Consider the following 123,695-nt stretch of genomic DNA (forward strand, 5'->3'; position numbering starts at 1 on the left):
TTAATAATAATAAATGCTATAATTTTAAAAAAATTATTAATTAATTTTAGACTGACGTTAAAACAATGATTGAATGAAATAGGAAAAATAAAGACAGTAGAAAGAAGTTACGTGTCACAAGAGTGGTCAGTAAAGAAAGGGAGGAACCAAGCTGGCACCAAACATGGAAGCCAGCCAGAGATACAAAAGCCAACAAAAACTGTTGAAGTGTTGTTGATGAATGCAGATGCTTTCTCTCTTATCCTCTGCGCCACTTTTATCTCTACTCACAACGCTCCCTTCATTCATAACGCTTGGCTAGCTCAGACTCACTAGAGCAATGGGCCACTTCGTATTTTTTTTACCTCTTTCTTCCTGTCACATCATATTACCTATTATCACATTTATCATTTTTATTTTTTATTTTTTATTTTTTCTCTTTCTCTATTTCATTTCATGTCTTTCTACAAGGCATTTTCCTTCTCAAAATGGAGACCATAAAGAACCAGGGTTTTCTAACATACTGCTGCAAAAGACCTTGATATCCTCGAACCTGGTGTGGGCCCGTGTCAGTTTGTGTCTGTTTCTCGGTCTCAACAACTCCTGAGTAAAGCCAATTGAGGGGTATTTATAAGGTAATGCTGTTCTTATATGGGTTCCACTGTGAAACCTTAAGTCCTCCTATAAATACCACCCTTTCATTTCGTCACACTAAATTTTCGGTGTGCGATGCATTTGTATTACAAATGAGTTCAATTTTAAGTGTGTGTAGTGATTTTTTCTTTCATTTTCTGTCCTTTTCCGATCTTTTTCGGCGGTAGAGAAAATGATGTGATGCGGCCTCACTGACTGTAAGATCTCTTCTCCTTTCATGTCCTTTGTTTTTTTTTGTTAATACCATAACATGTGTCTCATTCAGTCTTTTAGTACTAGTTTCAGATCGTACAGCTTTGTTCAATTCAGTTTTCTGGTTCAGCCCAGTATGCTTGAACCTCTCAAAAGCAATTTAATTTTCCAAAGCCACAGTTTCGATTCTGCATTTTTGTAATTTAATTTTCTTTGCCACTCTGGTTCAGAAGAGACGAGCGTCAAGAATGCACTCTTTAGTGCACTTTTTTATAAAAAACATTTTCTAGTAAAAAAAGTGAAAAAAATATAATTTTTAATAAATTTTAATTAATATATCGTGTGAGAATGTGAAAGTCATGTTATCTTCAACAATCGGCTTCTTCCACCCTGTTAAAAGCCATCATTTCCATTTTTAATCATAAAAACACCGGTCAACTCTTTATTTTTTATTTTCATGATCAAGACACACAATAATTCTCTTTTTCTTTTTTTAAATAAATTTATGTTTGCCCCTGCACAGTGCACACGGAAAGCCTAGGTTGGGAGTGGCCTTTTTGCAGAGGGACTAAGCGAAATATACACAAGAAAGATGCTATATGCTATATACATAAATACTGACAGATACAGCATAAGAAAATATGATAAAATAAGTTATTGATTTTATTTTTAATGTTTGTATAATTAAAAAAATGTGATCAATTTATTTTGATATATATTAAATATAAAATAAATATATTCTATAAAATTTTCTTATTTTTTATTGTACAAATTTTATTTTGTAGGAGGTCTAATTAAAAATCAATAGACTAAAATAATAAAATATATCTAATGTATCATTTAAGTGTATATTAACTATAAAATAAGATAAGAGTCAATGTTATTCTTATCTTACTATCCTGTTCTTATCTAATTTTTATATTATTTCCTCTTTTATCATTTTCACAATTCAAATCCATCACTCCTTTCAAATTTTATTCATTTATTATATTAACAACATATAAAAAAAAAAATAATTTACTTCCAACTATATCAACTAAAATCCATCCGTAATTAATTTTAATTTCTTTCAGGATATAGAATTGCCGGATAGATAGGTGCGTAGCGACATAGATGGAGATGTTGAGCAAATACATATCACACAAGGTGGAGTCGATAGCTTCATCGCTTAATAGCTGCATATTGTTGTTGAAAGCCAAGCTACCGTTCCCCTCCAAAAACAATACAAAACGACGCCGCACAGACAATACCGAATGCAGTCTCCAAGTAGGACTCAAAACCCTAGTTCATAATTCCGAAAAACCACTCCCAAGAATTCTACATTGCTACAAATTAGAACCAACCACAAAACCGAAGCCGTCTTCTCCGCCACGGCGATTACCATTCTGGTCATCATCGTCACCGGCGTTCCGGTGCACTATGATAGGTGACGTTATTGGAACGGAGAGTGGAGACTGCATGAGCGGCGATGTAGTTGAGGATATGGAAGTGAAGGTCGAAAGCGAGAGTTCAAAAGTGAGAGGAGGAAGAGAGAGGAGCGGAATTAAGAGGAGGGAGCTTCCGCCGCCGATAACGTTGTTGAGAGAAAAGGGACGAATGGCTTGGAATTTCAAAAGAAAATGTAGCGACGATGGAAGGTTAATCATAACAGCGGAGAGAGTGAGGCGTTGCGAGTATATAGAATCTCGTCGAGAAAATGGTAGACTCGTCATGAGGTTGGTCTCCGACGACGACGAGGATGATGATGATGTTTACTGTGAGGAGTGTGGATACCCCATGGATGATGAGAATGAGTTGGAAGATCTTGAGTTTAACGAAGAGACTGAAGGATTGGAACTTGATGACAACGACGACGACGGTGGTTTCGAATTTGAGGAAGAGGTGAAGGAGAATGAGCGATATGAGGATTTACGTGAGTGCGTTACGTATGGTGGTGATGGGTTGGTTAAAGATTCGGACTCTTTCTGTAAGGGCACTGGAATTGGACTTGGAGATGCCCATCCTTACTTGGGCCGGCCCGGTTCTGCTGCTTTTCGGCCCATGACTCCAGTCATGTGAATTCGCCATCAAAATAAATACATAAATAGGTACCGCTAGGGGTAATTGTTTTCTTCTCAACATTTATATGGACATTTTCAAGAGCTGCTAATAAAACTTTATTTCAAGATACAAAATCGTTCTTTCACTTTCCTCCGGAAATTAGGTAGACCCTTAAGTTAACATGATGCAATTCGATTTTTTTTTTAAATATAATTGCATATTATTATATTAAAACCCAAAAAAGAAAAATTGATGACAGACAACAGATACGCGATATCGTGAACATAAAACGTGCATGGTATAAATCTTAAAACTATATGATATTAATCAAATTTGATGTTCTCTTAATAATATAACCAATTGTTTTGAAGTCACTTCTCCATTACATGATTTATTCTTTTTATATTAGAAACTAAGAATAATAATAATATAATTAGATCCAGTGTAACTTAAATGACAGAGTGGATAGATGTGAAAAAAGTTAATCCAAATTAAAATTATTTGGGAGTTATAAAAGAATAAAATAAAAATATTTCCAATTTAAATAAGTTAAGATTGTAAAATATTCTAAATTAAATTAAAAATAGTTATTTGTATTGCGCAAACTTACTTTACCTTATATAATATGGATTGATGAAGACAAAAATACAGTTTGGGCAGAGAAACATACAGGGATGATAGAAAGGAGTGGATGAAGACAAATGGAATGTTTGGTATAAGGTCAAAAATAACAAAATTGAATTCCAAGGCCCAACAGATATTTGTTGACCAAAAAACAACAACAGATAGTAATATCAAACAGACTTTTGTTGACTGAAAAATAAAATTCAATGCATGTTTCAATTAATCAGTAATAAAATATTACTTATTTTACTTCAAAATTTATTTTATTAAATAATAATAAATAAATAATTTTTTATTAAAATAAGTTAAACAAAATATAAATTAAAACATATTTAAAAACATATTTTGTTTAAGTATTTATTTAATAGTTTTTTAAACTATTATTTTGATAAAATATATTAAAAGTAATTGAAATAATTTTAAAAATATATTTTTTATAAGTTATTTCCAACGTCAATATTTAACAAGTTTTTTTACCATAATTTTTTTATGAATTTAATTCTTTATTCTAAAATAATCCTTCATTTCTCTTATTTTCTTTAAATTTAATATTACATTAAAGTAAAATATTTTAAGAATAAATATAATTATAATAATTAACGAAAGCATTATATGTATAATAAAGTATAAAATTATTAAAACCTTAATCTCATAATTTTTAATAAACAATTTAGCATATTTTATCTTCACAAAGTAAATTTATTATAAACACGTGAATTATAAACAATAATTTACTTAATTATGCAAATTTTGTATTTTAAAACAGTGATATCAGTTATCCATTGATTCCGTTTACATCATGTTATTTTGATTGAATATATACATACATACATATATATATATATATATATATATATATATATATATATATATATATATATAATATTATAAAGGAATGAATTAAAGTATTCAACCGTAGAGGCACGTGTTAGAGCGATTGATATTTAACAATGGATTGGAGGTGGAAATTTGGGAGAGCTTGAACATTGAATTTGAACAGAGTTCAATTTGTTGAAGTGTGTATCATGTGATGATGTATGCAAATCCGATACCACTTTCTCTCACTTTTACGTTTTCATCATTCTCCCTTCGTTTGATGCTTCAATCCACTTCTCGACTTACCAGCTCTGCCAGGTATTGCCCTTTCTCCCTTCTCATTCTTTTCGTAAATCGTATCGATCTTATCATATATATCTGATTCTGAATCGCTATTTCCTTTTTATTTATTTCACTGTAAGTATCTCTTTCTCTAAGATTCCTTGTTTTTCTCATTTACTTCAATTAATTGTACTTTTAGTGGCGTCACTCTAATTTTACTGTTCAAAATCAATGCGCATCGTTTCAAGTTTTTGTGTATGGGATAAGTTTCTTACAAGTGCTGTGCGGAAAACTGTGATTTATTTTATGATGAAATAGTTTGAGAACTTTTTTGTTCTTACTAAATTACATCAGGGAAAGGTGAAGTTCTGATACGCTGTTTAGGTTAGTGTGTTTCTTTCCGTTGTGCTTCAGGTCTGGATGGGCTTGGATCTGCATCTTCTAGTTTTTGGAATGATGTGAAAATTTTCTTTTCTTATTTTTTCTATATGGCCATAGCGGAGAAGATTTTATAAATTTTATTTCAAATCAATTGTCTCTATTTTCTTCATTTTGAGGACTGAGGAGCGGAGGTGTAATATTGGAGTTTTTGCTTATCTATGTTCTTCAAGAGGGAAAATTTTGATTACCTTGTTAAAATGTCGTGGAAATAAGCTGTGCTGAGTTAGGTCTTGTAAGTCCTAATTTCTGAATTTAAGGCCCATGTCTGCCTGGTTACTTGAAATTTTACTATTTTTAAGGAAGGACTTGTAAGCCTGTTAGCGGTTATTTGTTTTATAATAAGAGAATCAAGCCTGTTCTTTCTAATAAAACACATAAACCAATTAAAAAATTTTGGTCAGATTAATTTATGTACTCATCTCAATCGTATTTAACTGTTTAAAATTGCTTTCATTAATATTAATTGTAACTTCTACAATTTCTACAATGCTTTAAAGATTAAGATAGGATTTTTTTTGGAATAATCATAACTATTAATTTTATATTAAATATATATAATAAATAGTAAAAGTCAATGATCCATCTTTAAAGATATAAATATTTTTTAATTTTTAAAATATTTAAACAATCATAACTGTCGATTTAAAAAAATATAATAATTCTATTTAACTTTAAACAAACAAACACTTAAAAGTTTGTTTGTAAGATACTCTTTCAAATAGATAAAAAAGACTTACTCCCTTAAATAGGCTAATAAGCTTAAATTTATATTTAAATTATCAGACTTAAATTTTTAAATAAAACAAATATATAATCTTAAAACATTACATTAATAATAATAATAATATATTTTAAAAAAAATTTAAGCAATTAGTAATAGTGATATTTTATTAAAAAAATATATTTATTTTACTTTTATAATTTTACTATAATAAATGTTTTCTTTTCTAACAAAAACTTACTTCTTTTAGATGTTTAAGCCCAATTTTAAGGGTTGAAGTTAATAAAACATCATATGTTTTGCTTTACTTAAATAAGTTAAGTAAACAATTTTTTTATGGCACAAAACTTAGTCTTTTTAACTAAAAAGACTTTTAGAAAAGTCTTGCTTTAACTTATTTAATGAATAAGTTTGATCTGACTTAGGCTAGGCCATAATCTCCAAACGAGTGACAAAACCTGTTTCTACTCTTACTTCAGAATTGCATCTTCTCGTTTGTCTGTTGTCACTGATGGATTTTTGTCTGCTTATACTGCTTTTCTGTCTTTTTTTAATTTCCAACTGTGGGATGCGTTTAGTTTTGAGAAGTCAAATTTCCTCTCCTGATGAGTTGGTTTTCATGCAGATACTGAATAGTGCCAGATATGGGTTCATTTTTTAGTGTGGTGAATACCAAATCTGAGCCAAGGGAGTGGAATGGAGTCTCTCCAAATGAAACGTGTAAGAGGCAAAGAATGTCTCCTACTGTTGATGAAGAGATTCCGAGACTAATTCCTAATCTCCCTGACGAGTTATCTCTTCAGATTATTGCTAGACTTCCTAGAATTTGTTACTTCAAGCTAAGGCTGGTGTCAAGGAAGTGGAAGTCAACTATCATGAGTCCAGAACTATATGAAGTAAGAAAAGAGCTGGGGACAACGGAAGAGTGGCTATATCTGTTGATTAAGGTTGGAGAAAATAAACTTCTGTGGCATGCTCTTGATCCTTGTTCTAAGATATGGCAGAGGCTGCCTAATATGCCCAATGCTGTTGATGAAGAAGAATCTAGAAAGGGTTCTTCTAGGCCTTGGATTTGGAACATGGTGGAAGGTATCAGAATTGCTGAAGTTATTAGAGGCTTTCTTGGACAGAAGGATGCATTTGATGAAATGCCCTTTTGCGGTTCTGCAATTGGAGCTGTTGATGGATGTCTCTATGTTCTTGGTGGATTCTCTAAGGCTTCAACTATGAGATGTGTCTGGCGATTTGATCCAATGCAAAATACGTGGAGCAGGGTGACTTCCATGTCTACAGGTCGGGCATATTGTAAAACAGGCATCTTAAATAACAAACTTTATGTTGTTGGAGGGGTTTGTCAAGGTCAAGCTGGACTGGTTCCTCTTCAGTCGGCGGAAGTTTTTGACCCCTCTACAGATACATGGTCACAAGTACCTAGTATGCCATTCTCTAAAGCTCAGGTCCTGCCCAATGCTTTTTTGGCTGACATGTTGAAGCCTATTGCCACAGGGTTGACCTCATATATGGGAAGGTTGTTTGTTCCACAGAGTTTGTATTCATGGCCCTTTTTCGTCGATGTTGGGGGAGAAATATATGATCCTGAAACTAACTCATGGATTGAAATGCCAGCTGGAATGGGTGAGGGTTGGCCTGCAAAGCAGGCAGGTACGAAATTGAGTGTTGTAGTGGAAGGTGAATTATATGCTTTTGATCCTTCTAATTCTATGGATAGTGGAAGGATAAAGGTATATGATAAAGGTGAAGATGCTTGGAAAGTAGTTATTGGAAAAGTTCCCATATATGATTATGCTGATTCAGAGTCTCCATATCTGCTTGCTGGTTTCCATGGAAAGCTACATGTCATTACAAAAGATGCCAATCATGATATTGCTGTTCTGCGGGCTGACCTGCGCAATAATTTGGATTCATCACCATCGTCCTCAACTCTCTCACAAATTTCCTTGCATGAATTTCTGGAACCCGCTGCTGAATCAGATGCAGTTGTTTGGAAGGCAGTTGCCAGTAGGGGTTTTGGGCAGGCTGAACTAGTCAGTTGTCAAGTTATTGATATCTAGCTAAATGTGACACCCTGTGAATGTATCAGTTCGTTGCATTCCACGAATTAGCCTTAGCCTTACGGGAATGGGGTTTAGTCCGTTTATATTTTGTGTCAGGAAAGTGTTGTTCGAATGTTGTAATAGCTAGAGCATGTACCTATTGATCTTTTAATACGAGGTAAATAAGTCCCTTAGAAGCTGTCAATTTCATTATTGATATGCCAGAATAATATTAGAGCGATTTATCACTTTGTGTTTGGATGAATAGTTCCTGAATTTCAGGAGGAAATTGAATATACAGAGAAATATTACATGAATTCAATTCCTTGCACTTCTCTAGAATTATTTGTTTGGATGTGCGGCACTCAAACTGTGACCTGATGATGCCTACATAGATTTTCACAAGTTGAGTAGTGTGCAGACATACACGACACGTTATTACTTTTTGCTTTAAACATATTTTTTATCTTTATATTTTTGTAGATTTTAATTTGTCTTAACTTTTATATATTTAATACTTTTAATCTCTAGTAATGACATGGTAATTTTTTGTTAGGTCACGTCAATAAAGGAAAATAAAGTATTGAATTTAAACAATTAAGAATTAAAACTAATTTTTTAAGAACTAAAATTAAAATCTTACAAAAATAAAATAACAACTAAATTTTATTCTATTTTTACAAATATACAAAGACTAAAAATTTATTTGTATCTTAACTTTTAAATAAGTATGGGATATAATCAAGTGATAGAATATTGAAAAATATATACTGGTAACATTCTTTGTAGAAAAATAGTAATAATTTCATGTTGCATGATTTTTATTTTTGACACGAATGAACATTTAATACAAGCGATCTCTAAAGACTTTTGGTTTAAATATACTTTTGTGAAATTTTTTGGGCTTATTAATATTACTTGTCTTGAAGACCAAAGTACAAAATGAAAGGAACAAGTATTACTGTGTATCGTAAAAGTAACAAAACAGAAAGTTTCACTTGCCCAATTTATATATTTGATTAAAATAAAGGTGCTTAGTAAGTAAATTTATCTCACCAACTGAAAATGTTTTTTTATATACTACTTAAAATAGCATTTGCACTTATAGCTTATTTTAATTATTATTTTGGGATATGATAAAATATAATTTCAAAGATATTAAATATTTATTTAAAACATTAATAGAATATTTAATTTATAAACGAAAAACAATATGAGTTTAAATGAAACTGATAAACCCAAATGTATAAATACCTAGAAATATAATTTTATTTATAAATTTTTCAAAAAATAATGTATATCAGATTAATTTATTCTTTTATGCGATTTTACATTTATCAATTAGTTCATATATTATGGTGATAGATTCTTTTTATTTTTAATAGCCAATTTTATTTTCATTTCCCTTCTACATAAAATGAAAATAGATCTTTGCTTGTTTCAAGTAATTTTTTTAAAGTGAGACGTTACCAATATATCATACCCAGAAAAGCCCTCGATTATGTATCATGTCCGAGACAGGCAATTATTATTGTGAAATTGACAAAATTAAAATTAGAAAAGAATTTCTCCTCAGAGAAAATTGCAAAAAGAGAATTAATATCTGGATACCACCAATTTGATTCTCACTTCACAGCTTAAACTAATTAATAGCTTAACGTTGAGTTAACAATCAACCCAGATAATTTGGTTTAACCAGGTTTTAATTGCAAGTTGTCACAAAAAAAAAAAAAATAAATAGAAATAATCTTGTGTTCCTGTACAGAAAAACAATTACAGCATTTAGGCTCAGGTAAAAGATGTTACAAAGATATATACTTGGATTCTTAACACAAACTATTTTATTTACACATTATTATCTGTTGCTTAACTTTGAAAATGAGACAATGCCACAGCTACCCTTGCAAAAATATAACCCTGGCTATAGTTGATGGGGCCCCTTATATAGCATAATCTATATATATGTCAAAGGGAAGATATGATGGGGCCACGAATATCTTAATCTTAATCAAGCATGAATTATTATTGGCCTGTGCAACGGGGCAAAAAATGCTTCCTTAATGTGGCTATAAGGAATGGTCCCCGAAATAGGCTGATGAATTTGAAGCCTTCTTAGATGCTCTAGTATTCTTAAGAGTCATCATGAGTTTTTGTCTCTCACCTTCAACCTCTGCAAATTGAAGACTTAATTGAGAGTAACGGTCATGCATCTCTTTCAGTTCTGTCTCAATAGCTGAATGTCTTGCCTTTAGTTCTAACATGTCTTTAATAAGCTCATTAATATCTCTGAAGCTTCTGAATACAGCTTCTTCATCACTATGGTGTTTCACGAAAGAGCTGAAACATAGGAGAAAAAATATCTCAAACTTTGTGGTTGAATGATTTTTTATTAAATGTGAGCATCTTATAAAGTCAACTACTACATAAATGATGAACATTATATTTTCCTAATAGCAAACAAGTGTTACATTTCTGTAGACTAAAAAAGGATAAAAATTATTTGAAGTAACTTTTTGATAGTAGGGAAGAAACACTCCAAGACTCGAAGTCAACTACAAAAGAAATGCTGAACATTATTTTGATCCACTAGCAAACCAGTGCTACACTTTAGTACACTAAAGAAAAGGATAGAAATTGCCTTGAAGTAAATATTTAATAGTAGGGAAGAAACACTACGACATTCAAAGTCAACTACAAAAGAAATGCTGATCATCACATTTATCCACTAACAAACAAATGCTAATCAGAAATTTACTTGTTAGAAATGTAATTGACAGCCAAAACATGAAATGTTAACGATGCATTGAACTTCCAGAGTGCAAAGTTTTATAATTGAGTGAAGAAAGAGGAGGAATCTTAACATGAGGTCCTTCTAAAATGGCAACTTTATTTATCAAATCTAATTACTGTTACAAAGAAGAGAATACCTCTGAAATTGAATGCTTGTTTTCTTCTTTGCCCGCAAAGCTTCAGCAAGCTCAATCTCCAAAGCAAGCACCCTTTCTAACGCATTGCCACTGACAGAGATTTTATCAAACACAGGGAATATGTTTCCCAACTCTTGATTGGCCTGAGCAAAGTACAAAATTAATAAGAATCTAGACAAATGTATGCTTCATAGCATTCGATGCATGCAACAAGAATCATTTACCTCATGTAGCTGTATCAGTTCTCTTTGCACACCAGGAAAACTTGGCTCGTGACTATGACCATCTGCTGAAGGAAGCATGTTCTCCTTTTTCATCCTTTCCAACTGCAATCCGAAAACACAATTTAGGGATCAGATTGGCATCAGACATGACTATAAATGCAGCAACTCAAGGACCCAGAAAATGCAAAAACTATGTGTTCCCTAGTGTATGATATTAGACAAGGAGTAAGACTGGAGGAATAAAGCAAAGGGTAATGGAAAGTAGAATAGATTAAAAAGGGGCAAATAATTACACCTATCTTGTTTGTGCATTTTAAAATAATACCTCCTCATTCAAGTGGTCAATGCTAGATTTCAAACTTTCAGTTGAAGCCACATGCTTCTTTACTTCATGTTGCAAGTCCTCATCAGTTCCAAGAGTTTGGCATCCATTCATAACTCTAAATGCAAGAGGATCCTATCAAATAATCATGCAAATATATTGTTAAAGAAAACCACTCAAGATTGATGAAGGAAGGAATACATTGAAAATTGCATTAAGAGAAATTATGTAACTTTTTCTTCAAAATTAAAGGCTTTGCTAAGATCGAGGGCAAATATAGGAAACAAAGATGACTAGGGAAAAAAAAAATGATTATCAGTTCCAAAGTTTCTTTCTCTCATATGTATGCTCCCACTTTTTATTCTAAGCATGCCAATGCCTTTGACTGAACTTGGAAGATATCCTCATTAACCTAAGTGAAAAGTTATCAGTTAAAAAATCAAGCAATTTTCTTCTACACACACATAGTACCTACATAGTAACAATCTATATAGCAAGACAATAAGTTTCTAAGATCATTGAAAATATCAGACTTCTATTGTAGGCAGTTAAGATTCTCAACAGAGAAACTTCTGTTTTATTTGTTACATGCATTGAAAACATTAGCAATATACTCAATTGTAACTTGTAAGAGCTTGATAACAGGGTTTTTAACTTGTTATAAACATTGTACAAACCATTAGAAAAAAGAATTGTGTTTTTTAACAAACAAAATCCCTAGACTTTGGCATTTAATTAGTATAAATAGTTTTAACAATAATTTTTTTCATAGGATGATACTTATTTGTCATAAAAAAATTAATTGCTAATTTGCTACTAACTTGTCCAGAACAAAATGTTGAAAAAGAATGAAATTGAGATGAGAAGACCTACAAGTGTAGAAAGATTTTGTTCTAGCGCAACAATTACAATCAGGCAAAATGTATTCCAAATGCTTTAGCTCTAACATGGCAATTTATTCTTTTATGAAATAGTAACTAAATTATAAAAATAAATAAATAAGTCAGTTACCTCAGGTTTCACATTGATGAGTGAATTAGCACTCTCTGGGTCATGACTGCAAGCTGCATGAGTAGATTTTTCTTGAGGATTCAATGAAGAGGATGTATCATTGCCCTCACTCAGAGCGTTCGCATGAGATCTCAAAGTCTCAATCAATTCCTTTGCTGAGGTAAGCTCTACTTCAATTTTGGACTTCTCCTCATTGCATTTTACAAGAGAAGCTTCAAGCTCTTGCTTTTCTTGCTTACAGCATTCAAGGGTTATTGCTGAACACTCTTTTTCAGCCTTCACCAGGTCATAAGCATTTAACAAATTGCGTTTGTCAGAAAGTACAGCCTGTAACTCAGCCTCCAATTCCAAGATCTTCATTCCCAGCTCTTCATTAATTTTTATGTGAGAAGCTTCAGACTTTTTTCTATTCTCAGTTTCATCAATTGCATCTTGTAGTTTCCACAACATTTCCTCACTGTGCTTCTTTGACAAAGACAGTTGCTGTTTTAGTTCTTGCAACTTTGTTTCATATTGTTCCTTGATAAACGCAATCCTCAAGGACTCCTGCATAGCAACCGGTGGTCCTTCGTGTCCTCTTTTGTCACGGGCATTAAGACACTCAGCTTCAGCTTTGTCTTTCAGTTCCTTCAAATGAATAGACAAGTTCTTAAACTCTTCTGTTTTCAAAACCTGTTCAGAAAGCCTCTTGGTAAGCTCATTACATTGGTTCTGCAGCCTTATCAATTCATTATCTGATTGTTTTAATGAAGTGACTGCAGTTTCTAGTTCTTCCAATTTGGCCTGGATAACTATACACTTGAGTTCAGCTTCTTCCTTGGACAAAAAGAGTTCTTCACCATCTCTGCTACAACTTACCAGCAACTGCTCTAGCTTTGCAACCTCAAGGACACACTGGCTTTCACAAGCATAAGCAGTATTGCTGACCTCTTTCCTACTCTTGTGCTCCTTAAGTTCTGACATAAGAGCACTATTTTGATCAATTAGTGCTCCACTCTGAGCAGTCAAGACAGCTAATTCAGATTTCAGGAAGTCAATACTTGTCAACCATGTTGTATTTTCTTCAATGCAAGTCAGTTCTCTGCAAAGACAGTCATTCAATTCAGATTCTACTTCAAGATTCTTCTTGTGAAGCGCATCCAGTTGCCTGCAAGTGGTATGAAGTTTCTCAGAAAGCTCCTCCATATGATCCTCAAACTGAGCTCTGGTAAAAGTCATAACAACATCTGTAGCTGTGGAAAATTCATGCATTTCAGATAATTGATTTTCCAGACAACTAATAGAAGAAGATTCCTTCAAAGAATCTTTAAGATGTTTCTCAGATTTCTGCAGAAGATCTGAGATTCTTGATTTCTCAAATTCCAAGTCTTTCACCATTTGCTTGAGATGGACCAGTTCTTGTCTGTTCATATCAGAATCCTGCAGTTGGCATTGCTTCTCATTCAATTCCATGGTAAGATCATCCAGTTGGCTGCAAGTGGAATGAAGTTTCTCAGTAAGCTCCTCCATATGATCCTCAAACTGAGCTCTGCTAAATGTTATAACAACATCTGAAGCTATGGAAGACTCATGCATTTCAGATAACTGAGTCTCCAGATAACTAATAGAAGAAAATTCCTCTAAAGTATCTTTCAGATGTTTCTCAGATTTCTGCAGAAGATTTGAGATTCTTGATTTCTCAAATTCCAAGTCTGTCACCATTTGCCTGAGATGGACCAGTTCTTGTCTGTTCATATCAGAATCCTGCAGCTGGCATTGCTTCTCATTCAATTCTGTGGTAAGATCTGTAACTGTTTTCTCCAATTTTTCTCTAACAATTTTCTCAGCATGTAAGTCATTGTGTAGAGAATGTAAATTTGTTTTTAAAAAATTAAGCTCAGATGAAATGTTGGCAGATTCCTCTATTTTTTCCTGTAAAGACAACTCCAAAGCTTTCTTTTCCTCTGTGATTGTTGCTAAGGCCAGCTTACACATTTCAAGGTCACTAGATGAAGTGCCTAGCTTTATAATTTCTTGAGCAAGCTCCTGATTTCTGGAATTAATTTGTTGTAGCTCAGCTTCCAAATGATCAAGACCAGACAAAAATTCTGTGTGATGCTGAGAGTGTAATTCTTCAGCTTCAAAACCAGTATTGATCCTGTTGATGATCACCTCAAAATCTAACTGAAGTTTCTGCAACAAGGCACCCAACACATTTATGTTACGTAGCATCTCTTGCAAATCATGCTCAAACTTCTGTTTCATGACAACGACATCTGACTCTGCTGTATTTAGGGATATTTGAGCCATATGTTTTTCATGGACTAAAATCTTCTTCTCTTCAGTGAGTTGCAGGATTCTATCAAATGCACTCTGTTGCAGCTCTTCTAGCTGCAATAAGAGACCTTCTAAGTCTTTACACTCCGAATCCAAAGAAGCAGATCTATTACAAAGAGAAAGTCTGTTGTGTCTTTGTTCATATGAAGCAAGCAATTTCTGCAACTTATTAGATGAAAAGATGACATTATTCTGCAGATTATCCTTCGTAGAAGCCAGTTCATCAAATTTAGTTCTGATAGCTTTTAACTCTTCCTGCAAAACAGATATTTGATCATGAAGATCATCATTTTCTAGGGTCTCTTTTTTCAATAAACTCTTCAACTCTGAATTTTCTGCATTGCATTCCATGTATTTGCCCTCAAAACTTCTACACTCTGTCAGAAGAACTTCCAGCTCATTAATTTTCTCAGTAAGAAGATTGTTTTCATGGGCAAGATCTTTTAAATTTGCCTCTAAAATTTGGTTCTGATGAGAAATATCATTGTTCTTTGCAGTGCAAATCTCCTTGTACTCATTTAGTGAGACAACATCATTCATAGCATTCTGCAGCCTTAGCACCAGTAATTCATTGGATTCATTTGTAAGCTCCAGCTGCTGCGAGAGTTGAACAATTTTCTCTTTCATGAGTTGAATGTCAAGACTCGCTTCGAGCAATGTCTCTTGCAGAGCCTTAGAAAACACATCAGAGTATATATTTACAAAATGCATTTGGCAGATTTCTTCTTCAACCTGTCTGTATAACCCCTCTTGCAACTGGAGCGATCTTTTCAAATCACTCAGTAAAATGTCTTCACCCAAATGTTGTCTATGTAAGGAAGAACTGTGATTTTGACATAGCAAGCGGTTGGAAGTATGACCTTCTGAACTTTTAGGATATTTTGCTGGTTCTTGACAACCATCAGTGTTTGGAAGTGAAGAATCAGAGAAGGTCTGCTTTATGAGATTCTCATTTGTCTCGTGCATAGAAAGAACCTGGCAAGAAAGCAGTTCAAGATCTTTTTGTAATTGACCAACAGCAATAGAATAGTTCAATCTAGCCCTTTTAAGAGATGCTTCTGCAGAAATAGCCCTTCTCTCAAACTCGTTGTTGAGAGATTCCAAAATCCGCTTGTCTTCAGAAAACTTCATCATCTGCTCATTCATATTCTGGTGCAGTCTCTCCATCTCAGTCTTACCAGCAGAAATTGTATACAGGCAAGTAGAATGTTCATTCCTAAGGTTTTGTAACTCAGCCATCATCTGCCGTTGACTTTGCTCAAGTTCCTGAATAAGAGCTTCATAGTAGCACTCCATCTGGTCCATTTTGCGTACAAGGCTTTCTCTTTCAGTTTTGGATTCATCTAGCTCTCTTAGAAGTTCAAAAACTTTTTCTTTCATTGCAAGGGTAGGATCAACAGAATCAAATTCGTGAGATGTAAGGCCAGGTATGGTAAGATAATGAGTCATGCTTTCAGATTGAAATAAACCTGCATCCATCCCGATATCTGTTAAAAGTTGCTCACCTTTATGTAAATCCATTTTCTTGTTATCTCTTGCATTGACAGCTTTAGTCCCAGAAATTGGCTCTCCAGATTCTTGCTTGAGATTCTGCAAAATCTCAGCTAGTGCTTCTAACTCCAAGTTAAGGAACCGAAAATCCCTTTCAGGAAATCCCATGGATAACTTCTGAACGTCTCTTAACTTATCTTCCATGAGCAAAAGACCCTTAATCCATTTATGCTGAAAATTTTGAAAATCCTGATCTGTGTCAATAGGCTCTTTGAGAGCGAATGCTAAGCTCAACTTAGAACTTTTAAGCTGCTCAAATTCATCTTTAAACATTGAACACTCCGATTTTAGTATTGCAACCTCTTTTGCTAACTCTTCTCCGGATGAGATCTCAACAGCAAGTTGCTCAGAAAACTTGTGTGTTTCAACACCTATTTCATCAGCATGGTTTTGCAAAGAACTCACCTTCAGTTTCAGATCAAGAATAGATGACTCAACTGCTTCCAAATTTCCCTTAAGTTTGCTACTACTACTATCTTCAGAAGCAGCAGCCAAATTATTTGCAGCTGAATAGTCTACACCCCAACCATGAACCCAATCACTGCCCCGTGATGGAAACTGATTATCAGTTGCCTCTCCTTTCTCTGGCTGAGGACTTTGACTGAGGGATAGTCCAACCAAATCACCAGAGACTGTGCTTTTAAGGCTGTCCACTTCATGTGTACTGGAGATATCATGTTTCTCATTATATATGCTTCCAGAAGTAGTAGAAGAGCCATCAAATCCAGCAGCTGAGTCAGCATACTCTTCATTTCCTTCAAGTGAAGAAATACGGGGGAGTTCTTTAGATTCTCTTTTCAATTTCACTCTTGAAGTAACCTAATTTCATGAAACAAATATAGGGGGTTGTCAAGCAAATGAAAAAATAATGTTAATTTAAAGGAAGTAAATCAAGCCTACAAACATGACTCTCCATATGGATACCAGATGGCACATTTTCTTTTTTTTCAGTAATATTTCATCACCAAGAACAAAGCATTGCTAAGTATGTATATGTATGTGAGTGTTCTGTATGCAATATTTTAAAATGAATGTCATAGGCCCTTTGTTAAGTATCAAATAATTTGTGTATCTTCTTCCAATCAAGCAGAGAAGAGAAGGCAAATAGGAATAGGACTATAGGAGTACATATATAGAGTAATGCTTGTAAAGGAGAAGACAGGGAACCTTATTTATATGATTATTGACATTCTGGTCAGGAGACGACTCTTTGCTATCAGCAGATTCATCATGAGTACCTTGATCAGATGTCTGCAGACCCCTCTCTCTGAGTTCCCTCTGCTGCTCAAATTCTCTGAAAGTAATAATAACATCAAATAAATATGATCTTCTCAGCTGAAGCACATCCTTAAATAGTTAAATGTCAATATGTCATAGCTAATATATGGTACCTGAAACCAGTTTTGGAAGTGAGAAGCTGCACCGTGACCTGGCTTCAAACAAGAAAGAGAAATAAAACATTAAATGTGAAACCAATGATATCAACAGCAACTGAAGAACTCTCAAACAAAAAATTTGCAAGTTATATGCCATTGCCAGGTAAACAGAAATGCATAAACCATTAGATTGTGCTCAAACACAACCATATAAGTTCATAACTGATGAATTAATACGATAAAATTACACAAGAAAAATATGAAGTTAGTAGATCCTCACATGTAGTGTGACTCCAGGCTCACTTCCATTAAGAGGCAATGCAACAGCTGTGGGCTTCAAAGCATCGACAAAATCAGCTAGATTGATGTTGGCCTCACCAAGGATGCTAGATCGTGAAGAACCCTGAAGTGGTTAGGCCAAAAATAAAGTTAGTAAAGTTCTAACTTCTAACAAGATTAATGGTCACAAGCATGTATCTCAATAGAAAATACAGACAACATTTAGGTATTTCTGATGGTGGCAAGCAACAATATAGAGGATAGTTTGTCATAAAAATAACAAGACTAAAACTTTACAAATACTATAAAATAGTTATGTTCTTTACATGAGTTATAGTGTTAATTACATTTTATTCCCAACAGTAAGATCCAGTCATATTCTGATTATTCTTCAATAAGAAACTTTTTAAATTAAAAAGAATGATTCAAAAGTATCTCTGATTCTTATATCACACTGTTAGAGAATATAATCAAAATCTCAGAAATTAAAGTTACTAATATAATGAAAGTTTTTGCTTTCAGCTGTAAATATGATTTGTTTCATCACATTAAATTTCTGCCTTTCACATGTGACCGTTCTATAAATGCTATAGCATAATAGATTATATTCATCTAAGAGTCAGAAAAGAATGTTACCATCCCCACAACAATTTTATAAAACTTCTCCTCATATTGTCTAGTTTTAACATCTTGGAGAAGTCTTGTAGTTTCATAGATTGGATCTGACCACTTGCAGGTTCCATTTCTCACATTTGCTTTGGTTGTCTTTGATGTAGCCTTCCCAGAGTCAGCAGGGATGAAAGAGATAAAAAGTTTATCCCATCCAGATTGTGGAATCTAGGCCAAGCAGAAACAAAACTTGTCCTTAGTAATTGCACTAGAACTATAAAATTAAAAACAATTCAGTCACAAATCAAAGCTGATTCGATACAGATTCTGTCCAAAATTTTCAACAAAATAATGAAGACTGCTTCAATACAAATTCTTCATGACTTCCCCCAACCAGAAATAATACAATAATGCTGACCATATTAATGGCTGTGTAACTCTACCAGATAAAGAACTTGAAGTATCTTTTTACTTTACATTCTCAAGATGGAATTTTAAAATGAACAATAGTCAAGATCTCTGCATAAATCATTTGAAACAACTAATATAAATTGAGTTGAAGATAGCTGAGTCGATAAAGAAGTCAATGCTAGGATCAAGGGACTTTCTTGAGCTTGATTAATTTTTTAGTAAGATGAGCAAGTTGAACCTAATTACTGCTGCAATCTGCCAAACTTTGTCAAGAATTTTAGATCTTCTTCAACAATGACATAAACCTAGATATGTTCATTCTTCACACAAAGATAGTTGATCATTTTGGTTTTAATTATATCGCAGGTGAAAAGTCCTGATCCAATGAAAGTTTAGAACCACCGTCACACATTGCTAATTGAGCTATCACATAATAAATATAGGATATTTATGATATAAATGTTATTTATTTTAGTTAAAGCCATAGACTATGTAAAATTGATATTTGACACTACTTATGTTTGAGGCTGGTACCAGTGAAAATATTGTCACTTTACACATATACGGGTAACTTGTTCATCTGCTTCTCTTGTTTATTTTTTTTTTCCTTAAGAATATTTAAGTGGTCTGGAATTCTATATTATAGCTTCTTAACCAAAAAACCAAGGTTTCAACTCAGCTCATCTAGCTGGGTCTAGAGGCTGAAGGGAAAAGGGGGAGCAGCAAAAACACAGAGTCTCTTTTGTCATTGATCCTATTCCTTTTTTTCAATAAACTAATTTGATCTTTTTTAATGTTAGCACTTCCTTCAGACCTGTAACTAAAAGCACATGTATCAACCAATCATGTCATAAAACAAATTTAATTACCATTGAATTGTCAGTTATTAAAACTGCCTAATTACTTTCAAAAACACACATCACTAAATAATTAATGGGTGAGAAGATAGGCAAAGATATGCACATGGCTGCATAGATAGGTAGCTCACGTTAACTATAGCTATGTCTATATGGCTAGAAGTAAAGCATTGCTGTATTTGTGGGAATCTTGAGAAGCTGATAGCTAAATTTTAGTGATCAAGACACAACTAAATGATTCAAATAATTAATATCTGTTCTGGGGCATGCTTCCTATAAAACAACAAGCTGCTATTAATTTGATGTTCTGATCATGTTCCAAATTGGCTTAGTAGGAGATTATCTCAGATGATAAGTTCACATATAAATTTTACATTTTAAGTTTTATAATATTTAGCCAAAAGCTAAAACAAAATGTGAATGGATAAGAATGACAGTTAAACACTAACAAACATGCAGAGTATAACATATGCTTCCAATTAAACTTTTGACTAATTTCTAAGAACTGTAAGTTTAAATGCCAAGTCAGACCAAATGCACAGTGCATTCGGATCATGTTTGAGCAAAAGATGAGTTCCCTAAGCTACAGGGATTATTATCCCTTCCGACAACCTAAAAACAAAATTTCTTGGGGTGATATTAGAAATTACCAACCCAAAGAATGAAGGATAAGTTGCGTAAATGGGAAACTTACATGTGTAGCATGGAATTGGAGCCGGAAAACCACCTTTACTTTGGTCTTCTCAATCTTCCACTTAGTAACCCTCGACATTGCCAAGAAAATTAATCACACCTAATAAGCATTACTGCTTAACTTGAAGGTTCCACTTTCATTCCCAACTTCCACACCAGATTAGTTGTTTACTAAGATAGCCACCAACGCAAGTGCCTGAATTCAGAAGATGCAAAGAATTCATGTTCACAAGTATTTTTTTTCCTAGGCAAAAACTTAAGTCATCATACTCCCATGATTCATGCTTCGTTAAGCAAGCATTAAAAGCAGCTCTGCGATTAAAACAAAAAAACTGAAGCCAATTTAGAGCCCACTGATCCAGAATTACAGCCAATACACATTTTGGAACCTAATAGATAGGGAGATATTTCCAAATTGAGCAATGTTTCAGTCCTTTCTAAAGCACTTCACAACAGAAATGAACCAGTAAAATTTTGGGGCGAAAGAGATCCAGCAATATAATTATAAGGCCTATCTTCGTATTAATGTACTTTGTAAGTATTGATAAACTCAATAGGTTCCGCCGCCAGAGGCAACAATTGCACAAATAGGAGCTTCTAGTACCATGAATCTACAACTATGAACTGACTCATAATTTGCAACTCCAAGTTAGTCAATGATGACCCAAAATAATGAAATAAAAATGCTAGATCTCCAAGATAAAAACATCAAACAATGCGTTTGGTCCTAAGAAAGTTTTTTTTTTCTTTTTTGTTTAAAAAATTTATGTGGTTCAAGCCAAACTTTCAATCTGACAAGAGTCCTTTCAACTGAACTAAAACATTTTTCACAAAATGAAACAACTAAATCCAGCATTTCTTCTCCATTTTCAAAACAGAAGAAAAGAAAAGAAGATGGGATAGAAACAGGTTAGAAAAAAAATTAAAAAAAATATACTTTATCTTTTCATGACATACCTTGCTGAGAGATGAAAGTTGGAAAATTTAACCGGGAAAATCCACGGATCGAGCAGAAAGAATTCGAATTTGAGAAGAGGTGGAAGATGGGAAAAGGAGGAGGACCCAGAAAGATGCTGATTTCAAACAATGGCACTACTATATACCGAACCCCAAAAAAACTCAGAACCCAAGGACTGACAAAAGTGAAGAGTAAAAGAGAATCCTAAAAAACCCAATGCTTAGACAAGCTAGAAAAATAATGTAGCTAAAAATAGCACTATTTTTTTGTATTTTCCTCGTTATAGATATTGTTGACACTTGCATAATGCAAATACCAAATTCAAACCAAAACATTACCAACGAGGATTTTACCATAGGGACAAAACAATCACCTAATGCCACTAAAAGTCTGACACCTAAGATTTGTCAAAGTTACTAGATGCAACAAGTTACTTATTATTATTATATTAATATTAAATTTAATAATTTCGTGTGGGGGCATAAGATTAGAGGCTACACAGCAATGTGGGTTTATTGGGTAGGTGCCCTCTTGCCCCAGATCTGTGTGGCTGCTTAAGAAACAAGAAAGATTGAAACTTTGGTGCCAAGATTCAACATTGAACCAAGACCCACAAGGGGAAAAAGAGAGATTTGAGATGTTATGTGGGTTTTCGTTTGTTAAGTTTATAAAGGAACAACATGACGTGAATTAGCAGTAAATAAATAAAGGATTTATTGACATTAATAAGTAAGGTAGAGTGGTGCTATGAGAGGGATTAGATGTTCTATCAACTTCAGAAACCCCGCCAAAGCTATGCCTCTAATTAGTGATTATCATTGTCTAATTGTCTAATTAAACAAATAATTACGAGTTGGGTGGGGGGTGAGAGGGTTGTAATTAGATTTTCATTCCTAATATTCTTTTGCATATGGAGTTTTCTGTGTTGCCTTTGCTTCAATAACTCTCACTAAATTAGAACACGATTAAGACAAAGTATCCTTATCCCTCCTTGATTTATGGCTGGTTTTAGGGATTAGGGGTTGGTTGTCATTTTGGTGCTGTTTCTAGACCCTATAAAGTTGTTTATAAATCAAGAAAAATGAGCAATTGTAAGGGTTTTTTTTTTTTAACTTTTGTGTTTTCCATAAAAAGATTCATCTGAAAAAAAGTTATCCAAAATTTTGTTTTACTTCTTGAAAGTAAATTATCAAAAACCTAGAAACTCAAGCCGCTACTTACTATTGCTTATCCAAATCTAAATATTCATTGTCCCGAAAGGTGTTTAATTGTTTAAATTAGTCTTTGATAGTCAATTGCGTGACTATTAATTTGCAGAGACCACACATTTAACAAAATTTGTAACGTGCTTTAGGATGCAAGAACTAATTATTTATTAATTGAATATGTTCAACAACTTTGTGCTAAACACTATAGTTACCGAAGCTCAAATATCATAAGCCAACCTGTCCCATTGTTCTATGAACCCCCTAACTCTTTATTAAGAGCTATTTCCATCATTTTGGATATGTAAACAAATCAACATATAAAACAAAAAATTCCATGGAAGAGTACATTGTTGGAGACATGGAAACAAGGCTTGAGCCAAAGATAAAGATATATACGGAGCTTGGATTGTTGATGTTACTTGATGAAACATGGGTATGTGGTGAATTGTGCTCACCATATAATAATTTTAAAGACAGAATAGGGATTGTGGGGGGTCATCTTTAGTGGTCTCAAAGGAGGCCATGCACATGGCTTTGTTTTGATGGAGCCTCTATTTCAATTCCAATAGTCAGAGAATTGATCATGTCACACAGCTAAGACAATACCCTTTATCACGTGCATCATGCACGTGATCACTTCTAGGATGCAACGCAAGTGGTTTTGTGCTAAAGTGGGGGTACCCATCTAGCGGTAGTTTTGTGAGTTTTATATTACAAATTTTCCTTTTGGAGGTTTGAACTTAATGCTAAAAGATGAACATTTAATGAAAAGGTCTCAACTCTTTACTTGAACGAGAATCACCGAAAAGAAGGATACAATAATCTGCGTATGAAACGCTTTACTTAACGATGCTATTGAATGTAAGATAAGACATTATCTTATGGGCCCTCCCTTTCACAAGCCACATATTAGCATCTCCCTAAGTCAATTTTCACGAGATCGTCCCATTTTAATTCTACGTAGTAATAAATTATTATACTTTGTGATAATTTAATAATAACGCAACTATATAAAACAACGTAATTATGGATCTCCCATTTTAATTCTTCTATAATATGCATGTTCTCATTTACTTTTGAGATTCATTTAAAAAAAAAGTCATGTGTTTTTTAAATTTTAAAAAATTATTCTTAAAAATAAATTAAACCGGAGCATGTTTTAAATATAACTATTTATTTAAATATGATTTATTTTACTCCCTTCTAGACAGATTTTTAAAAAATAAATGAGAGCACGCATATTATGAAAGAATCACCATAATATTTCTCACAGTTTAATCTCGAATAAATGATGTAATTAAGAAGCAAACATGTGAATCTTGGTATTAGACGTTAATTTTACCGTTAAACCAAAAGAAAGTCAAATATGATGTAAGTTTGAAATTCCAAATCCTTAATGAGGATTTATGTCACTTCGACGGCTTATCGCATTGATTAAATAGTTACGACAGAAAGGATTAGTGTACGAATAAATTATGAATTTGTTTTATCCTCTTTAACTAATTTATTTATTCCATTAGAATCATCTAATTATTATTTATTCCTATTACGCAAGATAAACGAGAAGATTAAGTTTACATATGTTTAGGTAATTAGGTATCGTTTAACCCAATTTAAAGCCTTCTTTTTCTTAAAGTAAAATACAAATCTTAAGAAGTTTCAGAAAACAAAATTAACCTTTTATATTAAAAAGAGAGAGAGAACTATAAGAAAAACTCTACTAAAATTAATCAAACGAACTTCTATTTTTTCCAAAGAAAAACAAAAACAGTTATAAACTTATAAAGGTTGTCGCAAATATAAGTTTCTTTAAAAAATCGTTAAAAACACATTTTTTAACCTATTATTTTAATATATTATTTATAAAATTTATTAAATTAAAAGTAAAAATCATGAAATAACCAGTATTAAATATTTTTATATTTTTAATAAGCTCTAGTTAATAATTAAAAATGTGTTCTAGTATTTTTTTTTAAGTATATTTTATCACTTCAATTAACGAATTTCTTTTATTTGCACAAACTAATCTTGCACCAAAGAGTCGACTCTAAAAAAAATACAACAAAAAAAATGCATAAGTTTTAGAGCATATTTAATAAATATTTTTTCTCATGTGTGTTTAATGACATATATTAACTATTTAAAAATATCATATTTTATTAAAAACATTTATTATAAAAATATTCAATGTATAATTTTTATGGTAATTAAAATTATTTAATAAGATATATTTTATATTTTTAACATGTGCCTATAAACACATAATAGAAAAAAAAGTATTTAATAAATTAATAAAAAATATATTTTTAAATGCATTAATTGTTAAATTTTTTTATATCTTCATTTATTATATCATAAGTATTCTTCGAATATAATATAAATTTATGACATATAATTATTTTTTAAAATGAATTAGATGTTTATTTATTATAAATAAGACTATAGTTATTTTTTAAAATTATATAATTTTTAAAATATAAATTTAAAATATTTAAAATTTTACTTCTAACATAGACACTTGATTTAAATAATAAATAACTAGCTTATATTTAAAAAATAATAATTTTTTAAAACTAACTAAGAGAAATTAATTTGAGAGTGTAAATGATTTAAATTTAATATACTTTTTTTCAACATAAAACACAAATTTTAAATTAATTAATAATTTGAAAAAATATAAAAATATTAAATAATAACAAAGTTGTGTAATTTGATAAATAAGAAAATTTCTAACTCTTACATGTAATTTTTTATTATTATTATAAAGGAATGAAAATAAAAATTTATTAGTATGTAAATTTAATTATATGCATATATCAATAAAAATATAAAAAACATATATTCAATGAACTTTTAACCAAAAAAATGTAGAACTCACCGATTTACAAAATGACAATGATAAACACATCTAAATGGGCCTATACGCGGGAGACGGGCTTAGTTCTTTAGAATGGCCCACCAAATTAAAAATCTAATGCTGTCGATGCTTCTTTATGTTGTCCATTTTAGATGATTGGGGAATTCACGTTGGGCCTATGCGACGTAGACTTCAAAATTCTCCGCAATGGAACCATTTGTATCATGAGTTATGCGGTTTTAATTTGAATCAATAATTAGGTAAACAATTAATTTGATTTGATCATACAAAGTAGGATTTTTTTTTAAATTTAATCCTTAAATTTGTAAGCATTAAAAATAAATATTTATACCTTAGAATTATAAAAGTGTAAAAAATATTTTTTTATAAAATTTTACATGTCTAAATTTAATTCTAAAGATTGAAATAAATATTTTTTAAAATAATATTTTATTTATAATTTTTTTAATATGTGTCTAATAATACATAATACAAAAATAAATATCTTTAATGAATTATATTTAATATTATAATGCATTGGATGTTATAATTTTTCATAAAAAATTATTATATATAAGTATATATTGTGTGTTTTTAGTTAGGCGTTAAAAAATGTTTAGGGAGATAGTTTAATTTGCAATAATGAAGGAAAATTTGTTTTTTGAGATGGATTTAAAAGTTTCTATTCATTTTATAAGTTTCTATTCATCTTAAAGTCAAAAACAAAAAGTTGCTTCGCCAAATCTTAAAATCTTGCGTGCCATTACACTAAATAGGAATAAAGTTGTTTAAAGGGTCTGGTGAAATTGCCGATTGGTGTTGTGTGGTTAGGGTTCTGAAATCGTGAGGGTCTTTGGATTTGTTTGTTTTACTGTTTGTCACGCAGATCTAGCTTGATCGAATGTAGTTTTGCTTCGCATGAAAACAATCGTGGTTGCGAATACTGGGCGCCGCTCTTCTCTCTCTCGTTTGTTCCTTCCTCAGTTTGGGTGTTTCCAAAGCGGTCCACGATTGTGTCCGCAACATACGAGACAAGCCTTGTTGCGATTCGAATCTCCCCTTCAATTGTTGCCATTTTCCCTCATCCCAGTGCTTAAAAACTAAATTCACCAAAATTATCTAAGAGAGAGATTCAGATACGCCTCTCACGATTGCGCAAGGATGGTTTTGTATTTATTCACGGGTTCTGATTCAGAAGACTAATTCAATTTGACTAAAATCCTAAACCCCGTCTACGAAGAGATTTGGGGTATTTATCTGGTGTTTCCCCCGTTGTGGTGAAAAAAGAAACATCGATGCCTTCCACGAGTTGGATTCTATGTTGAAAACTTGGGAGAGGTTTGCAGGTAGTCTACGAATACTTTTTCGGTGAAGGCTTCTACAAGTGCTTCATCCAAGGAGAATACAATGGTGGAACGGAAGTCTAGAGGAAGGGGTAAATTTGGTGGACATCTTGGAAAAGTTCTCAATAATTCCACATCGTACTTTTTTACAAATTTTCCACTTGTTATTGGTGTTTCAGCTTTGTGGCAAATATTTCAACGGTGGAAGAAGGTGGTTGATGTTTTTATACCTCAAAAGAGTGATAAACTAGGACGTCGCTTTGGTTTTGTGCGTTTTGTGGATGTGGCGGAAGCCAAGAGTTTGGAGGCTAAACTTAGATCTATTGTCATTGGCAGAATGTGCTTGTCTATCAATTTGACAAGGCATTCAAGGAAAAAAACTGTGGGAACAAACGTGTCTGCGAAGGGCAGTGAAACGAGACACTCCTTTGTCATAGGAGCTACAAAAACGTCAGGGAATATGTATGCAGAAAAGCTTAAAGCACCCCGTCTAATTGAGACACACATAGGGCAGAAGTGGGTGGAAAAGAAGAAACCTTGGACTCACCTTGAGTTTGAGGTGGATGAAGGGCGAATTGAGGAGTGTAGAGGTGCTATGGTTGGACGCCTTCATAGAAAACAGGATTTAAAAAATATGCGCGGGGCTCTTCTGCGAGAAGGTATGTTGGATATTAATCTCACGACCATGGGAGATGATATGGTGTTGGTGGAATCTGATGCGGGGGTAGATTTAGCAGATACAGTATCGCTCAACAAATTGTGGTGGGAGAAATGGTTCTATGATCTATGAGAGTGGCACCCAAGTATGGTAGCTGTGCGGAGGGTGACTTGGGTACGTTGTTATGGGGTCCCTTTGCATGCTTGGGGTGAATTATTCTTCCGTAAGTTGGTTTCTTCGCTTGGTGATTTTATCCAGATAGACCAAGTCACGGCAGAAAGACGACGATTGGATTATGGGAGGATACAATTAGGTACTACCATTGCTGAGCTTATCAAGCAAAACATTACAGTGAAAATTAATGACCGTTTTTACTCAATAGTCATGCTTGAAGAGCATGCCTGTGACGTATTAGTCGCAACAGAGAAAGGCGTGGCTAACTCTTCTGAGGACGGCAATGACTCTTCTGAGGTTGGTTCAATGGAGTTAGAAGCGTTAGATAACTATTCTAGTGAGGAGGAGGGTGTGCTGGAAGGTGATATCAGAAGTAAGGGTCGTGTGGTTGATTCTGTGATTAGGGGTGAAGTGTCAGCAAAAGGGTGTTTGGTGGATGAGGGTTTGGGGGCTAGTGGTGTGGATGCTATGGGTCTGACGGTGGCTATCTGTGATGTTGTAAATGAGCCTTCTGAAAATGTGGAGAGGGGAGTCCAAATAGTAAGAGATAGATTAAATTTGTCAGACTCGTTTGGATTAGATGCATTGATTTGGAAAAATCCAGAAACACGGGATATGAAGACAATTGGGACAATGCAAGTCGATCCAGTTCAATCAAAAAATGAGAAAGAGAGGGTCAATGTGCGTGAATCCCTTCGGAAGGCACGCTCTGTGAAAGGTAGTCGAGGTAATGAAGGAGGGAAGAGACATAAGAGCGCAGTTTTCATAGAACCTTCTCGAAAAAACCCTAAGAATCATAATAAAGAAGCGTCAATGCCATCGCAACTTAGAGGACAGGTATCGCTAACTGATGAAATCTCAGCTAATGCTTCCAAGAGCTCCGACAACTCGCATCCTTCCAATCCTTCAGTAGAGGTGAGAGAGCGAATGGTTGCTACAGATTGTAATGATGAGGTAATGGCATCGAAGTTACTAGACATTGGCAAGGAGGTTGGTTTGGTGGTACATGGGAATGATGAGCAGGTTCGAGAGAAATTGATTGAGATGGAGGTACGTGATAGAACGATTGCGAAAGAATATGGGGTTCGCTTTGATACTAAATGAAGATTGGCTCATTTAATTGTAGAGGGCTGGGGAGTGCGGTAAAGCAAAAGAAGGTGTGTGAGATTGTTCGCTCTGAAGGTCTGGAGTTCTTGGCGATTCAGGAAACAAAACTTGAAATATGTAATAGTAATTTATGTACGCGTTTGTTGGGTTCTGTGAATTTTGATTGGTGTGCCTTGCCTTCCATTGGCAGAAGTGGGGGTATGCTTTCACTTTGGGATACTTCCAAATGTAAAATACTTTTCTCCTTTTCTGGTACTGGATTCCTGGGTGTTTGCTTGCAGGTATTGGCTACTGAAAACCTATGTGTTGTGGTGAATGTCTATGCATCGTGTAGACTAAGTGAGAAGAGAAAGTTATGGGATGATTTGCTCATGACAAGAAAAGGTCTTGGCAAATTTATGTGGTGTATATTGGGTGACTTCAATGCTGTGAGACAAGTGACAGATAGGAAGGGTTGTCAGGCAGACTATGGTATCTCTGAAATGGAGGGCTTCAATTCTTTCATTCAGGAAATGGAACTTGTGGATCTTCTACTTGTGGGTAAAAAATTTACATGGATAAAAGGGGATGCTTCTATGATGAGCAGGCTGGATAGAGTCCTTGTTTCTAGTTCCTGGCTTGATTATTGGGGAGATGGTTTTATTCAGGTTCTGAGCAGAGATGTGTCTGATCATTGTCCCATTATTCTTAAGCACAAAGTGGTTAACTGAGGTCCGAAGCTGTTTCGATTTAATAATTGTTGGCTGACTCATAAAGAAGTTGTGGAGGTGGTGGAGGAAGCGTGGAAAAGAGATATTACCCTTCCATGGGCTGCCCAGAGAGTTAGCCAGAGGTTAAGGAATGTTAAGATTGCATTAAAAAAATGGAATATTGAGGTATTTGGAAATGTTGATAAGGTGATCTCTGATTTGACAACTGAGTTGAGCTTGATTGATGATAAAAATTCTGTGAAAGAACTTTCCGATATGGAGAAGAAGCGTCAACAAATGTTGGTGGGTGATATTTGGAAGGCTAGGAAGAATAGAGAGAGTCTCATAGCCCAAAAAGCTCGGGTGAGATGGGGGAAAGAGGGTGATTTAAATACAAAGTTCTTTCATTTATGTGTTAATGGGAGGCGGCGACGAAATAATATATATGCGCTCCAAATTAGAGAGAGATGTGTCGAAGAGGTTAATAAGATTAAAACAGGTGTGGTGTCCTATTTTGCGGCTCATTTTAGTAGTAGAAGTTGGCTTCGACCTACTATTGATATTAATAATTTACCAAGAGTCTCTGTTCTACAGAATGAGGAGCTTGTTAATGCTTTTTCAGAGGAGGAAGTGGGAAAGATGATTTTGGAGTGTGAGGGTGATAAAAGTCCGGGGCCTGATAGTTTCAATTTTGTGTTCCTTAAGAGGTTTTGGGGAGTGATCAAGGAAGAAGTGATGGGTATGCTTACTGAATTTTGTAGAAATGGGAAGCTACCTAGGTCTTTATTATCTTATTTTGTTGCACTTGTGCCAAAAGTGTCTTGCCCACAACAGATATCTGATTTTTGGCCTATCTCATTATTAGGTTGTCTTTATAAGATTGTTTCCAAGCTTTTGTCAAATAGGTTGAAAGGAGTTTTGGATCAATAATTTCAGAAGAACAATCAGCCTTTATCCCGGGAAGGAACATGTTAGATAGTGTACTTGTGGCTAATGAAGCAGTTGATTATGTGCGGAGGTATAATAAGAGGTGTTTTGTGTTAAAGCTTAATTATGAGAAGGCGTATGATTCGATAGAGTGGGGATATCTTTTGTTTATGTTACGTAGCTTTGGATTTTCAGACAAATGGGTCAGTTGGATGGAAGCTTGTGTGTGTGGGGGAAGCCTATCAGCTTTGATTAATGGTTGTCCTACATTGGAGGTTCATATTGAGCGGGGCCTAAAACAGGGGGATCCTCTTGCCCCTTTTCTTTTTCTTGTGGCAGCGGAAGGGTTAGGAGTTCTTATGTGGAAGGCAGTGACTTGTGGGTTGTTCTCTGGTGTGACGATTGGGGAAGGGGGACCAGATATTTCTTTGCTGCAGTTTGCAGATGACACATTAATTATGGGAGAAGCTTCGGTGCAGAATTTGTGGACTTTGAAAGCAGTATTGCGTAGCTTTGAATTAATGTCAGGTATGAAAATTAACTTCCATAAATCTTTTGTATTGGGGATTAACACTGGTGATGACTTTGAAAACTTGGCTGCGGAGTTCCTACATTGTAAGATTGATAGTTTTCCATTAAAGTATCTCGGATTACAGTTAGGTGTTAACCCGAGAAAGCCTAGTGCATGGAAGGGTGTGTTATAGGCTCTTAAAAAGCGGTTAGCGTCATGGAAGCAAAGGTATTTATCGATTGGAGGTAGGGTGACTTTGATTAATGCCGTTATTAATTCTATGCCATTGCACTCGTTATCCTTTTTTAAGGTGTCGAAGTTGGTAATAAAGGAAATTGTCACTATCCAACGGAATTTTTTATGGAAGGGTGTTAAGGATGGATCTAAAATCCCCTGAGTGAAATGGAAAACTGTATGTAGACTGCGGAAGAATGGTGGCTTGGGCATTAGGAATGTGCAGTGGTTTAATTGGGCGCTTCTTGGTAAATGGTTGTGGCGAGGTGTTAACTGTTCTAGTTCATTGTGGGTGCGAGTGTTGGAATCTAGATATGGAAGATTAGCTTCTTCTCTTCAACGTTCATCAGTTCACAACAGATGTTCTTTGTGGTGGCGTGATTTGCTGGAGGTTATTCATCAAGGGAATTCATGGCTGGATGAGAAGTTTGATAGAAGTGTGGGTGCAGATTTACACACTCTTTTTTGGAGAGATAAGTGGGTAGGAGGGGTGCGATTGTGTGAAGCATTTCCGCGATTATTTGCAGTGGCGAGAAATGTTGAATCACGTGTATTGGAGAATGGTTTTCATGATGGCACTAGATGGGTTTGGAATGTTAGTTGGCGAAGAGGACTCTTTCAACATGAGATCTCAAGCTTTAATCTTTTGTTGGAGCTTGTGGATGAAGTTTCTATTAATTTACTACAAGAAGATAAATGGGTATGGAGGGCAGATTCTTTAGGTTGTTATTCAGTGCAATCTGCGTATTCATGGCTATTTGAACTTTTTGGTGGTCCTAATAGTGTAGATCAGTGTACGGCAGATGCATTGCAAAGGCTATGGAGAGGGAATGTCCCTCTTAAGTGTCTGGTTTTTTCTTGGCAATTGTTGTTGAATGCACTTCCTTGTAAAGGTTTACTGATTGATCGTGGTGTTCAAATTGATGATATAACTTGTTGTTTCTGTCATGGTTTGGAGGTACTTCCAACTCATTTATTTTTAACGTGCTCAGTTTCATCTCAAATTTGGTACTTTACTGCACGTTGGCTTAGATTCTCACTGGTTTTGCCTTCAGATTTATCGACTCACTTGCTTTCTTGGGTTGGTGTTGGCTGTAGTAAAAGAGAAGGAATATGCTTATTAATTATCTAGGTAAGTACAGTGTGGTCTTTGTGGTTGCATAGAAATAAAATTATATTTTCCAATGGTGTTTTGGATGAGAGGGAAGTCTTAGATTCTATTATTCTGAGATCCTGGAAATGGTTTTCACTTGTTAGTAAGGGAGAAGCTATTATGTTAGCTGATTGGTATTTGAACCCACGAAATTGCATCTGTCTTAATTTTGCATAAGTATATTTTTGCTTTTTATTTCTGAGTAAGTAATTTTTTGTGTATATGGGTTTTGAGTTCCCCTTGAACTCTTTTTAATAAGATTTGTTTTGCTTATAAAAAAAAAAAAAGATTATAAAAAATTTCAATTAAATTACTTTCTTTAACTGAAAAAATTAAATGTAATTGTAAATTTTTTATGAAATTATTAATGTTTTTAGAGTAACTAACAGGTGATTGGTTAACCAATTTTTTCATTGTGAGGATTTACACAGTCAAAATTTAAATAATATTTTTGTTTTTTTTTTTTTTTGCAGTTCACTTGTTTAGAGAGGATACATATGAGATTAAATTCTCTATAATAATCACTTAGTTTGTTTTATTTTTAGGTCTGTTAACTCTATTAAAAATATAAAAAAATATTCTATATATAATATTAAACGTGAAATGATATTAAACATGTTTTAAATTATATCATACTCATAATAAAAAATTATTTTTAGATTACTGTGCATGCATATTGATCTCATCTTATTAAATAATTTTAAGATAATTACATCACTGTATATTTATTTTAAAAAACATTTTAAAGATATTTAAGCATAAGATTTTACTTTATATATATATTTTTCATTCCTTTAACTATTAATATAAATTACACACTGGACAATTTCTTATCGAAAGCGCAATATGGTGATTTCATTATTCATGATTGGCTGAGTTGTGCGATATTTACGGTTGAAAAGATAATAATAATAATAATAATAATAATAATAATAACAATAATAATAGGTTTAACATAAGAATTTTTGTTTGACAATTACTCAATAGTTAACACTTAACAGTAAGTAGAAACTTGTTGGCAAAATGGCACTTTTTGCTTCAATTGGATTGTTATGCTAGCTAGGATTGATTACAAAAAGTATATCATATTGCACATTATGTACCCCAAATAGAGTTTTTGAGATGATGAGATCAAATGATCGTTTTAAATTACCAGTTTTCGTTTTGTTGTTTACTTTTTCTTAATTCATTTTTAAAAAATGTCAAAATTTTAATATTATTTACGAAGGTTCATCCATATAATGTAAAAAAAAAAAACTGTAATCGTTAATATCAATTGTCTCATGCTTCAATCCATGTTCTTCTTAAACTAGTTTTGAGGACTAATCACCACTTTATTTCTTGGTTGGTTTATTGTCCATACATTCTTCCACTTTTAACCATTTAACTAACTCTTAAATCCCTGATCTGATATAAGTCTCACTTTACTAGATTCCTAATATAACATACAAAATGGAAATTAAGTGGACTAGCTTACACTAAAATTAGTGAACTAAGATAGAATAAATGATTAATTATTTGTTTAGATTACATTTCATCCAACGGCAAAACACATATCAGGGCATTTTATGAGAGTAAATTTTTGTTTTCTTCCTACAAGCTATGAATCAAAAAGTATGTTTTTAATATTCCTTATCAATAAAAATATGCTACAATTATCACTTAGTACAAAGGTACGTAATCTTAAAAAGAACAATGAATATTTGATTTAACTTATTTGTAAAAAATGATTTTTTGATAATTTAAAATTTAAGCAAAAAGGCAAGAGTTTAAGTTTTAAAGACTCCGGATCCGACCCAAGTGTCATGGGCAAACCGGGTTTTTGAGAGTGCTGTCGGGCTTAGCTAGCACAAACACGAGCACCAAGGTTTGTCCCAATCTCATATATTCCCCACGAGAGTTGAATTATTTTTCTTCTCTATTCAATCACGATCCCACCTGGTAACTGGTAAGCACTTTTTTCCTTAATGTCCCTTTGAATAGATTCGCCTATAAACTCTCCTCGCCTAATTCTTATCTTTCGAAAGTTGAGACCTTTAAGCCTCAGTTTCCTTTGGGTTTTGTTCATTCTAACCTAACCCTTTTCACTATCTTCTCATTTGGTCATTTCATTACAAGTGCACATATTTGCATATTTTGGTTTTGGGTTTTTTCTTTTGTATATGAATGAAGAACTATTGGGTTATAGATTTTATATATAAATAAATAAGCTTCTAACCTTTTGCAGGTGATATCTGGTACACTATGGTAGGTTAATGCTTTATACTGCTCTAAAAGCAAGTAGATTCTTCTACCAGCCTAGGGTAACCCTTGGTTTGTCCATTACCATTAGTGATTCTGTTCATCATTCAGGATTTTGTTCAATGAAAGAAATCGATTCTGAGGTGAATTCTAGTTTGTGTACTCTTGCCCCCAGTACAGAACCCTGCATCACAGATTCTTTATCAGTTAGTGGGAACCGTACCACGTCATCTATAAGTGTACAATCCACCCCTGAAATTGAAAAGAAGTTTGTGCATCATGTTTATGATGCTATTGCTCCACATTTCAGTTCCACCCGGTTCGCCAAGTGGCCAAAGGTTGCTGCTTTTTTGTCATCATTGCAATCTGGATCACTTGTTCTGGATGCAGGATGTGGGAATGGAAAATACTTAGGTTTAAATCATGATTGCTTTTTTATAGGATGTGATATAAGTCCTTCCTTGATTAAAATATGCTCAGATAGAGGGCATGAAGTTTTGGTTGCAGATGCTGTGAATCTTCCGTACAGAACTGGTTTTGGTGATGCAGCAATATCTATAGCTGTGTTACATCATTTAAGCACTGAAAATAGAAGGAGAAAAGCAATAGAAGAATTGGTCAGAGTTGTTAAAAAGGGTGGTCTTGTTCTGATTACAGTTTGGGCTGTAGAACAAGAGGATAGTTCGCTGATTACAAAATGGACTCCACTGACGGAGAAGTATGTTGAGGAGTGGGTCGGACCAGGAAGTCCTCGTGCTCGGCCCCCCTCATCCTTATCATTAGAAAGTATTCCTGAAAGTGAGGAGAGTGGCTCTGGTGAGCTTATGAAAGTTTGCAATGAGTCAAGAGCATCAAGAGTTTTTGAGGAAGAAATAAATATGAAGAATCAACAGGAATACTTTGTTCCTTGGCATTTACCTTATCATCGTGCTGAAATAAGTGGTGCTTCTGCCCATGCTCTTGCTGCTGGTCTGGCAACTAAAGATGACAAAAAGGGTGCTGTGGTGTATAATAGATATTATCATGTTTTTAGTGAAGGCGAACTTGAAAGGTAACATACCGATAATTAGATTATTTTTTCTCCTTTCATTTTTTCACAATATAATAAGTCGCTAAAGATTCTCTCATTAGGCTTCATGTTTGGGTGAGCTTGATCTTGGATGTCAATGGTGCTATGTTAGCATACTTCAAATCTCAATCTAGAAATATGGATTATATAGGATGAGATGGAGACATTAGCTTCAGTAAAAGCTATTCAAGGTTTTAACTCAAAATTGCTGTTTCAGTATTAGCTTTCTTCAAATGGCGATCCTGACATTTTTAAAAATACAAGCACTTGTCTTTTAAAAAAAACGAAGCAGGACTGTTTTGGGCAGTGTCATAACATCATGTGTCTTGCTTATCTCTATAAATAATCAAATTTATGATGAAATTTTTATTTCTCGGGCGCCTACTCTATGCTTTACAATAAACGTTTCAAATTTGAAAAGGAGTATAATGCAGAACTATGTTGTAGATGACTAGATGTGCTTATGTGCAGGATGCATTAGTTCTGATTTCTAACTAATTTTCATATCATTTTGCAGTTTGACAACTGGAATAAACAATGCTAGAATTGTTGATCAGTTTTTTGATAAATCCAACTGGTGTATTATTCTTGAGAAGACGATATGACTAAGAAAGAAACCCATTTGATATCTCACGGAACAAAATTGGGCTGCCACTGCCTCTAGACATCTGTCCAACGTATCATCCTCAAGCTGGTATAGCAGGAAGGAGTGTAGTATAACAGCTTTTACACCATTTATCCTGCAACTTAACTTTGTCTGGCTTCTAGCTTGCTGTCAATAATAAAAAAATGGACAGCTGCAGAGCTTGGACGTAAATGATTCTCTAACCATTAAAGCTACCACAAGTTATTGTTTTTATTGTTCTTTTTGCAAAACCCAATTTTGGTTGTAACAATAGGGCATGAAGGACACCACTATTATGTGTGTTGGTGTTATAGCTGGTACTCTGTCTACCCAAACAATGCTGAACATCTTTTAGCCACCTACAGGAGCGTTTTTACAATGATTTCATGTATTGAGCAATTTAGTTGATGGTTGGATCCCACTACTTTGTCATGATTTGCTCTTTCATTATCAGTCTCAAGGGAATTCAAAATCTTACGAGGCTAGCTTCTAGCCCCTTCTTCAATATCCCTTTTGTGATTAGGCCATCGGCAGACATGTGAGGAGGGTCTTTGGTTCCGTAGGTAGCATAGAGTGCATAATAGTTGGATTCCAAAAAGTAAAAAACACTGCGCAATTTAAAACATGAACTTGTATTTACATATCGAATGCGGTAGCCAGAGCTGAATGTTGCCTTAGACAGCGGCCAGGTTGTTGCAGTGAGCTACTTGTGATTTTATTATGCCTTCGATGCAGTGGTTGCTGCCCAAATGTCTAAGAAGCAACATTTGAATAAAACTGACCGTTGCAAACGAGCCGCACCGTTTTCAAAATTTTTTTATCCGGCGTTTGTGCTTTAAGGCACTCGATTGTCAGCTGCTCCCTACGTTGGGTGAAGGAAAATCGAGAAGCTATGGTTTCGCACTGTTTACACTCACCTATGACTGTACGGCAATAAATTCGTTGCTTAAGTTCTTATATTCCACTTTTAGGAGTAAAGGAGAAATATGCATGTTATTGTTGCAAAGATAAGGAGAAAAACTGTTCTTGTTTGATTATTGCCCGTCTTAAAAGTTGTCTACGTTTCCACTACAAAGTCAAGGACTAGAGGAGAAATATATTTGTTATTATTGTGAACACAAGGAGAAAGAACTCTGATCTATTATCTCACTTCTTGTTTGATTGCCTGTTTTAAAAGTTTCGTATAGACTCTATCCATTGCAAAACAAATCAGAACTATTCTTAATTTTTGAATGACTTTTAGTAAACCACAACTCATGCCTACATTGTATAAACGGGCAATAAAAGGAAAAATCAAGTTAAGATTTGAGACATTTCTGAAGTCCAACATAATGAACTTAACCGTATACTGCCATACAAGTAAATCCATTTATGTTCAACCATTAAAAAAATACTATACCAAGCCACCTGTAAAAAAGCATTACAAGTTCAAGCTCTTCATGCATAGTACGTGATGAACCATTGTAAGTTGCATCAAACAATTAAAAGCACTAAAGTAATTGTAGAAAGACAGCATGTATAGAACAGGACATAATAGAAACGTATTTTCCTCAGCCCTATTTGTCTTCCTTTCCTTCTGTACCCTTCTACAGAGACAGGTGCAATGGGCAAAAAAGCTAACATAAGACATTGGTTACTTTGGAGATACTTTGTGTAATAGAAAATCAATATCAATCTACCGGACATATTTACAGAACTTCATTAGCACATGCTAGCTGTTCAAACCCCAGTCATAAGGCTGATAAGTCACCTTCATCTCAGACGTAGCAAGCAAGTCCAATAATACTTCTGAGTCAGCTGGATCTAAGTAGTTTGAAACATGCTTGATCACCTCTACCTCGTTCTTGCCAAAATCTATACTATACCTGAGAATGAACAAAGGGAAATAACTATTTTCAGATTTGAAAACACTAATTTTAGCTGTGCAAATTGTCAAATTTTTCATTGATAATCGTAAACGCATGTTCATATTTAAGTTTCACACACAAACTAATAGTATTAAACTATTCAACATCGGAAATGGATTTTCACCATATATTTTTCATTTGCACTTCTGCAAGATCCCTTATGCATTTATAAGTTGAAGTAATATTAGCCGCCTGTCAAACTTACAAAATTAAAGCTCAAATACGTTTTGATTGAACCATTCAGCTAAGTATAGAATTTGAAAGGTTTGCCTTTCTCTGTGGAATATGTGCTAGTGTATAGGAAAATATTCGTTGAGTTGTTCTCTGCTTAATATTACCATAAATCACACCAATCATGCTCAGCAATCAGAATCCACCGTCGAAAGAACATACCATTTAAGGATTTTACTGGCATTTACAGCCTTTGCAGTCAACTCAATTACAACGCCTCCATTTCTCAAAAAATTACGTGCTGCATCCAATAACTCTTCGTCAATATTTCCAGGAGAGTAGCACCGAAGTGCAGGCCCGGATCGGGTACCATACACCAAAGCAAAATGAATAAGAGGCTCGGGATAAGGAAGTGCCACCTGACAAAGAAATAAAGAAATATGAGCACCAACGTATGCTATTCAAGTAATGTCATGGTGAAAGGATGTGTACTAAACAGCAGAAGCTTTTGTGAAATGCTGGCAAATTAATTTCTTGGGTGCACTCGCGAAGGCTTTTTTTTTTTTTTTGGGGGGGGGGGGGGGGAAGAAATTCAAGGTACATCCAATAATTAAAAACTAATTATATTCAAAGTGAGCGTTTATTTTGTCTCTTATGATTACATATATATAATATATTTCAAAGTTTTTTAAAATTGCTTGAACTAAATTGCGTTTAACAAGTATTCCTAACAAATTTAATTTATTGCTTACCCTTGAGCGCTTGTCTTTTGCACCAAATGGCTTCTTAAGGTTATATGGCGGTCGCTGGTTTCCCCTCAATATGCCATTTTGAATAGCTGAAAGTGAGTAGGTGAACCCACCAATAAGATATTTTAATTCTCCAAATAATTTCCTTCGTTCCAGTGCTCCATCTGGATGACCTAATACTAAGATTGCATGGATGGCCATCATGTTATAAAGATTAATAAAGAACGCAAGTTTTTCTTCTCTAGACAAATCCCATATTTCCACTCTTTGGAGCTCTTCTACTATTCTCAGATACCTAAAATGATAAGTGCACAAATAACAGTGAAAAATTCTTGAAATAACTGAGTAGATTATCAAGATTAAATGACACGTCTAAGTTCTAAAGCAAGGGAAAAGACAGAAAATGTTAAAGCAACCTTGCAAACTCCTCACTTCCATGCATACTTGCATAGTCAACATGACGCCCATCTTCAGAAACATAGGCTTCAAACATTGCACGGGACAGAAACCTCAGCCTTGATGCAATTTCAGACAAAGGCTTGGGCTTCGCTGTAATTATGCCTCTAGGAATGTTGTGACATTGTGACACCACAATTGGATCATCATCCAAAAACCGATACAAGTGATTTCCATCCTCAAATAGATTATCACTAAAGCAAAACAAAAATCATTGAAAACCATGAAGGATTATCAAATATGTAACAACTAAAAACATAATTTAAGCAATGGAAAGTGGAAACACCAAATGCAGTATATGGACTCACTCAAGCACGTGTCGGAAGAACAGTTTGTTAGCAAGCTTTCGTGCAAACTCAACAGCCTATGATGCCAGACAAAAATTAGAATGATAAAAAAGACATTATGAAGCTAGAAATTGTATTAAATGAATCAGTGGGGATATTTGGTAGATGATTTGTTTGAGCAAGTGATTGAAAATAGAGCAAGACTAGATTCTATGCAATAAATGATTACGTATGACAGGAGTCATAGATGGGTTGCTTTTGGGCATTAAAAGCATGCTTGAGGCTTGAGACCAAGCTTACCTCTTGCCTTTCCAAATATTGATCTTCTGATAAGAAATCTACAGCTTCTGAGCCAAGAAAACAGTTAGTGAACCTGCGCATCTTGTACAATCGGTCCTTGACAGCAATGGATTCTTTCATTTTGCGGACAATAATTGCCATTTCATCAATCATTCCGTTACTGCACACATCATCCTCCCCAGAAATTGGTGGTGATGGGGCTTCAAACAACGGTGCTTCAGTGATAAGAAAGTCAATCTTTTCATCAAGCTTGCCTGACTCATCTAAGGTTTTTAGCTCACTAAAGCCTCCAATAAGTATTTCATTGAAATAAACCTTTGGAACTGAAGTAGATCCAGAAATCTTCTCCAGCTCCATCTTTCTACCAGGGTATACATCTATGTTGATTTCAACATATCTAAGCCCTTTCATTCGCAAAAATAGCCTAATCTCCTTAGATTCATGGCACCCTAGTTTTGTGTACAATATAATCCTTCCTTTCATGGCTAAGGTTGGTTGTGAACCTTCAGTTATTGAATCTCTCTGCTCAGTTTTGATTTCCCCATCAACATCAGATGACTTCTTGATGTAATTCAAGGGATTCCAGGCAAATTTCTCCACTGCCTTCTCAGACCCCATTTTGGTTTCACTAACCTTTGAGGTGTCTGAAACATCCTTACCTTCATCATCAAAATTACCCACAGCACCTTCATCACTTTTTCCAGAAAGGCGACGCAGCATAGTGGAGACTGCCACTGCACTTTTCTCCTTAACAAAATTTTTGAGAGCTACAGCCTTCTCAACAACACCTGGACTATCCTGATCAGCATCCGCCCTACGGCCAGACATGCTCCGGTTAGCTTCCATCCCTGGAACCTCAGTTCCATCAAATACAGGCTCCAAATTGTGGTCCTCAGTTGGAATTTCATCCGTCTTATCATATACCTGCGCTGATTCAATGTCTCTATTGTCATCATCCTCTTTACCCAAGTCATTCAGTCCAGAATTACTATCTAGATTTGTTTCTTGACTTCTAGGCTCAAATTCCCCGCTAGCATCCACCTTATCACCAGAATCCTCTTCCCCAACAGTCTCAGATTTACCCTCTAAGTCTTCTTGTTGAGTTCCAGACTGCAAATCCCTACTCTCCTCCTTCCTCTGAGCCAATTCAGATTCACCAACAACAACATCTCGTATTCCCTCATTAGTATTAGACTCAGACCTTATATCGTTCATGTCATTTATTTCCTCTAGTTTATTTTCAAACTCAGAGCCATCATGACCATTTATCTGAGGTTTTACCTCCTTTGATTCTTTGCCCTGATCAATAACCAAATCATCTACTTGCAGATTCTCAACAGCTTGAGAAATTGCTTCCTTTGTGTCCACTACTGGTTGATTTTCCATGGTGAAAGCAAGCTAGAGTTCATACGAATTCCTAGTAAAACTGCGAGAAATCATAAAAGACATAAATTAAAATTAATGATATAAAAAAATTTAAAAAATACAGCAACAGATACATCAACACCATTAATTCAACACTGCTATATACATTGGAATTCTTCTACTGTCATATAGTAACAGAGATTAACATAGTTAAACGTGAAAGGTGGAGCAAGAAACACAGAGTTCCGATTCACTATGACACCACACACGATTACCTTATTCCCGATCTGTATAAGGAAATATAAAGAAAAAAAAGTCTTCCCTAAAATCCACAACGCTTTCAAAGTGAAATCAATTATAGATGAACCAAAGGATGGCAGATATATGAATATGAATGAATGAATGAATAGCCTATAGCGTCCGGTGAAAACGGAGAAGGAGAACTTACGGTTACAGATCGGAAGAGTAAGTTGAAGCGTTGACTGCAGCGTTAACGTTTGGGGTTCAAAGCTGAAACCGCAAGTCAGGTTGACAGAACATAGAAGGAGAAGCGGGAAGTCCGTGAGGCGGCTTCGGCCAAAATTTTCATTTTATTTTTCTATTCTAACAATTTTGTCCTCTGGAAAAAATTAAATAAAATAAAAGTCTCCTCATTTTCTTACCCCGTAATTTTTGCAATAATGCAAGAGACAGTATCTGTCCCTCAATAAATTGGAAAATAAAACGAACGTTGCTGACAATAACGTGTATTAAATGAAGTTTTTTAATTTTGATGAAAATAAAAAATCAATAAATATATTTAAGTTTATTACAATGTACTTACAATTAAACAAAAAAGATAGCATATTATTTTAATGAAAAAATAATGTGTGATAAAATTTGATAAATAACATGGATTATTATTAAACAATGAGTATAAATTTCAATAGGTGGCTTGATTTTAGTCGCACTTGCGTCTTATATTGTCTTTGCTAATTGTCCTAAGTTAATTAGATCAAAGGTTTGAATCTTGTAGTGGTCTAACTTGGAGTTAAACAGTTTCTCAGACTCTAACAATCCTGGAATTCTTATGTATTAAAGTACTCCTAACACGCATTAATTAACATGTCCATTTTGCTGAAATAACTGACATGTTCAACTCTTAGACCATTTTATATTGCATTAATGAATGATTTTATTGGTTGACTGTAATTTTAGAATCTATCAACCCCACATATGTATTATTATACATGTTTGGTTTAACTTAATGTTAAAAATAATTTCTCAAAGATTTTGAATTCAAGTCTTTGTGTATGTAAAAATTCTCTAATCTTTTATAATTCTTTAGTAATTAATTTTAAAAAATTCAAATGTAAAATAAGATAAATTAAATATGTACTCATAAAATTTCTTTATAACATTAAGATATTAAAAATTTAACCAAAAAAAAAAATGAATTCGAATTGTGTTTTCAGGTTATAAACTGAATTTCTTTTTTGAAGATAAATCATAGTAAAATAATATAAAATATACAATTCGTGTAATTTAACTTAATTTTAAAAAGCCAGTTTAAATATACTAAATTATAACAAAAAAGAAGATAAAAAAATATCTAATCAACTAAACAAATACAGAATCAAAAATAAAAACTTACATCAGCATTTGTGATGAAATGCGGATATATGGTATATAGGAAAACTCACATATTAATTTAAATAATTAATAATTCACAAAAAGTTTACAAATAAATTAGTACAATGAAAGTTTCAGGGATCTTTACTTATAGAGTGCTGTCAAATATGTTGCCATGCTTGAATTTTAATCTCTAATTCAATTTTACAATATCAAATTAACATCTAGAAGGTAAGTGTAAGCAGTAAGTTCATAGAAGCAAGAAGATTAAAAATAAACAACCAAGTTGAAGCAAGAGAATTTGGGTTAAGAACAAATATATGAAGTTACTCCGAGTTCAAGTTGAAATTCCTTATCCTTTAACAGCAAATTATAGAATGTCACAATGCAAAAGGATAAATCAAGGGAATAATAAAATCACACACACACAAAGATAAAACATTTCCAAAACAATGAATTGAAGTTTCAAAATGTTACTTCAGAAAAAACAAAGATCCTATTTGCAATAAAATGCTAACTTTTTTTCTTGTCCAACCAAAGAGTCTATTAACTCTGTTAAGAAAGCTTATTTTTAGTTGTTTGGGGATTTTAAAACGTGCAATCATATACAACAATAAGGATTTAGCGTATTTAGTTATGGCATAGGCCTTCATTGTCAAATATAATTTGTTCTTAAACAAAATTTATGTACTATTTTAAAAATATTATTGGTGTTATTTATTAATTAAATACATTTATTTATTTATATAAATAATTTATATTTAATATTATTATACATTATCAAATTTATTTTTATTTAATTAATAAATAACACTAACAATATTTAAATTTTTTCTTTAGTTATGTTGTTACAGTTGAGGAGCATTTATCGGTATGAAAAATTATATTCTTAGAAAATTTATAACTATTTCTGCAATTAAGAGAGATAAAAAAAAAACATAAGATTAAATAAAAATACATAGTAAAGAGAAAAATAATTTATAGAAAGTGTTGCAGATATATGAGCAAGAACAATTCAAGTAAATTGATAACGAACATAAAAGGCAGGGAAAAAGAGAAAACGTGGAGCCCTATTTGCCGATTTGTTCAAGCTACTTGTCTTTTTACCAAGTCGCAAGAAGCTGCATTACTTATTTTATAAGTTATTTCAAATTTTAAGGTTCTCTTAATAAAAGTAATGGCCAAACACCTCAGTAACTACGGATATTGAGAAAAGCATATGCCACGCGTCCAGAGAAAAAATGGATAATATAAAGTACCATAAAAGTTCTGCAGAATGATCTGCTTGATTTTTTCTTCTCCATTAATTAAATATCACAGATATTTTTTAAGATATTTAAATGTCCTTTTTATACAAAATATATTTTCAAAACGTGTATATACATATAATAGTAATAATAATTTACAGTATTTAGATGTAATTTTAATTTTTAATAATTCAAATTACAAATTCATTCTAAGTCCTTTAGTTTGTACTAAAATATTTTGTAGTACAGCATGGACTTTGTCATATGTGCTATGATTTTTTTAGTCATCATAAGTTTTAGCTTCATCACAAAGAAATTATTGTGTTTCTAAATAAATTAATTAAGGAACATGATCCACAAGCTAGATTGTCTTCTCATAGTGGAGAACTTCTTAAAGTGCTTCTGTAACCAAAAAAGCTTAGCATTAATTAGCTAGGATCTGTTTGAAAAATCAAGAGAAAATAAATTTAAAATAATTGTAACTATTGATGATAAAATCAAAGATTTTTAATTTTCCAAAACATTATCATTTACTTAATCGACTGCTGAATTGTTTATTATGTACACAAAAACAATTATATACTCTTTTGTTCCCTAAAAACAATATAATGTCCACTCTACACCATAAACCCAGTAAGCAATTGACCAGGTATCATGCTTCGCCACTTGAAAAGAAGTTACTTTTTCTTTTTAATCTTTTACATCTTTAAAGGGTGTTTGATGCAATCCTTCCTTTTCCTAGTGTCAGCTGTTTACACATCATGCAGTATTTTATGGACCACTTGGATTTGTGTAGAAAGTTTATAAACACGGGAACTTTACACACACACACACACGTATGGACACATGAAGACATAAAAAAGAATGAATATTCTTATACAATTATATGTAGATATGGACAAATTAAATTATTTCACTTTCTAATTTCATATAACCGAATTATTAGGTTGATAAATTTTAATATTTATAGAAAAATTTCAAACACATCACAATATGAAGGAATATAATTACACTTACCTTCTTTATTAAGATTAATAATAACTGCATTTATATTATATTCTTAGTTGAAAAATTACACTTATCTACATTATATCTCATATTATTTTAAGAGTACTGCGGTATGTATAAAATTAGGAAAGTTACTTGTAATTTTTTTTAAAACAGTACATTGTTTATATAACTAAAAAAATGTTATTTACTAGCCATTTTATGTTGTATTAACTTTTGTTAATATAGTGTTTTAATACAAAATAAAATATTTGTAAGAATAATCTGATTTTATGCTAATAATACAAGATATTATATCAACAAATAACTTTGTTGATAAGAGTATTAAAATATATTATCAATACATCAAATATTATTAATATAATGCATTATTTGTAAGTATAAGTTTCTTTAAAGTCTATACCAATTAACGATTAATTTTTATTAGACAATGACAGCACTGATAAAGACAATCTGAATATAATTTATAATTTTTATTTGTTAAAAACCAGTATTTTTTTTATTCAAAAATTTATGGGCGCTTCAGCATGGTACATATAAATAAATTATATAATCAATAAATTGATATTTAAATAGAAAATAACTCAAACTATTTCAATATAACTCTTAAATATTATATAGTTTCACGTATCATTGTAATTTTTAAAATTCTGTCAGAACAATAGTATCATAGTCGACATTACTCTAAAAAATATAAATAAGTGTAAATACTATCAATAGGCAAAATAGATCAATACCATGCATGTAATATGAATTTTAATTTTATAATAATATTTTTTCTTCTAAAACCACACTATTTAATTTTATAAAAACAACTCTTGCCAGTTGGTTTTATTATTATTATTTTTAATAATGTGAGAATATACGATAGAGTTGAAAATTTTAAAACATGCATGATTGTCAGCATTAAAAGCTACGTTAAGGATCACGAATTCAAACCTTTTGCTCTTCGCGGTGGTTATCTAAGCATGCAGGGCTTTTGGTAGCACATAAAAGGGGGCATAGTAGAAAATCTAAATCCACATGAAATGCATATGAAATACGAACTTGATAATTGATATCATAGTTGAAGCGAAAGGAAATTATTGGTTAAAGTTGGACTCACTGTAAACGTTTTTTCGGTGATGGAAAAGGAGGGAAAGTAAGAAATTAGAGAACAAATTTAAAAAGACGACGACGAAGAAAACCCTTTACTTTTGGAAAATCGTTATCTTCTTCTTTATAAAAGCATGTTTGGATGTCGTTTATGAAGCTTCATACCTTTCCCTATGAGGTTGGAAGGGGCAACTTTGAACGAATATACGAGTTTATCGATTGGCATGATCAACTAGCTAAGCTATTAATATATTTTATCTACACCTTCATTATTATCAAAGTTGAGGTGTCAGGTGCATGTATATATATATATATATATATACACACACACACACTTTCGTTAAACAACTTAATTAGCTAACTATAACTTTTCTTTTTCTGTAACAAACAAGATAAGGTTCATTGATTGTTTCCTATTCCAAGTTATAGGATAAATAATAATGACATCGAATTATGATTAATACTACTCACACTTGTGAATCTCGGTGGTAAGAAGTTTATTTATTTTTAAATATGAACTATTATATTTCTTGTGAATGAAAAAAAAATATTACTGAACATATATTTTATTCCTTGATATGAATCCATATCCTTTGGTTGGTTAATCAGATGTATGCATGCAACTTCTAGACAACGAAAGTGCAACTAAAATCAGTATGATCGTCCTGCTCAGGGTCTTAACCCTTTTGAGGCTCTAGGCAAAATAAGAAATTAGGACTCTTTAAAAAAATTATAAAATGTAATAAACAAAATAAAAGCATATATTAATAATTTTATTAAAATAATATATTTTTGTTAAGTGGCTATAATTTTTTCTAATAAAATTATAAAAAAAATATTCTTTCATTCAACCAATTTCTATGTTATAATTAACTACAAAAACAAAAAAAAAAGATAATAAAAAATGGGTTCTACGAGCATTTTGAGATGCAAAATCATTAATGATAATATTAACATTAATGTTTTTTAAAAATTCTTTATCGATTTATAAAATTGTGAGACTATGCAATAGTTCTTGTGACATTGATGATCTTAGGTAGGTTTTGATTAATTTTAACTCTAAAAAACTTCTTTCAGTTGATAATATAGTTACTGGGACCCTAAAAATTTTTTTATAAATGATTAAAACATTTAGATAACAATTTACAAATTTGACAAACTCAATAACTGTTTAATTTTTTGGAGAAAACTAAATTTTTCCATGAACTTTAATGTTAAAAATAGTAAAATTTTGGAATTAAATGAAGTTTTGAGTCTACATAAGTCAATGAATCGACTACGTTTATAGCAAGTGAGGTGTGACAAATTAAAAGGTCTTTTTTATTTTTTTCAACTACAAACTGTAAGAGCAGAAATTTTTTTAAAGTAAAAGTAAGACACGATTTTTATTTTGAGCCATCTTTTAAGCTTGAGCCCTAGGCGATTGCACCTCTAAACTACCCTTAAAACTGGGTCTGATCTGCCTAAAGAAGCATAATATATATAACAATTCCTACTTTTACATTTATCCAAAAGTGTGATACTAGAACAGATTAAAAAAAAGTTATTCTAATAAATTATAATAAAAAAAATTAAAATAAACTAAAAATAAATTATAAAAATCATAAACTTTTAAATAAGCTCTTCTTGATATTGCACATTTTTTTCATAACAAATTCACGCAAAATCTTTCGTACCATGCAACAATACTCATACGATAGGGGTCGTGCTATCAAGATGGGATGCTAAGCCCGAGAGCTTCAGGTTTATTTTTTTATATTTAAAAATTATAAAAGAAAAGCACATTCATTAACAGAGTGTACCCTTGAAAGTTAAGTTCTGACGAAGAATATAAATATTAGATATTTATAATTTTAAAAAATATGAATCAATATTAATTTTATTAACATAATCTTAAAAAATAATAAAAAAACTAACAGTACACATAGGTTTCGGCAAGACCAGGAATGAATCACCATCGTGTCAAAGAAAGAAGGACATGTGAGCCAAAGCACTTTGTTCTGTGTAACCTTTTCGTTTTTTTAATGCATCATTATTATTTTTTAAATGCTGTCGCACTCACTGTTTCTCTAGGAGTGTGAACGTAACCAAGTAAGCAAGTTGACACTTCAAACTATAGAGTTTTCTGAGCCAAGAAGAAAAAGTAAAAGTTGTGATTAGTGATTAGTTTTATTTACTATAGCTTTTAAATTTCACAAATTATTTTAGGTCCAGCGTTGCTTTTATAATTTGTTTGCATGCGGGCGAATAATAATGATATTAATTCAAGCAACTTAGCCACTGAGTTTTCACATGTCTATATATATTCACTTCTGAGAATCAACCTGGGGTCTTTCATGAACTAACCAACTTCCAAGATCGCTGATTTTGTCAATTAAGCTAGCTGCTAGCTATAGGTTAGTTTTCTTCAATCTGTAATAGTAGAAGTATTTGTAATGTTTCGTTTGGTTCCAATTTCAATTCACGCAACTTGAAAGTTGTTGTTTTGAGTAAAGGATTGGAGTCAAGTGAGTCAAACACTAGTACTTTGGCTGCTTTCTGTTTGTTTGTGGAAATTTTTCATGTAAGATGTTGAATTTCCTTTGTCAGAATGAGTATGATAGTTTTGATTATGAGTTGAACTTTTTTCTTTTATTATTAACTTTTTATGGGGTTGTTTGTATTGGTCTTTTTGGTTTCTGTGACAAATACTCTGGTGAGAATCTGGCTATACGTAGAGCTTTATTTACTTGCTAGATTTTGGCACCATTCCATCAAAGTGAGGCTTTGGAGTTAGTCTTACATATAAGAGCATATATGGTGTCTGTATATTGACTTTCGTTGCTGCAAACAGCTGATACAGTTACTCTTTGTATTCCTTTTCCTTATTTGAACTTTTTGAGCTATTGGAATCAGACTAGATCAGAATTAGGAGACAGCTGTTAATTATCTCTTTTCAGCTTAGAGACTTGGGTCTTCTTGTAATAATTTAGTTTAACATACCAGCAAGTTTCTTGTTTGGTGGCAAGTGGCAACAAATTAATGTTTTTTTTGTAATAATTATTGGTAATGCAGAAAACTCTTCTTTTATCATTTGGACGTTGCAAGAGATTAAAAAAAAAAAAAACCTTAATGGATATATATGAGCCGTTCCAGCAAGTTAGCATGTGGGGGGACAGCTTTAAAGTTGATGGTGGCCTTGGTTCAATTGCTTCCCCAATGTTAATGGAAAACACTAGCATGGAGAGCAAGGTGAGAAAGCATGATTTTTTTTTTGGTGGGTTAACTTTATTTTATGTGGAAATTAGACTTTGACAATATTTTGAATTTGAATTCTCCAGTCTGAGTATATTCCTAACGAATCAAGAGAGCCTTCTGGAGCAGATCAAGAGACTACAAATAAAGGTGTTAGTAAGGTGAAGTAATTTCATCAATACATATCTCGTTTATGTATGTTGAACTGATTTCTTGTCTCTTCTGAATAGGTACCAATGTTTCATTATAATTATTCTGCTAGTATTAAGAAGTGAACCTTCTGTGCTAAATATTTGAGAGAAAGAGAACTAGAGAAGTGACTGAATATTTTACAAGTCACGGTTTCTCTTATACATTTTAATGTTGGTAAAAACTGAAATGCATTAATTCTTTTAAAGATACATATTAAACTTGAATGATTTTGAGCTATTGTCTAGTTGTCTCTGATATTAGTTGCTGTTCATGTGTAGGTGCTAAGACGCCTAGCTCAGAATCGAGAGGCTGCGAAAAAGAGTCGGCTGCGGAAAAAGGTAGGATAGATGAACTTACAAGAAGGTAGCTGGTGTTTGTTAATTGTCATCTGATCTGATTTGTACTTTTGTTATTCATAGGCTTATGTTCAACAACTAGAAACAAGCCGTTTGAAGCTCATGCAATTGGAGCTAGAGATTGGGAAAGCAAGGCAGCAGGTGAACCAAAACTCAAAAATCATCACCTTAGTCCTTTTGCTACACCTTATAGTCCTTCATCTGTTATTTTTAAATGATATGCTAAGATGTCAACTTGCAGGGTCTGTATATAGGCAGTTCATTAGATGCCAGTTACACGGGATCATCCGAAACAATAAACCCAGGTTTGTGATTCTTAATATCAGTTTTAATCTTTCTTAGAAAGTGTTATTCTTCTATTAATTGTTAGATGTCACTTGTTCTTGTCACATGCATTCGAAGAACCAGAACTATGGGTTTTCTTTTCCTTTTTATGTTTCTATATGGAATGTAAATGCATATTTTTCTTGTTTTATTAAGTAACCAAATATATCACGCGTCTATGTGATTACCCCTAGAGTGCTTCTACAGTTCATTTAACTGTATCAAATTGCTTTTGACGCTGATAGGTCTAGGTGAATTTAATAGAAATAACTCAATTAAACAATGAAATTTCTTTTCTATTTTACTGAATGTCATGCTTGCTTAACTACAATTTCAACCTCGATTGGAAGATGTTTTATTTCTTGCTAGCCTTTTTCGGAATCAGAGTTGAAGGGAAGACCTAACAGATTTCTGTGTAAGGGCTTGAGCTGATCATGCTTCATCATTGCTTTTGCCCCCATCCATTTCCTCAGCCTACCCTCATGCAATTATGAACTTTCTTGAATTTTATGTCTTAGAGCAAGATATTGTCAATATCCTCCCTTTTGTTATCAAGTACATATTCGTCTTATTTTCATGCCCACATATCAGACTGAAGGTGAAGAGTATACAAATGTATAACGCCCCTTCCATGCCTTCATTTGGTATCCCCTTATTGATTATTCACCTTCATTAAATTTTTTTTGTTTCGTGAAGACCTCAGTCCTTCGGATGACACATTAATTTTTACTCAATGTCCATAACTACCGATGTTTGTTTTTATGTTATTTTATTTGACACTTCAGTACTTTTTAGTGTATGAAGCACTGTGCTTATAGCATTTTACATTCTTCTAAGGGGTCCTTCTGTTATGTGAAGCAGGGATTGTTGCATTTGAAATAGAATATGGACATTGGGTTGAAGAGCAACACAGGCGGAATGAAGAACTTAGACATGCATTTCAAACTCAAGCATCTGAAGGACAACTCCATCTACTTGTTCAGAATGTCTTAAACCATTACTCAAATCTTTTCAGAATGAAAGCAGATGCTGCAAAGGCTGATGTCCTTTTCTTAATCTCTGGTGTGTGGAAAGCATCAGTGGAGCGCATTTTCCTTTGGATTGGAGGGTCTCGCCCGTCACAGCTTCTAAATGTACATAACTGCTTACACTCTCTTCACTGATTGCGAAGAATGAGAGTTCTGCATTAATTTCCTTTTTTCTCAAGTTGCAATGTCTTTGAATTTTAGGGGGAAAAAAATCATAACATGAGTTCAGTCTGTTAAGTACTCTTACATCAGCTAGGATAGAGTCAAAATACTTTTTCTGAGGTTTGGGTAGCTCTTTTTCTTTTTGGTAGTTTTTAGAGTGAGTAAGGCCTAGGATTTTAATATCTATTAGTAATAAAGTCATAATACTTCTTATAAAGCTTCAAAAAACCTTATTCTATGAGCTAAATTTTAGACATGAGTTGGCCTAGTTTTTTTAATACATTTCTTGTCATGGAACATTTTGTGAATAGTTAAAAGATCATAGCAGAAATCTGAATAGAACTACCACTTGATCATTTCTTACAGATAATCGTGCCACAACTTGAGCCTTTGACTGATCAACAAATTGCTAGTATTAACAATCTCCGGCTCTCATCTCAGCAAGCGGAAGATGCTCTTTCACTAGGACTGGATAAACTCCAGCAGAGTCTGGTCCATGACATGGCAGTGGATCGATTTGGTGTAGGAAACTTTCGACTTCAGATGGCTGTTGCTGCGGAAAAATTTGAGGCATTAGAAGGTTTTGTAAACCAGGTATAACACTATATATTTGGGCTTCGGGATTTGTTTTCATTCCCAGTTACAATATTGACCTGGGACATTGTGCAGTTTATACAATCAGGATTTTTTTCTCAAATTACGATATATTTACATGCCTTTTCTTGTAATTCTTTTATAGATAGTTTAGACTAATATCCTCACTTAAGAAACCAATTAGTTAACTCAAATAGGAATTTTTAAGTTCAAACCAGACCATTCCACAAATATCACAAATTACTTTTTATCTTCCATATTTAGTATTACATTCTTTGTTTATAACCAACTTGCAATTCATCGTTACATTGAATATACAGCTTAATTAAATATTTATTTAATAAACTTTTTTAATATGATGACTATATCATAAATTTAAAGTTTATGATAAACTAAAAATAACTTATTTTAAAAAGTTATACCAAGAAACTTATTAATATCAGGTAAAATAACTTGGAAGATTCGTAAGCTGCAGTTTATAATCTTTTTTTGCTTGTTTGTAATAATATTGTTAACAAGTAAAATCTATTGTCTTCTCCACAGGCAGATCACCTTAGGCAACAAACTCTGCTGCACATGTCACGCATCCTGTCAACTCACCAAGCTGCTAGGGGCTTACTGGCTCTTGGGGAATTCTTTCACCGTCTTCGTACTCTTTGTTCTCTTTGGGCTGCTCGTCCATGTGATCTTACACCTTAAAGGAAGAAACCTGCTTCTGCTTCAACTTCAACTTCAACTTCAACTGGATGATCAACCATGTGCTTTACTGAACAGTTACGCAAGTTTTGGATATCATCATATGAGTATGAATGTGAAGTAAATGCTGTGTAGTGTACTACTATGAAGCAAAATCGTGATTTACAGCTTTTGAGAGTATGCTTGTACATAAGTTGTGCATCATCTGTAATACCATATTATGATTATGAAAAACTTTATATCTTTTTAGTGTCCCTTGTTTTACTGAAAATTGATTGATTGAGTTTAATGTTGAAAGGAGAGGGAAGAAAAGCCTTTTCAATCAAATGGCTAGTAGATTTCATACAAATATTTTAAAATTTAAATTATCAATGCTGGCAAAAGAGAGAAAGATATAGAAATTACATGCCATTAATTATTAGTTGATTTAATTAACACAAAACTCTATATCTAGGTCTGTATGAATTAAAAAAAATAAAAATTAAGATAATATAGTTTACTTAGTTATTTAGAGCATAACGGTAACACCAATCAGTAACTGTCACGATACAGAAAAAGAAGCCAAACTGTCCACAAATTTCCCGGGCCAAAAAGTTGAAGAAAATAAGAAAAAAATTTCTCGGTTATCATTCATCTATAAATGAGAAAAGAAAATTAGATTTTTTTCTTCGAGAAAAATTACAGAAAAAATTGCAAAAATTTAAAGATTCTGTCAGATTCATGGGTGTTAGTTATCGTTGAGGGACCCAGAGAACCTCTTCTCATAGTTCACGGCTTCCCTTCCGAAAAGAAAGGATTTTTACATCTGGGTCGTTGTTTATTCTTCAGGGGAGTGCTTATTTGAATCGGTTTCAGTTAAGGACGTTTAAAAATCAGAGGGAAACTATGAGCAATCTGAGAACCCTATGTAGACCTCAAACGCTGTTCTCTTTCATTAGTTGTAGACACCAATTTCGATTTAGGGCTTCGTTTCGAAACCCTAATTGCAAGCCCCGTTTGCCATCGCCTTCTCTGTATTTTACGACCGGTTCTTCCGGTTCGAATCCCTGGTTTCGCGTGAATCAGAGGAGAACTGTGGCCAAGGCATCAAACTGGGCTGAACAAAAATCCCCATATGAAACACTTGGTAATTTTTACCTTCAAATATGTTCCTTTTCCCTGACAACTCTCGATACATGAAAAATTATAAAAGAGAAAAAAAAAAAAAAACCACGACTTTTTGGTAAAAAAGAGATCTTGCAGCTGAAAAGATTTCTTGTATCAAAGTTGCACCAATGAATTAATTTTCTTGGAATATTGCTGGTATAATCCATCCCATCCCATCATCGTTTTAAGCTTTACTATTTGGTGATGGGTAACGCTGAAATTGGAAATTGCTTAGGAAGTGAAGAAATGAATGTGTTTGTATGTGTCAACGTCAAGCTGTTTGTGCAATTTTAGCCTTCCTTGTAGGAAAAGAATAGAGATGGAAAATTCCTCTGGATAGTTGTGTTGACAGTTACTTTTTCAATTGTCTATGCTAAAACAACAGAATTGGAAGGAGATGCTGATGATGAGCAGATAAAGATTGCTTATAGACGTTTGGCCAAATTTTATCATCCAGATGGTATGTATCTTAATCATAGCTACTTGTTTTCTTGAAGTTCATATGAACTTTATCTGTCAACTGGATATTTCATATTGCTGGTAGTGGTAGCCTGGTGCTATATTTAATCCTGTACTAATATATATAGCAGCATTTGTTATTATATTCATTCAAGATGAGCTAAGCAATTGCAACCACTTGGTAGTTCACATTTTTTCTTTTACATCTTGTTTTGGAATGCTAATATGCCAGAACGTGCGAGATTTTTTGTTTTTCTCCACATGTATGTTCATATGAAGCAGATCTGGCTTGTGAGTGTCTGTCTTAGTTGGTGTTTCTCCAACTATGTGCTTTTTAGAAATTAGTTGGGGATGTTAGTATTGTTTTCAGAGATGAATATAACCTCTCAATACATAATAACTCTTTACTTTACTCCTGAAGTCTATGATGGTAGAGGAACCCTTGAGGAAGGTGAAACAGCAGAAGCTAGGTTCATCAAGATTCAAGCTGCTTATGAACTGCTTATAGATGGGGAGAGGCGGAGACAATATGATATGGATAACAGGGTCAACCCTATGAAGGTAATCTTTTATGTGTTGATTATCAATGGTTGACTGGGTACCCGTTCTTTATCATTTATAGAGGAAATTCAAGATTCAAATTTACAGTTTTGGTTTTTACTCTGTACAAGTTTGGAATTTGTTATATGGCATTTTAAGTTTATCATAATCTGCTCTGTGATTACTGGTATCAAGCATGAACGAATTCTTTCAAGTTATAGCGTTGGAATATCAGAAACTTAACGTTAAGATATTAGTTAATGCTACTGACCAATCAAACCTCCACCTCATTTTTTAATCTCATAGGAAGGATGTGAAATTGCGATTTTCTATCCTTTGAATGGTTTGCTTATCAGTGATACAGCCTAAGAAGTGTACCTCCAAGCACTGCTTTTTAAACTTTTAAAAATGGATGCGTACTTTCTTCAGCTGTAATTCGAATACATAACTTTTTTCTTATTTTTTCATTAACACAGTGTTCTTGTTTCCTTCAGGCATCTCAAGCGTGGATGGAGTGGCTTATGAAAAAGCGAAAAGCTTTTGATCAGCGGGGTGATATGGCAATTGCTGCTTGGGCTGAGCAGCAACAGCGCGAGTTGAATATTCGTGTGCGTCAACTTTCCCGTTCAAAGGTATTGGGGTATGCTTGAAAACGTTCCCAACTTACTGTTGGCTTGAATGATTGTGTCAAGAAAAGGTCACAAGAGTTTTGTCAAATTTGCTTCCAACCATGATCTACATGATTTTCTTTCATACAAGTGAAGTTAGAGTAAGTTATTGTCACTTGGATGTTTGAGTGAATTTTCAAGAATACATTATCCTAGATTCATAGATAACATCACATATAGTTGTTTTTCAACCAAGAATGGGTTATTTCATCTTTTGTCTTAGCCATGTTCCATTTTTTCCTTTGCATCTAATTGGAAGTATTTTATGAAATATCAGATAGATCCTGACGAAGCAAGGAAGATCTTGGCAAGAGAAAAGAAGGCTTCAGCTGAATATTTCTCTAATACCCTTAAAAGACACACACTTGTACTGAAGAAAAGAGATTTGATGCGAAGAAAAGCTGAGGAAGAAAAGAAGAAGACTATTAGCCGGCTCTTGGCAGATGAAGGTCTTGAACTTGATCCAGATAGTGATGATGAGACACTGTAGTGAACATTGGACTTGGTTTCCACTTTCCAATAGCTTAATATTTTATTTAATACCATCGTGTCTCCTTCCATGAATCTAATTATTCTTTAATTATTATACAAAAGATATATGTACATGTGTATTTGTTATTTCCAGTCTCAAATCAGAAGTTAGTTTTTTTTTCAGTTATAACTCTCCTACAATGATAATCTGAAATTAGAAGCCTGAGATAATTTTATTTAGAAGCTCTTTCTTACTGCAGAAAGATACTCTAAAGGAATTTTAGTGCTATATTAAATTAAAATAACACTGCTCATTATTTCAAATACTTAAAACTGATATTCTTGCACAGATTATGTCAGTTCTGAGTAGCTACCAATTCCAACAGGTCATATGCATATGCATGTCACCTAAAATACTTAATTCATCCAACTTTTCGATTTACTCGTGGCAACAACAACACCTGTTTTATAAATCAAACTAGTAACATTACCGCATTTTACTTGGTTAATCACGGAAAAGTCTTAAAGATATATAATAATATAAAATGATAATACTATAACTTCAAAAATTAAAATAATAAACATACGAAACAACAGCTTTACAGTATCAGCATAGTAAAAAAATTAATAATACATTAAAAATCTAATGATTCATGATAAAAAATTACTAAAAAATAAAAATATTATTATAAAAATTAAACAAGAAATTGTAGCAAAATCTATATTACAAAATTAAGAATAGATAATAAAAAATTTTAGACAAAAATAGAAACCAGAAAAATAATATTAGAGTAATTAAAAAGAAAAGATTAACAAAGGAATTGTAAAAAAAATCCCAAATAATGAAAAAAAATATCAATAAATTTTATTAAATAATAATATTATTGTAAATAATTAAAAGCAATCACACTTTTCAATTATTAATTCATATTTAAAATCAAAATAATACAAAATTGTTAAAACAATAATAAAATAAAATTTGGATTCAAATGTTTTATGCATAATTACAAAATATTTTATGACAAAAATAAAAAATACTATAACTATATTTTTATTAAAACTGTTGATCATTATTTTATGTAAATAACGATATTAATTATTATTATAATATTTTAAGAACCTTTGTTTTTTACTTAAATTTATTTCATTTCACATAATATTACGTTATAATCACTTATACTTTTTACAATATTAAAATAATATAAGTCCAAATAGAAAAGAATTTTCATCTATGGCTACACATGTATTCATTGATAACACATTCCAATAATTATAGTAACAACAAAGTATTTACCTTATTAAAGGAGATTGATTATAGTACGATTTATGATTTTTTCCAAATTCTTTTTGTCTCTCTCTACTCTTTTTTAAGTTAAAAATTATAATTATATTTTATATTATCATTTTTTTGTAACCACGCATTGATCTTAACATTCTTGTTTATGCTACAACTTTTTTTTTTTTTCCTTATATAGTCCTTTTAAAGTCAATATTTACTACCAGATAGAATAGTAAACTTGTATTACAACTTTGATGAAATTTTCTTTGAACTTGATAATTACTTTGCAATCACATTTCAATGATTATACAATAATAAAAGTTTTCTTTGGTTTTAACCTTACAATACAATTTTCTGTTGGTAATAAATGATGAAGTTATGGTAAGTTACATATATCTCAAACCTCTTGAGTAAATATTCAGTATACATAACATTTTTTTCCTGTTCCAAAATGGTAATCGTTTATCTTAAACCACCAATTCCACTAAAACCAAAAAAATGGACCCAAGGTTTCAAAGCGCCCATCTTAACTTTGATATAATCGGTTAATAAAACAATAGAGGGAGCCCAATTGGCAATGACAAGAATCACAAGAAGTACAACACAAATTTTGGATATAGCCGAAGTCTGTCGAGGTATGGTTAGACCTGTCAGTTCTGCTACATTTCTTTTTGAACTTGTACCCATAATGTTTAATTCTTCGCCCTTTTATTCATGACCATAAATTATTGATGTAACGAGAGGAGTTGTGCCTGGGACTGCACCAAGGAGATCAAGCCAAAGTCATTCCCTGGACTCATGTACTGGAATCCTCAATGTAAGTGCCGTGTTTCTCTGAAATAAGTTTAATCAGGGGGTTCTCTAAATCATTATCAGACTGACTCTTATCACGCTGAACCGTAATCTTCTCAGCACTTGTGACAACCACCACTTCCTCTTTGCGTGTTGAGAGTTCGTTTGCAACCACTGCATGCATCTTGTACTTTTCAAGTGCTGCATCAGCCTTATTTAGAAGAATGTTTGAATCTGTCTCTAACTGTCAGTAAAGTAGGACAGTAAATCTTAGTCAATCCAGCAAAAAATTATCAATAGATCATTTCATTCAAGGTTTGGATGTCTGTTGTTGGAGAACAGGAAAATAACCTCAGTAACTTGAATACCTGATCACTATCAAAAGGTGTTTTTGACACACTCAAAAGGGATGCTACTCCGGATCTCAAACAGTTCATTTTCATTTCTACATATCCTTAACCAGCTTATATGTATGGCACCATCATACGTAGAGTTAGGCTAAACACATTTTCACCCATGATTTTATAGAAAAATTCTCTCAACTTCCCATTCAATGACCTTTTTTTGTTATGATAGTTAGTAATAACTAATAACTGCAATTTAGTATTTATTAAAATGGCATAGAAGCCAGTTTGGATACTTCTCAATAAGCACTTATAAAATGAAAAAAAAAAAAAAATTAATACAAGATGAATCAAACTTCTATTAACTCATGTACCACAACTTGTGGAGAAGTTAAATTAAGGAGCTTTTAAAAAAGTAGAAATGCATACTTTGATTTTAATATATGAAAGAATTTTGATTCATTTTAAGCCTAGGTCCACATAGATTTTTGTTTTTCTATAAATTTCTAATCATTGATTAAGGAACCAAAAATGAGAAGTTTCACAAAGCTTATCAAGTTCCCAACGTACTAAATGTTGTACTTAGTACATGAAACTTCCCATTTTTGATTCCTTGGTCATTGAGGGCAATGGTTAGCAAAATTGATTTCTAAACGAAAAAAAGAAGAAGTTTTTGACCCTTATATTTTCTCCAAATACCTTGAAAGATATGCAGAAAGCCAGAGGAGCCCAGTCTTTCCTAAGCACTGACAACATTTTTGGCACTTGAACTAGTTTCACATCCAAGAGGCCTGCTGACTGAATTTTGTGCTCTACCTGCAGAATACATTGCCACGTTAAGTAAATCTTATCATTGAAAAGTTATAATTCCAACATTATAGAGACTAAGCAAATCAGATTTTTCCACAAATGCACATTCCACCCATCTGGACATCTTTCTGCTGAACTTAGCAATCTAAAGCCATGGGTTTAAAGTTCCACACACTTTTGGTACGTGACATCTAGAATGGTTTTAGAAAATGCTTCCAGTTTTAGGGCATTACAAGCTATTGCTTTATAAATTACTACTTTACTGAACTAGAGCAAGACTAGTGAAGTGACACTCCCCATGTTTACATATAAAGCTACGGGAAAATTATCTAAATATGTCTCACTCCTGCACAATTTTTATATTTGATGCAAGCAGTTGTGGAAAATTCTTCATGGAATGATAAATTCTTATCCCTTAGCCAATTACAAAATTGTTTAAACCAAGGAATGAAGAACTAACAGCATATTTATACCATGTCCTTCCAAGGAACATAATAGTCAGACACTGCAGCAGCAAGATAGAACATTGCATGCCGGCCAATACATCTCATTGACATTGCAATCATTTGTAACATCTGCAAAAACAGAAGGCAATCAACCATTATTAATCAGAAGTGACAAATCCAATGATTAAACACGTCTATGAGTTACAATAAAACATTAAATGACTCTCTTATCTTACAATCAGAAGAAAGCATGAAAATCAGAATACACAATAATTTCATTCACCTCCATGGTTGATTGTCAGTAAAGACAGAATGAGATCATACGTAATATAGGAGACTTAAGTATTTGTTGCATCAAATGAAATCTTACAATTCACTAACATTGACTAAAGCTAACCTGAAGATACTCAAATATGGTGTTGAAAGGAAGTTTCAACAAGAGACCACCTGCCACTGCCTGCAGTAAAATGAAAAGCCCAATGAGGCTATAACTAACAAATAACCTAAAGCTAATGCACCATTAATTAAATGTGACAAGATGAAATCACAGAAAATATAAGATAAATGCAGTGCAAAAAAGGAGTGATTGGATATACTGTTTATTTAAGTACTTATTCAATAAGCATTTTCGAAACAATGACTTATGCTTCAAAATTTAATGATGAAATTTATTGGGATAAGCTATATCAAAAATTTTATTGAAATTAGTTGAAAACAGCTTATGAGAGTTGTAACCTGTTTTCCATGAGTAATATTCATAAGATATTTCAAACAGGCTAAAAATTGAATCAATAGATCGTACACTATGATGATCCAAGATAGCCCTCTTCACTGCTTCAGAACAAGCCTCACTAACTGCAATATAGAACAGAATTCAGCAAAATTAAGACAACTCCATTGTTTGTATAAAATAGAAACACAATAAATAAATGAAGTACACATATTAATTAACAATGTCACATAATAGCCAAAGTATATCTTTGAGTAGCCTTCATCTTAGGAGTGGACTAGGAAAAAAAATATAACAAACGCACATTTTATGAGGAAATTATATGGGTACCCTTTGGTTAGTCTTCAATGTATCATAATTTTATCTTCTTTTTTAAGGTGTGAGAAGAGAAGAAAACAGAAACTCAAAACCTTGAATGTTTAAATCACGGGTGGGCTCGAAGCATTCGAGTAAGGGATCATCAGGAAGGGATCTACAAAATGGCTGGAAACTTCTCCTGCATAAATATTTATTGATAATCAACCCACAAGTAAAACACAACACAAAAACAAAGTTATATTGCAAGACCAGAAACTCACCTCCGGTACAGAAAGATAACAGCATATCCAGCCTTCAGAAAATACCTACAACATAACCAACAATCTATTCTTCTCAAAAGAATCAAAACAAAAGCTCTATTAAACAAGAACAAGGCAAGTTCAACATACTCAGTGGATGTAGCCCCTCTGTGACCTGAACTGAAATTGTCAACATAGCGAACACAGCGTTGTTCCAATGGAGCAGTCGTACCACCCGAAGTCACACAAACAACTCTCCTAGTTCCCCCATTTGCTAGGACCAGAATGCACCACACATCATTAGAGATTCTGCAGAGAAGCATCGAACAAAAAAGAAGCAAAATTGAACGTTGGAGGAGGCAACTTACCTGATGGAGAAGAATTCCGTTGAATGAATTGATTCAACATTTGAGTAATTTCATTACTCTTAAGCAAAGGAGGAGCAGAATCGAAAAAGGCCTTGACTTGTTCTTCAAGGGTTCCACCTGAAGCTTCCAATCCATTTGCTGCGTCCATCAAATCTCCTATATTCACAAGTCAATTATCAGAAACACATGCATCGTCATAAATTGCACGCAAACCATCCATGCATAGATTATCACACTGTCCCCATCATCTAAAAATTTTAAATTGAGTAAAATTAAATAAGGAAAAAGTATAAACAAATACACAAAATTATAAACTCAAAATGCACTTCACAAAAACTAAACGTAGCCCAAGACCCATATGAGGATGAACCCTAGCTCGGAAAAGGGGTGCTCGGATTTCAATTTTTCATATGGAGAGAAAAAAGAAATCGAAGTTTGTTAACTAACCGAGCAGAGAAAGAGGGGCAATAGAAAGTGGAAGTGAAAATGTTCACAGAAAGGGGTGCATATTATACTTGTGTGACTAAAGTTTATTCCCAACATTAACAGCAAATAATAATAAGGCGGCTTGTGAACCTTACAATAAAAGCGAGTTAATAACAACGAAAGTTGAAGCTAGTCTTATCTTATAATTGTAAGTGTATAAAATTGGTTGAAAATGGAACTCTAAATGAACACGGTTTAACAATTTTTAGGTGATCAAATTATTAGATTTGGCATATGAATGTTATATTATTTCATTTATGGGCTAATAAACCCGTCCAGCTTGAGCTTGCTTGGAAGGCATGGCTTCAGTTGTTAGTCTACATTGTGATTATGAATGGATGGAATGGACAGGTTCAGTATCTATTTAATTTAAAATTAAATAAAATTAATTTTGACAAAATCTTTGAACATATCGAGATTTATATTTAAATAATTTACATTACACGTTTTTATTTATTGAAATGTATAAAAACTGACTCTTAATTAGTTTCAAGTATCAACGTCACTTTTAAGTTTTATCTGCATTTTAACTTCCTACATTACTCAAATGTACCCACCTTAGTAAATGAATACATATACCCAACTTAATGACGATGATTGTCGTCCTACTTTTGAAGTTTCTACATAGATTATGCATATTTATCACTTGTCACTTTCAATTGCTTTTTTTATCCATAGCAATATATGTACAATTTTTAACATAAGTACCACTCACTCACTTTTTCTCTCCATGTACGGACACATATAAAATATGTCTTTCAATGAATAATTTAATTAAATATTTACTTAATAAAATTATAAAAATATCACTCGTTTTTATAAGTTAAATAGTTACATATTAAAATGAGCTACGATGTTTTGTACAAAAATTGTTTCAATCATTATTGAATGATGAATTTCACCCTCGTTTATACAATATGCATATAGTGTTTATACAATACAAATAAAAACCAAATTATACAGTCAAAGTTACTTTTAGTTATTGGATTAAATTTAAAATTTTGTTCAAGGTCTTTCAAACTGAACATATGTATTTTTTATGATTTTATTGAGTATTTTTTTATATAACAATTAATCCAAATTGAATTGTTAAACATTCTTGCTAAAAACTATATGTATGGGATTTTATAATAGATTTTTATACAAATTTATAGAACAAATATTACTTTTTAATATTTTATTTAAATAAGAAAAATACTTCGGAAAGAATTGTGATCTTGAAGGCATTGATACCATAGAATATATAGATATAAATAATAGCTTATGTAAACTAGTAAACCGTGTTTGTTCTAATTTCATTTTTGGCATAGAGGCCCAAAACTAAGGAGTTATACAAAAATTAAAAGAAAAAGAAAAAAAGAGATCCGTTGGTAGCTTTACGGATCGGGATTTTGAACCCGACGTGAATCGAACACGCAACCTTCTGATCTGGAGTCAGACGCGCTAACCATTGCGCCACGGATCCGACTGTGAACTTTGCAGCTTAAAATTATATTAGTCTTTTATATGTTCTCCAAAATTTCATTTCCCGCCAAACTCAACTAACTACTTCACTGTTTTTTTTCTCTCTCTCAGGAGAAAGAATCTTGAATTTGTGCAATGGCGGAAAGTTTTGAATTGATAGACATGAAGCTCTCTCCGGCGAAATCGGTAGTGGATTACCCCCAAGACCAGAGGATTCCGTTGATGAAATCTCGACGGCGTCGGCGAGGCGACACGTGGGTGGTGTCTGTGTTCGTAATAATCCACATTGGTGTTTTCATAGCGACGATGCTCGTCAACGACTGCTGGAGTAATTCTCACGGCGATTGCGTTCTCCAACCCCTCGGAAGGTTCTCGTTTCAGCCTCTCCCCGAGAATCCCCTCTTAGGTCCTTCTCAGTCCAAGTCAGTCTCTCCCTCAACCATGCCTTTTTCCTTCTATTCCGTGACTTAATTAAACTGATCCTTGCTTATTAGATTCGATTCTCTAATTTAGGTTTCACCAACTGTAACTGTAGTAGTAGTAGTTATTTTTTCTATTATTGTTATTTTAACTTTTTGAAACTCGATCCAATAGATTTGCAGTAAGACGGTTCGAAATATGGAGGGATCTGATTTGAGGAATAGTTTTAAGTGTTGGCGTTGCATGAAAAATCTTCTAATAACATATTTGGGTTAGATTAAGCTTTAAGAAATAGTCGCTTACCTTTTAAAAGCTTTCTCTCAAAATTGGTAAAATGAAGTGATTAATTTTTTAAAATAATCTGAATTAAACAACCGTTAAGACAAGGAAGTTTTAATTCGTGATTTGAAGGAGATGAGTTGTTGTTTATTTGGTGTGAATGTATGATAGATAAATTTGTTTCATGAAAAATTATTTGAGTTTGTTTTCTCAGCCTAAGGAAATAAACAGGGTTTCATAATTTGATGTTGGGTGATGTGCAATGATGGCTAATGTGTTGTTATTAGTGCAGGTTAGATGAAATGGGAGCTCTTCGAAGGAGCTTATTGACAGAAAATCATCAAACTTGGCGTCTTTTCACATTTCCGTTTTTGCACGCTGGACTGCTCCACCTAGTCATCAATCTCTGCAGTGTGATCTATGTGGGAGTTCACTTAGAGCAGGAGTTTGGACCTTGTAACTTTTCATTTTTCTTCTTTGGGTCTCGCATTTATCTTTCAATTGTTTATTTTGATTAAAGTGATACCAAAAAAATTGAAATGCTTCCTCAGTGTTGGAATTTATGAACGCTTCCTTTGGTTTGCAGTAAGGATTGGTATAATCTATACACTCTCTGCTTTTGTGGGTGCCTTGGTGGCCTCTCTTTTTCTCCAAAACACCCCGGCTGTTGGTTCTTCAGGTGCTTTATTTGGATTGCTGGGAACATTGCTTTCCGAACTTGTTTGGAACTGGAAATTTCATTCCAATAAGGTGCTTCTTCTTCCCCTTCGTTGTCTACTTGTCCTCTCTCATTGTTTTGCTTGAGTATTGATCAGTTTTCTTGGTTGGGTGCAGATTTCAGCAATAGCATCATTAGTCTCTGTCTTTGTGTGCAATTTTGTGCTTGGTTTTCTGCCTTATGTAGACAATTTTTCAAGCATTGGAGGTTTTATATCTGGATTCCTTATTGGATCTGTTTTTTTACTCAACCCTCATCAACAAGTAGCTCCAAATAAAGGAGGTCTCATTGATTATAGTATCAAAAGTTACATCAAGTTAAAGTTGAAGGAAATGCTGCACAGACCACTTCTCCAGATTGCTTCTCTTAACCTCTTCAACCTATTGTATGTTTTTTTTTTTCACGTTTTCGTGTTTTTTAATTTAATTTGCACGGCTAGCTGTCTTCTATCACTCGTGCTTTTGGGCATGCGTCAAATCTTAGATGATAAGCTTCTTGTATTCGCAGATTGGTTGGTTGTCTTGTGGCAGTTCTTTATGGAATCAACATCAACAGTTATTGCACATGGTGTCCATATGTTGACTGTATCCCTTTTACAAGCTGGCACTGCAAAGACATAGAAACCTCTTGTGAGGTATACAGCTTACTTCTTATATTTCCCAAATTAAAAATTCGGAAAAAAATATCTATCTCGAAGATGAATTCTCCGTTACAACTTCGGACAATATGAATTCTTATAAACGAAATTCCAAGATAAGTTTGCCAATTCTTTTGCCATGAAGTAAAGTCGATTGTTTGTTCACATTACTGGTAGGTAATCACATATCGTAAAATAGTTAAATAGAATTAAACCAAAAAGGTATGCCACCACACTAACATAGATGTGCTGACTCATTTTTTTTTATCTGTAAGTTTACCTGCTTTGGCAACCAGCTAGTTAAGTTTTGACAAAGAATCAGCTATGGCAATTAACCATGTTTAGAGAATTAACCAGCTATTTATTTTTTATCAGTACCACATTATTAAATAGTAATTAATTTAGAAGTCACCGGGTATGCACTCTATTATGGTACCGTATTAAGGGATCCGGATCAGTGCAGTAACTGCATCGTATACTTAGGCAAAAATTTGTATTTTTGCTTAAACAAAAATACAAAATCACAAAATTTTTTTTACGAGAACTGCACTGAATCTAGATCTCCTATTAAGTGTAAGGAAGCTGTCAATTCCTGAAAAAGTAATGCTTCGTGCATATGCTGGTGATTTGCGATTACTGCAGACAATGGTGAGCAACGCTCAGCTGACAATGACCTGTATTGGGAATGGCAATTACCGGGTCTTTCCTTTTACCAACATCTCTCGGGCAAGGATTAATGATTTGTGCAATCTGATATGCTGATAAGACAAGTTGTTTCAATGATTCTTTTAGCCCCAAATTACAAGGATACACTGGATAGCAGATGATATAGGTTTATATCTTACCAAGTTGTCATATTCCTTATTTTCTGAATAAAGAAATAGGAGCTTAACTAGAAGCTCGAGGAAACTGTTCTGACATATTTTGATGTAAGAGTTTGTGAAGCATGTCTTTGGTTGTAAATACCACCTGGGTGTAACATTTCAAGTATTGAGTAGATGAATTCTTTTCATGATTGTAGAAAATTGAAGTGGTGGAAAAAAAGTGATTTTCATCTCTTAATTGTCGTTTTTAATAATAGATAAATAAGTCTGTCACTTGAAAGCTTGGTGTTTCCCACTTTTCCTATTTCTTGAACAATTATGATTCATAAATATTCGAACAATAATAACGTCTATTTAATAGTTGTATTTCTTTTTTAAAAAAATTTCCCATTATATTACCTATTTCTTTTTTTTCTTTCCAGTTATACATACAAGCGGAGTTGTTTACAAAATATTTTCCTTTTTTCCAATTCTGACTGACAGCTGTGACACTTGGAACCACTTTCCAGCGCCTCTGAATTCTGGCTGCTTCTGTTGTTAAATATAACTCTTCAGTATCTAACTTCTGCCTTAACTGCATAATTACATGCGGGGGTAGCTGTGACCTGTGAGTTGTAGTTGAGTATACACCCGCGCCGCCGCCGCCACTGCCGCATTTACAGTGAAAGGCCACCATGCCCCGGTGCTCTAAATGAGACTTAACAATCCATGGTGCGGACCTATGGCCTACCGAATTTGTATTGGGTTCAAAGTTTCTGCACAATAAAATGCTAAAGCCGTCTGAGCAAATTGTAGATCCATCAAATAAATCGATTAGGTTTGTACGTCGTACTCATTGACAAACAAACAAGCAGATGAATCAACTTAAAAGACACTGAGAGGCAGACAGTGTGGGAAAGAAAGCAAGCTGCTTTTTTTATTTTTGTTTTTGGTAGTTCTCAAATTTGGAACAGTGTTGTAAAACAATCCCAGGGCTCCACTTAAAAGATAGAATTAAAAATTTGGCTGAAAAATTCGAGTCCTTTTCATTGGTCCGCGGTACTGTCGGCTAACAAAATATACACACTGGACCAATGTACCTCAAGCAAAAACCATTAATATCCCCACAAATACATGAACTGTGCATTTATATATGTGGTCAATACTTGAAATATGCAATATATGATGGTAGTAGTCCTAGCCCACTTAATATCCACTTTTTATGCATGCGCTGGAACAGCTGGTTGCTCCTTCATTTCAATTGATCCGTTAAATTTTAAGTGGAAAAGAAGTCCCAAAGAGAAAAACAAGTTTGATGAGTCTAGTCTTTAAAATAGTTTGCAATATTGTATGTTATCCTGGGACAATTATCCAAAAGAAGTTGTAACTATAAGAAAGGGTCAATATTTGAGGCACGTAAAGAAAAGCTATATTGCATAGACGAAAGTTTGATTGTCCAAGAATCATCATCGGGTCCCTCATTATCAAGATGAACTGGAGTGTCATCTATCCAAGTTGACCTTGGTTACTAAGTGCAGCACCTCCACAAGGCACAACCTTGTGCTGCACGACCAACATTCCGTGACAACCATTAGTTTTGGAGACGTGGCATTTTCTCATCACAGAGTCGCATATGAGTTAAAAGCTTTGAAGAAGTAGTTGAATAATAAGTTGGAAGGTAAATTCACACATCAGAATCACAATCATGAAAAAGGGCAGTTCCAACACCCCCGCCTTCCCACATAAAAAAGGCTCCCTATATTGCCGCATTTACAGAGCCTAGAGCACTAGCATTCTTTGCATTTCCATAAATGCTTATTTGATGGTTTAAAGCTTTTCCCGAAAATCTAAATAATTATAGAAGCCTCCTTTTTTTAGGGGACGAGAAAGGGACTAAAAGATAACAATAGTGGGAGGGAATCCTGAAGTGGGTGAGCGTTTGCTATCCCTGTTGAACCTAAAAGAAAAGCTTCGTATAAATAAATATGAAAAAGCTCCTCCTTTCATAATCTTTCGCCATCAAATGTTAGTCAAACATGGCAATAGGTTATATCATCATAGAACCTAGCCTATTATACACTTAAAATTTTGATCATTGGGTCCTTTCTTCTCATTTAATAATTTCAAACCCTTTTACTTGTTTCTTAACAAGTAATATGCTAATTCGTTGACCCTTAACAAGTCCATTCCCTTTTGCTTCTCTTGTGTCTCACACGCGTTCTCAAGCACACAGGCAAAACTAGTCCCACATACACAAAGTGACCCATAGATATCAACTAGATGCTAGTTGAAAGTTATGGAAATGATGGAAATTTACGTATATGCTTAAGAAGCCATGAGATTTAGATGATAGTGGACGTGTTTCCGCACAGTTATCCTCCTCTTTAATCTTCTCTAATCTCTATGCCCCCCACTGTGTCGTTGATAAGTATTCAACTAATTAGTCTCACTCCATCATCGATTGTGATCATTAAATAAAGTATATGGTACCACACAACTTTTATTATCAACTCTCTTTCACGCTATATCGCATTTCTTTTACCCCTCTTACCATCAAAATACTTAACAATATATAGATTAAGTCTTCCAATTTCTTTAATTATTTACAAATTTTATCATAAAGTTAACCATTTTGGCCTGGAGAGGAAAAGACCACTCAAATTATTGCTCTACATGATTGGCTGCGGAATATTTTTTTTGTTTCATTAATTTAAACTGTTTCCGGAATGAAATATGAAGTGAAGTTTTTTATAATAAAGTCGTTTATGTGGCCCACCCGAAAAGAAATCTTTAACTTTAGAAGGTTGAGAATATAATTATCATCCAGTTGTTTAGTTTCTGCGGGTCCCACCTGCCCGATAATGCTTACGCTTTTACCTTAGCTTTAGAATACTTTTTCCCTTTTCTCAAACGGAGGAGGGAATAATAAGTTGCTCATGTTTATGATATGTTAGTAGTGGGAGAACATCTTCACTCCACAAATACAATACTGCCCTTATGATTAATTAGTTCCAAAATTAATAATCCAAATACTATATAACTTGATTAATTTTTAATTTTAATATCTCTATTGAAATTAGTCTAGTGATGGATAAACGTTCCAAGTACATGTGGAGGCACTTATGGCTCCCAAACTTGGGTCTAAATTTAATCAGACTGCTGAATTCAGCTCAAAATTTGATAGACTAGGTAAGAGTTTCCTCAATTTAATTTTAAAAATTAAGTAATTCAAAGTCAGTATAAAATTAAAGATAAAGAGACAGTTTAAAGCTTTTTTTTTTCCATTTTTAATATTTTTATTTTATTAAAAACCTTGTTTGGTCAAATAAAAGCCTAATGTTGAGTTATAAAAGGTCCACATTTTGTATTGTTATTTTAACTATTTAACTTAATATTATTCATTTTTTATTTCCCAAGATTTATAGTATGGTCATTTTTAATTAATTTTTTTATCTTTCTTAATTTATTTTATTAATTTATTATTTAATATATTATATAGTGTTAAATTGTATATTTAGTTATTATTTATTTGATTATAATTTAATTAAAATTAATTGAAAAAAATATAAACTAGCGTCTTTGTCAATTGTAGCGTGAGAGCATTTTGTTGTAGGCATAAAAAAATAAAGTAAAAAAAGATACCTTGAGAAGAGAAACTATTCAAGTTGGAATTTGACCTAATAGATATGCTCCCACTTTTAGGTACCGGTTGGGGCAAAAGAATTTAGTTAAACAGAATAACGTTATGAATTAATGAATTCTAATGATTTGTTAATCTATATCTAAATATGTTTTATGAGAAGTAATTTTGATTAAATTGGATAAGACTACTCTAAATAGCAATTTTTTCCTTAATTTTGTGTCAATTAATGCACACATTTGACAGTAACAATATTCTAATTCTACAACTTAATATTATAAATAAATAAAAATTAAATTGACATAAACCATAAATGACATATGTACATCTTAAGAAACAATAAAAAAATCACATCAATAATTATTAAACTTTATAATACTTAATTTAAAGTCATATTTATGGTATACTTTAATTAATAAATAGTATAATTTTTTATGAAAAATATATTTTACAATCAAACTCATATAAATATACAGATTTTCAATAAATATTCAAGATTAATCATTAACAATTTGGTAGCTTATATGAGACGGGGTTCAAACGGCAACCATGGGTTATTTGTAATGATTAATTTTACATTTGCAAAGTATGAAATAGTTTGTAAATAAAAAATAGTTATTTGAAAATTAGAGATTCCAAAGTATTTAAGGAAAATATATGGCTCTATGATAACTTCAAATGAAAATGCACAGTAAAAAAACGTTTAAATTCAAAGACAACAGAATGATAAGTTGCATCCGGAGCTAAAAAAAACAAAAATAAAATAAAATACACACGTGTATATATATTATCATAGACTAACAATTTTTGTTTACTAATCATTGTATCAATACAATAGAAGAAAATCAAATCAGAGCCTGCAAGGGAAATTAATAAGAAGGAGAAAGAGGAAATTACATAAATCATTAAAGAATAACTTGTATCATTTTTTAAATATCGAGTGTTACCATATTATTTTTTAAAATATATTTTCCCAAATTTATTCCTTTTAGTTATCTCGATTTAAGTTGAAGATATAAACAAAAATTTCACACAATTTCAAAACATCTCCTTTTCAAAATTATTGATTTTTTGTTTCTTTAGATAGGAACCTTTGCAAATTACAAAACAAGTACAAATTTAATCTTTAAGAACTTAACGTGTCATGGTATCAAAGTGGGTTAATTTTGTATTTTTCTCTTTAGAAATGGTGAAAGTATGCCTTCTCAAAGCACTTTTACTTATATTTGAAATTATTATTGTATAAGAAGTTTCATTTGTAATACAAAACAAACATGTTTGTTGATCTTCTAAATAAGATATTGTTGCTAATATAATTTATTAAAGATTTAAAATGTTTTTAGATTTATTTTTTATTGAGGATTACAATAACAATTCAAAAGAAAATGAATTTGATAGTTATTTTATATTATTTATTAATTAATTTAATGACAAATTTGTTTTTAAAAATGCAGTCACATCCAATTTTTAAAAAAATCACTAATTTGATTTGAAAAATGTTAATATTGATCCTTAAAATTGATTTTAAATATCTAAAATTATTAAATATTGCTAAAAATTATTATATTAAAAATACAAAAGTGTATTATGTTTTAAATAAAATTGATTTTTACCAAACAAAATTTGTTGATACCCTATTATTTCAAAGACCAACAAGTAGATTATTTATTTGCATGATTGAGCATATTCCAATCGACATATTATTCTTATTCCCTTTGTAAAAGCAATCCTTTTCGGTTGCTTATGTAGCTTTACCCTAAAGTTAAGAATAGTGCAAAGGAAAAAAAAGGATTGTATATAAATACATAATTGGTCATAATATCTATGCTGTATAACTCAATTAATTTCTTCAAACAACTTACTGAGTCATAGAGAAGAAAAAGAATAATCACAGTGGCGATGATGATTTCATGGTGCTGCAAAGAGATGTCAAGCTCCTATCATCAGTTGCCTCTTGAACCTATTTTCCCCTCATCTAGTTTTGATTTCTATTTTCACCTTGGCCAAACTCGAAGAAAAATAAACTGAAAGAGAAGCAGAAATCATTAACAATCATGAAAACAACTTCGCCTAAGTTCTAGCAAAGGTGCATAAAAAGAAGCCACTACAAATTGTGAGTGCAAGGTGCTGTGATTGATTTCCAATTTAATTTCCTAGTACACCATCAGCACATATATGGTAGTAATTAATAATCTATTCGCCAAACCCAAATCACATCACATTAATCCCGATAATAAAAAAATTGGTAAAATAATTTACCACAAACTCAAATTACATTAATGAAAAGCCACATTATGCTAGATAGGGTTGAAAGTGATGCACAATTTAACAAGCATTTAAGGTTAGGCTTGGAACACCCTTTAAAATTGTACTAAACCAAAATGGGCATTTATAGAAATTCTCTCATCAAAATTTAAGACCAAGAAGAATGAAAGAAGTGTCAGTGGTCCCCTGGAAACCCAATTAAATTGAAAGTTAATACGATAAGCAACCTGTCAAGATTAGACTTACCAAGGTATAGCCTAACTGGCTGAAATGGTTGGATATGTATGCTCTCTCTTTCCAATCCTCTACCCTTTTAATTTGATAAATTTTCCCACTGAAATTTCTATGTAAACAATCATTCCTCTGTATCATATTCGATTCTTAGAAGCTGTGGACCATCCAGTTGTGTCCATCTAAGAAGAGTATTAAGGAGAAAATGAAATATTCTTCTATAGAGACTTTCTAGGTAAAAATCATGATGGGGATGAAAGAGATTTGGACACACAAATCTATCCGTCCAATGTGTTTACTTTCGGTCAATGAATGGACCGACATAAGGATTGGCACCGTTTATTACATATATTGCAAATTGCAATGCAATGCATGCACAAAGACTCATTACATCTCATTGGCTCTTCCTCCACCATGGAATATTTAAAGGCAATTCCAATTACTACCCATTGTTCCTTTTGGTTATTTTCATTGATCCCCACATGGATCGTTGGAGTTTTCTCTTATCTGATTGTGGAAATGGAACCTTTACCATAGATGAACAAACAAGCCCTTGCCCACCACCAGATCCTATATCCTCAACTCCTCCTTTTGACTAAGCAACGTTTGGATTCCCATTAGTTGTTTTGTTTCTCACGCAAGAATGGAAGGTTTCTTTAATTTTTGGTTTAGTATGAAAATAGAAGCCTTAAATACTCTAGTTCTATGTTTGCAGTTTGTAGGTACTACTGCTACTTTGTTGTTTTCTTCATTTTGGGGAGGGTAAATATAAGTGCTTCCAAAGCCTATTGATTTTAAGATAAGCCATGACGTAAAAATGTCTTCGATTCTTACAAAATCGATTGCAATGTTAATCAGTTAATTTTGCATCTTGCTTTGAATCAGCGGTTTGTTGAGAATTCCGTCGACATACGGTTAATAAAGTATTGTATTAACCTTTTTAAGGATAAACATGTGATTTCAGGTCGTGCACACTAGTTTAAACTCATACTTTATTTTGGTGAAATGATATTAGTGCTAAGGGATTCTCTTTTAAGTGTTTGTTTGAGTTTTAACTAAGATTGGGTTTACACTTTTTATTCATTAGAATTTTATTAAGATACACTTTTCTCTAAAGTAACAAAATTTACGTATTTATAATTATGTTCCAAACGAAGAATAAAATAAGTTAGATAAAAATAATATCTCACTTCAATTATATTAACGTGACCTATTTGATAAAAAATAATATTTCACTTTAATTATATTAATGTGACTTATTCATACCCCTAACTTTAGAGAAAGAATTTTTTCATGTTCGCGCCTGAACATGGGAAATCCGGATTCCTAACTTTATATAAACTTAAACTTATTTTGTGCAAGTAAACAATTTCTTTCCATTGTTACCATACACAAATATAAGTTGATCATGAAAATATCTTCTATAGATATTATACACTTTTCACACGAAGTCATTGAAAACTAGTTGACAGATTTTGATATGCAAATAGTATAAATGTTTAATATTATTTGTTTGTTTAATATTATTTGTTTGTTTAATTTATAATAAATTTTTCAACATTTTAATAAATAAATATGAGAAAAATTATTTTTAAAACTTATTTCAATTATATTCAGTAGTGTAAAATTAATGCTATTTAAATTTTTAAAAAGAAGGGACCTGGGTCTCACATCATGAAAGTCAATACCATATGTAACTTTGGATATTATGAGTCAATTCCTTTAATTTGATTCACTAAAGAATGTACTGAGTTGGGCATAATATGGTGAACAGTGGACATTACAAATAGTTTGATAAGTTACTTTGAGAGAAAATGAGTCTCAATAAAAAAACACTTTTGTATGATTAAATGTCCACTCATTTCATACTGACATCATTATTTTTATAACAAAATTATCACATTAGTATTATTCGATCCTAGCAGACATGTTTTGGACAATCTTAGGGATGATTTTGTTGTTTTGAATGCACAAATGTTGCTTACGCATGAGAATTTGCAAGACTCCCAAATTCATCTTCAAAAAAATAGAAAGACTTGAGTAGTTTGAGGCTTAGTCCCTAATTCATCTTCAGAATGTAAAATGACAAAAAGTGAAAATAACACAAATTATACATGAATAAAACATTTTTTTCATGGCCCATAAATTATTTTAATTTTTTTAATGTGTTAAAGGACACTGCCAAGAAAAATAAATAAATTTTATAAAATTTTTAATATTTAATATTTTATATACGTTAAATTTTATGATATCTTATTATTTTTAATAACAATTCATCCTACATAAGTTCTTATTATATGTCATTGATATTAGAAATGTTATTTAAATTTAGTACAAGGTATTTTATTTGATTGTCACTCATCAGCATCAAAATGTGACGGTGACAAATTTTGAAAAATTGTATATTATTTTATTAAAATATTTATGATGAATAAAAGAAATATATAATTTAATTTAATTTAATTTAATTTTAGTTTGCATTAATTTTTAGTAAGTACTTATTAAAAAATGAATTAATTTTTTTTATATATTAAAATAAACTTGTGCTCTTCTATTTTCTAGAAATTATTTTACTTGTTTTATTTTGTTATTTATTTTTTCATATGAGTGTTTTTATAGAAATTTATAAAGAATGAACCTTAGTTGCTTGTATAATAGAAAATAAGTTTAATATTTTTAACTCTTCATATAATAATATTAATCTTTTTAGTATGTGTAACATTGCAAGATGCATATATTAAATTTATATTAAAAATTACATAATTTAATGCATAGATATAATTTAAAATGTTACATTTTTAATAAAAAACTTATTTTATATAACTTTTTGTTATATGTAATGTTGTAAATAATAATAATAATAAAATAAAAAATAAAGGGAAAAAAATCTGCCACTTTAGTTCCACTTTTTTCCATCCCCTCCCACAAAAACCAGCTCAAGTATTTGTATTAATCCGATTTCTTAAGAAAAATAGGTTACTTATTCTCTTAAACAGAGAGGATTAGTGATGAAGAAAAATTCCAGACACGAATGTATAAGAAAATAAAAAGGGCAGCATTGGTGACCTCATTCCCCTTGTGAGGGGTGCCCCATATTAATGTTGTTGTGCAATCTCTTCTTTACCTATCTCATCTCCAATTCATTATTTACTTTCCAATGAAATCTTTGAAGACCAACATGCTTCTAAGATGTCCCATTCTCCAAAAACCCACGAGCACTCGTCTCAACCAAATTTAATAAGATGTTACATTGCCCAATGCATAATTTAGATTGCTAGGTAATGGTCCCCCATTCCCCTCTCGCCCAACTAGGAAAATCAAAAAATAAAAAAAGTCATCCTTATAAATAGCAATTAGAGCATATAAATAGAAAAAAGAGAAAGAATCACATACATTACAGTATACTTTTGTCAATATAATAAAGGAAAGGAAACATTTCGTGGCGTTCAATTAGTGACTTAAAACGATCAATCAATTAAAACCCATTTGGTATGATTCACAAACTATGGGACCCAGTTGCAATACTGAACAATCATGAAGCTATGCAGCTCAAAATCTTTTTCCTTTTTTCTTCCAATATATCTGTCGCTTGATGGGTAGTAAGGCCTACTCAATCAATGGCATGGATCTATATTATTTAGTTTGCTAATGGCTCGAACAATATGTAATTAAAATGATATACTTCAGATTTGGATTATACAACTTAGAAGTTAGTGCTTGGAATTAAATATATTTCATTTCAATACATGGGATTGATTAAGAGGGGTAGAGGAGGGTATGAGGAAGCATCATTCTCTTTTGTCCCAAAACTAAGGTAATGAAACACTAATTAAATAAAGGTGATAAAAGAGCATATATGGCCTCAAAAGACTGATTTATGTATGGTAGAAGATTACGAAACACATAAGTACAAGCAGCCTCATCATTCCAGTTTTTCTTTTTGAAAAAATCAACAGAACAATACATATCTAGGAAAAACAAAACTGCAAATTTCAATAGAAAAGAGTTGGTGAAGAGCCAGCACATTTCAGTAGCTCGAGGAAGAAATTGAGGAAAGGAGGAGCCAAAGAGCACTCAAAACAAAAGCATGACCTGTATCAGAACCGAGAACTGATGTTATAGATACAATCCAGTCAAACATGACCCAGGAAAATCTCAATCTCACTTATAATATATAAGAATATGAATAAAATATCAAAATCTCGCTTGCACCCTCTTCTACGGTTTTTAGCCCCCTTAATACTTATAATAATATATAAATAATGAAAGTAAATTGAACGGGCTTGGAGATTTCTTTGATTAAAGGTTGACAGAAACACAAAAAGAAAAGGAAAATTCATAAAGATGATTTCATGTCATTGACCTGGCTAATCTTTCTCCATCTTTTCCACACTCATCTCATCTCCTCTCATCTCATCTCCCTCACTGATACTTGTCTCCATTATTTTCTTTCTTTCTTTAATATTTTTTGCTCTTTATAATTTCCAAACCTCTTTTAATTTTATTTTAATTTTTACCACTCTTCCTTTCTGTCCATTAAACAATGAAAATGGCATATTACCAATCATCCTTTCCCCTCTGTAGGAAACACCCATCATTGCCCCCAACAATCCTTTTCAACCTTAGAAACCTGAGCTTCCAAGATATTCCATTCTTCCATTCTTTTCACTTTTTTTGTTCTCCTTTCCCCTTATGCTTCCACTCTCTCTCAATTTAAATATCTCCCCACTCTTCACAACCATCTCTCCCCTACACTTCCCCTTCACCACTCCAACCATCCACTTTTCTCCCCTTTTTTTTTATTTTTTCTTTTCTTTTCTTATTTTCTTTTTCCCATTTATTAATAATTCCAACACAGCTGTGCCAACTTAAAATGGATCCTTCTTCCACCAACTCCGTGAACGGGTTCTACTCGTTCTTGACAAGAGGAATTGACGATCTAGAGAGAGTGTTCCTTAACACCAACTTCATGTCAATCCAATTCCTCCAAAGGGCACTTACCCTTCTTCGATCCTCACACACACAATTGACCCTTTTGGTCCAAAAGCTCCATCTACCAGTGGGTGATAAGTGGCTCGATGAGTACATGGACGAAAGCTCAAAACTTTGGGAAGCATGCCATGTTCTAAAATCTGGCATTTCAGGAATCGAAAACTACTACTCTGCAGCCTCAAACATCACTTCCTCACTCGATTCTCATCGCCACATCACACCCCAACTCTCACGCCAGGTCAGCTTCATAACCCGCCACAACAAAACCATAAAAATCATATTTTTATTTCCTTGCATGTAGTTTCTCATCATCATAAGAAAAACCCAGAAAGGAAAAAAGAAAAAGAAACGACCTTTGAGATTGAGATTGAGTTGTTTTGTGATTGATGATGAAGCAGGTTATAAGGGCCATCACAGGGTGTCGCAGAGAAGCGGTGGGGTTGGAGGAAGAGAACAGGGCATTGATGGAAACGAGGATTCAGCCTCTGTCATTGCGGTTCGAGGAGAGGGTATCGATCGAGTCCAAGCTGAACGGGTTCAACGGGTTCAGAGGGGTGCTATACGCAATGAGGAACGTGAGTTCGTTGTTGCTGATGATATTGCTATATGGGTTGGTGTATTGTTGGGGAGAATCCTCGGATTTCGTTATTGGGGGGTACGAGGGGTGCTTGTTCCTGGGATCAGCGTTCATGATGTCCACAGCGAGGTTGCAGCAGCGGGTGGCGGCGGAGATCGGAAGGATGAACGGAGCGCAGGGAATGTTGTTGCACGAGTTTCGAAGATCGAAGGTGGCTATGGAGGAGCTGAGAGGGGAATTGGAGAGAAGGGGTTCTCAGGGAGTAGAGTGGGAAAGTGAGGTTGGGATTAGGGAGAGAGTGGAGAATCTAAGAGCGTGTTTTGGAGTTCTCAGATCTGGAACAGATAACATCGTTGCCCAGCTTGACGATTTCTTTGATGAGATTGTTGAAGGAAGAAAGAAGCTTTTGGACTTTTGCAGTCATAGGTAAACTGTAAACAAACAAACTAGTGAGTGAGTGAGTGAGTGAGTGACTTGAGAGAGCGATGGTGAAAAGAAAGAAAGGAAATTGGAGGAGAAATCAGAAATACCTGTCTGAAAAGAAAAAGAAAAAAGAAAAAAAAAATAGAAACAAAAACGAGGTAGAGGAACAGTTGATGGGGTTGTTGTATCTTTTATTAACCCTTTTTTTTTATAATTATTATTATCACTTGGCGTCTTTTGTTTTGTTTTCTTCAGAGTTACCGTAGTTGAAACTTTGGTGCTACTGCCAAAGTCTTTTTCCCAGCAGAACGAAGGTTCTCAAATTGAATTGTGGTTCTGGATTTGAAAACAACATTGACAATGGATTAATTAAATTAAATTATCTTCTTTCTTGAGAGCTAAAATTCTTTGGGAAAGAAACTTTGATTCCTCCTCTAATTGCAGCCGCGCAAGAAAAAGACAAAAAAGTAGAAGGGGTAACCAAAAAAGTGAAAAAAAGAAAGAAAAGTAGTAAAGAGAAGCCCCTATTATACACGACATAAGAAGGGGGAACACTGATGACTACACAGTATGGGGTTGATTTTAAGTTGCTTTTGCTTGGCAGTGATTGATTTTTCTCTTTATTAACATTGAATTTGAAAGAGTGGCCTCGTGAGTTTTGGCTCAGAAAATGACTAATCATTCATTCTAGTCCTGAAAGAACAATGGAAAGGGAGGCTTAGGACTGTGGAGAAAAGAGCACTGTGAGATTCCTGGACTGCTTTAACGTCAAAGGCAACTTCTTTTGCTCTCGGGAAGCTTTTGTCTGATTCGGTTCACTTTGAAAGCAATGGAGATGATGATGATGAAAACTTCATCTCACCACATTCTCCCATTGCCTGACAAGTCTCTCTCTCTCTCTCTCTCACTCACAATCTTGTTCTGTTACCAAATTTTTCAACTTACCCTTTTTGGGGTTTTGGGATGTTTAATATGCCACAAATAATTCAGCTGTCACTTTCTCATCTCTAACCGTATCTCGTGCTTTTTGTCCCTTGCCGCAAATTCATGCCTTGCCTCCTCATAAGGGTTCCACATGAGTGATGCTTTCAAACCAAACAATAAAATAATGCATTCAAAGTGCAAAAACAGACAAAAAAAAGGAGTGTAATGTATTGGATAGCATCCAGAATGCTTGAAGCCAGAAGGGCAGAAATGGTGTTCATCAGAGCCTAAAGCAATGGTGAACAGCTTACTCCCGTTAAAAGTACCATGGTTAAAATCGATAGCTTCTTATTCTTCATCACAACAAATGATAAACTTTGGTAGAATAAATAGGAAGATGATATTCCTGTATTCTAATTCACAGCGCATATAACCCATGCATTAGGCTCGGAACAAGCACGTAAAAAGCATATCCAAATACAATAAAATCACTTCATGTTTACAATGGTATTAAATACTATCACTTCCCTTGACGTATTCCTTGTACAATGGTATCATATAATTACTTAAGTTTCTTCATAAACAAAAAGTAGCCACAAAAGTTGTGGTTGAAGAAAAGAGTGACCTAGAATAATTTCTACAATCTCGAGGTGTGATGTATGGCTGCTGCATGATGATTCGGTTTCCATTTGGATACTTGCTTTACATAAGCTAACTATGATAAAGATAAAAAAACAAGGGGAAAAAACCGATGGATTACCATGCAAAAGTAATTCAAAACATGGTAAGCCACAACGTGACATAACTGTGTAATAGATGTATGCCTGCTTTACACTTTGAAATCAAGTATCGAATCCTGGCATTGCAAACTGGGAACTGAATGTCTCAACCCGACTTCTGAGCTCGGAAATATCTTTATTATTCTGAAGACCCCTGAGAAAATCTTTGCATGACTTCCCATGTTCCCTCTGTACAATGCTGGTAATCTGAGCTGCCCTCAGAAGAAAATCGGCTATGGTCTCAAAATCTTCCTCTAAACAACCTCTTGATGTCATTGCAGGAGTACCTGAAAATACCAATGAAATAAAGCAACGTGAGAACAAGAAGAAAAAAACATAAGGGAATTCAGAAGACCCAGTGGTAATATGTTCTAATGTGGAAATTATATAACAACATATTTGGTTTGAAATACACAATCACCTATGCACCCCTGCACAAGGAAGTGGTACGCTGTACACATGACAAATGTGAATTTCTTTCTTTGCACCAATTAATTCCCCTAGAAAATGTGAGGATGGAAGGACCATTTACTAAGGAGCGAACAGGAATTTATTACAATTTTGTCTTTTGATCAAAGATATGCTGCTTAAAAACAATTATAAGTTTTGCAATGAGAATGAACACTTAAACTAAATGGTATGGCAGTTGGCAGACATAAGATATTTGCTGCACATGCAAACATATTCAACCAAAGAAATCAAGTATATTGATACTATAGTACTACACCAATACCATAACTTCAGATACGCTATATGAGAGGTACTCACCAATTCTCACTCCTCCAGGAGATATAGAACCATAAATTGCACACTTATTGAGAGTGATGTGACACGCCTCACAGACCTTCTCATAGTTTCTGTCTGTGTTACATAATAAAATTATAGAGACTTAGAGAGCATTTCAAGTCAACTTCAAAAACATAATCAATAAGAGAAAGGAAATGGAGTATTTGAAATCATGACTAGTACACAAACACATTCATAAAGGAGATTAAAATTTGAAATAACCATTAAAACATATTTACTATTCCAATTGAAAACAATAGAGGCAATATAGACACAAAATCTGAACAGGACTTTATCATGTTAAAACTTGAAATAAGAAGGAACGGTTCCTGTCCCTACCAATCTCTTTTTTGGATTACTCGAATCTTGTGAATCAAACTTTTTAGTCATAGGAGCATCAACAATGCAGTTACAGGGGAAAAAATAAAATGGAAACAGATATTCCTAAAACAAATATCTTAAATTTGCAAAAGAAAACTTCCTATATTCAATTCAAGCTGGAACTTCGTGCAACATATGCTAATCTGACCATGATTTATCCAGTAATCACAACTTAAAGTTTGTATATGTAGAATCCAAGACATATTTAATAATTGCTAGGAGAGACATACATGCACGGATTCAGGCTGACAGAGTCTCTTGATCAGAAAGCAAATAAGTAAAAAAAATATATAAGGATGCTCTGGATATCAAAGTAACTGATTTAGCAAAAACCATGAATACTATGCAGTAGTTTTAAAAGAGCAAAAAATTTTCACAACCATTTTAACCCTTGGTCAATTTAGATATCTTATGCAGGAATATCTGGCATTGTCTCCATTTTTTCTTCAATGTAACTGGGTCCCAAATCACCAGTATACAAATATACAACCTGAAAGTCCTTTGTCTTAACCCTTCAAACATACTTTTGATTTTAAACTTATATTCCACCAAGTCTGTTGGCCTTAACTTATCCTTAACTCTTAAATCTTATCCTAATCTCTTAAACTTAGTTGCTATCTGACATCAATTAAGGAGATTAAATTAGAAAATACCTAACTAAAGAAATTGATCGATTTCAGAAACTATGTTTCAGTTTAATTTATCCAAAATACATATGGATGTCCCACTCAGTCATAATATTGCCAATAAAACCACAAGGTGGGGAATGTTTTACCTTTTTTATTTCCTGTTCAAAATTTCGAAAGTCTAAAAGGGGAAGGCACAATCATGCGTGATTCACCAGCATATTTGTCCAAAAGAATCTAAGATAAAATTTGGGTTATGTGCTAGCAAATAATCCTTGAGAGGAGAAGATTGATACGTTTAAACTACAAGGTCAAAAATTAAAAAAAAAAAAAAAAAAGCTGGTCAAGGAAAGCCTACATACACCATAGTTATATTTCCCATTTATTTTTATCTGGTATTTGTTGTTGCTATAGAATTATTATATGACTTTGGTTTTCTTACACAAGTGGTCATGTCTGTAGTTTACATAACCTTAATGTCTGCATATTTCACAAAATATGTAAATACCAATATAATCAAATACAAAAAGGTATTTTCATGTTTTACTCAACTGAAAAATAATAAAAGGTACCATTTTATGTCCTCTGCAATTTTATAAAAAAAAGTAGTTTGAAATTAAGATTAGCTTGCATTGAAATACATTACAAATTCAAGTAGAATGAGCATACAATTTTCATTTGTCAGGGACAAAATCATAAAATTCCGACCAGTTTTGTAGTTGCATTATTTCCATCTCTAGACAACAGTACTCCAAATAATTACTCATTCTTTCTTATTAATGAAAAAATATATATTTATTTCAAATTCAGTTATATTTTTATCATTTATTTGCTAAAAAAGGGATGATTGAAAAAATTACCAATTAAGCCAAGTGCTGTTAGATCCCATAGCAAAAGATGATTGTCGGTCCCACCAGTCACCAATCTGCAATTTCTTCTCAACAAGGCAGATGCTAATGTCTGCGCATTTTTCTTCACCTGCTGCATGTATGCTTTGTACTCGGGAGTTGCAACTTGTTTTAAAGCTATGGCAAGAGCAGCAATATGATTATTGTGGGGGCCTCCTTGTAATGATGGATATAAAGAAAAGTTTATCTTCTCCTCAAAATCATAATTACTATCATCTCCGTGATTGAGAATGAAGCCTTGCTTCCTTGGTTTCGTCCCCCTTCTATAAAAGATGATACCTCCCCTAGGACCTCGGAGACTTTTGTGGGTTGTTGAGGTAACAATATCACAGTAATCAAATGGACTAGCTACTTCCTGTAAAAACAACTGCTAATATACTTAAAAACACATTTAAATAGGCAATGGGAAATTAAGATCCTTTGCACAGAGCCAAACAAGTAAAGGGAACAGTACATTCAATACACTGACCAAGGGAAGGCCAAACTGTACTAGAGTTGAAACGTACATGGCATTTCTTCACTTAACTATTATATATGAGAAAAACCAGATTAAAATTAGATGCACAATTTCAATCAATGCATGTTTCCAGATCCACATAGGCAATTTGACTTCCACTCACAACATAAACAGGAACCACACAGCCCTTAGTATGTTTCTTGAAGGAGATTAATGAAAACAAAAAAAACAATTACATGATTTCATATAGAATTTTCATTCACAAAGGCAATGTCATCATAGGAAAAGACAAAGAAAGAGGAGGTAATTTTGCTTTTGATGTTTCCTAGTCGCTAGAACTAAACAGTAATCTGTATCCTTGTCTCCATAGATATTACTAGTGAATTTAGCTCCTAAAGTGAGGAGGGTGCACTTTAGAGGATAAAAAGTGCAGAATAATCCTTGAGAATTTAATAACTATACAGTTGTTATACATGAGCATGTATTTAATCACAGTCAACAATTATAACCGGACTTTATCCTTTAGAGTGCATTCCCTCACTTTAGATAAGCCAAACCCATTACTAGTATATGACATTGCCATCAAACGCGAAATAAGACAGGAATAAGTCTGAAGAAGTGGGTTGATAGTACAACCTAAATTGTTCTACACCAAAATTTAAAAGCAAGAAACTCTATCTTACTAATTATAAACCATACAATTGCCTCTACCCTCCAAAGAAAACTAAATCGGATCTCACAAAATTAACAACTAAGTTGGAAAAAAAATAAGAGAAAAGAGAGAGAGAGAGAGAGAACCTTAGCCGCCACAAGACCACTGATATGAGCCATGTCACATATCAACACCGCCCCACATTTATCAGCAATCTGTCTGAACCTGGCATAGTCCCATTCTCTGGGATAGGAACTACCACCACAAATAAGTATCTTGGGTCTAAAATCAGTTGCTTTCTCCTCAAGTTTTTCATAGTCTATATAACCAGTATGAGGATTAACCTTATAAGGCAAAGTCTCAAAGAATATAGAAGCAGCAGAAACTTTCTTCCCACCAAGAGTATAATACCCATGACTCAAGTGCCCACCAGAAGGTGAATCCAAACCCATGATCCTATCCCCAGGATGCAACAAGCCAGTGTACACAGCAAAATTAGCAGAAGTACAAGAATAAGGTTGAACATTAACCCCCCAATTGTTGGGATGAAGATCAAATGCCAACAATGCACGCTGACAACAAAGAAACTCAATTTGATCAATATATTGATTACCCGTATAGTACTTTGCACCAGGCATTCCCTCAGAGTACTTATTAGTCAAATGGCTACCCAAAGCTTCCATCACTGCCCTACACACGAAGTTCTCTGAAGCAATCAACTCTATTCCCCTGAACTGTCTTAGCTTCTCCTTTTCCATGATTTCGAAAATCTCAGGATCTGCAACACCCAGTGGCTGGTTCCACCAACCCACAACTGACTCCACCGCCACACGCTTCGAAGGGAAACACATGTGCTGTTCCTCTATCTGCCTCTTCACGCACACGCGCCGATCCATGAAGTTGATCGTTTCATCACCACCATCATTTTCTTCTTCTTCTCCTCCTCCCTCCTCGTCTCCTTCTTCTTTGGCGTTGACCAGAACGCTCTCGTGTCTTTCATTATGTAACCGCCACGGAACGGAAGGGGTGGAATTGGCCATGAACGAGAACGAGTTGTCACTCAGTGGAGCCGCAGGTGATGACAACGGGGAACTCAACCCGAGAGATAGACCCGGTTGAGCATCCATGGGTCGACCCGAAAAGGGAAAGGGAAAAGTTGTATTTTGAACGGAATTGAGGTTATGGGTCGGTGCAGCAGCAACAGGAACAGAGGAAACAGGGGAAGGATGATGCGATAGAAGAAGATATTGGTGTTGGCGAAGAAAGTGAATGCATTGAAAGGAAGAGTGTGAAAGGGTAATAGAATAGAAGAAGAAGATGATGATGAATGAATGAACCTGGATGTGATTAAGGGAGAGAGAGCTATGAATGTGTTGTTAATGCCATGCGAATGAAGCTTTTGTTAGGGAATTCAAAGTGGAATAGTAAAGTTGGTGGTTCAACTTGGACAAAATATAAATAAATATTATTTTATGGGATGGTTTTAGTATAACCCGACACGACCAGAGAAATTCCCAAGGTTAGCTTTACCTGGACGGAATGAGAGCTAGATTCATTCTGTGGGGTTCTTGATAATGGTCAACATTTCACAGGATTGTCCCCCTTTTCTATATATATTTTATAATTTTTCTTTTGGAACGTCACATTTTTTAAAAATCTTATAATGCCCATCTGTCGATGCAAATTGAATTCTGTTTAGGAACAATTTTAATAATAATTTGGCTTGGTTTAAAATGACCGTGATTAATAGATTGAACACCATTGTGGTGAGCGTTCTGTTCTGTTTCTATTAAAATGCTTAAACAGAATATGAAGTTCTTAACTAATAGTTTAAGCATTGATTAAGTTTCACCTGTACTAATCAAGATTTATATCTATAAAACAATGTTATTTATTGAAGAGGAAAAGTAGTGCAACTTACGTAAACAATATAATTACTGTCAAACTATATTTTGCCAGAGATATATCAAACTTTAATACCGAAGAAAAACAATATTCACTCATTCATTAACTACATTATCTTAAAACTTCACATTTACTTGAGATTTGTCATTCATATATGGTTCGGTTTTGATTTATTATATTATTTCTTCATTTAATTATTATACTAGATTTTTTTATTATACAAACACCTTATCTGAAATATTGGAAAAATTGCCTTATGTTTTAGTATATGCTATAAACTTTCTTATTTATTAAAAATGCATATTATGCATTGCTAATTTTATTTCAAACATACATTCAGGGAAGATATCAGACTGTCATATGATTTATCCAGCAATTGCTTTTGAAGTTTGTCAAAAGCTTATTAAATTTTGTTGAATTTTTCAGTTAATTTATTCAATCATTTATGAAATTGTCTAAATCAGAAAAGCGTAAAGTAGTCGGTTGTAGATCAACATATCAAATTATTCAGATATTGCCCAAAAAGTAGAACTAGCTGAGGTAGAATTAGGCAACATGGTGTGTAAATACATGATCGACAATGAGTCCTTGGGACGATGTTCTTGTCGTTTTGGTCTTCTCTTTCTTTTGGTGATTTCATCATTGTCCTCCCTCTATTATCTATCTGTATAATTTGTATTCTCTTCCTTTGATTCTTTCTATCATAGATCACATTTTGAATTCATCCAATTTCCATCACTATGTCAGCATCCAACAATTTGTCATGTGAAAATATGAATCATGGCATTGGATATGTTGATGGTTGGCTATTCTCATGGAACCTAGTCCTTGTTCACGTACTTACAGCGCGAGATTTTTCGCCCTAAAAAAGCTGCTAACTGCTCACCTGGTTTGATACTAATTTCAATTCTATTCATAAAAAAATAACTATTAACATTTTTATTAAAATTATAAAAAACAAAAATCTATTTTTAAATATATTAACTGTTAAATTCTTTTTATATTCTTATTTATTGTAAAATTTGAATTTTCATGATAATCACCTTTTACCTGTGTAAATGAATTCGCTCATTTAATGCCTAAAATACCAATTAATACTATAAATATTTTTAAAATATAATTATGACATATATAACTACTTTTTATAGAATTAAAAGTAATATATATGCACAAGTTAAAAATATTTTTCAACCCCGACATCATTATTGCTCTTGTGAATCTTCCCGAGTTTTTTTTTGTGAAAATCTATATGAAACGGCAGTGTTACCAAAATGATGTCCTAATTATATTATATAAAATACCAAAAAGATTTTATTAACCTTAGTCTAAAGACTAAGTTTAAACATTTACAAATAAAAAAAATTTATAAAAAAATATAGTTATTATATTGAAATTATAAAAATACAATAAATAATTCTTTTTTTAATAAAATTTTACTATTAACCCATACGAAAAAATGTGATTTGACATAGTATTTTTGTTATAGTCAATGCCAACATGAATATACAACAAAATACAGTTAATAGTCCAGGGTGCTACGAGCAGGGACTATGATCCCATTTAAATTTGATATATTAGAAATAAATAAAAAAATCACAGTAGGAAAGATGGTATATGATACAGTGAAAAATTAATTCCCCACATTATGCTCATAGTCCAATTATAAATGAACGTTAATAATATTGAGCTATAGACTGGTTTTCATTACTATAAAAATAGTTTTCCCTAATAAGAGTTCTTACTCTCTAAATTTATTCAGCATTGCCCCATGGTTTCATGAAAAGATTTTGCAAGAGATCAGTAGAGCGTTCTAACGCTAGACATTAACATAGTTATCAGGCCAAAAAATGTGAGCTCTACTTATTTTTCAGAACTCAAACTGTGGTAGATTTTTGGTTGGTTACCAAATGAAAAATTAAGTTTCAACAGTCAAGATTTCTCTAGTATTTCCCTTCATTATGCATCTTGATACGAGGGGCAATAACACCAGAAAAGTTCAAGAAGAAAGGGCCATTTTTGGTTTTGGTAAAAATGGATTGCAAAATAAACTCAGCTCTCGTGATCAAAATTAATTTCCTTTTTCCATGGTGGAACGAAAATTGCAGTGCAGTTGCACACAAGTTAAAATTTGTGATGTCCATACTACAGGGGATTACACTTACCTGGGGCAAAAATACCGATATATTGAACACTAGAAGCATTTCAAGTTGACCAATGACAAGATATCGGCGAGGCAGGTGGAACTAGATTCTTAATGAATAAATGAGAAATTCAGGAGACTATCTTTCATCTATTCCAGCAGCTGTTGAAGGTTGCTCCATGTTCTTGTCAGGAGATGCTGGAAATTTCTTATTGCCGGGCCCTAAGGAAACCTTGACAAGTGCTGGCCTTAGAACTCGATCTCTAAGCAAGAAACCACGTCGGGTTTCTTTAATTATAATCCCTTTCTTGAACTCCACGGACTCCTCCCGTGCAATGGCTTCATGTAGCTACATCAAAAGTAATCCAAAAACAGATTAAAAAATAGTAATGTGGATAATTTATGTAAGCTTTCATCAAATATAGCTTCCGAAGACGGGAACAATGTCCACATTTTCGTTTGAAGCATATATTGCAGTGAAAGTCCTCTAAAGGCGTGCAAAATGAGCAGCATGATGACAATGAAAAGAGGTTATTTTAGAGAATCTCGTCAACCATAAAAATATTATTTGAAGGGGAAAAAAATTCAGCCTCTAGCCATTAGATATATATGACAGTTGGAAAACAATCTTGTCGTTCAAGGATGGTTTTCACCAACAATACCCAAACAAGAATAATTCCACTCACATTATATGTAAAAAATTTCTCAAACAAAAAAATGATTTGATTCTTCCAAAACCAATTCTAGCAAAAACTTTCTTTTCAAGATCAAGAAACCCCCAAACATATGTCTCATTTAATTGATTTTTCCTTTTTTTCAATTCGTGAAAATGTTTTTTCAATTCATAAAAATGTTGGCAGTGAGATCACATGCATTTATCCTAGAAGTAAAATTCTAGTCTTTCCTCTTCCTTATAGTTACTGGTAGATGGGAGAATGGGGAAACAATTGTCTGATATTGAACACAGCAAAAATTAATGACAATGCATTCTTTCTCTGTGTGAAATTGTTTCAACTATCATTACCAATTAAAAACAAAAAAATATATATATATATATTCCTCATATAAGATCAACATAGGGATTTAAGATTTTCAAAAATAACTTACTAAGGGATTAAAAGGCTTGCCCACTGTTGCTACCACAGAAACATGATGGCTCCTCATAATCTCCACAAACTGCTTGTAAATACCTTGATAGCTTGCATCAATCTTCTTCTCTTTCTCTGTTGCTGCTTTAATCTGTTGTTTGGCTTTCTCAAAATTGTCCACCATCAACAAGAGTTTCTCAATGACTTCTTGTTGGGCATCGGATTGGATGTTTAGTCTTTCTTTGTCAGATTTTTTTCTAAAATTATCAAAATCTGCTTGTAAGCGAAGATATTTCTCCTTAGAAGCAACTTTGTCAGCCGATAAAGTTGATACTTTCTGAATCAATTCATTCTTTTTATTTGCTATTGAATACATTCTCTCTTCAATTCGAGATGCAGTTTTTTCATCCCCATTAAGAAAGGCTTCCCTGTATGCTTCAACGAGAACCATTAAGCTGGGTAAAGGTTTTTGATCTTCATAATCATCTGTCCCTCTTAAATCATTGTAAGTCCCCTCTGTTTCATCATTCGTCTGTGGAGGACAAGACAGAAAGAGGATGTAGCTAGGGATAAAATTAAGCAAGCAACATCTACCAAAACAAAAGCAACCTATTGCAGCTAAAAGTAAACAAACATCAAGAGAATTAGCGATTTTACCACATGCATTGTTGACGAGGAAGAGAAAGAGCTGTAAAAATACAATAATGCCTGAAAGCAACTGAATCTGTATATATCAAAATTATTTTAATTTTTTAAGTAATGATATTATGATATCATATTACTTGTCAGTATCATACAGGAGCATACAAGAAGGTAAGAGGCAGAAGGAAATTTCGAGGATTCAATATCTATTATAACATGGTAACAAGAAAAGCAGTACCTTCTGATGGTTATAAACTTGTGACAAACCAAAGGCATAACTCTATGTGCTACTTGCATAACAATGAATCACACACAAACATAAGTAGAAATGATTAATTATTTAGTTCTGATATGCATCAATATCAGATTTATGATTGCATACTAACACAAATTAAAATAAAATTTTGAAACAAAATATACAACAAATGCAAGATTCAAACAAGAAATAAGAAAGTAACAGAGTGAGAGCGTACAATTGAAAGGGAATCTTGGGAAGCGAGAAAAGATTTGAAAAGGGCCCTTCGATTAACACAGGAAATTGAAAACCCTGAAATGGAGCGAGATGGAAATGGTAGGAATTTGGGTTGTAGGGTAAAGGGCATTGAAGAGAAGGAAGTAGAACATGGACATGAAGCCAACCAAGATTGATTCGTAAGAAAAGCAGCCATTTTGCTTCTCTTCTCTCTTTCGGCACAACAGAGGTTGTGTTGGAGTGTTGTGTGTTGTAGAATGTTTTCTTTCCTTGCCTCCTTCTAGTTTCAACCAATATATCGTGGGTTTATTTTAAAATAAAATTCAAGCACAAATTACTAACTAATTTTTAATAAAATTTTATTATATTTATATTTTAGGAAAATTGAGTGAATGACATAATTTTTTCTCGCGCAAATTATAAATTCTGTGTCTTCTAATTTCTTTCATTAATAGAGACACTTTTTTAATTATTTATATTGTTATTTTCATTAAGTTTAAAAACCCTTCTTCTTTTTATCTTTATCTAATAAATTAAAAACATCTAAAATATATTTTACCAATCATTTAGTATCTTTCAAGAAAAGAATTTTAAGTAATAACCAAATAGTTATAAATCCTAACAATAGTTAGCATTTGGGTAGGAAAATCTAAAACGATATTTCAAAATAATTTAAATTTTGATGGGATTAAGACTTTAGTATATCAGAAATTTGTAACTTTTTAGTCAGTTATTTATTTCTTATTTTAAACAAGTATATTATAAATTATACCCATGACATGACTACTCTAAGTTATGTATCATATAGAACTTGAGATTATCATTTTACGTGAAATTAGTAAGGTTAAAATCTTTAAATTGAAAGAAGAGTGAGTAATAACTCAATGATCGAACGCTGATGAAAAAGACTCAGCTATCTGCGCCGAAACTGTGGATGTAAAAATGAATCGGTAGAATAGCAATCACTATTTTTTTAACTTGAATTAGGGATGACAATTTTTGACAAAGAACAGAAATATCCCATGACAAGGATCGGGGATGAAGACCAAGATAAGTCACGAGGAGCAGGGAGGCACTCTCTGCTTGCGCCTCTGCTTGCACATTGTGTGGGTCGTAAAACTGCATTGCAAGCAAAAATTTGAAAAGCACCATCCCAGGTTGAAATTTCTGACTGAGACTTTTAAAGTGGCTTTGCACTCATCACAGGTTAGTTAAGTTAGAAACACAGGTTAGTTAAGTTAGAAAATTATAAAACCATCAAACTTCTTTCCTTAGCCATGCCACATCGTTCGGAAAATAATCCAATTTAGCAACATATGATATCAGATTTGAAAACCTAAAATGCACTGTTGTTAAACTAAAATTACAACATTTTCGAAAGGAAAATGCTATCTTAATCCTTGTTTTAATCACTTTCTATAGCAAACTACAGAAATACTAATTTTTATTTCCTGCTATATACATTTCTAATCTCAAAATATGTTGCTTAAAAATTTAATTATTTTTCTAATAATAGCCATAATTATTGATTTTAGTTAAATACTTAAAACAATTTATCTAATTTATGCAATATTTCACATAATAAAAACTTACACACACACAATACAATTTCATTTAAAATTAAACATTTAATAATATCAATATATTAAATTATGCAATTTTTAATTAAAAATTATTATATATAATTGTTTATATAAAACGGAAGAAGGAACCAATAACAGCGCAGAAACGACATAAAGAATAATATATAAAATTTCAAACCGCAAATATGCATTAATACTACCACAGCACCATCAAATGTTCCACGCCACAGTCAAATCCTAACACTGAAATAATAAAAAATGATAAGACTTCAACATCATTCACTTGGCCAACTATAAAAGTAGTTAGTTTCGTTGTTCCAAGTTTCGACAACACGAGCAAAGGAAAACCAGCATACTAAATATACAACGTTAAAAGGGGAGTCAGCTTCCTACCAGCGTCAAGTACCTGCATGAAAGTACCAAGAAGTTAATTGAAACATGAATTTCAGTCACATAATCATGGAATGCTCTTGAACCAAACAACAAATAAAGGTAACCAGAGTATTAGATGTTCAATAATATAAAGACACTTACTTCAGAGGCGAGAACTACAAATTCCCCTTTTTAGCCTTTTCATTTCATGCAATAAGAAGCTGCAACTTTCTTCCTCCCCAACAAAGGACTGAATAATCAAAATAAGCATTCATTTATTATCTTGCATTTATGCAAATTTCAAAGAGGATAATCATAGTCACACAACCAAAACGTTCAGCAGTTCACTTAGTCAGTCAGTTTGTCTTCAATATATGGTATATTTAGTTTGGCTGTGAGATGCATTATTCTCAAAAAACAAAAGGAATTAGACAAGACAATCTTAGTTCTACATGGATTAAAAGCTTATTTCAACTCAGACAGTCAGCAAACAGGTAGACAACGAACATGTTTAGAATGCTAAGGAATTTAGATCACTCAACTGCTGCCATGATGCGATAACATCGATTATGTGATGCCATAATCTAAACAAGTAGGATGAAATCACATTGCGGTTTTCCACTTTACAGTATTGCAATAAAAAACAAATTATCACTTTAGGTAGTTCAGTTGTAACAAAAATTATAATTATAAATGCTAAAGGTAGTTCAGTTATAACAAAAATTATAATTGAAGTCGATCAAAATCAACCAGAAATTGAAGCACCATAAATATATCACAGAACTAAATCTATGTTGTCAATTAGCCAATTCATAAGTATATATGAGATGAAATCTACGTAGCACTTGGTTAGAACAATCCTTAAAAAATAAAGTCAAAAGTTCAAACAAGATTACAAACAGAACAATAAATACCATTGAGCTAACATAATCCATTTTTTCAGTATAAAATTTGTTAGTAAAACATCGATGGATGATTTTATTATTTGATTTGTTTCCGGTGAGAAATTCAATTCACTCAGCTATAAGCATACCTGTACAGCTACTTGTATGCATGACATAGTCACAGCTATTTTGAGAAGTACCATGTCCCAACTTTTGAGGCGCTTTGGCATTGGTCATCAAGCCTGTCAGGCAATTTAGAGCAAGCCAAAGAATCATCCAGTGGGTTGCTAATGCCTTCAGTTTCATTGCAGCCCTTGCGGCTATCGACTCCAGTGAGACCAGTACCATGCAGATCACATTCAACACTGTTAATTTGAATGAGGTTACCAAATAGATGAATCGATACGGATTTAGGTTTTGTTGAGTTGTAGTTGTGGTTCCCAACCAATTCTGTGGCACAGGAATGCAAACTACTATTGCTATTTGGTGACAAGTCATCAGATTGAAAACAACCAACATTTAGCTCTGTTGATAATGTCAGCTTTGGCACCGTGTTGTTCCCAAGGGAATTACCCATACACAGACGAGATGTATCACTTGGAAAACTGCGATTCCCAGGTTTTGTTGAGTTGCAGTTGTGATTCCCAACCAATTCTGTGGCACAGGAATGCAAACTACTATTGCTATTTGGTGACAAGTTGTCAGATTGAGGACTGCCAACATTTAGCTCTGTTGGCAATGTTGTCAGCCTTGGCACCATGTTGTTCCCCAAGGAATTACCCATACACAGACGAGACGCATCACTTGGAAAGTTGGAAAAACTTGGTGCAGAAAATAGATCATGCCTGGCTCCCTGCATGCCAGCAGGAAAAGTACCATAACTCAACAATGTCTGATTCAGGGGTGACATTGCTGAGTTAGTGAATCGTGTCATGGAAAAGGGGTCTCCCTCTCCATCAGTAAACACCTCAGAACCCTGAGAAGATCTAAACCTTTTTGCAGAGGGGAATGCTGAATGAAGTGCAGGAGTGGTGGAAACAAGTTCCACCTGCCAAGGGCTGACCCACTTTGAATTCTGCAACACTTCAGGTTCATCCCATGTAATCTATGATGTTAAGAGCAGAAATAATAAATGGCCAGTATCAGTCATTTGAGATAGATTATAACTTCTAGGAGCACAGCTTCTGCAACAAAGGTTTTTTTCAATGAAAAGAATATTTTGTCACCAAAGACATATATCTAAGACTCAAACCCAAGAAATTAACGGTGAGCAATAGATCCCCTAAGAATTTCCCATGCAAGAGTGCTAAAACAGATAGACTCGTGCATGAAGGGAGAGTCCAGACGTCCAGTAACATTTGTAGGATTTGACAAAGCAAGTGTATTCAATATTCATAAATAGCAACACAAGAAAGAAAACATATGTTAATCTGTCTTCTGATAACTAGTGTAAATAAGACTGTATTTGGTAGTAGAACCAAATAAATGATTACCCAAAGTTGATCACAAGAGATTCCTTCAATTGCAGACATGATGTACCTTCATTTCCATCAAAATTAGCACAACCATAGTTGTAATATTTATACAACCTAAATATATGACAAGTCATACAAATATGAGAGAGATAAGAAGAGAAGAAAGAGATATGGGATACGATGGACAATGTGATATAGAGAGAGAGAGAGAAAAAAAAAGAGTGTATTGCATGCAGTGTATAATTTTGTTGTATGAATATGATATCTCTTTTGAAATATGGCACATTTTATATAAAAAATATATATTATATTTTTAATAGCAATACATTTCAAACTGAAAATAGTTTACAAACAAAAATCATATCCGCTCTTTTGATAAAATTTTGCGAATCCTAAAATTACTTCTTCCAACCAACCCAAGTCTCATGAATTAAACCCAACAAACTAGAACGTCTGGACAAAAATGTAGAAATTCAAGAGGCATAACAGAACAACAAAATAAATCAAATGTAAAAATACCAAATATTACCCTTAAACAGAGGACCAGCAAAGCAAAACTATCACACTGGCATTTCCCAGTTCAACCTCTTCATGCATTTGAAACATATTATAAATTTCTATATACAAACTACCTTGAACCTTCTCCTATACTTTTAAGCCCAAACACACATGCCACTCTTCCATTTTCATATTACATCAGCAAATAAAGTGAAATATATTTTTCGTTGCCCAAAATCTGTCATTTTGAAGGCAAAATTTTATGATAGCATAGAACCATAAGCCACAAAAGCATTCTCAGTCAAGATTCATTATAAGTTAAGACCTGTAATTCCATATAAGTTTCACAACACAACAACAACTGAGCATCAACCACCTAGGTGAATCAAATGACACAATTAGGCGTTATCTATCAAACTTGGTTTGAACCCAAATGAGTTTTATGTTCAAATGAACTACAATTCTATGTAAAATATGATGCCAATGGGAAACATAATCCTCATGAAATGATGACAGGTTAATCACTGAGACTCCACAAAAGACCAAGAAGTATACCCTACTCATAGCAAAACATTTTCCAAGCAAAAGCATAGTTCTAGCCAGATAGTTCTCGGTGGTCCACAAAAACTCTGTAGCCCTACCCGCACGCATCCTAGTCTTTCTTTCTTTCGTTAAAAAGCAAAAGAAAGAAAGACTCAGTGTGGTTGGTCGTAGTAGTCATACAGAAGCTTTATTTTACCACTTCCACTGGTATCTGATTTTGAATTTCACTGATCGTCATCAAACCCTCACACCAAAAATCATAATCAAGCCCAAAATTATTTATTAATTATTATATATATATAAAATAAAATAAAACAGTTATACCTGAAGCATGCGCCAAGGAGAGTATCGCCATTGGCCATTCTCGTTAACAGAGACACATGAAACCGTACCCTGAAACCATGTCATCCTGGACGAATCATCGGTCTCCATAGCCATTTTCACTCTCATTCCGGGACCCCACGCGACACTCATTGCTTCGTTCACAGCTTCTTCATTCACCACGAACTCCGACCAACCAGCTTTAGGATAATAAACAACCTCAAACGCCATGTTCAGCGCCGCCAATTCCGCTGCCTCCGCCACCTTCTTCGTAGACAGTTTCCCCTTCCCGTCCCTCGAAAAAACCTCGCTCAAATTCTCTTCTTCTTCTTCCTTCTCCTCCTCCTCGACCCTGTTTTCCATCCCTCCAATCTGCAAGGACCAGTTGGAACCCACGTTGCCGCCTCCTTTTCCGGAAGTGAAGCGCGTGGCACGGCGAACCCCGACGAACAGCCCTCCCCTAGAGTTCTTCATGAACACGACAGAATCTCCGGCGACGAGCTTCTTGTTGTTGACGAACTTGCTCCAGCCGGTGGTGAGCAGGTGACGCCGCGGAGTGCCGCGGTAGATGTGGCGGAACTCCCAGGCGACGCCGTGAACGTCGGTGACAGACAGATTCTGAACGGGTGGGTCGTCCTGGAAGTTGAGCGGCGGGAAGATGGAATCAGCGCAGAATCTTGGAACAGAGAATCCGCCGCCATTGTTGGCGTCGGACGGCGTGAGAATCTTGGCAAATGAGACGACGTCATCGTCGGAGGCAGCGGTTGGAGGAACAGAGGAAGGCGCGGCGAAGTAATCAGAGACAGGGACGAGGACGAGTTTGGCAAAAACCTCGTCGGTGAGAGGATCGGCAAGGAATTGGACGGAGGTTATGCGACAGAGAATAAAAGACTTGGAGCGAAGGAGTTTAGAAAGGTGGCGTGGAACGGACGAGGCTTGATCGAAATGCCCCTGAGGGAAGTAGTAAACCCTAGAATGGAGCGTGGGAATTTGAACGGAGGCACCGGCGCATGCTCGCCATATTTTTGGGTCCATAGGGCGAGGGTGCGGCAGTGGCGGCGAAACAGCTTGACGAGGCATGGTTGCGTTGATGAGAGCAGAAGACACGTGAACTAGTCTGTGGAATGAGAATGAGCAGGATTTGGTTAGGGTTTATAAACATAGGGAGAGAGCACTGGATTCAAATCAGGGTTTGTTGTTGTGCGTGTGTGAGAGAGTGTGAGAGATCATGTGTTCCTCTCTCTCTCTCTCTCTCTCTCTCTCTCTCTCTATATAAAGTTTGTTGTGTCCGATTCGATCGAGCTGCGACCAAAGGAGATAACAGACACCGAAGTCGATGCAAACTCTCCTAATTTTACTCTTTTGCCCTCGTTTAATCTGTTTCTCGCTCCATCTTGCCATGTCCGTAATCTCAACAGAATTATATCCCCTGAGGATCGCAATCATATTTTTAAAATATAACTATTTTGCCATTCCTCCAAACCATGATGAATTTCAATTTAAATAATTATTAATTATTACATTTTTTAATTTATTATATTACTCTGTAAGTATACTTAATTGTTTAACTTTTGTCTAACGGGCAGTAAATTGTAGAATCAGAAATGGCAACTGCAGATGCATATTGGCGGAACGGTGCGAGATATGGGTGCGTATTTTGAGTTGGGAGAATAATATATGTTGTATAGTGACAATTTTGTTCTCGTAAAGACCATCATCAATGTCGGAGTTAGTGTGGGTAGACACTTGCAATCGCAGGACATTCATGCACCCCATTCTGAAAATAAATAAATACATTAAATAAATATACGGACGATCATTTCAATTTTTATGTAAGTTCACTTAGTTCTACGTTGCACGCCGAAAGATGTGACCACAATTTACAATATAAAAGTACATACGTGTAAGGCAGAAAGCAGCATGATAAATTATAAATGAAATTTAAAATCTTTAATAAAGAATTATGATAAAATAATAGTAACAAAGTAAGAATAGTATCTAACTAATTTATAACATGTCAAATGTCGTCTTACCTTTCTTTTCAAACGCTTCATTTTTTTATTATTTTTATCCATCCATTTTTAATTTTATTTATATTTTAGTTGAATAAAAAATATTTGAGAAAATATTTTAATAGTTTTTAATTAAATTTTATTTTTTTTCTTTTCAAACAAATAAAGGATTTAGGTACAAAGTGAATAATATCATATTAGTATAGAGATATAGTAAAAAAAATCATATTTATTTTAACAAGTGATATCAGAGTCTGGATCTCCAGATAATACTACGTGGATATGGGTGGAACTATGAATCCTTATGTGGGAGGCTTAGTGCGGGTGAACTTCCAAGAGAAGATAAGAGTGTCTCGAGAGTCCAGAGAAAGCAAAGACCCCTCCAAAGTAGACTCTAATGTTAGAAGACTTTGTTTGAAGTAAAAATTATTAGGACATGCGAACAAAGTCTCATATTAACAATAAATATAGTAAATTTTTATTAGTATGAAACTTTTTATATGATGTACAAAAACAAAATTATAAAAGCTTAAACTTAAGCTAGAGAATGTAAAAATATAATAAAAAGTTCATACTTCTTCTAACCTCCAGAGCCACAGAGTTGCTGACCAAGAGAAATATAAACGACAACAAACCTTTCAAATGCACCAAGAAATAAACAAAACAAATGTTTGATCTTTGCGAGGAATTAATATTAGGGATCCAATCATACAAAATAAAGTCTGATGCAAAAAATTGAGAGACGAAACATGAAAATGTCGTCAAACTAAATGAAGAAAAGATCCAGCTTCAAGAACAACGAGGACAAGATAGTACCTCTCCTACAAAAAATAGAAGGAAAAATAAGAGGAAGGGAGTCATAACAAACCTGCCTAAGACCAAGAATGATAAAAAAAGAATTATGCCTTTTGTGACTTTGGATGTAATAGTATAAAATAAACTTTAATTATATGTTTAAAATGCATTAAAAAATTGTAAATATGAATCTGAAGTGAAAATTATAATCAATAGAATTAAAGTAAATAAGAATTTATAACTATTCAAATGTAAATATAAAAATATATTATATTTAATATATATTTTGTCTATATAAATATAGATTAATTTTATTTTTTTCAAACATAAAATATTTTTAAAAATATTATATAATAATTATATAACATGTATTTCAATATGTCATATAAATAATTATTATAATATGATATGTAAAATATAATGTGACATATTTAAATGTACATCAATATGATTATCGAATAAAGTTAGACTTAAAAATGGGAATAGGCTAGGTGTTTAGCTTTTTTAAAGTATAGTTCAGCTTTGCCTATTTAAGTAATAGGTTTAATTTAGGCTTTTTAAATAGTTTAATTAATTAAATAGATCAAGCTTAAACTTAAAAAAAATATGTTAGACTTATTAAAATGATGTATTTAAAATTTATAAACATTATAATAATATGTTAAATAATTTTATATCAAAATTATGATATAATATTGTACCGGATAAGATACTATTTGGTCTTACCTACAGAAAAAGGAAATAGAGTACCCCATGAGTTTAAATAGACCGAATACCCTTTCAACTATAATTAAAGGTAATGAACCCAATTAAGAGTAATAATCAGACCATTATCTGCCTTAAATACAAGGCCGTAATCAGGGCTGACTCATGAGACCCATTAGCCCATAATATCTCCTATAAAAGGAAGGTAAGAAGTACAGGTAAAGGATTGACTTTTGAATATAAAATAACATTTATTGCTCAAAACTAAATCCTGACTTCATCGTTGAGGTACCTTTTGCAAGTACATTCTCCTACGTTAGAAAGAGGAATCTACAACTCATAGAGTTGAGTCAGCTGGAGCACCTACAGAGGAGTATCTAGAAGACTCATGTATCTTTAACAAGAACAAATATTATATTGAATAAATTAAATTTTAAAATAAAAAAATCTTAAATCATAAATTATAATTATTTACATTGGAGTTGAAGAGTATTCATGCTACATACTTTTGAAAGAGAGAATTATATTAGAGTCTTTTGCATAATTGATATGTACTGATTTGCATTTGTGTTATTTCAATTACAAATTTGATAAAATAAAAACATGTAATTTTATTATATATATTCAAAGTATTAAACTATATTTTTTATAACTTGTTTAGATGTAAATCTTTATAAAGATATATCTTTTTAGATGATTTAATAACTTATTTATAAAAATGTTTAATGACTTATTAAACTCAATACGAAATAAGTTATAAAAAAACCTAACAAGTTAATGTATGCTTTAGAAAATGTTAAGAGTTTAGATTTAATAAAAAGTCACTTATAATAAATTTGGCTTAAACTTCAAAATTATTAGATAAGTCATATTTATTTATGCAAAGTTTATTATAATCCAGCCTATTTCCATGCTTAGAAAAAGAATATTTTAAATTTGTATAAATTAAAAATAATAAATACTAAATTCATGAAAATATGTCAATGTCAAATTTATTAATAAAATTCATTAAAATTAATAAGATATTTAACGATAAGAACGAGCAAATAAAGTTTTAACTATAAACTAAAATTTTTACTTGCATTTTAAAAGATTATCTGTATGAAATTTTTGTACTTATATTGATAATAATTTAAATTTTTGTATTCATCAAATGCATACTCATTTTTATTAATCGTAATTTATTTATTGTAATATAAGGTAATCTAATATTTTTTTATAAATTAGTAAAATATAAATATCACTATAAAATAAATATTAGTCATTAAATATTTTTCAAATAGAATATAAATTTACAAGCTAAATTATTTATTTTAAATCTAAATATAATATAATAAGATCAATTATTTATTTGTTTATATATATATATATATATATATATATATATATATATAAAGAAAACCTTTTTTACATTAAGTATTACATTTAAATATTTATATCACTTAATTTTTTTCTATAAAATATGAGATAAACCAATTCAATAGTTGATTTTAATAAATATATTATTTTTATAAAATTTTATATAAAAAAGTAGTAGTTACCCCATTATGTTACTTTATTTTGATGTGTAACATATTTTTAAAGTATAAATAAATATTGATTTAAAATAATATTTATAAATATTTAAAATATGTAAAACTTAATATGCACAATCATATAAGGATAATGTAAGATAATTCAATTGTTACATTAATTGATTTTATATTTATTGATGTTTATCTCATATATATTAAATCATGTGAAGATCCAAATACATTGTTAAACTTTAATTAATTTAGTTACTAATTTTTTGCCATCAATCTATTAGATAATTACTCACTCAGTTACTCTTATTATTATTGTTACATAGACATATTATTTATTTTTAATTAATTATTATAAAAATAATGTTTTTTGTTAGTTTAATAATTTATGATAAGATGATAACTTACCATGTTAGTACATTGTAGTAAATTCTTATAGTTTTTATCTAAATCATGGTTTGGGGATTTTTAAACATGACACCAAACACATCTAACTGCGTATCTTATTCTGTCTCGGGACCTCAAAAATATAACTTAGGCACAAAATAAAAAAACAAAATAGTAATTTATTTAGATGTAGAGAAAAATGTATAAGGAAAACCAAAGGAAAAAAAATAGGACAATGAGCAACGAATAGTAATTAAAAAAAAAAGAAATTAATGAAATTCTATCATTTAAATATTTTTAACATAAACAGAAGAAATAATTTCATTTGATATCCTAAATTTTCAAAATATGAACAAAATTCATCCTACCATAATTTACTAAATATTTTAAATAATAAATATAGAAATTTTTAACGTGTGTCAAAATGCACACTATAGAAATTACACATATAATAAATTTTTATTTAAAATTATAATTAGTTCTTAAAATTATGATTTAAAAATTTAGTCCATAAAAATAATAAACATTGATCACTTTAATTGTTGATGTTAAGAAATATTAAAAATAAGTAATATAGTTTCAATTTGTTAGATTAAGTGACATCTATACATTTACATAAATTTTAAATAAAGTCATTTACATATTCTTTTTATAAGGTAAGTCTCTTTTTCTGAAAATTACAAGTTGAACCACAACTTTTTTTTAATATTATGCAAGTTTCTTTTTCTTCCTTTAAAATTATTCATTTTTGCAGCTGAATGAAAGATTCATTGTGAATTAATATTCAATGTCGTAGCAGAATAAATATAAATTCACAGCTGCGCCAGACATCTTAACATTAACCAATCAAAATAAAGGTGATGAACAAGTTTAGATTAGAAGATTTAAATGAGCTTATCCTTTTATATATGCAATAAATTTATTGACAATTTTTTTTTTTTTGGAGATTAATATTTTAAAATCACAATTTAGATGACTTATTTATTGACAGTAAATATTTCAAGAAGTCGTTTTATTTTTTTACGTGCTTTGGCAATATTAGCACATTTCATTGCATCACATTCCATTTAATTTCATTTATATCTAAAAGTCACAAAATGGTCCTTACATGAGCACCATAAGTTCAATGCTTGACTGGCGAGAGATGAGACGCCGTTTCCTACGAGGCACGCACATTTGACATTACTTTGCCAAACCTTTGACAATCTACGACAGCACAAACCGTGTACGAGACTCATTAGTCATCATCATCCCACACACACATTTAACAGTCATCGTTATGTATTTACAACAACCGTTAGATTCCAAATTTTGTAACCTTTCTATTTAAAAATCAAAACTCACATAACACTTAATGATATAAAACGTAATTCCATTGCCAGTTCTTGCAGCCATTAGACCAATTCCTCGTTTGACATTCCCACCAACGTTTTCCGCATCCTTAATCATCTTCTTCATCTTCCACTCCTCTCTCTTTGAGAACAACGCCAAGATGAAAACTCGTAGCTCTACCAAAATCTCTGCATCATGGATTCCTATTTTCTCTGTCTTTTCCTTCATTCTTGGTATGCTCATCACAAGCAGGTTATTATCTATCTCTTTCTCTCTTTATTTTTTCGTATAGGAAATGATTCTTTTGAGCTTTTGAGTCGGACTGTTCTAGAATTGGAAACTTGGGTTTGTGGGTTTTGTTATTTAAGATTTAAACTTTATGATCCGATCCTTGAGGTTTTTGTCTTTGGGTGCAGGATGTGGGAGCCACCTGAATCAAACGGTTTGCTTATTGCTCAGCATCAGCGTGAACAAGAACTTCAAGTGATTTCAGGGGACTGTGCTAGCAAAAAGGCAAGTTTAATCTAATCATCTTATATTTCCAATGGATTTTGTCACGAGTGTTTTGCTTTAATTTTTGAAACCTCTTCTGTTTCTCAATTTTCGAACATCAGATGCAACCTAAGGATGCAATGAACGAATTGTACAAAACCCATGAAGCCATTCAGTGAGTGCCACCTCAAATCTGTTTCCATTTTGCTAGATTTGTTTGAAATGGAATTTTTTTGCCTTTTTTTTTTGTGAATAATCATAATGGGTGTTTTGAACTCCTGGGAGGCATGCCAGAACTTTAGACAAGCAAGTGTCGATGCTTCAGATGGAATTAGCTGCAGCTAGGAGTTCTCGTGAAACTGGGATCTCGGATTCAAACACCACTTCGGGGATCTCTGAGGAAGGATCTACTCCAAGGAAGAAGGCATTTATAGTGATAGGCATAAACACTGCTTTCAGTAGCAGGAAGAGGCGTGATTCAGTTAGAGAGACTTGGATGCCTCAAGGTGAATAAAACTCTCTTAGTGTAAGAGTTTATTTGGTGTTCCCGGTGATAGATTTTAATTCAAATTTTACCAGAATTTTTCATCCCTATTTTTAAGGGAATAATGACCATTATTAATTTCTTAGGAAATTGTGTTTTGTGTCCACGTTTTGATCAGGTGAACAGCTTCTTCAATTAGAGCGTGAGAAGGGAATTGTTATCCGGTTCATGATTGGCCACAGGTAAATTGCCTGCATGATTCCGGTTGGGTCAACCACATGAAATTATCAAAACAAAATGAGTCTTCTTTAGGGGACTGGTCATGAAATCAATGAATAAAATATTTTTATTAAAAATTACGTCAGAAATATATTAATAATAGCAGTAAGAGGGTATTAATAAATGAATAATTATAAATCTTTCTACTTTTTATTCCTACAAATCCTCTTAATTAGTATTAAATAAAGAGAGTATTATTTATATTTTAGGCTTTCAAGATAAAATTACATGTGCTTTTTCCTTTAATACTTACCTTATAAAGTAGTTGAAAGGATTACGAAGAAGAAAGTAGGAAGATATATCAAAACTCTTACTAAAAATTTTCTATTCATAATAAGTGCTTTTAACATTTGTCTAGCAAAATTTGGTGTGAATTAGGAGAGAATTATAACAAGTCACCAAATAGCTAAAGCTGCAGGAATTTCTTTCTGTTCAATGGAAGACTGGTATTTACTGTTTCAGTTAATATGACCACACCAAGTTATCTCTATTAACACTACTTATCTAACTGTTAGATCCAAAAAATGGACTAATTTCAAACGGACATGCGTACCATATAAAGAAACCATAAATAGATTAATTAGAAGTGGTTTGGCAAATCTAAGCTATGAATTTAACCAAGCATATGGGTGCCCATTGCACTGTAATTTTCATGAAGCAACAAGTCTTCTCCCATGAGTTTTTAACTTATGTCCATGGAGTGTGGTGTATTCTTTGTGAGATATACCATGAGGATGTGAGATGCCCACATAGACTAAACAGGGAGGCCAGCAGTGATGCTCCTTCCCCCATTATTTGAAATTTTGTTTGCTAAAGTTATATATAAAATATTAAGATGAATATAAATGTTTGTCTTCTTCCCTTACACGAGTGATGTGACTGATTTAGAAAATTTCGCTGTTGTCTTGTATAATTGAAAAGCAAAAAAGCATGCACAATTGCGGCATTGCATATTTTGTCAATGTGGACATATTTGAATATTTTTCTCTATTTTACTATAGTTCATTAACATAAAGACTAAAAAGTGCTTCATAATATTTCATCCATTTTTGGCCCCCTCAGCCTGCATCCCTTGATGGTCGTATTTTTCATATTACAATGATATTCATCTCTTATTCACTTCTCGGCTTCTAAGCAACTTAATTGTGCATTACATGCTCTATCTATTTTATACTTGAATATGATAAGTCAGGGATTAAAATCTCAGGAGCACTTCATATTAATGGTTTTTTTTTTTTTTTTTTTTAAATCGGGTCCTATTGGCACTAAAATGGGTTGATTTTGCCATTGTTATAACAGTGCAACTTCCAACAGCATTCTAGATCGAGCTATTGATTCAGAAGAAGCCCAACACAAAGACTTCCTTCGCCTGGTAAGACAGATCATTGTTAATTACAATTTTTTGTGGGAGAAAAATATTGATAATCTGGCGGGGGCCTGATATTTGGTTTTACATTATTATTTGAACTTTGCATATCTTGTAGGAGCATGTTGAAGGGTATCATGAGCTGTCTGCAAAGACAAAGATTTTCTTTTCGACTGCAGTTGCAATGTGGGATGCCGATTTTTATGTCAAGGTGGATGATGATGTCCATGTCAATTTAGGTATATGCTATCTCTGGATTCTTGACTTCTTTACCACCTTCTTCTGTCCAATTTCTCTCATTAGTAAGTTTTAGTATTCTAACATATGTTGCTGTTTAGGTGTCCTGGCATCAACCCTTGCTCGTCATCGATCAAAACCAAGGGTCTACATTGGGTGTATGAAATCTGGACCTGTTCTTTCTCGAAAGTAATTCCACTGGACTCCTATGTGTGTGTGTGTGTATAAAATATTAGGAAAGAGACTATTCCCTCTTCTATGCCCCCCATTGTGGCTTTGTATGGATGTTTGACATTGTTTCTGTATTCTAGGGATGTCAAGTACCATGAACCTGAGTTTTGGAAGTTTGGAGAAGAGGGGAACAAATACTTCCGACATGCCACTGGACAGATATATGCAATCTCCAAGGATCTAGCCACTTACATATCCATCAACCAGTATGTATATGATTTTTCATGCAGTACTTAATTGGCTATCTTCTGCTCTATGGACAACAATGATGTATTTTTTGCTAGATAAAGTATGCAGGGATACCCAGATCAGCAACTGTTTTCAATATTTGCCGGCAAATAATTTTTTTGAACAATTCTGCAGATTTTTTTTGAAATGAGAAAGATTTTTTCACAAGTTAAAATTTTTCCAAATATGAAATCTCAGATTGTGGATCAGTCCATGTTTATAGGACCAGCAAGAATCATTGTATATTTGTCCTAAATTTAAATATTCTATGGATCCTTATTGCGACTGCAGGCCAATTTTGCATAAATATGCTAATGAAGATGTCTCACTTGGTGCATGGTTCATTGGTCTTGAAGTTGAGCATATAGATGACCGCAATATGTGCTGTGGAACTCCTCCAGGTATATAGCCTGAAAATGTGTAACTAGCAAACACTCTACCTATATCTTATATGCAGTCAGATTGTCAGAGAAATAGATAATGTATATTGGTTTCAAGTACCACTAAGTTCTAGCACTTATTGGTGCCACTGGATAAGTGACTACTTATATACAACTGAAATTTCTTATATAATTTTGTATCTCTCTTTTCTTAATCACATTCAGCTTGATAAGCTGGAAGCAATCATAAAGCGCAGTGGCATCTACATGCACATCTTAGTCAGGACTAAAAGATGATTTGAAGTTCATTAGATTCTTAATCCATCTGCCCCTTTTTTTCTTTTGGCTACGGTTCTTATTTAAGATTAATGTTTGTGTAGATTGTGAGTGGAAGGCACAAGCAGGTAACATATGTGTTGCATCATTTGATTGGAGCTGCAGTGGAATCTGCAAGTCAGTGGAGAAGATTAAATATGTACACTCAAAGTGTGGTGAAGGGGATGGAGCTGTTTGGAGTGCTTTATTTTAGATTGATTCAAACGAGGGTTGTTTTTTCTGGTTGGAAGAGGTACTGATTATTTAATTGCAGCTGAAACAGACAGTTTCCAGATTTGAGAGTGAGAATTCTTTCGCAAACAGATATAACATGGAAGATCTCCTGATCCATAGAAAGAGCAAGGCTGGTTGATCATTTTGGTGAAAGCTAGCTGAAGTTAGCAATTGCATGAATGTGGACTTAAGGATATACATATGTTCACCACACCCTCCAGTCTTATTTTTTAGTGTGGGAGGCATGACAACTATTCTCGGAATTATGTAACATAGTCTATTCTATTTTTTATAATTTTGATATGTTCCTTTTCTAAAGTGTTTTTGTTATAGTTTATAGGTGGGTGAGATCGGTTATTTCGCCCTTTGTAATGCAAAACAATGTATTGATAGTTCTTCTAATGAGTTAAACGTGATCATTGTTTTGATGACAAAGTTCATATGTCGTATGTATTCACATTTGATCATATATATATATAAGAAAAGACAGGGGTTAAAGTTAAACTACGAAATATTTCTCACTTTTGTAGTGGTTATCATCACTAAGTTCAGAAGCCAGCACAAGAAAGTTACATCAAAGAGCACCAAGAAAGATAATTGTTATTGGCTCGATGCCTCCTAATGAATAATGTAAGGTGCCCTTATCGACTCTCATGTTTTCTTTTTAAGTAAATCAATTTTGATAGATGAAGAATTACAAAGTAAATTAACATTTAATTACATGCATCTCCACTCTAATTTATAATGAAATTAAACCAAGTAAAGGAAATCTTTTTCACTGGGTGATACAAAATAATTTTAATCGATCCATCAAGTTATAAAATAAAAAATTAATAGATAAAATGAATTAGATTATCAATTGTTATTGGATAATGAGTTATTCATAATATTTTACAATTCATTAAATTAAGTGGCCAAAAGTCTATTAGTTGAACATAGGTATTTAAATGATGGATCCAGTTTCAAGTATTGATTGTGTATAAATATCAGTGTTATTTTTATAAAAATATAATATAATAATTTAAAGTGAATCTGTTAGATATCCATCCATAAAAATTGGAGGAGTAAATATCAATTTAATTAGAATATGATCAAATAAATCTTAAAAACACGTAGCTCCACGAATATTTTATGTGCAAAATCAGTGTACGGAAAATAAGACAAAATTAAATGTTAAAGCATTATTCCTACTCCAGAGACACAAAATTTAAAATAAAACTATGAAGTTGAATAAAATTATTTTCAATTTAATATAAGATCTAAGATTTTCATTTTAAAGATTTCTGCCTTGGGTAGAATGATTATTCTCTTGTCATGAATGGGGATTACTTCGATACTATGTTTATGTTCATTTTTATTGTCATTTTAAAAATTAATGAACATTTATTTTAGGGTTAGGATTAAATGATATGATAAGTCAAATTTAATACAATAACTTTGTATAACTTTTTTTATTAAAAATAAAATTTATTAATTCAATTTCTAATAACTTACCAATTGGTATTTCACTGGCTCAATATATCAACGGATGATATATCATACAAATATAAATAAATAACTACTGTTGAGTTACATATTTATAAATAATTAAATTGAATAAAATTTGATGTATATAATCTTTATAATAATATTTCAAAAATCAAAATTAGATTAAAAAACTCATTTTTGATAAAAAAATATTAAAAATGTTACTAATTTAAACACTTATTTGATAATTTTTTTTATAGAATATGATATCAATTATTTATAAAATAGATAAGAAGAGAAAAATATAATTGTTAAAAAAGTTTTATTATATTTTATATATTTTTTAATATTTTTCTTGTTATTTTATAAATTTAATTTAAATAATAATATTTTATTAAAAAATTATTTATTATATTTTAAAGCTTTAATATAATATATTTTTAATAAAAAATATTTTTTTTACGTTTACGTGTTTACAAATTTCTTATATTATGAAAAATAAAATATTAGCATTAGAATTTAAGATTGATTTTAAGTAATTAATGACAATAAAATTTTATTAAAAATATATTATATTTTCTATATAATAAATTTATTATGTGAGATTGATTTCTAGATGTTTACATCAGTAATTAACACAAACCCTTGTAAGAATTACTAAGAAGAAGTGGAATATAATAAAATGTCTGGATTTGGGTGAAAATGGGATGTTAATTGTATTGGATCGTGTCTCCGTCTTGGCGTTGTCAACGAAGACGAAGCTGTAGCTGCTGAGACGGCGGAGAATGGAAAACGCCGACGTTTTTTTGGGCTTACACGACTTCCTCGAGCGCATGCGGCAACCTTCCGCCGCTGATTTCGTCAAAGGAATCAAAAGGTTTTTCGTTTCCATTCGCTCTTTATATTATTACGATCATGGTTTAGGTTAGAATCGGAACCCTAATCAATTGACATTATCGCAGTTTCATTGTTTCGTTTTCGAATAATGCTCCTGATCCCGAGAGGGACAGTGCTGCGGTTCAAGAGTTCCTCGCCAACATGGAAGCGGCTTTCAGAGCTCATCCACTTTGGTCTGGTTGCTCTGAGGAGGAACTCGAAAGTGCCGGTGAAGTCAGTTTCTGCTTTACTCATAACATGTTCTTTCTACTTGTTGCTCTTCATAAATTAAGATATTTCAGTTTTCACTGTATCTAATCTACTCGGTACTCACTACCCTGTACTAACTCTACCATCACTTTACGTTGAACTTCCTAATTTGACTTACTGTATTTACATTGCAGATTTTATCTTAGCCGTGGATGTTGGGATGATTGAATTGGGTTATCCGTACAATCAATGCAACCCACTTCTCTTCCCATGTCCTATATCTGAAGGACATTTCTAGGTTTTTCTTTTTTTAGTAATGGTGAATTCTATAAGTGAGGTTTGAAATTTTGTAAATATGATTTGGGAATGGGAGAGACAGAATTTAGTTCAGCTGTTGGGGTGTGCGGATCTTTCTACCTCGGTGAGTTGGTAGAAAAAATGCTGTATGTTGCCTATAGGAGTGGCAACTGGCAAGGACAGATGTCATGGTTGTTGCACAATGTAAAAGAAAAAACCAGCCTGTTGGTAGCACTGTAGCATATATTAGTAAATTGCTGTTCTGGGATTGTTGTAGATAATCAGAGGTCCTTTTGCCCAAAATGAAAATTCTACCATTTTTCATTCATAAAGCATGGAGTTTGAGCGACATGTTCATGAGCACTAGAAAGAAGCTTGTGAAAATCTATCTGAATCCTCACCTTAAGGGGCCTGTTTGTTTGTCTTTCTAAAATCTAAAGAAAAACCAAGTGCCTATATATTTTAAAACATGATAAAAAAAGGGCAGGTTGGCACTAATGATCTGGGATCTGAAGGAAAATCCTCGCCTTCTTCATGGGCACAAGTTTGAATCCCCTTGTAGCCGTTCAAAATCCCATTTGATCTGCATCCCTCCCCAGTGAGATCCCTAGCACCTAAAGGCTAGTTGACTAGTTACAACTGGATAAAATTGCTTGTGGTTTAGGCCTGTGCAGTAATCCTGGAGGTCATGTTTCAGCTGGTCTTCTCATGATGCCATTGGGACCCCTATGCCCCACCCTATAGGTTCCATCTCCTTCCTGTCATTTTTTTTTAAAAAAAAAAGGATAAGTTTTTGGGACAAAAAAGTAAATATTAGTGCTTTTTCTCAAGAGTAAAAATTGTAGTTTATGGAGAAAAAAAAAAGGAGGCTCTAAAAAATGAAATATCATGAGAACACTTTTTTTTTAAAAGCTTATGCAAAGGCTCCCTAATCTCATCAAGGGACATATTTATCTATTGTTTCAACTGGTATTGAAAATGTGAACCTCATTTTGTAAATCGTGAATAATTTGGAAATATAGACTATAGATAACAGTACGGAAAAATGCATATCTTAATTTCTAATCCTTGTTTTCTTATTAGTAAGTAGTATTGGTATCTGCATGCTCTATTTCATTGCTGACTAATTTCAGTGTAGGATTGGCTAACTTGTAGCAATGTAGTTGGGGACACCATTTTATTCTGATACAATATATTTTTACATAAAAGAAAGCAGTACCAAAATAATCTCCACTCAATATTTTGCTTGCACAAACTAATTTTCTCAGACACTGTTGGTTCTCATTTCTCCCCTATGCTTTCTTGACATTTACTTGTGTTCCTCAATATTGTCGGTCAGACATATTTATGCTTTTTTCCTATTATTTAATCCCTTTTGGGTGAGTATTGGCTTGGAAACTTGGTTTGCCCTGGATGTCAACTTCACAATGTCTATGATACTCGATAATTGGAGTTGGTTGAAGATCTTTTAGGCATTTAAGGTCCGACATGATAGAGAAATTTGAAATGAATTTTTTTTTTAATTTCCATACAAATAAATTTCACTACAGTAAGATGCAAAATTTATCTAAAAACTTGTTAGCCAATGTATGAAAGGTTGTTTTCCTCCAGTGACAATACAGGTAAATAAAATTTGGAGTGAGGTCAACCTAATGGTGGGATTGTATGTTTGATACATTCTAGTCAACACAAGTGTTTTTGGAAAAGAAGCAAGCCAAGTTCAAGGCACATGTATTATTGCAGCTTACTAGTGGTAATTATATAGGCACAGTCTATCAATTTAAACTCCCATCCCTGCCTTTCTGTTATGAAAGTTGTTTTAAGGAAGCTCATTCTCTTCGGTTTAATTAAACTCCAACCGATAGACACAGCTCAAATTAGTTTTAATTGTTCTTGTTGTTTTTCTTGAACACAACAAGAAAATGTTTGCTTCTACACAAAGCATCATTCTATGTTCTTTTCTTGGCAAAATTTTTATAATTCTTCCTATCTTAGTTGATCGTCTTGCCTCCTGGTTTTGATCATATACAGGGGCTTGAGAAGTATGTCATGACCAAGTTATTTGCTCGTGTATTTGCTTCGCTTTCGGATGATGTAAAACTTGATGACCAACTTTCTGAGAAGATGGCTTTGATTCAACAGTTTATTCGACCAGAAAATTTAGATATCAAGCCAGCATTTCAGAATGAAACATCATGGTTGGTGAGTAACATCCAAACTTATTTTCAGTTACCTCTCTGTCTACAATTATGTCAGCTAAGCTCATGTTGCTTATGTTAACCACAACATTTTATCATTTACGAAGGGGCACTGCATGAAGTTATTTTTAATGAATTATTGGATTGTCAACCATTGTTGCCATCACATCGATCTCAAATGCTGCCTAATTATTTTCATCTCTCTTGTAGTTTGGTTTAATGCAACAGTAAAATTTTTGGCGCTGCTCACAAAGCCAGTAATTGAACTCATTGAGAATTGTATAATTGAATTCTAAGCCTGAATCCTACATACTACTTTGACATGGTGGGACAGCCACACCTCTGACAATGTGGTCTACTCTAAAGTTCATATCATAGGGATCCCTGTTGTCAAAATTTAGTTTTAGCACATGATAAATGATTATTTATCTTTTCTCTACCTTTAACTATTAGTTAACACTAAACACTCATTTTTTGTCATCATTTCCCAATGCCTTTAGATTGAGTGGTTCTTGGGTTTGTCACGTATTGGATTTCAATGAACTTAGATACATGGATATGGGAAAAGTTTAATGCATAATTTTCTTGATTAGCCAAGCTTTTCCTAAGAACGAATTTTCTGTTAGATGTAGCCTGAGGTGCTCACTAGTCACTATCAGCTTTTAAGTACTTATTTTATTAGTTTCAGGCAGAAACACTGGAAGAATTATTCCTAACTTGTGCTTTTATTTACTATGGTTTTGGTGACTAAACGTTACAATTTTGATTTGTTTATGATTTTCTGTATATACTCCTGCTCCCTTTAAATCCAATATTTTCTCTCTTTATTATGGTGCTAGCTTGCTCAGAAAGAATTGCAGAAGATCAACATGTACAAGGCACCCAGAGACAAACTTGTCTGTATTCTGAATTGTTGCAAGGTTATCGGTAACTTGCTGCTCAATGCTTCTGTTGCTTCCAAAGAGAATCCTCCAGGAGCTGATGAATTTCTTCCTGTGCTGATTTATGTTACCTTAAAGGTAATCTCAATGTTTCATCAGAAATATATACATACATAATTCTCAAGTAGAAATGATTTTATTTAAGAAGATGATGTTATTATCTGCACTTCTATTAATCTTTCCTTTTTTTATTATGCCACTTTGCTTTGTTTTTCTCTCTTACGATTTTGTACTAATAAAGCTTGTATTCTGTGAAGTTATGTGAAGTCACTTGTGACTTATTTCACGAGAGTATATTTTATGAGGTGTTAAAATATCATCTTGCATGCACTGATCCAGTCATCCTGGCATGACCATATCGTCCATAACTATGCATATCCTCTTTTTGGGAGGTTTGGTTGCATTTTTCAATTTTAAGTACTTGTTCGTTTGGGCTGCTCATGGTGCTGAGATATGACCTTTTCATTTGAAATGTTTGTTATCAAAAGAAATGCTAGTAACACACACTCTAAAACACTCTTTTAACACATTCCTAATTATTGACTAAAATTTATTTAAAACTATAAAAGTATGAGAGAAAAACATTAAATTAGGAATGAAAAAGAGTGGGATCCACATGATTTTGTAGTTTTAATTTTATTTTTGCCCAAACTGAAGAATGATGAAACAACACAAGTGATATAGACTTCAGGAAGAGACTTATATACAGTTATTTATTTGCTAGTGCATTCTTGAAGATGGGATTTCTCTTTTATACCTGTTACCTGCAATTAGAAAAATGATAATTATGCGGAGCAATCACATATTCTCATAAGCTCTATTGTTAGGTATCATTTTAACGTGGATATACTTGGTTTTACTGTTAAATGAAACATCTTCTACTAATGATACTATGCAGGCAAACCCTCCGCAACTGCACTCAAATCTACTGTACATACAAAGGTTTAGACGTCAATCTCGATTGGTTGCAGAAGCTGCATATTATTTTACAAACATGCTCTCTGCTGAGTCCTTCATCTCAAACATTGATGCAAAATCCATTTCAATGGATGAGGCTGAGTTTGAGAGAAACATGGAATTTGCTCGTGCTCTGCTTTCAGCTGATACTCAAGATCCCAGTTCACCTTATCCAAATAATGGACAGTATCCTAGAGCAGAACCTACTAAGCACAGAAATAAAGCATTGAATGATAATAAGGACACTGCATTACGAACTCCATCTTCTGGTGCAAAATCAGAAGGCAAGAAAGTTACTTTTGCAGACGAGTCATTGATCATGAAAGTTCCATCCCTATCAGATTTGGAGAATAAAGGAGCAAATATGATTTTAAAGGAGGATAAGTTGTCTGAAGTTTTCAGGGAGTTTCCATATTTGTTTGCAAGGGTAGGCGACCTGACAGTAGTTGAAGTTGAAGACCTGCTAAATAATTACAAACAACTTGTTTGCAAGTATGTTTGTCTTTCCAAAGGGTTAGGTGTCTCTTCTACATCTCATCCTCCATCCAATCCCCAAAATAATGCTCAAGACCAAGCTGAAACCACGGCAGATTATTCAGACAGTGGACCTGAAGATGCAAATAATAAATCAGAAGTACCTATTAATACAACAGAGCATACTGCGGATGAAGTTTCACTTCTTGAGGATAAAAAAATTGAATCTGATCCGCCTCAAGATGAGCCAGATGCACCTGAGGGTAACGCCTCCTCTTAATTAATCGGAATTAGCTACAACCGTTTTTTCTCCCCCATCATATACCATATTTTTTCGCTTTGTGTAAATTCATTTATGTTGTCCTCTGTGTGGTAGCTGTCCTCTTTCCTTATGTTAGGAATGGCAATACCATGACCACTATGCCCTCTGTAACTCTGATCTCATATAGATTTTAGAATTGCAACAAACAAATTTTGCATTTGGTTTTGCATATTGCAATGGTAAAAAAGAGAGTATGAAGATGCAAATCTAGTTTGAGTAAATGTATGAAGAGCATTTGTTTACCCAGTAGAACCGATTTTTCATGCTTTCCAATACCCCCACTTCGTTGTAAGTCAAGTTTACCGAGAGGAGAAAAATATTGCAGTGGAAAAGGAAAAACAAGCAGATTTGAAATGAACAACTGAAGATGCATTTACTGCTGATTTAAAGCTAGTTAAGGTTACAATATCTTTTACTTGAAATCAATGGTGGATGCATATTTACTTTTTAAATTTATACATCTTTTCACTTAAAAAGAATTAAATTCAGTTCAATTAACTCCTGCATACGTTGAATATTGGTCATACTGCTATGCTATTAGCCCGTTCGTATATAAATAAATATAAGCCATACCTCATTTATGCAAGTAGTTTTGTTGGTGTGTTCAGTGTTGGATTTCAGAAGTCAGAATAATAAATCATAAATGATGGTTTTGTCCATCTCATAATGGCAGTGATGATAGGTTAATGTCCCTAAACTGTGGTTTCTCCATTTGATCATGGTCAACTATTATTGCAATGCTCTATTCAGCTCCCAAATGTCTTTTGGTGAATATGCAATATGCTGGATCAAGTAAAGCAATATCTAGGGACTTGAGGGACATGTCGGATCTTAACCATGTCATAAGCGTTGAATACATCATCGCAGGTTAGTTACATCCTAATACAGTTACCCTTCAATTATGTGTACTCCTGTGTCCGTGGTTCACTTGCACGGAATGAATTGACTGTTCATTTTATTTAGTAAATTATTGATAAAATGAATACTTCGATTTTTTTTTAACTGTTTTCTTTTTAGTTTTCTCTCTCTTATTTCATTTTTTTAAATATATTTTATTTAGTTTCATTTTGGTCCAATTTGTCAATTGTAGTAGTTTTTTACTGTCACTAGTTATGGTTTTTTTAAATTAATTGTGGCATTTTCTTGTTATAATTGATAAATAGGACTAAATTAAAATCAAACAAAGAGGTAAATGATCAAAATGAAAAAAAAACTAAAATAAAAAATAAAGTTAGAAGATTAGAATGCAAATCTTACCTAAATTATTTCACTTCCTTAAATGCAAACTACGTGAAGGACTACCAATTATGGAAATTGAGGCATTAGAGCTGGAAACCTAGATCACCCTTTCCCTTACATACCGACTAGATCTAACCCAATCTGGAATCAATATAAAGATATCACACTAAGAATGAGGGGAAATAAATTATCTAGGAGTGAAGGGACATTATGCATGTCCCATTCTAATTGTCTCGTCCATGTTTCAACTGAAAGGAGCTTTATTGGAAATTTGGAAGAGATACGTGAAATCTTGCCCACCATATCAAGAAAATAGCTTATGCTTCATTTGACAACGCTGGATAGCACCATTGCCTTGTCTCTTTCTCTCATGTTCTTATAATGCGTTTTATTCCCTTGATAATGCAAGTATTATACAAGGTATGGAGCCTCACCCTCCTCGTAACCCACATGTTCATGAGCTAAAAGGTTTTTTTAATATATGCTAAATGGCGCATAATAATACTTTATTATATATATATATATATATATATATATTAAAAATTATAGAATTTAATATATTAATAACATTAAATTGTAATTTTTAATAAAAAATTTATTTATTAATGTTTTATTATAGACACTTAAATATTTAATAAATTAATCATTAATTAATAATTGTTGGCAAATTGTGTGACAGAGATATTCTCGATTAAATAATCTTAAAGTTGAATTTCACAGTTTTATGATCTGATTTGGGTCAAATAAACTTCTGTACGTTTGACTGATCTAAAAACAAAGTTAGAGCATACCAATCTGTTGCTAAACTTCTACTAATATTTACCCATTCCACATAGATTTCTCGGTAAACGAAAAATTAATTGGACACTGTATAATAATCCATCCAGCACGTGTAGTGCAGCACATAGAGATCATAGTTCAAAGACATACATGTCCACTTTTTTTACGACAATATTTGGTAGTACCTATTTTAAGGTGTTTTGGTAAGACATACATGTCTGTTTCTCTTTATTATTTTACTATATCAATAATTGTTTATTTTTTTGGGCCGTTTCCTTTAGATAATGGTGATGTTCCTTGTCATATATTTTCTTTTAAATTTTTTATGTACGATTTTTTTTTTTTTTTTTACGTTTAGTTTCTCCTTTTCTTGGGACACAATCTACTAAGTTTTTGGTCTCTCAACACCTTCAATTTTTCAATTCCAAAAGCATAGATATGATTTTAGATTGATAACAGAGAAAGTTGATTCCAAAAGTAATTTCTCTTGCTTCTATTTGAAGTTACTCAGTCATGATAATACAAAGCAAAATATTATGAGGAAGGACCAGACTAATATACATATGAAAATGTGTGAAATAAAGTAACTGTTAAAACTTTTAATATGTTTAGACTTCCATTTGAATGGGTATAAATTTATATTTGTTTTAATGTTATTAATTACAACTTCTGTGTTAAATTTATCTCTATATTTATATATTTTTTAATCTATTTTTGAAACGCAAACTTTATTGAAACTAAGCATGTGCATGTGCAAGTTTTTAAAATTCTAAACTCTCAACTTATGTTCTTAACAACCACAGGTTATATAACATAGATGATTCTCTACTCAGTCGAATGCTGTGGATAAACTTCCGGTTGATGGCAGATAATTTTCGTTCAACTTTAGAACTTCGATATTTAAAAATTAAATTGATTCGTTTTCATTTGAAAGAATCTCTAATTTTTTTTGATAACTCAAAACATTGGATGAAGGCTGAAAAAGGTATCAGAGATTATTAATAACTCAGTTTTTTTAAATATTGATTCGCAAAGCAAATTTAATGATGAAAATTAGGTCATTCAGTCCAAATAAATGTGTCATTTAACATACATTTTAAAATATTTTTAGTTAAGCACTAATTATACTTAAACATCAAAGCACACCATATATTAATTTGATGCAAAATAAATAATCAGAATTAGTGTAAAAAACTGAAAGTGCAGTTACCTTTTTTAAGTATAAAAAGTGTGCTTATGTTTTATAATGGTAGAACCTAAAGATCAACTCCACAAGATATCAAAAGTGTTTGATCACGTGCCTCGCACATGTACACGTTGATGGCGTGTCGGCCGCAAAGAAATGCATCGAGTCTCAACCCTCAATCAAATTTCTTCCCACGTGATTGGTTCCCCGTTTTTGAATTTTTTAGTTTAATTTGATACACTCTCATTTTCGAGTTTTTTACAGGAATATTGTAAAAAAATAAAAAAATTACTCTAATAGCACCTTAGCCAATTTATTATTTACAGATGTAGACCCAATTTCAGTGGAAGCTATTGGCATCCAGATAACCGAATTCTGAGTTGCTATTTTTTTATATTTTATTTTATGTTTTAATATAATAAAATAAATATTATTATTTAAATTATATTTATATATTTATTTATTTATATTTTATTAAAATAAATATTTATAAATATTTTATTAGTTATATATAATAAAATAAGGTTTATTATTTAATTTATGTTTATATTTTTATATTATTTAAAAAAAAATATTAATATTAATTTTAAATGTTTATTAAAATTTATTTGACATTTAAGATAATAAATAATATTTATGTTTTTTTATTATATTATTTAATATAATTTTAATTTTTTGAAAATGATATTAATATTATATTCTAAAATTATATTTTTAGTTATTTAATATTATATTTATAAAAAAAAATTAAATTACAATAATAATTTATTTAATTTTAAATTTGTATAAAATAAATATTATAATAATAATTTATTTAAATCATAACTAGTTTATTTATTTATTTTGAAATATTAATCTTTATTAAAATTTATACATAATTATTTATTTAAAAAATATGTTATTAATATTAATAAACATAATTAAATAATATTATGTAGATATATTATATATAATTATATATTTAATATAAATTATAAATATTAAAAATTTAAAAGTTACAATGACATTCATAAAATTTAAAATTACATTAAGAAAATTTTAAAATAATAACAACAACATAAATTAATGGCAGGAACTAGAAGCTTGAGCGATATTTGGACATATTTTCCTTGTGTGACCAAGAATATAACAATAAGAACAATTTTTTGCCGGACTTTGTTGTTCTTTAATGTCCATCTCTGTTCTTATTCTACTGGACTTGAGTCGACTCTTTAAAGTTCTTTTCAGTTCTGGATTTGGACATAAAGTTGGCCTCGTGTACGTTGGTCAATAGTCTTCATGTCTCAGTTCTCTAAACTGACATTCGTATACCTTATAAACTTGTTGTAAGGTATATATAGGATATATATAAATGTCAAAATTGTGGTGTGTGTATAAAAATAAAACAAATACATGCAAGCATAGGATGTAAACTTTTTGAAACTTGCCACAATTCCACCACGTCACAAACGTCGCCATCGTTGTGGAATTGACCATCATTATAGAAATAGTTAATTATTAATGTTGTTATGAATTTGTTATCATCTTTATTAATGTATTTTGTCTTCATCAATGTTATCTTAGTAATATGAAAACGTTTATTTCAAAATATTTGTCCCAACTATAAATAATTAACTTATAATTTAAAATATTTTTTTAAAATAATTTTTTATTCTCAAATAAAATTTATTTAAAATTATAATAGTAAAGTTTTAGAGTTTAAAGTATTAAAAATTATAATATTAAATAATGTCATTTTTAAAAAAATTAATTCAATTAAAATAAAATTTTTATTCAAAATATCATTTTATCATACTAATATTTAAAAATATTAAGTCAAAATTACATATTTAAATAAATAAATAAATAGAATAATATTTAATATATTTATTTAATTTTTAAAAATAGATTTATTATTCTTTAAGTATAAATAATCTAACCATTAACATTATTATCTAAAGTAATATACTTATGATTTAAATATTTTATTTATTTTTCAAAATTATCTAAACTAATTTACTTATTATTTAATTATTTTAATTAGTTTTTAAAAATTTAAAAATTAATAAGAAAAACATAAATATTATTTATTATCTTAAATATGTCAAATAAATTTTAATAAGCATTTAAAATTAATATTAATATTATTTTTATTTATTTTTAAATAATATAAAAATATAAACATAAATTAAATAATAAACCTTATTTTATTATATATAACTAATAAAATATTTATAAATATTTGTTTTAATAAAATATAAATAAATAAATATATAAATGTAATTTAAATAATAATATTTATTTTATTATATTAAAACATAAAATAAAATTTAAAAAAAAGAAATAGCAACTCAGAATTCGGTTCCAGGGAACCGAATTTTGGATGCCAATAGCTTGCACCGAAATTGAGTCTACATCTATAAATAAAATGGGTAAGGTGCTATTTGAGTAATTTTTTTTTTTTAACAATATTCCTATAAAAAACTCCTCATTTTCTATTATTTTATAAATTTATTTAAATGTATTGGACAGTGTAAAAAAATTACACTACTATTGTTATATAATAAATATTGTTATGCATTTTAACAAAAATTAAATATGTTGTTTTAGATATAGGATTTAATTTTAACAAAAATGTTGTGTTTTTTTAACAAGAAAAAAAATAGTCAAATTAATATCACAAGACATAAATGTCTATTCTATCAATTGAAAGTTGCATATTTACAAAAGAATTTATAACGAGTTTTGGATATATAATCTCATAAGTTTTGGTTGCAAAATTTCAAATATTTTAATATTGTTGAAAAAACTGAAAGTCACTCACTCTTCATAATAGTTTCACCACACCATAAAACGTTATTGAGTCAGGATTTGTTATACATTTAGAGAAAGATATTTAAACATATTATTATTGCTATTATTTTGAAATGTGTGTATAAAACATAAAAAGAGAATAAAATATAATTATATATTAATTTAAAAATTTACCCAAAAAATATATAAATTTAAAATAAAAAGCAAAGAACTCTACTTTAGAAATAAAAAAGAATATATTGATGAGAAGTAATTATACGTTCTTAAATTAAAATTGTTAGCAATTTTCTTAAGTGTTAAACAAAGGAAATTTTTTTTATATATGGGTTTTTTTTAAAAAAAATTAAAAAATATGGGATTTTTTTGCAAAATTACAGAAATATAATTTTTTTGAAAAATTGCCATTAGCTACTTTTAATAAAAAATTATCACTGACAACTTTTGATGTATTTTTTAAATATTTAATTAATTTTTTAAAAATTGCTATTGGCAATTTTTCATTTTTTAATATTTTTTAAAAAAATTGTCATTGGTGACTTTTGTAACTTCATCACTTTTTTATTTTATCTCTGAATACTTGTTCTGTAATAAAAATTGTGACTCCATATTTCTATAATTTTGCAAAAAACTCATATTTTTTTTATTTTAAAAAATAAAAATCATAAAAAAAAAGTTAGCCGTTAAACAAAAACCTATTTATTGAAAAATAGGCAATAGCTGCCACGTATTGCGTAGTGAGTAGTGCGATGACATGGTGGGCCCTTCCCGCAAAACACGCGAACTTGATTATCACAGTTTGACTGTTAACATCAAGTCAAAGCTACAATTTTCAAAATTTGAATCCATCTACCCCATCACCATATTTTATACTGATTTTAATTTTACACAATATAATATTTCAAGTTTTATTTTCTTTATTTCATGTGACATTATTTATCATATATTTTAAAATTTCTTACTAAGTATATACATTTTATGAATATATACTAATTATTTTCCTTCGATTATTTAGGACACATTCAAGCCATCCCTAGTGTAGCATAAGGAGTTTGGGGTGAATTAAATAATTTTAATTCTTTCTAGGAAAAAAAATTCAATGTACAAAATTAACAAGTACTCGGCAGATATTTATTTATATAAACGACATTATATGATGTTAATTAAGAAAATTAAAATATTAAGGTATTACATAATCTTTGTTACTAACAAAAGAAATCAAATATAATATAATATAATATTTAAACTTTTTATTTTTGAAAAAATTAAATAATTTTATTAATCATCAATTATTTTATGGAAAATTAACAAAATATATTTTATTTAATATTGATTGGAAAAATTAATATTAATTAAAATTTAAGAAAAGTAAAAATATCTCTTAACAAAAAATAATTAAATAGTAAAAATTAATTTTAGTTAATTTAAAATTTAAAAGATATATAACTATGAGAGAAAACAAATACATGACAAAAATTATATTATTAGACTAAGAATCAGTTAACAAAATATCATTATTTTTCTTACAATCACTTTTTTGTTGAAATTTTAATTACTAAAAACTAAACATTAAATAATAATAATTTTGATATATTCAATACTGTTATTTATGTTAAATATATTTTTTAATCGATATTTTAACGAAATGTAATTTTTCACTTTTTTAAATAATAATATAATATTATTTATTATTAAATAAATGTTATTGCCTCGGTGTATTTAAGTTAAACTTATGTTTATACGAGAATTTCCTGCATTGTGAACTTAAAAAAAAATGTTTAGATTGCATTACTTTTTTTTTTTTTTTTCCATTTGATACATTAAAATATTACATTGAAAAAGACACACTAAATTACTAGTTAATGCGTTATTAATGGAAATATTTTCAGGTCAAACATTTTTAAAATATTTAATATACATTTTCCTAATTTTTAGATAATTTAATTTTGATATATTATTCATTTAAGGATTTTTATACTGTTAATTAATTATAAATTAATTTAATTTGACTTTTTAAGTATTGTCATAAAAACAAATGATTCTTAATAATATAATAATTTATTATTAAATGATAGTATAATTTTTTTTACATTATCTGTATATTTTAATTGATTTTTTTAAAATTTATTTAACAAATTATATTATTAAAAATAAAAATTATAACTTGTTAATATACTACTCCTAAAAAATAAGTCATTGTATGTTAACAACCATGAGTATAAAGATATACCTATTTCCTTTAGTAAGAGTATGTTAATAAATAAACTTTTTAATGTGTGTTTAATGATACATAATAATAAATTAAAAAAATACTTTTTATTAAAAATTAATCAGCATATATTAGTAATACGTTAAATTATATAATATCTTATATTTTTAATATAAAAAAAAACTTGTCTTATTTGTATCCTTAAGAAAATTGTTTATCAATTTTTTATAGTGTTTCTACAAATTAGAAAAATTAATTTAAAGTATACCTGTAATACGTTTTTAAAAAAATATAGTTATAATATGTTAAAATATATTTTTAAAAAATATATAATTAATAAATTTATTTGTTTTTTTACTTCTTAATCATCCTCATTCTATTTACTCTACGCTTTAGCAAGACTCTTACAATAATGCCTTCTCTGAATTATTTGCATATCGGTAAACGGGGCTCACCTCATAATACGTGTAAAAAATTACTGAGATTATTATGTTCGACTATAAAAATCAGAAAATTCGTTGCAAACACCGTGAAGTATTTGTTTTTTAATTTCCGTTTATCTGTTTATTTTGCAAAAGAAATATTTTTTTATTTATCACAAATGAGAGATATTAACAAAAAATATATTTTGAAGTCAATAATAATTTTAATATGAATAAAAATACTAATTATATTTTTTAGTCTATATATTATTCAAGTAGTGTATGAAGGGGGACGGGATAACATGAGCAATTATATAAAAAAAATTGATGTGTTTTGGTGGAAGGGATAATCATAAAATACACTTGTACTTATCCTAGTTTCATTGCACAAATTATTCCACGTTGGTAATTACTTAGTCAGCAAAAGAATA

At 32.2% G+C, this 123,695-nt stretch overlaps 14 protein-coding genes and 1 non-coding gene across 33 annotated transcripts; 8 read left to right on the forward strand and 7 right to left on the reverse strand.

Annotated features, from left to right (window-relative positions):
• Positions 1–4,405: 4,405 nt before the first annotated feature.
• On the forward strand, positions 4,406–8,124 carry LOC113852471 (F-box/kelch-repeat protein At1g22040-like). 2 transcript variants are annotated; one of them, XM_027482752.1, is made up of 2 exons: positions 4,406–4,623; positions 6,375–8,124. In XM_027482752.1, exon 2 carries the CDS (start codon positions 6,394–6,396, stop codon positions 7,819–7,821), a length of 1,428 nt encoding a protein of 475 aa, XP_027338553.1. In that variant the 5' UTR covers positions 4,406–4,623; positions 6,375–6,393; the 3' UTR covers positions 7,822–8,124. The 2 variants fall into 2 exon arrangements, with proteins under 2 accessions (XP_027338553.1, XP_027338554.1); XM_027482753.1 differs by lacking the exon at positions 4,406–4,623 and adding an exon at positions 5,188–5,260.
• Positions 8,125–9,602: 1,478 nt separating this feature from the next.
• On the reverse strand, positions 9,603–21,934 carry LOC113849026 (GRIP and coiled-coil domain-containing protein 2). Of its 3 annotated transcripts, none has more exons than XM_027478574.1 (11): positions 21,838–21,934; positions 20,381–20,575; positions 18,446–18,646; positions 17,811–17,933; positions 17,546–17,583; positions 17,322–17,448; positions 12,288–16,973; positions 11,280–11,411; positions 10,955–11,056; positions 10,731–10,873; positions 9,603–10,140 (listed from the first exon to the last, which is right to left on the reverse strand). In XM_027478574.1, exons 2-11 carry the CDS (start codon positions 20,456–20,458, stop codon positions 9,870–9,872), a joined length of 5,901 nt encoding a protein of 1,966 aa, XP_027334375.1. In that variant the 5' UTR covers positions 20,459–20,575; positions 21,838–21,934; the 3' UTR covers positions 9,603–9,869. The 3 variants fall into 3 exon arrangements, with proteins under 3 accessions (XP_027334375.1, XP_027334365.1, XP_027334384.1); XM_027478564.1 differs by lacking the exon at positions 21,838–21,934 and adding an exon at positions 21,337–21,587; XM_027478583.1 differs by lacking the exons at positions 20,381–20,575; positions 21,838–21,934 and having other exon boundaries at positions 17,546–17,587; positions 18,446–18,582.
• A 12,174-nt stretch (positions 21,935–34,108) lies between these two features.
• Positions 34,109–37,332, forward strand: LOC113852660 (tRNA (carboxymethyluridine(34)-5-O)-methyltransferase). 2 transcript variants are annotated; one of them, XM_027482994.1, is made up of 3 exons: positions 34,114–34,146; positions 34,426–35,490; positions 36,026–37,284. In XM_027482994.1, exons 2-3 carry the CDS (start codon positions 34,454–34,456, stop codon positions 36,111–36,113), a joined length of 1,125 nt encoding a protein of 374 aa, XP_027338795.1. In that variant the 5' UTR covers positions 34,114–34,146; positions 34,426–34,453; the 3' UTR covers positions 36,114–37,284. The 2 variants fall into 2 exon arrangements, with proteins under 2 accessions (XP_027338794.1, XP_027338795.1); XM_027482993.1 differs by having other exon boundaries at positions 34,109–35,490; positions 36,026–37,332.
• Positions 37,333–37,377: 45 nt separating this feature from the next.
• On the reverse strand, positions 37,378–41,973 carry LOC113871958. 2 transcript variants are annotated; one of them, XM_027509058.1, is made up of 7 exons: positions 41,817–41,973; positions 40,004–41,429; positions 39,725–39,780; positions 39,377–39,610; positions 38,964–39,255; positions 38,434–38,630; positions 37,378–37,998 (listed from the first exon to the last, which is right to left on the reverse strand). In XM_027509058.1, the coding sequence occupies exons 2-7, from the start codon at positions 41,387–41,389 to the stop codon at positions 37,845–37,847; spliced, it is 2,319 nt and encodes a 772-aa protein (XP_027364859.1). In that variant the 5' UTR covers positions 41,390–41,429; positions 41,817–41,973; the 3' UTR covers positions 37,378–37,844. The 2 variants fall into 2 exon arrangements, with proteins under 2 accessions (XP_027364859.1, XP_027364867.1); XM_027509066.1 differs by lacking the exon at positions 41,817–41,973 and adding an exon at positions 41,644–41,758 and having other exon boundaries at positions 37,482–37,998.
• A 6,628-nt stretch (positions 41,974–48,601) lies between these two features.
• Positions 48,602–53,109, forward strand: LOC113849683 (transcription factor TGA3-like). 2 transcript variants are annotated; one of them, XM_027479763.1, is made up of 9 exons: positions 48,602–48,725; positions 49,384–49,560; positions 49,650–49,724; positions 50,034–50,093; positions 50,175–50,252; positions 50,353–50,416; positions 51,297–51,568; positions 51,992–52,219; positions 52,767–53,109. In XM_027479763.1, exons 2-9 carry the CDS (start codon positions 49,441–49,443, stop codon positions 53,037–53,039), a joined length of 1,170 nt encoding a protein of 389 aa, XP_027335564.1. In that variant the 5' UTR covers positions 48,602–48,725; positions 49,384–49,440; the 3' UTR covers positions 53,040–53,109. The 2 variants fall into 2 exon arrangements, with proteins under 2 accessions (XP_027335564.1, XP_027335573.1); XM_027479772.1 differs by having other exon boundaries at positions 52,763–53,049.
• Positions 53,110–53,562: 453 nt separating this feature from the next.
• On the forward strand, positions 53,563–56,380 carry LOC113852410. 2 transcript variants are annotated; one of them, XR_003502435.1, is made up of 5 exons: positions 53,563–54,041; positions 54,447–54,521; positions 54,942–55,081; positions 55,555–55,829; positions 56,006–56,147. XR_003502435.1 is itself a non-coding variant. In XM_027482640.1 (5 exons), the coding sequence occupies exons 1-5, from the start codon at positions 53,801–53,803 to the stop codon at positions 56,216–56,218; spliced, it is 807 nt and encodes a 268-aa protein (XP_027338441.1). In that variant the 5' UTR covers positions 53,563–53,800; the 3' UTR covers positions 56,219–56,380. The 2 variants fall into 2 exon arrangements, 1 of the variants encoding a protein (XP_027338441.1); XM_027482640.1 differs by having other exon boundaries at positions 55,555–55,692; positions 56,006–56,380.
• A 1,511-nt stretch (positions 56,381–57,891) lies between these two features.
• On the reverse strand, positions 57,892–62,195 carry LOC113871860 (phosphopantothenate--cysteine ligase 2-like). The gene is made up of 10 exons (XM_027508957.1): positions 61,973–62,195; positions 61,526–61,681; positions 61,308–61,431; positions 61,179–61,223; positions 61,011–61,096; positions 60,673–60,725; positions 60,268–60,327; positions 59,898–59,999; positions 59,314–59,430; positions 57,892–58,514 (listed from the first exon to the last, which is right to left on the reverse strand). Exons 2-10 carry the CDS (start codon positions 61,671–61,673, stop codon positions 58,275–58,277), a joined length of 975 nt encoding a protein of 324 aa, XP_027364758.1. The 5' UTR covers positions 61,674–61,681; positions 61,973–62,195; the 3' UTR covers positions 57,892–58,274.
• Positions 62,196–63,403: 1,208 nt separating this feature from the next.
• On the reverse strand, positions 63,404–63,476 carry TRNAW-CCA. Its single transcript has one exon. It is a non-coding gene; the product is annotated as a tRNA-Trp (tRNA).
• Positions 63,477–63,610: 134 nt separating this feature from the next.
• On the forward strand, positions 63,611–66,291 carry LOC113867157 (RHOMBOID-like protein 8). The gene is made up of 6 exons (XM_027502242.1): positions 63,611–63,897; positions 64,467–64,630; positions 64,761–64,924; positions 65,009–65,277; positions 65,400–65,526; positions 66,172–66,291. The coding sequence occupies exons 1-6, from the start codon at positions 63,611–63,613 to the stop codon at positions 66,289–66,291; spliced, it is 1,131 nt and encodes a 376-aa protein (XP_027358043.1).
• A 10,942-nt stretch (positions 66,292–77,233) lies between these two features.
• On the forward strand, positions 77,234–79,889 carry LOC113845964. 2 transcript variants are annotated; one of them, XM_027473723.1, is made up of 2 exons: positions 77,234–77,698; positions 77,856–79,889. In XM_027473723.1, the coding sequence occupies exons 1-2, from the start codon at positions 77,342–77,344 to the stop codon at positions 78,465–78,467; spliced, it is 969 nt and encodes a 322-aa protein (XP_027329524.1). In that variant the 5' UTR covers positions 77,234–77,341; the 3' UTR covers positions 78,468–79,889. The 2 variants fall into 2 exon arrangements, with proteins under 2 accessions (XP_027329524.1, XP_027329533.1); XM_027473732.1 differs by having other exon boundaries at positions 77,859–79,889.
• LOC113863740 (serine hydroxymethyltransferase 7-like) lies at positions 79,179–85,411 on the reverse strand. Of its 3 annotated transcripts, XM_027497429.1 has the most exons (5): positions 84,120–85,411; positions 82,817–83,219; positions 80,932–81,024; positions 80,246–80,450; positions 79,179–79,278 (listed from the first exon to the last, which is right to left on the reverse strand). In XM_027497429.1, exons 1-5 carry the CDS (start codon positions 85,098–85,100, stop codon positions 79,179–79,181), a joined length of 1,782 nt encoding a protein of 593 aa, XP_027353230.1. In that variant the 5' UTR covers positions 85,101–85,411. The 3 variants fall into 3 exon arrangements, with proteins under 3 accessions (XP_027353230.1, XP_027353245.1, XP_027353236.1); XM_027497444.1 differs by lacking the exon at positions 79,179–79,278 and having other exon boundaries at positions 79,849–80,450; XM_027497435.1 differs by lacking the exon at positions 79,179–79,278 and having other exon boundaries at positions 80,190–80,450; positions 82,817–83,231.
• A 2,212-nt stretch (positions 85,412–87,623) lies between these two features.
• On the reverse strand, positions 87,624–90,483 carry LOC113852398 (protein GrpE). Its single transcript, XM_027482623.1, has 3 exons — positions 90,222–90,483; positions 89,126–89,638; positions 87,624–88,367 (listed from the first exon to the last, which is right to left on the reverse strand). The coding sequence occupies exons 1-3, from the start codon at positions 90,414–90,416 to the stop codon at positions 88,158–88,160; spliced, it is 918 nt and encodes a 305-aa protein (XP_027338424.1). The 5' UTR covers positions 90,417–90,483; the 3' UTR covers positions 87,624–88,157.
• Positions 90,484–91,948: 1,465 nt separating this feature from the next.
• Positions 91,949–97,292, reverse strand: LOC113852457 (auxin response factor 17-like). 2 transcript variants are annotated; one of them, XR_003502444.1, is made up of 4 exons: positions 95,900–97,287; positions 93,209–94,164; positions 92,338–92,425; positions 91,949–92,209 (listed from the first exon to the last, which is right to left on the reverse strand). XR_003502444.1 is itself a non-coding variant. In XM_027482737.1 (2 exons), the coding sequence occupies exons 1-2, from the start codon at positions 96,974–96,976 to the stop codon at positions 93,244–93,246; spliced, it is 1,998 nt and encodes a 665-aa protein (XP_027338538.1). In that variant the 5' UTR covers positions 96,977–97,292; the 3' UTR covers positions 91,972–93,243. The 2 variants fall into 2 exon arrangements, 1 of the variants encoding a protein (XP_027338538.1); XM_027482737.1 differs by having other exon boundaries at positions 91,972–94,164; positions 95,900–97,292.
• A 5,379-nt stretch (positions 97,293–102,671) lies between these two features.
• On the forward strand, positions 102,672–107,396 carry LOC113870901 (beta-1,3-galactosyltransferase 7-like). Of its 3 annotated transcripts, none has more exons than XM_027507453.1 (11): positions 102,672–102,902; positions 103,067–103,163; positions 103,265–103,317; positions 103,437–103,648; positions 103,805–103,868; positions 105,205–105,277; positions 105,390–105,510; positions 105,610–105,697; positions 105,820–105,945; positions 106,259–106,368; positions 106,728–107,396. In XM_027507453.1, the coding sequence occupies exons 1-11, from the start codon at positions 102,811–102,813 to the stop codon at positions 106,874–106,876; spliced, it is 1,185 nt and encodes a 394-aa protein (XP_027363254.1). In that variant the 5' UTR covers positions 102,672–102,810; the 3' UTR covers positions 106,877–107,396. The 3 variants fall into 3 exon arrangements, with proteins under 3 accessions (XP_027363254.1, XP_027363246.1, XP_027363261.1); XM_027507445.1 differs by having other exon boundaries at positions 102,675–102,902; positions 103,428–103,648; XM_027507460.1 differs by having other exon boundaries at positions 102,725–102,919; positions 103,081–103,163.
• A 1,669-nt stretch (positions 107,397–109,065) lies between these two features.
• LOC113869804 (vacuolar protein sorting-associated protein 9A-like) lies at positions 109,066–115,840 on the forward strand. Of its 6 annotated transcripts, XM_027506319.1 has the most exons (7): positions 109,106–109,240; positions 109,326–109,473; positions 109,644–110,490; positions 111,358–111,499; positions 111,778–111,948; positions 112,784–112,963; positions 113,784–114,881. In XM_027506319.1, exons 4-7 carry the CDS (start codon positions 111,476–111,478, stop codon positions 114,594–114,596), a joined length of 1,188 nt encoding a protein of 395 aa, XP_027362120.1. In that variant the 5' UTR covers positions 109,106–109,240; positions 109,326–109,473; positions 109,644–110,490; positions 111,358–111,475; the 3' UTR covers positions 114,597–114,881. The 6 variants fall into 6 exon arrangements, with proteins under 6 accessions (XP_027362106.1, XP_027362097.1, XP_027362088.1 ...); XM_027506305.1 differs by lacking the exon at positions 109,644–110,490 and having other exon boundaries at positions 109,066–109,240; XM_027506296.1 differs by having other exon boundaries at positions 109,071–109,240; positions 109,326–111,499.
• Positions 115,841–123,695: the final 7,855 nt, after the last annotated feature.

This window comes from Abrus precatorius, unplaced genomic scaffold (genome assembly GCF_003935025.1).
Source record: "Abrus precatorius isolate BTA unplaced genomic scaffold, Abrus_2018 Scaffold10, whole genome shotgun sequence".
NCBI classification, from domain to species: Eukaryota; Viridiplantae; Streptophyta; class Magnoliopsida; order Fabales; family Fabaceae; genus Abrus; species Abrus precatorius.

Coding starts and splice junctions, on each gene's coding strand:
- LOC113852660 (XM_027482993.1), top strand. CDS start 34,454: ATGCTTTATACTGCTCTAAAAGCAAGTAGATTCTTCTACCAGCCTAGG. Junction 35,491..36,025: donor AGTGAAGGCGAACTTGAAAG/GTAACATACCGA, acceptor ATCATTTTGCAG/TTTGACAACTGGAATAAACA.
- LOC113863740 (XM_027497429.1), bottom strand. CDS start 85,100: ATGGATGCTCAACCGGGTCTATCTCTCGGGTTGAGTTCCCCGTTGTCA. Junction 83,220..84,119: donor GTGGTCTTGTGGCGGCTAAG/GTTCTCTCTCTC, acceptor TTGTTTTTACAG/GAAGTAGCTAGTCCATTTGA. Junction 81,025..82,816: donor AACAGCACTTGGCTTAATTG/GTAATTTTTTCA, acceptor TATGTAACACAG/ACAGAAACTATGAGAAGGTC.
- LOC113849026 (XM_027478574.1), bottom strand. CDS start 20,458: ATGTCGAGGGTTACTAAGTGGAAGATTGAGAAGACCAAAGTAAAGGTG. Junction 18,647..20,380: donor TCCAATTCCATGCTACACAT/GTAAGTTTCCCA, acceptor TGCTTGGCCTAG/ATTCCACAATCTGGATGGGA. Junction 17,584..17,810: donor AGCCTGGAGTCACACTACAT/GTGAGGATCTAC, acceptor GTTTGAAGCCAG/GTCACGGTGCAGCTTCTCAC.
- LOC113871958 (XM_027509058.1), bottom strand. CDS start 41,389: ATGGAAAATCAACCAGTAGTGGACACAAAGGAAGCAATTTCTCAAGCT. Junction 39,611..39,724: donor TTCTTCCGACACGTGCTTGA/GTGAGTCCATAT, acceptor GTTTTGCTTTAG/TGATAATCTATTTGAGGATG. Junction 38,631..38,963: donor CAAAAGACAAGCGCTCAAGG/GTAAGCAATAAA, acceptor TTTCTTTGTCAG/GTGGCACTTCCTTATCCCGA.
- LOC113845964 (XM_027473723.1), top strand. CDS start 77,342: ATGGATCCTTCTTCCACCAACTCCGTGAACGGGTTCTACTCGTTCTTG. Junction 77,699..77,855: donor CACCCCAACTCTCACGCCAG/GTCAGCTTCATA, acceptor TTGATGATGAAG/CAGGTTATAAGGGCCATCAC.
- LOC113852398 (XM_027482623.1), bottom strand. CDS start 90,416: ATGGCTGCTTTTCTTACGAATCAATCTTGGTTGGCTTCATGTCCATGT. Junction 89,639..90,221: donor CCCAAGATTCCCTTTCAATT/GTACGCTCTCAC, acceptor TGTCCTCCACAG/ACGAATGATGAAACAGAGGG. Junction 88,368..89,125: donor GCAAGCCTTTTAATCCCTTA/GTAAGTTATTTT, acceptor CTTTTGATGTAG/CTACATGAAGCCATTGCACG.
- LOC113852410 (XM_027482640.1), top strand. CDS start 53,801: ATGAGCAATCTGAGAACCCTATGTAGACCTCAAACGCTGTTCTCTTTC. Junction 54,042..54,446: donor ATCCCCATATGAAACACTTG/GTAATTTTTACC, acceptor CTAAAACAACAG/AATTGGAAGGAGATGCTGAT. Junction 55,082..55,554: donor ACAGGGTCAACCCTATGAAG/GTAATCTTTTAT, acceptor TGTTTCCTTCAG/GCATCTCAAGCGTGGATGGA.
- LOC113870901 (XM_027507445.1), top strand. CDS start 102,811: ATGAAAACTCGTAGCTCTACCAAAATCTCTGCATCATGGATTCCTATT. Junction 103,649..103,804: donor AGAGACTTGGATGCCTCAAG/GTGAATAAAACT, acceptor CGTTTTGATCAG/GTGAACAGCTTCTTCAATTA. Junction 105,946..106,258: donor ACTTACATATCCATCAACCA/GTATGTATATGA, acceptor TTGCGACTGCAG/GCCAATTTTGCATAAATATG.
- LOC113871860 (XM_027508957.1), bottom strand. CDS start 61,673: ATGGACGCAGCAAATGGATTGGAAGCTTCAGGTGGAACCCTTGAAGAA. Junction 61,432..61,525: donor ACGGAATTCTTCTCCATCAG/GTAAGTTGCCTC, acceptor TTCTGGTCCTAG/CAAATGGGGGAACTAGGAGA. Junction 58,515..59,313: donor CTTTCTGCATATCTTTCAAG/GTATTTGGAGAA, acceptor CTTTACTGACAG/TTAGAGACAGATTCAAACAT.
- LOC113852457 (XM_027482737.1), bottom strand. CDS start 96,976: ATGCCTCGTCAAGCTGTTTCGCCGCCACTGCCGCACCCTCGCCCTATG. Junction 94,165..95,899: donor CTCCTTGGCGCATGCTTCAG/GTATAACTGTTT, acceptor TTAACATCATAG/ATTACATGGGATGAACCTGA.
- LOC113852471 (XM_027482752.1), top strand. CDS start 6,394: ATGGGTTCATTTTTTAGTGTGGTGAATACCAAATCTGAGCCAAGGGAG.
- LOC113867157 (XM_027502242.1), top strand. CDS start 63,611: ATGGCGGAAAGTTTTGAATTGATAGACATGAAGCTCTCTCCGGCGAAA. Junction 63,898..64,466: donor TTAGGTCCTTCTCAGTCCAA/GTCAGTCTCTCC, acceptor TTATTAGTGCAG/GTTAGATGAAATGGGAGCTC. Junction 64,925..65,008: donor GGAAATTTCATTCCAATAAG/GTGCTTCTTCTT, acceptor GGTTGGGTGCAG/ATTTCAGCAATAGCATCATT.
- LOC113869804 (XM_027506287.1), top strand. CDS start 109,149: ATGGAAAACGCCGACGTTTTTTTGGGCTTACACGACTTCCTCGAGCGC. Junction 109,474..111,777: donor AACTCGAAAGTGCCGGTGAA/GTCAGTTTCTGC, acceptor GATCATATACAG/GGGCTTGAGAAGTATGTCAT. Junction 111,949..112,783: donor AGAATGAAACATCATGGTTG/GTGAGTAACATC, acceptor TTATGGTGCTAG/CTTGCTCAGAAAGAATTGCA.
- LOC113849683 (XM_027479763.1), top strand. CDS start 49,441: ATGGATATATATGAGCCGTTCCAGCAAGTTAGCATGTGGGGGGACAGC. Junction 50,253..50,352: donor TTGGGAAAGCAAGGCAGCAG/GTGAACCAAAAC, acceptor GTCAACTTGCAG/GGTCTGTATATAGGCAGTTC. Junction 52,220..52,766: donor TAGAAGGTTTTGTAAACCAG/GTATAACACTAT, acceptor CTCCACAGGCAG/ATCACCTTAGGCAACAAACT.